At 48.5% G+C, this 143,334-nt stretch overlaps 3 protein-coding genes and 1 pseudogene across 8 annotated transcripts; 2 read left to right on the plus strand and 2 right to left on the minus strand.

Annotated features, from left to right (window-relative positions):
- Positions 1-10,367: 10,367 nt before the first annotated feature.
- On the minus strand, positions 10,368-61,144 carry FAM234A (family with sequence similarity 234 member A). Its single transcript, XM_084641678.1, has 12 exons — positions 61,019-61,144; positions 31,743-32,048; positions 30,420-30,536; positions 29,823-30,011; positions 20,350-20,480; positions 16,000-16,132; positions 15,428-15,566; positions 13,849-13,989; positions 12,982-13,060; positions 12,146-12,298; positions 10,821-10,923; positions 10,368-10,653 (listed from the first exon to the last, which is right to left on the minus strand). Exons 2-12 carry the CDS (start codon positions 32,029-32,031, stop codon positions 10,442-10,444), a joined length of 1,686 nt encoding a protein of 561 aa, XP_084497804.1. The 5' UTR covers positions 32,032-32,048; positions 61,019-61,144; the 3' UTR covers positions 10,368-10,441.
- LOC311527686 (DNA-directed RNA polymerase II subunit RPB4 pseudogene) lies at positions 34,743-35,382 on the plus strand (annotated as a pseudogene). The gene has a single exon. The product of its transcript is annotated as a DNA-directed RNA polymerase II subunit RPB4 pseudogene (transcript).
- Positions 61,145-65,539: 4,395 nt separating the features above from the next.
- Positions 65,540-102,370, minus strand: LUC7L (LUC7 like; the record flags this gene model as incomplete). Of its 3 annotated transcripts, none has more annotated exons than XM_084641019.1 (11): positions 65,540-67,646; positions 70,510-70,680; positions 71,720-71,749; positions 75,689-75,777; positions 77,464-77,640; positions 78,168-78,311; positions 82,111-82,221; positions 83,957-84,055; positions 99,564-99,658; positions 100,741-100,811; positions 102,165-102,370. In XM_084641019.1, 11 exons carry the CDS (start codon positions 102,368-102,370, stop codon positions 67,505-67,507), a joined length of 1,335 nt encoding a protein of 444 aa, XP_084497145.1. In that variant the 3' UTR covers positions 65,540-67,504. The 3 variants fall into 3 exon arrangements, with proteins under 3 accessions (XP_084497145.1, XP_084497146.1, XP_084497147.1); XM_084641021.1 differs by lacking the exon at positions 100,741-100,811 and adding an exon at positions 69,083-69,144 and having other exon boundaries at positions 67,511-67,646; positions 102,165-102,344; XM_084641020.1 differs by lacking the exon at positions 100,741-100,811 and having other exon boundaries at positions 102,165-102,344.
- A 23,752-nt stretch (positions 102,371-126,122) lies between these two features.
- On the plus strand, positions 126,123-131,596 carry PERCC1 (proline and glutamate rich with coiled coil 1). Of its 3 annotated transcripts, none has more exons than XM_084640510.1 (2): positions 126,123-126,326; positions 130,226-131,596. In XM_084640510.1, the coding sequence occupies exon 2, from the start codon at positions 130,273-130,275 to the stop codon at positions 131,095-131,097; it is 825 nt and encodes a 274-aa protein (XP_084496636.1). In that variant the 5' UTR covers positions 126,123-126,326; positions 130,226-130,272; the 3' UTR covers positions 131,098-131,596. The 3 variants fall into 3 exon arrangements, with proteins under 3 accessions (XP_084496636.1, XP_084496637.1, XP_084496638.1); XM_084640511.1 differs by lacking the exon at positions 126,123-126,326 and adding an exon at positions 126,929-126,998; XM_084640512.1 differs by lacking the exon at positions 126,123-126,326 and adding an exon at positions 127,011-127,057.
- The last annotated feature ends 11,738 nt before the right edge of the window (positions 131,597-143,334 follow it).

A 143,334-nucleotide genomic window follows, 5' to 3' on the forward strand; every position in this document is an offset into this window, starting at 1 on the left:
TCCTAGTGCCCCCCGCGCCTCTCCCCTTCCTAGTGCCCCCCCGCCCCCTGCATCTCCCGCCTGTCCCCTTCCTAGTGCCCCCCGCACCTCCCTCCCCCTCGAGCCTCTCCCCTTCCTAGTGCCCCCCCGCCCCCTGCATCTCCCGCCTGTCCCCTTCCTAGTGCCCCCCGCACCTCCCTCCCCCTCGAGCCTCTCCCCTTCCTAGTACCCCCCAGGCCCCCAGACCCTGCCTTGCCCCCCTGACCTCCTGCGCCCCCCATCCCCTTCCTAGTGGCCCCCTGGGACCCCAGCCCCTACTCTGCCCCCCAACCTCCTGCATCTGCCGCCTGTCCCCTTCCTAGTGCTCCCCCCCGGAACCCCAACCCCCTTGTCCCCCCCACACCCTCCTCCCCCTCGAGCCTCTCCCCTTCCTAGTACCCCCCGGGCCCCCAGACCCTGCCTTGCCCTGCCCCCCTGCCCTCCTGCACCCCCCCATCCCCTTCCTAGTGGCCCCCTGGGACCCCAGCCCCTACTCTGCCCCCCAACCTCCTGTATCTCCCACCTGTCCCCTTCCTAGTGCCCCCCCAGGTCCCCAGCCCCTCGCATCTCCGCCCCGCCCCACCGCCGGCATCGACCGGCCCCGCCTCACTGCCCCTGCGCACCTCCCCTTCCTACTGTCCCCCTGACCTCCTCCCCTGCCCCCAAGCCCCCACACTCCTCGCTCCCCCAAGCTCCTGCACCCCTCCCCTTCCTACTGTCCTGCCTCTGTGCCCCCTCCTACTGCAGCCCTGGACACGCCAGCTCTGCCCCTACACCCCTCCCTACTACAGCCCTGCATTGCCTCCCTCTCCCACTCTGCCAGTACCCCTCAATCCTGACCTGCAGCCCTCTGCTCTCCCAGCCTGGCTCTCCCTCACACACCACCCTATCCAGAGTATTTCTTTACTCTCTGTGTGACCTAGTCTGGCCTGCCCAGGGTTAGTTCCTTGCAGGGAGTGAAATAAGCTGCCTGGAAGGGGCACAATCCAACCCTGCTGTGGGGGGCACCCAGACAGGGCTGGTGGGGCAAGGAGGATGCAGCCAGCAAAGCAGCTGTGGGAGCTGGTTCCCAGGCACTCTGCACTGGTGCACATGCACCCCCACAGCCATCTACCCCAGATGGTGCCATCTCTGGGCAAAGGGCCCAGGCAGGGAGTTAGGCAATCCCCTCTCCATGCATGGGGGTCTTGCTGGGCCAGGCCCTGCAGTTCCACGAGGGTTGCTGGTCTACCCCCAGGAGCCCCTGCTCTGAGCTAAGGGAGCCTATCTCCACTGGGACCCCAGAGCCTAGCCATTGCCCCAGAGATGCAGAGTGTGGGCCGCCAGCCCTGCTCCCAACAGGCTGCTACACACCCCTGCACAGCTTGCCCCATGTCCCAGCTGGCAGTGCAGTGCAGGGGCTCTGACCCACACCCCGTGGAAGAGCCCTATGGCTGCAGTAGCTTCTCTCAGCGAGGGAGGGATGGTCCTGAGTCCCACCTTGCCTGGCACTGGTACCTGGCTCTGGGCATTGGCTGGGCAGTCTGGCAAGCCAGCTTCAAAAGCAGCTGATCAATCAGCTCCTCAGCTGCAGCAGGCGAGGCACTCACCAGATGTTGGCAGGCAGCTGGGCTTTTCTGATAATCAGTACTCAGGTTAAACAACTTTTTCCTAGAGATAATTGGCAGGAAGAAAAGCATCCATCCCAGCCTTATTCTTGCTTCACGACTGCTGGAGTGGTGCTTGCTGGCTGCTCTGGGCTGCCCATGGCACACCAGGACTGCACCCATTAGGCAGTGATCTTCTTAAAAGCAATCAATCCCTAATGCGCCATCGGGAGAGGCAGGACTAGCCTGGAGCATGTTAATGGGGGAAGGAGCTTTTCCCCCTCTATTGGAGCATCCCCAAGGTGCTGTTCTTCTCCAGGGGAATTGCTTGGTGCTGTGGAGATGCCAGGATTGCCATCCGGCACAGCCCTACGCAATCCCCAGGCACCTGCTGTGGGGACTTGACTGAGCCTGAATTTGGCAGGAGGGTCCCCGTGTTCAGGAGATGGCTGTGCCTCCCTGAGGTGGGCACCATCAAGCCCATTTTGCCCAGGACTCTAACCTACCATTCTGTCCTCCCCAGCACTCGCCCTGGTCTCTCCTGTACCAGACCCCTGGGCCCCATCTCGTCTAGCTTTCCTTGGAAGAAGGTCATGTATTCCTCTGCTACGTCCACCTGTATTGTTAATAGCGAGCCTGCCTTGGGAAAGTGTTCACGCCAACCCACAGCCTGCACCCCTGCTAGCAGAGCACAGGGCCAGCATGGTCATGGGGGCAAAGCTGAACTCTGGGTTTGCTAAGGTGTGTTGGGGATAAAGGCACAATCCCCTCCCTGGAATCTTACAGTCCAGGCTAGCTCGCTCGCAGTTTGCGCACTTGGGGTACGTCTGTGCTGCAATTAAAAACCCACAGTGGGCCTGTGCCAGATGACTTGGGCTCACAGGGCTCACGCTGTGTAGGATGGTGGTGGGTCGGCCTGTGGGCACCAAACCAGGCTGTCCCAGCACAGTGGAACTGTAGCAAGCCAGTGTTGTGCTGCACCCAGCAGGGAGAATAGAGGCTGTGATCTGCGGTGCCTTGTAACGAGCTGTGGTGAAGCCAGGAGAACGCGGCTGGGGCACAGATGGGGCCTGGCCGAAGCAGCTTTGTGGTCTAATGTCATCAGCGGGGGGGCTTGGCCCTACTCCAGTCCCCTTTAAGCTGAGCCAGTGTTGGGGAGTTCAGGGCAGGATTATTCTACAGCCCAGAGCCAGGGCCCAGCTGCAGGACGATTACAGCACTTACATAAGCAGCAGAGCAGGGCTTTTTCCTGGGTCTTCCCTGTAATGCTGTAGATTAACACACCCAGCTCGTGGAGCCACGGGGCAGCTGGCTAGGGCCCGAGAGGAACCACAGGTCCCAGCTGCAGCCAGGGAGGACCCCAGCATTGAGCGAGCCCATTGGACACTCCAGCCCCAAAGTGACTCCACCTTGCAGTGTGCGCGCTGTGGGGCCATGGGATCTTGGGGCCAGTGTCACGAGTGGGAATCCTCACCACCAGACTCCCCACCAGCCATGCTGCTCTGCTGGAGGGGCGCCAGGCCGCAGGCAGAGTTCAACCCCAACAGCCATTATCCCCCAGCACCTGGAAAGCACCAGTGGCAGCCCCCTCACGTAGCCGTGGACCCAGCTACCGCCAAGGAAAGCAACAGCACATCAGTTTGAACCCACGAAACATCCACCCCATGCAAACAAACCGGCCAACGGTCAATGGATGGGACTTAGGGGTAGCTAGTCCACCAAGGGGGCTGCCAGGATGGTGGCAGCCAACCAGCCCAGAGTGCCACTGAGCTGGGATGTTGCTGGGGAGGATACACCCTCGGTGGCACAGGGGGTTCTCGGGCCTGTGCTATGCAGGGTGGGGGAGCCACAGGCCGTGCAACTGGTGCTGGCAGAGCCTGGGTGCAGGAGGCCCCGCTGGCCCATTACACGGGACACTTGGACCGACAGGCAGCTCTGTGAGGCAGCGGGAGCCCTGCATCCCACAGCAGAACCAGGGAGAGGGGATTCTGCGCCTTTGGCCTTGTTCCTCCCCCTGCCCCCATGATAGTGTGAACAGGGGGCTCTGGCAACCCCCCCCCCGCACCCCCCGAGGTCAGGAGCAGGAAGGGCAGCAGGTGATGGAACACATGGAGGGCCCTGCCCATGGAGCCATCCACATGAAGCTGCAGGCCCAGCTCAGGGGGCAGCTGTTCTACCCGAGCCTCCTCTAGCCACGTCTTTTTCAGCAGGCCTGGGGCAAGCACAGGTAGAGCCCTGCACGGGACTATTTTATTGATCCCGCTCCTGTCCCACAGCGCAATACTCACTCCCGCAACGGTTCTTGCATTTTTATCCCACTCCCACCTGCAAAAACCTCAGATCCCACAAATCCCACAAGGGAGAGAGATTCTCCCCGGCCACTAGAAAAACCCAAGCCAAAAACCCCACGGTTGGTTAATATATTAAATATATAAATGGAATTCAGATACAATTTTTACCACGAAAAGAATACAACAAATCTTGTTTAACCTAGGTAAAAACACTAACTCCTGTTACAATAGACATCAAAACTCTCTCTAGCCCTCACTTAAATTTAAGTATTAAACCCCCCCCCCTTTTTTTTTTTCCCAATAAACCTGCTTTAGATTGCTGAAATTCGGTCTATGATAAACTGCTGTCTTGGGGACATCACACAGAACATCCAAACGAATTGCACCACAATTTTGCCTTAAAAGGTGCTGGGTTTTGGTTTTTTTTAATGACTATAAAAAGTTAAGTGGTTTAAAAAAAACTGGAAGTTTTTAAACCACTTGAGCACTATTTTTAGAACTTTGAACCATCCCAGTCAAGTTATTTAGGGCAGGGTTATTATTGCTTTTTGAAAAACATTTACCAGGGAAACCGTGCACAGCACTGACAGTAAGCTGCTGCGGCAGTGACAGTCTGCACGTACGTGAAGTCACAGAACAACAAAACCGGAGGGGGATTCTCTGACCTGACCCGAGCCGGTGTACAGTACGGATTCACAAAGAGGGAGATAAACACGTAAAGGAAAGAGCAGCTCAAACAAAATAATTAGCAATTTCTCCAATAGGCAATTCTTGGTAAACTGATGAGAGATTTAGGGTTTTCCTGCAAAATTACCAGTGTCTAGTTTTTTTGCCCACCCACAACAATGTACATTTTACCCACTCCTCCTATTACGGCAGCAGGTCCTGCAGGACCCCAGTCCCGCTGCGCGGGGCTCTAAGTGCAGGTAGCAACCTGCAGGAAGTGTCACTGCAGAAGGGCCCTGGAGAAACGGTGAGCTAAGCTAGGGCCTAAGGAGACAGGGCCACAGAACGCAAGGAAGCGGATTGGGCTAAGGCAGGGGGTGGGAGGGAGCGGGTGTGGAGCAGCCGGTGGGCAGAGGGAGCTGCTGCAGGTGGAAAGGGGAGAGGGCAGTCTTTCCATGGGATTATCCTTCTGATTGCTCTAGGCCCAAGAATCCTTGTGCTGAGTCACCGGAGGTACAGGGAGGAAGGGGTTGGAGTCACAAGACTGCTTGGGTTACAGAGCCCATGCTGTGGGCCTGAGTTGGGGGTATGGGGTGTTTCTGGCACCCGTCTTGGCTGTGAAGGTAGAACTTGGGTAATGAGCTCCCAGTGTGAAGCAGCACAAGTGCAGCTGATCATCCACCACGAGCCCTGGGCTTTTTCCAGAGTCTCTGCTTCAGTGGTCGTAGGCTGAGTTTGGTGGCAGGAGTGAAGTACTCTGGGTGCTGAGACAGGCACCTGCTGCCAGGGATGAAGCCATGTCACTCACTGGCAGACTAATTTGAGCTCCCCACTCTTCTGTCCATTGTTTAAGCGGGGAGACTAGAGCTGCATCCAGTGCTCCTGGGACACTGCTATTTACACAGCCTGCCTTAACCTCAGCCCCTGCCCCAGGCCCCTCTGTGCAGGCATAGCTTGGACTGAAATGGTCTTTTACTGCAATGGCAGATCCAGCGTGGTGCTGGTCATTACACTTGCCCCCCCATCTCCCTGCATCTGAGACTGCTGTTAGGTACCCAGCCGCTGATTCCATTTTCTCAAGTGCATCGTCTCATACTTAATACTTAACATCAGTGCAAAATCCTCAGTGTCCAGCCACCTGGGGCAGGTTTCATCTTTTCCTGGGTATTTTCTTCTGCTGCGTGTTACGCACAGCTGGGATCAGCAGAGTTCATGAGCTCCCTCACAAAACCAACAACAAATCATTCGTTTTCACATCACAATGAGTAGAAATAAAAGCAACCAAGGGTTCAGTAATGAACTGAGCGAAACCGAAAAGTGATTCCTTTATTAGCAGCATAAAAGGGGACCTGCAAAGGGAAAAAATTGTGCTTATGCCCCTTTGGGACTTTGAATTTAGCATCTATTGAGCTTCATGACTGATTCACATTCTGGCGACAGGAAGCCCTCCTTATTGACAACACTCCTGGCCCCTTCAGTGAATGTGTGAATGCTAACGTAGATCCACTGAGGTGTCCTCCAGGGTGCCTGAGCTATCTAAGGCTGTGTCTACTCACTGAAGTTGCCTGGGATCAGTTAAACCAATTTAAGGGCATCCGCAACTGGGGATATAACTGGATCTGTTGTGATCTGGTGCAATGGATGTGTTTAGAGAAGATCTAGAAGGAAAAAACAAGCGAGAAAACACCCCAGCTCTTTATCACAAGCAGCTCAAAGGGCACATGCACCCAGTCCTATTAAAGTCCTTGGCCAGGTCCCCTGAAGAACTGGCAAGGCAGGCTAAATTCCACTGCTATTGGGAAAGGAGAGGAACGCTCGTCTTCCAGTTACAGTCACATGACGTGCTCCTGATGCGGCTGTGGAGCAAGCCTAGCCCAGATGGTTGGTGTCCCTATTTTATACAGCAGCTTCAGTGCGTCACAGTGGCTGAACAGATGACATGGTCCTTGGCATCGCTTCATTTCAGTGTACTGTCAAACAAGACTAACTCCACAAACTGAAGAGGGGGAAGTTTACTACTTAAACTACATCCAACACATGACAAGCTGCTCTTCTCTGAAATGTCATCAGAGCAATTTTCCTCCTTCCAGATAAGGCGGGGAGGGCCTGTTTCAGGACACGTTTTACAACTTTCCATCATTCTGTCAAACCCAATTCTGCATGTTCTGAGCTCAGGGCTCAGCCACGCTGGTTCCTTAAAGACAGCAGCAGAAGCAGAGCACTGTTCACAAACAATGCAAAAGAGGTTTATTGAATCATCACAGTTAGACCACGCCCAGTACAGCAACATTTGCAATAAATTAGAGAACCAAACCTATCATCCTAGTGCTAGAAAACACACTGTTCACACACGCAATGATTTCTGCTAGTAGCGCCCAGCAGAGTTACTGAATCAAGTCACAATTAAACCATTCCTTCAATACTGCAAAAACAATGACACAGGGGAAAAGCAGCTGGAAAGAAACTCTTGCATCATTACGAGGGTGTTAGCTTGGCACTGACATTGCTAACAGGAGAACCTGGATTTCCAAGTTATCAGGGAATGTGTTAGCAGCGGAACTTAAAGCCAGAAAAGTCTCCCGAGGCTGAGATTCCGGCTCTCCTGAGGCAATGTTCAGAGTGCCTGCCTGAAAGGGTTGCGTCTGAGTAGGGGTCAGGAAGGAAGAGGAAAAACCTCAAACAGCAAGAATCATTAATGCACAATGCAATCCTGATGCACAGACCACGTCCCCTGCAGCCTTGTTCCTTTCGAGGAGGTTCAGCGAGATACAATCTGCAGCTGATATATATCAGTCCAACAGGCATGCAGGCTGCAGGGTTACCGTTTGCCCATGGCACGGTGCAACCCGCAGGGCCAAGTTTCCCGAAGCTCAGCTTGGGCCATTGGTAGGTGGGTTACCTGGCAAGCTGAACCTGCTATCCTCACTGACAGCCGCTCAGTGCCACCAGCAGGGTGCAGGTGAGAATCACAACTGTGCGGTAAGGCATCCCCCAGGTCCAAAGGCACAACCAAGGGATTTGCAGGGCCATTGGGTCTCAAGTCATTCACATGCCAAGCAAGAGGCAGCAGGCTCCTGAAGGGTAGGCAAATCATGGGAACCTGAGCTAGAGCAAAGACACGAGACTGGGCTCTGCTTCCAGCACTCAGACCATTCAAAAGACCATGTTAGGGAGAAGGGGAATTCATAGAATCATAGAATATCAGGGTTGGAAGGGACCTCAGGAGGTCATCTAGTCCAACCCCCTGCTCAAAGCAGGACCAATCCCCAACTAAATTTCGAGAGAGAAGCCAAGGGAATCCGTGGCACAACACACAATGCAGGCTGCAGTCCCAGTGGAGAACGCTCTTGAGAGGAGCCCTCCCCAGACACAAGGAGCAAGGACCTGAGGCATCATCCCACTGACTGCACGTTCTGGGGGCATCCTCAGAGCAGGACGCTGCCCAGTGCACCTTAGAGCAGGGCAGCTGCATCAAGCTGCCATGGTGGGAGACTCGGTTCCCATGATGGCTAGCCGTGCTCTCTCCACTAATTTGCTCCAGTAAAGCAGCTCTGTTCCAGCGGTGAGGGCACTGAGCATAACACTCCACAACTGTATAATTTCACAAAGGGGTGGAGCGTTGTGCAGTGGGGACCCCGGCCACCTTAGAAGCAGAAGTGCAAGGTCAAACAGTTGGTTGCTACACCAGCAAACCCTAGCAGTAGATGCTGCAGTTAATTTTGCCCGGAGTTGTTCCCTAGGGCCTGGCTCTGAGTAACTGAGGAGCCAGGTGCTGCCAAGTCAGATGCTGGGGGCGTGGTGCCCAGCAGCAGTTGAAGTCGCAGTACAGTATGTGCTGGCGGAGGAAGCTGACACAAGCAGCTTCGCTGTCCTGCACAGCCCCCTCTCCAGCACCAATCACACCCTGCAGTGTTCCTACGCATGGCCTTGACTTAGACCAAAGGGAGGCCAGCACTTAGCCCCACCACACATCCTGGGGGATTATCGCCTGCCCTTAGTGTGAGGAAGCCTTGCCCGTGCCCGCTGGGGATCAGCTCCCCGACTCTACGGGCGCCGCACACTCCTCCCGAGGCCTCGCAGGGTCCTGCTCTCGCCACAGATGAGCGATGCGCCCACTCCAACCCGCCAGCCCTCTGAGTGTCCCCCCGGAGCACCCAGCCCTGCTCCACTGGACACAGGCAGAATTCACAGATTCGCTGCTCCCAAAGAACCAGGACCTCAGCTTAGCAGTCACCCCACAAGCCTGCAGCACAGAGCTCCAAGGAGCTGTGACGACTGGGGCAGTGACAGGGCACTTCTGGGCACTGAGGTACGACTGAGGCACCTGCGCTGTGCCTGGCCCCCAGGGCATTTCACCCCGGAGCATGGTGCCCCAGGGCATGCCAAGGGAGGCCCCAAAAGGAGACACCCCACCACTTCTGCCCCTCCCACTGCAACCTCAGTACAGAGCGACAGCAAACGGATATGACCACACTGCAATGGCAGCACCCAAGTGTCCTACCCGCCACACAGCTGCTAGCACGGAGAGGGGCAGCGTTACCCAGCGATTAGAGCAGCGGATCAGGAGTCTGGGCTTTGCAGAGTTCTCCCGCCAGCCCTTTCCCAAAGAGGCCTTGTGTGACCTTGGCCAGACACTGCACAGCCTGTCTCCATGTCCCCCTTGCTCAGTGAGGTAGCAGTGCTCAGAGGACTCTCCTCGCAGGGGTCGCGAGGCTGAATTAATGTCTGACGAGCAGCACACACCCTGGGAACAGCTGGCTGGCCTCCTCCTGGCAAGGAACGCGGGCAGCTCCACTCTGAAGAGCGCCTACAAACAGCCCTGTGGGTCCCAAGTACACTCGATCTGCCCAGCCGATGAGCAGAGAGTACGTGCTAGAACCACAGGGACTGGATAGCCAGGCAGGGGCTTGTTATGGCTCTTGCATCATCTACAACTGGAACTTCATTCGCAATTCTGTTCCTGATGAGTGAACCAGCTGCGGCAGGGCCAATGGGGGAAAAGCAGCCCATGCTTCTCTCAGCCAGTAGCAGGCAGCAGCTCTGCACCTCGGTACGCAGCAGGAGCAGCAGGCTTGGAAAATGAGGAACTGCAGTTTATACAGAGACCTTTTCAGAGTAGAACTGCACTTTAGTCTGTGGCTCTCCTGGGCCAGAGAATATCTGCCATATCCAATACACCAGCCATTGCATGCCCCACTAGACTCACTCAGTACCCATCTCACCACATTATCCCTGGCGAGCAGCACTCGGGTATTCCATTGAGAGACCAAACACGCCATGTCCACGCCACTCTTTGGAGAAGGCAAAAATTCCTACTCAGGAGAGCCCGTCTGTCTGATTGGGCAAAAGGAAAAGAAAATCCAATATCGCACGCACACGTGCACACATACACACTCCCTCCCTCCTCATCTTGCTCGCTCTCACCCAGATGCACATGCCCTCCCTCACTGCAAACACCAAGGTGAGAGTAATCAACTGAGGCCTTTCTCCGGCACCCAGACATGCCCTCCCTGGGTCCTAGTTTGGGGTGTGTTGGGAAGGTGGCCCCGGCTGAGGTACGCCCTGCAGCGCAGCAGGTATTGTGTGATTTAGAAAGGGAAAGAGGCAGATCTCCTGGAAGTGATGGCACTTCAGAGACAGCCAGGGACTGAAGCCCCATCAGTTCAGAGGCTGGCTGCGCTGGCAGCCACCTGTGCAGGATTTGGGGTGCCCAAGCCCTGCGGGCTCACAGGTGGATTTGCTGTGGCTGTTTTCTCAGCAGCCAGCCTTTGGCTTGTGGATCAAGAACGGCAGCTTCCCACACGAGTTCGTGATCTGGGTTTAATGAGTCCATTGCTGGAGGAGAGTGCTGAGATGGCTCTCTGGGGTCTCCCAGGGAGCTCACATTTGGCTGCTGAATCGCATCCTGAAGAAGCGGTCCCTGATGTACTGCTCACTGTCCCCCGCCACCTGGCTCAGCCAGGTCACCCTACTGTCAGCGATGTCCTCTTTCAGCTTTCGCTTGGTGACAGACAGCCAGCCTGGCCCCTTGCTGCTCTGCGGCCCAGTCAGCAACACGTAGCAGGCATGCCGGCTCCGCTCAAACAGCACCGCTGGAACAGAGAGAAGGGGGTTACAGCCAAACCCCTGCCCGGGACAAGGGCAGATCAGAGCGCTGCAGCCAACCGAGACTCCGCAGGCTCTGTGAGAGACAACAGTGCGAAGGGACAGTTGCCACAGGCAGCGTCTCCACTGGAGGGGCCCAGGGAGCAGCACTTACCGTCGAAGGCAACTATTCGGTCTGGGCTATTGTTCAGCTCCAAGAGAACATTGGGGTAGGACGGATGGAACAGATACAGATTCTGGAGAGCCACTTTGGAGCCCTGAAACAAACAGGAGGCATCAAGGTGGGGGAGCACTTCATCCTGCCCAGTTGGGCAGAAGCCACAGTCAAAACACGCACCTGGCTTTGGGGAAATAAGCCAGGTTTTGCCGAACTCTGCTAGTTTGTGCCAGATGGCACCAAGCGTGAGAGCCGGGCGGCAGACATTACCAATCCAGCCTGGTCGGATGAGTCCCATCAGTACCAGAGCTGGGTGTATTCACTGGTCTGAAAGGCCCCCGTCTGTTTCTCATAACATTCCTGAATGCCCCAGGTGCCCATCAGCCACACACAGGGCACAGAGAGGGGGAGGGTTCAGGAAGACGTACCCAGCGGTCATGGGGAAAACACTTAGCACGTCTGCACACAACTATCAAGCTGATGTTGACAAAGGTCCGAGAGGGAGCAGCGTCATCACTGCCCCTCACTCAGCTCTCACAGCCCCTCCCCTGGCTGGTTCCCAGCACCAAGAGGCTGACCTGCCAGCTGACTTTCCCCATCCAAGTCGCTGTATGCCACGGCCACGGCGAGACAGACAACGCTTGAGGGGCACCAGAGAATCCACGGCCTCAAAACAAGTTCTATAGGGGCATTTGCCGTAAGTATGAAAAACCAAAGCTAACCCTCCCCTGGGAGCTCCAGCACCTGCAATTTTCTAACGGCTTGGTAAAGACACATGCAGACACTAAGGCACCAAGTCTTCCAGGTCGCCACCTCCTCCTGCCGGATGAGCTGAGCTGCCCCCCGCTTACCAGCCCCATCCACAGCACACCAAAACACTTGCCTGCCAAGCTTCCAAGAGCCAGGCTGTGAATGAGTAAACTTCGGCTTAAGAACCAGCTAGTTGCACCGCAGTCTAGCAAGCACCTTTCACTGCGCAAAGCAGAGACCCCTCTGCTCAGCTCCTTAGGCCTGGGCTGCATCCCCTGCAAAGCCAGCACGGCACCACAACTCGGGGTGGGGGTGATGTGGATTCAGCCCAGGTCATCACAGGAGGGGAGCAGACTGTGATACTGACCAAGGGTACTGGGCCACACATGAGCAGAGGAGAGCCTGGAGGGACGTGTCCAGGCACGTGTGTGCACACAGTACAGGAAGGGCAAAGTGCTTCCCCGAGGCTAGCAGATTTCAGAGTGTGCGTGTGTGTATGGGTGGGGGCGGCTGAGGGGGTGTCCTGCAAATTCCGGTTCAAAATCAGAGTGAGCCTAAGGGACTGCCCTCACCGTTTCATTGGCCTCTGCCTGGTACTCTCCCCAGAAGAGGAACGTGGACCGGTGATCTGCAGTATTGAGAGTGGCTGGCCTTGGACTCCCTGCTCTTGAATTCAGCTCCAGCTCCCAGTGGACTGCTCCAGAGCCACCCTCAACAATCATGATCTGGCAGAGAAGAAAGACCAGAGCTTACCTTGAAGCATGCAGCACACAGAGAGTCAGGGGCCCAGCTCCACACCTCCCTGAGGGAACAGTGCTTGGCTACATGGGGAAATCAGATCAGGGCACGGTAGCTGAACCCAGACTCCACGGAATGAGCTGCCATTTGGAATCTGTACTCTAGTTCCTCCCCAGACCGCTACAATTTTCCATTGCTCCAATCCCAGGCTCCTCTGACTTTCTCAGCACCTATCCTGGGTATTTGCTCTCTCTCCAATTTGCGGGATGATCACAGCTGAAATGGACACCATGGAAACATGCATGATGCAGCCAGGAAGGCGGCACCTAGGGGCCTTTATGTGTAGTTAGCCATGTCAATGCAGAGTCACATCTAGAGGTGCTGCGAGAAATCAGACCCAGAGCTCTGCCTTTGGATTCACCTGTCATTTATGGTTAGTTACTTGCAGGAGGGAAGAACTCCACACACTGTCTGGGCTGACGAAGGAACCTCCTGGAGAAAGAGCTGCACATCTCAGCAAAGGCCTTTGACACCTATCAAGAGAGCCAGCTCCCCTCCGCCCAGTGCAGGGCTAACTCCCTGTGCACATGGTATTCGAGCCCAACCAAACACAGACTGTAGCCAGCAAGTGAGCAATGAACGGGGGGATCAAAGCAAAGAGCTTTCAAACCTTCTTCCTGTTGGGTCCAACTCCACTTTCAAGGACTATGTGGAGAACGTCAGGTGTGTAGTAACCAAACACTGGCTCACTGCAAGAGAGACAGGAGGAGAAGGGGACTGAGACAAGGTACCGAGCAGCCAGGGAACAGGTGTCTCAGGCCCAGTGCCTGTTTGTCTAGAGCAGCCTGTACCCAGCCCACACCTAGCCTGGTGAGAGACTCAACTGATCCCACAATGGCTCAGCATTTGACATTATTAACTGGAAGAGCTGGGGGTCAGACCCCTTTTTTCCCTAGGCTAGAAGTTCTGCCGAAGCAGCACCCAGGTCCTACTTCTTCCCTGAGACAACAGGAACTTCAACCCCTGAGGCACAGGTAACCAGGCTGGGGCACAGAAAGGGGAGGTTCATGTAGTCAGCACTGGCCTTCAGAGAAGATGTAGGATTACCACCCCTCCATGGTACATAAGGTAATAAGCAGGCCAAGTTTCTACCCACGCATATGGCTACAGTATTCGGGTCGGGGGTTGGAGCCAGGCTATTGGGGAGGGGGTTTGCAGCGGAAAAAGACACACACTACGTACCATGACCTTCTCTGCCCTCACTCCCTGCTGTGGCTCCAGGGGAGAGACAGTCTTGGAAGAACCACAACACAGCCCCCCACTCCACGAATTGCAGCCATGTCCGTCGGAAATAGACTAATTGAATGAGGCTCCCCATTCACCCTCCCTAGAGTCAAGCTCTCCCCTTTGTGAAGGGATACTAGATCATATGAAACATGCACTTTACACGAAGGAGGGGCTGTTTATCCCTGGAACTCAAGTGTCATTGGGCAAACTCTTGGAAAGGAGCATCTCTCTCCTGCAATGGCAGCATTACCTCAAGATGTGGGAGGCGTTGACTGTCCACAGGGAGTTAAGAGTTTGTCCATCGAGAAGCTCAGCCATGTCTGACTTCACAACCAAGATATTCTCCCCCGATTTCCCGGGAACCTTCACCAGGTAATGAATGTCTCCAGAGCTGAACAAGGAGATGCCAAGACAAGGAACTAGTGAGATTTCCTACCTGAGAATACCACTTTATTCTTAGCATGCCCGATGCAGAAATCAAAGGCTATCATACCGCCAGGAAAAGGAAAGGTAAACAAGACCATGCGCCAGGCCAAATGTCTCTGCTGAAGCCAACATTTGGGGAGGAGAAGTTGCAGGTTGCCAGCTCTCCCCATCCAACTGGGCACTCTCACTTCACAGAGAGCAGCTCTCTTGGGTGCCACATGCAAGAGAAGTAAAGCATTCACTCTCCCTGCACTCCAGGTGGCTGTATGAGGAAAGCACTCTAGACTTGTGCCCTTTCTTTCTTTACAACTGACGGATCTCTGCAACCTGGAAGTGCTCCCTTCCCTCTCTGGGGAATAAAGAGATTTCCCTGACTGGTCACTGCATTAGAAATTCAGGTGCTGTCTAGTGAGTGAGTGACCAAAAAAATATGTTCTGGAAAATTCCCTTATCCCCTGCAGTTACACGCGATTCTGGTACCTACCAATCTCCCGCACTCCCTGATCTCTGCCCTCATGCTTTAGCCATATCCAAACCCACAGCCCGGTCAGTAATCTAGGGGAGAGTTAAGGTTGTGTGGCTCGTGTGGAAACGCGTTTGGATGTGCAGGGTTTAACTAGCTGTTGGAACTGAAAGGATGTCTGTAGTGGAGCTGAGGCGTCAGAGCGCGTGGGGGGGAGCAGGAGAGTTTGCATTGCTGTGGATTTGAAAGTTCGTTTAACTGACGATGGTCTCATTTTGACAGATTGCACGGACTGGGACTGTGCTTTACCCATAATGCAGTTGGCTGTTCATCACCATGCGCGCGCATGCACGCATTCCGGTTTGTACTGATGGTTTTAGTCTAAACGAATTTGAACTGGAACTCTCCAAAGCCTAAAACTTGGCAGAAATCATAGAAATAAAACATGGAGGAGACATTACACCATCCAGTCCATCTCCCTGGGGCCAACACAGGACTGGGACGTGCAGGGCATTTGATCTGTCCTGATTGTTGGGAGTCCCCCACGCCTTCCCTCTGGCGATGATTCCACAATCCAATAGATCTTGCTGCCAGGAAGTTTTTCCTGCTATTTAGCCTCAAGCCATGCTCTCAAATTCATCCCTTTCCCCCTATTCTAACCCCTGTGTACCACACTCACTACTTCCCCTCTGTCTTTGGTGTCTTCCCCCAACCAATATATAAGCAGAATTACATCCTCTCCACTTTGTCGTCACTTACTGAGTCAGCTCCCCCAGCCCTCTCCTCATTGTTTGGCACTGGAACATGCTCCTGGACAAGCCAAGAGCAACACTGTGAAGCGGATCTTAGAGACAGCTAAACCACACTGTTGCATGCTTCAATCAGTGGATCAGAGGCCCCACGTATAAATCACAAGGTCAGGAGGATGTAATGCTGCTACCTGAGAAGAGGTATGTGATGTGTGGGGCTCTCGACCTTCTTCTCCCACTGAGAATCTTGCTTCAGGCTGGTGAGTTTACTTTCCATCCCAGTTGCCATGCTGTAGAGATCCTTCAAGGAGTAGCCATAAAGAGAATTTACTGTGCAAACAAAGAGAAATCAGGATGACAGAGGAAGCTTACCTTGACCATTGTGCTGAACTGTGCAAATGAGGCCTTCTCTCCTGTCCTTTCCGCTCAGAAATTGTGCGTCAGATACTTAGGGAAGCACAGACTAACTTAGCAACCTGCCATACACTCACTTGGCATTACCTGTGTTTCAAACTTACATTTCAATGCACTGTCCAAAGAACATGTAAAGAGCACACTGTGGGTTCACAAGATGAGCTCTTATTTTCAGTAGAGGGCTCTTTCTGTTGCTTTATCTTGAATGTCATTTCAGAACCTGGAAGCTAGTCTTGCAAGAATGTGGAATACTGTACGACAAGCTGGAAGAGTATTTATGCATTTCGAAGTGATGGTCACTTCTCCATACTGGGAGCATATTTAGCGTTCAACCAGCAAGAGGCCTTACCAGTATTGAAGAGAACGTAGTAGGAGCCAGTCTTAGTCACATGCATAAGATAACCAGGCCTTGCGCCCAGACTCAATCTGCCACTGGTTCCAATCTGCTCACCATTCTTCCCCGAATAGATGAAACTTTTAGTCTACAGAGAAAAGGAAAACCCGAAGAATAAATACTTATTAACACCACTGCTGCAGGTTAGCATTCTCCTGCTGCTGCATCCCAAACCCTTGGGGAGGCTGATGGCGTGAGATGGAAAGGTGGCTGCCTGGGCATAGCTTGCACTGTGGCTCGCCCATCTGTGTGGAGCCTTCTCCACACATCAGAAGACACTTTACATGCCTCGGATCACTTTTTGCTGTTGACTTAAGACAGGGGTTTTCAAACTGAGCTCTTGTCAGGGGGTACGCGTGAAAAATCCTGTGATGGCGGACTACACATTTTATTTAGCAAGACTTTGCAATCTAATCATAGGTATACTACGACCCAATTCTAGATAAGGGTATGCGGTAGACTCCATTATTTGGAAAGGGGTATGTAGCCTTAAAACAGTCTGAAAAACCGTTAACTTTAGACAATTTCAGAGTAACAGCCGTGTTAGTCTGTATTCGCAAAAAGAAAAGGAGGACTTGTGGCACTTTAGAGACTAACCAATTTATTTGAGCATGAGCTTTCGTGAGCTACAGCTGCATCCGATGAAGTGAGCTGTAGCTCACGAAAGCTCATGCTCAAATAAATTGGTTAGTCTCTAAGGTGCCACAAGTCCTCCTTTTCTTTTTGCGAACTTTAGACAATGCAATTCACAGCACACAAACAATTTGCCACATACCCATCTGGCCACTAGGTGTCACTGTCTGGCATGAGCCTCAATCTTTTTGTTGTGCATAATTAACCACAGGCCAAGGTTAGGCCTATTAACAGTAACAACGTGACTGTAGAACTGCTTGTGCGTTTTTGCTGTTGTATTAGGTAACAGGGAAATTTAGCTTTACAGGACGCTTATCTTACCCATGGCAGCAGAGTGACTGGCTAGGTCTCGCCTCACTGGTTTATTGAGGGAGGCTGTCTAGGACAACACCGGCTTTCCTCTTTCTGAACAATGCCAGCTGAGCTCTAACATCCGTTTGGCCAGAAAGAAGAGCACAAGGCACTCAGAGCAGCACCTCAGCAAACCTGACACCCGGAATCAACAGACTATGGGCACCCTGAACCAAGCTCCCACTAAGGCTAGCTCTATAAAACGGTAGTGCCAAAGAGAATGAAGAGCCCAACCTGCTCCCACTAAAGTCAATGGCAGGACTCTAGTTGTTAGAGCAGGAAACCTGTTGACCAGACAGGAATTTTTCGAGAACCAAGCTGGAGCAGACACCAAGCACTCTAGAAATGCTTCAAGCAGAACACTACACTGGGAGCCAAAATGGGGTCAGATTCATACGACTAGCCAACAACCACAGCTAGCAGAGCCAGCAGGCAAGATCTCCTGCATGGAGAGGGGCAGGGGAGGGCCTCTGAAGGCAGTATGTGGGTGACTGGGATGGGTAGGGACACAGAGGACAAAAAGGGGGAAAGAAACAGAAACAGGTGAGGAAGAGGAAAGCTGGGAGGTGGAGTGGGATCCAAAGGAGCCTCCCACTCAAAGGGTGAATGGGTGGGTGAGGTATGGTTTGATCTTGCTGGAGAGATTGACACATGAACTGGGAAGGGAGGTGAGCTGGGGAAAAGAAGGTTTGAAGTAGCTGGCACTCGGAGAGTTAGCTGAGGATGTTGATTACTGTAAGGGGACTTAAGAACTTGATTTTCAGAGGGAATGACATGGAAACTCATGACTGACTCACCTCCCCTGGACACCTATCCCAAGGTCCCCAGACAGAACAATAAACTTCCCAGTTGTTCCCAATCTCCCAGGCTGGGGAGCATTGGGGGGAGGGGGGGAACCTATAGTTCAACAGGTCATAAATTTCTATCCATTGCAGAGAGTTCAGTTCTCATAGATTCCTACATTCCAAGGCCAGAAACAATCATTGTGATCTTCTAGTCTGGCCTCCTGTGTACCACAGGCCAGAGAACTTCCCCACAATAATTCCTAGAGCAGATCTTTTGGAAACACATCCAGTCTTGATTTAAAAATGGTCAGTGATGGAGAATCCACCACGACCCTTGGCATGATCTCATGGTCATTTGTGAAGCTCTTGAGCACTCGTACCCTATCAGTCCTCAAGGAGAGTAACGGCCAACACCATGTACACACTGGATTGGACATATGGCAGAAATGTCCATGACTTGCTCCTCACTGTTCAGTTTAATACACAAATCAACTATTACAGGTGAGAAGCGAATACATGCAGATGGCTGCCTGGCACAAATATGCATAGAAACAGACACAAAGCATAATGAAGAGCTTATGGCAGCACAAACTGTACTCCCTCTATTTGAGATTAAGATCTCAGCAAGTACTGTATTCACAGCCCTAGCCCCAAGGGCCTATCAGGAAAATGGCCATTTAAACATCCACCCACCCAGCTCCTGGAGCCTATAAACTCCCCCACCCGTAGCCTGACTCTGCTGCCACTCTCAGGAAAGCCAGTAGATAGACCTTTCTGCTAATCACAATACTATCACTTTCAATCTCAACTGTACTTAGCAACAGAATCAATCCACTTAAAATAATGCTGAAATAAAAAGAAAACGGTACACAGTTCAAGCATAGAAGTTTCTGGTTATCAGGGAATAAGGTACAGATTATCAAGGGGTGCGAAATTCGGTTAGGAGCTGGTGGCATAAGGAATACATAATCTGCAATCTTCCTGATTGGGGGTAAAAGTTTAACCGGTCAAAGTACAGACATTGAGATATGGGGGTATGTTGTCCATATGATGGCTATGTTCAGGTGTGGAGTATAATGAGCGGATACGATGATGGGGATGGATCTACCCTCATTTGGTGGGATATAATGTTCAGTGAGTTTATGGTTCCAGTTCATACAGTCCAAGGGAAAAAGCCTCTCAGTCCCTTTCCCATAGTGGATGCACGATGTCGTACCGGCTCACACCTCCTGGTACTGTCGGTGGCCAGTGATGTGTTCGATATAGATGTCCCTGGACCATCGGATGGTGTCTGAGGTATTACTCCAATACTGGTTTCTTCCAAGCTGTAAAACTTAACATGAGGTTGCCCACACAGTGAGCTAAGGCCCATCTTCCATACTAAGGGCACGGATTCTTTTATCTGAGATGTGGCAGAACCCCAGCCCAGTGCTCCATCAGAAGGGTCAGAGGAGGGTTCACAATGGCTAAAGAAGTTGAACAGGATAAAGAAAACCTCAAACCCCTGACAAGGCTTTGCAGAACGTGGAATGCATTCAAACATTTTTTGGCTGCTTTATCTATAAGTTGTGAGATAAGAAGACGACACAAGTGGCGAGGGGAACGCATGAGAGGGAATAAAAAACAGAGGAGATGCAGGAGTAAGAAGAGGCGGTGGAATTTCTGATGACCGCGGCAACAGATCATAGCTACTGAGCTGCTCCAGTATTCTGTGTCTCTGAGAATGCAGGGCTCCCACACCTCCAGTGTTGTCCAGTTAAAGAGGGACACGTACAGTTAAAGTGGTACCACCTTCACAGTGTGGACAGCTATATTGGTATAAAGGTGCTTTTGAGCGGTATAGCTATTCCTGTTCGGGAAGGGAATAAGCTCTCTGGTATTAGTCACCTTTATATCAATATAACTGTGTCCACACTACGGGCTGTTCCAGTGTAGCTCTGATGATAAAATCATCCCCCTAATTGACACAACGATACGAGTACAAACACTGTGTAAAGTACAGGCCTTGGTCAAATCTCAGGTATGAAGGGGACATCATCAGCTTAACAATCACAGTTCTGAAAAGCAAAAATCTTCAATTTACCTTCTCTACAGTGCTTTACAGGACCCAAGCAGGACATTTCAGAACCTGATTTCCTGGTGCTGGTTTGCATTTCTCTCAGCCTGGGCAAACAGACCAGGCCAGGCAATTGCACTCTTGTTCACCATCAAGGGGGCAAGGTACCATGGCTGGGCTGCAAACTCAGCAGGGGAATATTTACACCAAAATATAGTTTTCACTGGGATTTATATTTTTAGACCAGTGAAATATTTCTGTTCATTTGAGGGAGCAGTAAAACTTTATTGGTCCAAAAGCAGCAAGACAATGTCCCTTCTGGGTGGGGAAGGGGAGGGGGAGGGGAAGGAGACCTGCCCTACTGAAACATGCTGGTCTCACAGAGGCCCCGAGGGGGTACTTCCCGTTTTAGAACACTCCTGTCACACCTAGCAGTATGTGCAAAGGGTCTATCATGGCTCAAAGTGATGATGTATGTACCTCATCTCCTGCAGTGATAAAGATCATCACGTCCTGAACACCGTCCCCATCCACATCTGGTATCTTTACTAAGGGAGTCACCACGGTATAATTAGCTCCAAAACTGTTAAACTGCCTCCATCGAACTTCCCCTGAAAAACACAGTTATTCCTGTTACGAGAAACATTTGCTCAAAATATGCAAAACATTTGCTCAGAATATTGTTTAGTGGCTCTGTGGGACTAAGGAACAATTTGTCATTACTGTTCTCTGAGATACCCCACAGCCTGATAGCCCATCCTGCATCATCACCTAGCCCTGCACACTGGGGTGTCTGATTTGGCACTTCATAGTTACGGGTCTTCTTCGCATTTCAATTATAAATTCAGATGTTCATGGGTTTTATTCACAGATGAAGCTCAAACCTAGCTTTCAGCTGGGGAGCCTGAATGGAAAGGGCCTAAAATACAGCTGCACCAAGATGTCTTTCCTAATTCTAAACAATGAACAAAAAAGCGTATGCTTGGCTGGGACTGGATCTCAAGTACTTTTGTGGGATCTGCTCTAGGAGAAAGATTTTTCTTTGACACTCTGAAGCTACTTCTGAGCAACTTCATGGATGCATGAGCGCATTACAGTATGCCACAGCTGAATTCCAGAGACACAGGGAAACTGGGAGAACCTCACCCCTACTGGGGACTGATGCCTGCTGATAACAGCTAACACCAGCCCAAAGCAGGTAAGTGGCATGAGGAGCTCCTTTTCATGACCTGTAAATTTGATGTGATCTATTGAGGGAAGATCCTGTGTGATTTTTATCAGACACCTAAGACACTACATAGAAGTCTAGATTTAAATGAATTAAACATAAGAGTGGCCATACTGGGTCAGACCAAAGGTCCATCTAGCCCAGAGTCCTGTCGGCCGACAGCAGCCAATACCAGATGCCCCAGAGGGAATGAACATAAGAACATGTCATCAAATGATCCATCCTGTCGCCCATTCCCAGCTTCAGGCAAACAGAGGCTAGGGACACCATCCCTGCCCATCCTGGCTGATAGACCTATCCTCTGTGAACTTATCGAATCCTCCATGAAATTATCAAATTAAATTAAAGTAGTCTTCAGCAATTCCTTACTGATATCTTTGCTTCTGCACAGAAGTAGATCTGCCAACCTGGATGTTAGGGGACACAAAATCACAACTGAAGATATAAACTATACATGCTCAACGACTTTTAAAATAATGAAACCTCTGTCAGCATCTTACCCAATTTACCAAGATTCCTCATCAGACGATTTTTAAATCAAGACTGGATGTTTTTCTAAAAGATCTGCTCTAGGAATGATTGTGGGAAGTTCTCTGGCCTACAATAAGCACATGAACACAGTGGTCCCTTCTGGCCTCGGAATCCATGACTCTCCCGTATCTGAGGAATGGGCACACAGCCTGCCTGATCACTCCTTTGCCAATTGTTTTTGTGTAAATGCAAGCTGTGATATTTTGATTTTATATTTATCGTCCCATTTTACCAGCTCAGAAACAGCTAAAAGGGCTTTGCTTACATTTTCCAAATACAATTCAACCACCACACATATGCGGTTCAGACAAAGGAATTTTACCCTTCCAGGAGTGCAGGATAATCGCTGGCTCGCGGTCATAATGGCAGCAGTGCTGAATAGCAAGGAAACTTTGTGCTGTCTGCAGCAATGTAGAGCAGGTTGCAGCCTATGTCCTCAGTGGAACGCTCCCAAAGCTTTGACCCCAACATTAGAATTTGTTACTATCACAACAGATTTGGAATGGGAGGGTTCCTCTGAGGAGCGGAGGGTAGCGGAGAATTTTACCCCCACAGATAACAAGCAAACAGACAAGGGAGGGAAAGAATATAAGTTTTAGCTAGTGATACCCTGACTCCAAAGTTGCCTGAGGCTATGAAGGGAAGGCCAGGCTGATGCATCACATATTTAACTGCAGGTGGTTTTATTCTTTTCTGGGTAGACAGCGAAGTGAAGTTGGAGAAATGTGTCCCATTTCTCAATGTGTCCCTGCCTCAAAATGGAGTCTGATTTAGCACAGACATAGGCTTGAGCAATAGTCATTTCAATCCAACACGAGGGAACTTTGGTGCTTTCATGCCCTTACTATGATCCTCATTAAGGATGAACACAGAATCTAATTACCTCCAGTCTTCTGCTCAGTTGAGGGAGAATTTCAATGGCGTCCAGAGACCTAGAGTACAACTGCACTTCCTTAGGGTTTTCAGAGTTAAGGCAAGTAGAGGGCAATGAAAAAAAGAGATGGAAAATGACACATGCATATGCAGGAAATCTACAACAGAACGTACTATTTTGTCTGGGAAAGAACTGTGAGACTAAATCTTTGAGGCGGTGAAAGTTGAGTCTTGCCACTGATTTGAAAACAACCAGAGGAGGATGAAATGCGAGACTCTCCCTTCAGGATGGAGGGCTCCCAAGGCAACTATCTTAGAACAAAGATACCTGGGTAGTTAGGACTTTCGTTAAACCATGAAGCAGGACTCTCAGGGGAAAAAACCTTTTCAAACGCTCTCCTGGATTTTACTCCTAGGTTAAGCTACCACTGTCCTTTGGTGGCTCTCTAGGATCACTGATTTGTAAAGGGATTATTGGGAAGAAGCTGTTTATTTCTTTGACTTCTAGGTCCCTGATACGGTGATGTTTGGAAGGCAATCACTGCCCTGTTCCGAAATATATCCTATATGAGCTACCCATGAAATGAACTGCGAGCTTGACATGCTTCACAAGGAAGAAGCTGAAGATTTCCATTGCACCAAAGACCTGGTGTGGAGAAGTGCTCACTGTATGGTATCAGGACAGAGCATCAAACGACTTACAAGTAGACATTGCCATGCAGCCATCTGCAGGGGTGCTGGAACAATTTTTGTAGTGGGGGTGCTGAGAGCCAGTGTTATAATAGTAATAGCAGGGCAGTTACAAAGTTAGTCATACTAACTGTGTTTGTATATTATTGCCATTTCTCCCAGCCTTTTACTAAGCACAACAAAGCAACCAATCAAACAAAAAAACTAAACACCACCCTGCCCCCGACACACACACACACCCCTACCCCTCTTTGGGGACAGAGCCTGGCTCTTCATATGCCTTTGTACCAGCACCAAATACATTCAGGGCACTTCTATAACGGAGAATGACCGGCTCAGTGTTACCAGACATTTAGACCCTGGCTGAGTGACATTCTGGAGTAGGCAGGAGAGCTTTTTCTACATTTTGTAACGTACCCATATTGAAGCAGAACTGCCTTGTCTACACAGGGATGTTAACGTGTCCTAAATTTTGCCATTGAGCAACACCAGGGTTTACTTTGACCAGCTAACATGTTAAAACTACAACTTGGCTTGTCCACATTAGGATCTTAAAATATATGGGCTGACACCTTTTCTCCTGGTGAAGATAACACTTAACAAGGAGGCAGCACTATTTTCATGCTAGTCTTGCTCAATGGAAAAACACAGGACCTGAAAGCAACTAAACCAGGGGAGGGCAAACTACAGCCCAGATCCAGTTCATCAGGGTTTTCAATCCGGCCCACGGGATTGCCAGCCCCATGGTGCACTGGGGCTAAGGCAGGCTCCATGCCTGCCCTGGCCCTGCGTCACTCAGGAATGGGGAACCGCGGCCAATGGGAGCTTCGGGGGTGGTACCCCCAGGTGAGGGCAGCACGCAGCAGAGCCACCTGCCCCGCCCCCAGGAGCCATTGCCGGACATGCTGGCCACTTCTGCAAGTGGCACGGGGCCAGGGCAGGCAGGGAGCCTGCCTTAGCCCCGCTATGTGCCACTGCCACTCCAGAGCCGCTTGAGGTAAGCGGTGCTGGGCCGGTGCTTGCATCCCACACCCCAGTGCCCTGCGTTGAGCCCCTTGGTGCACCCCAAACCCCTGCCCTGAGCCCCCTCCTGCACTCCACATCCCAACCCCTTGCCCTGAGCCCCTAACCCCCTACTGCACCCCAACCCTCTCCCGCACTTTGCACCCCCTGCCGAGCCCCCTGCTGCACCCGGCACCCGTCCTGCACCCCAACCCCCTTGCCCTGATCCCCCTCCTGCACCAGTATGCCATGCCCTGAGCCCCAACACCCTGTCCCCCCGCACCCCTTCTACACCCCAACCCCTTGCCCTGAGCCCCTTCCTGCACACCGCACTCCCTCCTGCACCCCAACTCCCTGCTCCAGCCCTACATTCATGGCCCTGCATACAATTGCCCCATCCAGATGTGGACCTCATGCCAAAAAGTTTGCCCACTCCTGAACTAACCCAAAAGGGGCATGTAAATAGCTTCCATTATTTCTACAGATAAAAGGAAACTGTGCTGAGAGATTTCTTTCAAGACAGAGGTTCTGCTGATTGACCGGTAGTTACCCTTCCTCAGTTGATAGGGAGGAGGGCCTTTTAACCTTCTGGGACTGTTTTCTATCCCACCCTTGCAGCTGTCTGTCCTGAGTTTATCACAGTATGTATCATTCTTGTATCTAAAACTAGAAATATGAAGTATTACTCTGAAGTCCTATTGTAATTATGCAAAGTATGGGCCATTAATGGTGGTTTAGAACCTTGATGGCTCCCATTGACTAGGACAATTGGTTGTAAATGGCTCTGTTTACTTGCAAGCCTTCCTGTGTTCCTGTTTCAGAGTAGCAGCCATGTTAGTCTGTATCCGCAAAAAGAAAAGGAGTACTTGTGGAACCTTAGAGACTAACAAATTTATTTGAGCATAAGTTTTCGTGAGTTACAGCTCACTTCATCAGATGCATGTGAGTCAGGGTGGGAAGAATGAATGCTTGGGGTCTCACAGGACATGTAACCTGGTACTGGAATCCATCTTAAACCTGGTGCTTTTCCATTTAGAAGGAAGGGTGGGGACCCAGAGACACAAAAGATTCCCGCCTTGTGCCAAAGCTATAAAAGGAGGTGGAACAGAACAAAGGGGCTGTCAGTCATGAGAAATCCCCTAGTTACCACCTGAGCTGGAACTAACAAGGAGTGTACCAGGGGAAAGGATTGGGCCCAGACTAAGGAGGAGTCTAGTCTGTGAAAGAAGCTTATTGGAACATCTCTGAGGGTGAGATTTACCTGTATTCAGTTTCTTAATATATGAGGCTTAGACTTGAGTGTTTTATTTTGCTTAGTAACTTGCTTTGTTCTGTCTGTTATTACTAGAAACCACTTAAATCCTACTTTTTATACTTAATAAAATCACTTTTGTTTATTAACTAACTCAGAGTAAGTGATTAATACGTGGGGGAGCCAACAGCTGTGCATATCTCTCTATCAGTGTTACAGAGGGCGGATAATTTAGGAGTTTACCCCGTATAAGCTTTACACAGAGTAAAACAGATTTATTTGGGGTTTGGATCCCATTGGGAACTACGTGTCCGGGTGCTGGAGACAGGAGTACTTGCTGAGCTGTTTTCAGTTAAGTCTGCAGCTTTGGGGTCGTGTTTCAGACCCTGGGTCTGTGCTGCAGCAGGCTAGTGTGTCTGGCTCAACTAGACAGGGTTCTGGAGTCCCAACCTGGCAGGGAAGACGGGCTCAGCGGTAGTTTCGGCACATCGGGTGACAGTCCCAAGGGGGTCTTTGTGACCGAACCCGTCACACCTATTATATCAATATCCTCATTCAATACCAGGCACTCAAGTTCATCCATTTTAATATTTAGAGTTACTGCATTTGTATACAATCACTTATAAAATGTGTCAAAATTTAGTTTTCTCCCTTCATGTGATGGGACTGAATAGGACTCTTTCATTTGCCTATTTCTCTTCAGTTTCTACTTGTACTTTATCAATACATATCCTCTCCTGTTTCCTAAGTTATAGAGCCAGGCTGTTAATAAATCCTCCCTAAGGGATGTCTCTGTCTGAACCGTGTGTTCATCCACATCTGTTGGCTTTCCCCCAGCGTTTAGTTTAAAAACTACTCTAACTTTTTAATTTTACTTGCCAGCAATCTCACTCTGTTTTGGTTTAGGTGGAGCCCATCCTTCCTATATAGGCTCCTCCTTTCCCAAAAGATTCTCCAGTTCCTAATAAACCTAAATCCCTCCTCTCTACACCACTGTCTCATCCACCCATTGAGACCCTGAAGTTCTGCCAAACTGGCCCTGCATGTGGAACTGGAAACATTTCAGAGAATGCTACCATGGAGGTCTTGGTCTTTAATTCATTGTCCTCACCTGGACTGTTGGAGGCAAAGTAGCTGGGCTGTTCCCCCTTCGGAGAAAGAATCTCCTGAATGGGAGCTGTGAAAAGGCTGCCTGGTGGATCTACAGTTAAAATCTCCAGGCTATTTTCTGTAACAGAATAAGGCTGGGAATCCTTTTGAATAGGTGGAAACTTGATTAAGAACAAATTCATTCAGCTCTGATGAATCCTTAAATGTGCTCTGTGATGGCTCCTTTAGAAGTTAAATCCCATCAAAGGGAGCCAGGGCTGACCAGCTTAACTTTGATGGTGCAATCAATATTCAGTTTTTCAGTACACCTCAGGCAACTGTACTGGATAACAAGGGCCTGGAACTATGCTGTTTTTGTGAAGAGGAATTAGAAACTTTAGAGTCGATGGCAGAACAGGAGAAAGAAAAGTGTGCCAGATTTCTCTCTGAATTCGGTACCCTTCTTTGTGTGTTATGAAGGGACCTTTCCCCTGGAATGAGCTAACTGAGGGGAGGGAGGAACTGCTGATTTTAAGTGGCCCTGGAACAGGAATGTCAGCTTAAGTGGAGCTTCAAAAAAGGATGGAGCATCAGAATTCTCCAATCTCAAACATGTTTCTGACCTGTCCATCCAACTATTTCCAGTGTAGATGGGAGGGAGGGGGGAGGAGAAGAGGCACACAGGAAGTTAGAATGAAGGCCCAATGGCATGGCAAGGGGGAAGGAAATGGGGGGAGGAGAGGAGGCACACAGGAGGGGGAAAGGGGAACTGGGGGACACAGAGAGTCCCTGGCCTGAGTTTAGCAAAATATGCTTTGTGCTGACCATTGCTCCCCTTCTGGTTTCCCAATTTTCCCCCAAATCAATAGGGTTCTGTCCACTGATGGCTAGAAATTTTGGAATTGAGCGCATTTGGTGTTCCAAAGTTATCGCATTTTAGACAGACAGAGAAATGCCATCCAGATGAATGTCGGATCTTGCTTTGCTCAGCCAAAAGCATAATTATTTGAGCTGCCCTTCCTAGCAAACTAGTAATCTGAAAATATAAGTCTGATATCATCCCTGAGATGCAGAAAAGATATACTGATACACAGAGGTTACTTTGCCAACACTGAAATACAGTGGACATCAGCAGCTGTCGAAAAATATGCACAAAACTAATTCGGAGATTCACAAAGTTTAAGGCCTGAAAGGGACCATTAGATCTTCCAGTCTGACCTCCTGTATAGAGTGGGCCATTACATTTCATCCAGTTAGCTCTATTCTGAGCCCAACAACTTGTCTTTGGCAAAAGCATATCTTTTAGAAAGGCAGCCAGTCTTGATTTGAAGACATCACGGGTATGTCTGCACAGCAGCTTCCCAGCACGGGCAGACATACCTGGGTTAAGCCCTGCCTGCTTGAGCTAGTACACTGAAAAGAGCAGTGTGGCCACAATGGCACAGGCAGCAGCTTGGGCCAGCCACCTTAGTACAAACCCGCCCAAACCCCTGGGTGCACGCTCGAGTGGCTGGCCCAAGCTGCTGCCGCCTTTGCCACTGGGGCCACACTGCTATTTTTAGGGCGCTAGCTTAAAAACCTCTAGAACATCTATCTCAGGGGTTCTCAGCCTGTGGCCCCCTCATCACACAGTTGCAGCCCAAGTGACCATACATGTAGTATATATATTGCGTGTGGATACGGCCCACAAAACATAGTGAGAGCTGCATATCCGGCACACAATCGTAATTAGATTGAGAACCACTGGTTTACCTGCACTGGCGGTGCTCATTGCTGAGCCCCACTAGAAACACCCCCATTCAGAGAGGATTCCCCATTGACAGCTGCTTTTTGAAAACTGCTGGTCAATCCATTTAATGTGTTCTTTACTGATACTGTACAATGCTAATCAGAATGTCATGCAATACTAAGAAAAGCCTCTTATAAAGTATTTCATATATTACAGCTATGAATTGATGCCAGTCAATATGGCTTAATTATATTCCCGTCCCTAAACTCTCTATTAATGAAATCCCAACTCAGCTGTTCCATTATTTTGCCTGGGATTGATATGCAGGCTAACCAGCCTCATTACTCTCATAATCCAGCTGGCTTTTTTTTTTTTTTTTTTTTTTTTAAATATTGGCACATCATTAGTTGGATTAAGCTATAAAGGTGAAAGAGCTGTTTTGGTGGTATAAGCTGCATCCACACTAGGAGCACTCTGCCAGTACAGTATACCAGGACAGCTATCATATAGGTAGAATACTGGTATAGCTATACAGGCAAACATTCCTTGTTTACCCTTGGCCTAGGCAATTGCCAACTTCCATTCCAGTGGCATATTCATCTTTACCCATCCAAACTAGAGTTCCCCAGTGTTGGAAGCAATACCCTTTGTGTTAGAAAATTATCTTCTATCATTTTAAGACTCTAATGATGTTTTTCTACAGGCTGCAGAAGACCCCCAGCATGCATCCCCCAAACTAAGGTCCCTCAAAACAACACAATTTCTGTCTTAACACATTACAGATCGGTGTTTTGGGAGTACCTCATCCTCTTCTCAGGTTTGATTTGGGGGTTTGTAACAGAGCCCCACCATTCATCCTTCTGGGCTTTATTAGTTGGCGCATTGATCCGTGTACATTCAAGTCCCTGCACTTCTGAGTTCCCAATAAATCTAAAACAGGTAATCGTGTCTAATGCAGAGTGCCCCGCTACACACTCTTATTTTAACCACTTGGTCCTTCTTGAACAGGTGATAAGCAGTGATTTGAACATTCCAATCATGTGAATCATCCCATCAGGTTTCAGGAATGCCAATTATATCACATTTCTCCTCAATGAAAATTCCCAATTGCTTTTGCTTGCTACCTGGACTCCAAGCATTGGTATATAAGCAACTAAACATTTCTTCTCCTCATATCTGAGGCACACAATCCCCATCAGAAACATTCCCAGCTAGGGCTGAAAGTTTCTTCCCATTTCCCCTCAGCATATTTGAGCACTGCAGAGGGATGTTAGGGACTGCAGCACAGACAGTACCCAAAAAACACAGCGAGACGAAATGGCAGCTTCAGAACTGAATTGGCTGGGAACATGTTGGCTTCTCACAGCCTTAGTGATGTTTGCAACGTGGATGCATTTGCTATGTTTTCACGCTGATGAAATACCTTGCATTAGTCTGTACCTTATTCATAAGCCAGCATACCATCAGGGTTCCCTACTGCCAGGGGACAGAAGGGATGAAAAGCAATAGCAGAGGTGTGAATCTCCTGTGGTTCAGTAAAGTTCTGCCCCTTAGCCTACCTGTGTGAGGGTTGATTGCAGTTAGTAACTCTGGGTTCCCGATGACAAGACAGCCCGGTGACTGAGCCCCACCCAGCTGCTCAATGGCGCACTCCATCCACAGGAGGTCTTCAGTGACAGGCCTCTCCCAGAGCGTGCTGCCGTTGGTGCCCGAGACAGCAGCAACAAAGGCACATGGAGCGGAAAGGCCTGAAGAAAGAACACATTGCAGAGGGAAGAGTACTGTCCTCCCTTCTACCTGTCCGTGCACACAACCAGTTCAGTGGGGTAACTTGTCCCCCCACCTCCTGTCCCCACATGGCCAGTGCTAATGTTTCCCCTTTATATTCACACTGTCTCTCTCAATTCTCCTTTTTTCTCCTGGCTTGGTGAATAGTGGTTCCTGCTTCGGGACTCAAAGATAGCAGTGGGGCTAGACACGTGCTGCACAGACATCGAATGCTAGATCCTTGGGAGATTTATTCCTCATCTCTGGTGAGGACAACTCCATCCACCCAAGGGGTCTCTGTCATCGCAGCATTACTAACCAGCACTAAAAGAGAAAGCACACCCCATACCACTATGCCTCTGTCTGTTCCTGCTTAGAGTCACAGTTACCTTCATCTGAGCAGGATCTGTTAAAACTGCTGCTGCCATTGGTATCTTTGAAAACGAAGATAACATCTTGTACTTTGTCTTCGTTCACATCTTCTACAGCCAGAAACTTGTAGGTCACTGCAGAGAGATCACAAACCGGATGCTAGAGAGCAGCGCTTGGATCAACAGGATTGAAGGGTACAGTGACAACGCAGGTAAACTGGAGGAAAATGCATTTTCTTAAAAGCACGATTGCTGCCCCCTTCCTTTTTCTTTGGGAAAGCAATGCCAAGATAGATTAGCACTTCATTTATACTAGTGTTTGAACAGAGCCTAGCACAGGGGGATCTCTGGTCTAGGATCAGGATCCCTAGGAGCTACCATAAAAATACAACAACAACAGTTGTATCCAACAGTAAATATTAGGAAATCTTATGCAGTTAGGGGAGTCAAACAGTTGAGAATTTGATAATCTCTGAAAGTGTGCTAATGTAATACACTGATTTGGTCATGCAATTGTCTCTCTCTAATGGCTGGCACTTGTGGATATAACAGCCTAGTACTAGCTCTCAGTCAATGGAGCTCTCCTTTAGCGCAAAGGGTAGAGGCCAGTGTTTATACGGAAGTACTGGATTTGATCCCCTGCTGATGTGCGTGATGTCTGTGAATTGTGGCCATGGTTTGTTAAGCTAGGAACACACAAGACAGAAGAACTGCTCCTCCCCTTAAACTGAAGGAGGAGGATTAAAGTGGCATAGTAAATTGTGAGGGCAGAGAAGGATGTAGTGTCAAAGGTCTGGCATGCAGTGGAGCTCTACCTAGCTTTTCACAGAAGAGCTCAATAAAAGGACATTTTTCTTCGGAATTAAGTGTGAGAGTAATTTACAAGACACGATTCTCTCCCTTCACTAATCCAATGATGGTAAGATAGAGGTACTCATTTCTGATGGAGGCAGGACCCCGTTACTGCTCTTAAGTCTCAGGTCAAAGGCACTTAAAGAACATTTTAAGTTAAAGTTCAACCACAATAAAGGGCAATTCTGTAAAAACATCCTCTCAAGCTTTGCCCAACCGAGGGCCAATCTGCTACCTTTCCAGTGCTTGAGGGCAGCACTAATTTGCCTATGTATAAAAGATTTCAAACACCTACCAGAAGGCCACTCCAATTAAGATAGGGGGCCACTGCATATCAAAACCTGGGATACCTGCAGCTCACACTCTCATGGGCAACGTCCCTGCAGGCCCTAGACTGAGGCCACACCTTGGCCAGGGCTCTACAATCCTGACTATGATGAGCACAGGGAAATGAGCGTTTAGAAATACTGTTTAGTACATCAGACTCACCCGCACGGTCATATTTCCTGTTCCACGTCCTTTGTGAAACAGGCCTCACTGGACATGGGATGATGAACGAAAAGGCAAACACCACAATCAGGCACAGGAATAATGAAAGGAAGAAGGCAGCAGTGCGCCATCGGGAGAGCTGAGACAAGCGGGTGGGCTTCCTGCAGAGAGCTGCTTTTTCTGCACAGTTCTCGTGGTTATCTGGAGCTTTCCCATCCTCATTCTTCAGAGGGTGGATCTCTGCTTCCAAGTTCTTGTTATCCATCACAGGATACTCATCAGAATTCATCAGACAATTTGTGTCACCTGAAGTAACAAAAAGGACGGTGTTACAATAGACTTTGGAATAGATCAAACAAAGCAAGGTACAGAATATTCAGTCACTACCTCAGAGCTTCGGATTGGAAAGCACTGAGTTATTAACAATGGCACAGCAGGAAAAAAACCCTCTAGGTGTTAAATAGGAGCTAAGCAAATAATATCACATGGCCTCAGCACAGCTTCATGTGAAACAGGAAACAACAACCGGTATTAGAAGATTCCCACGCTGCAAGAAGGGGAGAAAATGTGGATGAAGAAATATAGCTCTGTTGACATTCACCTGCAAAAAATCAGTTCTCAGGCTGAATACAGCTGGAATAGGGAAGATAAAGAAGGGCCACAAGCTCTTCAGTATTCTAGACTGGAGGGTCCTGACCTGGTCTGTAGGTCACCTTTGGCAAAAAGCATGCACTGAAAGTTTCTTTCACTGGCACACTGATCCTTGCTGTTTAAGATAGATTTCAGTAGAATCCCAGGACCATATAGGTGGAGGGAGACTGTGAGCTTCATATGCTGACACAAATCAGAAAGTCATTCCCTAGTGTAATGGACTAACAGGAGTTTCCTTAGGAGAGAGAAAAGCAAACATGGAGACATTCTACACAGGAGCTAAACAAACCCATTAACCCCCGTCTCTGAGAAACCAAAGTGCACCCGACACCGCTACACATCAGTTCCAGCCTCAGGCAGAAAAGCAATAGGGTGGGCTAACGCACTGCAGCATCTAGGGATGAAGACTCCTTCCCAGAATAAAATGAAAAGAAGGAGCTTAAACTAGAGTCAGCCAAGTAATATTTGTGATGCTTTTCTATCAGCAGTTGAATAAATTACTCAGGCATTAATTTTCTCCCTTATTCATCCAGTTTTATAGATAGTCAAACAGTATTTGTCAAAGACATTACTTTCTTCCTGACAATCAGCAAATAATGTATAACTAGCACCCTGTTAGTTGGACAGCTTTACTGAAAGCCTCTCTTTTACACATGGCAGAAGAGAGCAGGCAGTGCCTTGATGGCATTACCACTCTCGCTCCAGGGAGCGAAGGGAATGCCTGGCTTTATGTCTGCACTGCAAAGTGCAGGACCTGAAGAGCACTAGACCCTTACTTGTGAGCTTCCTATCTTGTGAGTTCACAATCCCATGACTCTGATCAGCGAGTCCCAACCCGCAGCAAAAAGCGAGGATCATAAGGCAAATAAATGAAAAATAGTAGATACAGACAAAAATTAGCTGGGTAAAACCTTTCTTTGGGTCTACCAAAGCACCTTTTGTTTCTATGTCTGCTAAAACCAAGTCACATTCATGAGCCCAGTACAACTCATGTGTCACGTAAGCAAATAATCAGGTTGGTTTGCTGGTTAATTTATTCTAAAAGCCACAAATAGCAGCTTTAAATAAATCAGGCATGTTACAGAAACCCAGAGCTTAAAACCTACAATCATCATAAAAATCAACTTTACACCAGGTTAGTTTTCAGGCCTCATTAAACTGTTAGGGAAAAGAGAAGCAAAGAATGAAAAATACAATGTTCCAATGGCCTTGGACAAAAGCTGCATGACAGCTTGTCATAAAAGTTTATTTAAGAGCCAATAAACATGATGACAAAGCCAATTTTCCGGAGCCATGCCCTGAACAGTCACATGCCCAAATTCTGACTGAATAATTTACCTCTCCAGGAGTCTCAGCAGCAGATCTCATAGACTTTAAGATCAGAAGGGACCATTATGATCATTTCGTCTGACATCCTGCCCATTGCAGGCCACAGAACCTCACCCACCCACTCCTGTAATAGACGCATGACTAAGGCTATGATTTTGGCACGGGTATTTTTTATTAAAAGCCGTAGACAGGACGCAGGCAATAAACAATAAATCATGGAAATGTGCACAAAGCTGAAGCCCGAGCCCCACACCCGGAGCTAATGCCCGAGTCCTGCTATCTGTAACCTTGCTTCGCAGGGCCCCCTGTGGCTTGGGGCCCCAGGCAATTGCCCTGCTTGCTACCCCTTAACGCAGGCCTGGCAACAATGGTGCAAGAAATGGGATTTTTGACACGTGCTGTACTGCAAATATTAAAGGAAATAAGTGATTTCTCGTTTTCTCTCAAATCTAACACTTTCATTGGAATTTTCAAGAACACAAAAACGTCTCTTAAAATCATGGAATCTTTGACCTCCGTGACAGAATCATAGCCTTATGCATAACCTCTGGCTGAGTTACTGAAGGTCTCAAATCACGATTTAAAGACTTCAAGTTAGAGAATCCATCATTCACACTAGTTTAAACCGGAAAGTGACCCATGCACCAAGCTGCAGAGGAAAGTGAAACCCTTCCAGGGTCTCTGCCAATCTGACCAGGGACAAAATTCCTTCCTAACTGGACTGGCCCAGTCCTAAGGGGCCCGGGCCTACCACCCACCAGATGGCGGCCGGGGCTAGGCCACACCACACATGCTGAGGGACCTTTTTGCCCTGGACCCAAACTGGGGCCCGGCCCCCCTCAGCCTGGCCTGGGGGAAGGGTGGGAGGGAGACACTGGCTCTCTCATCAGGCTGCGTCCGCTCTGCTCGTCGGCACTGCCTGGCAGGAGCCTCGGAAAAGCAGGCTCTGGGCGCGCAGCCGCGAGGCAGGAGGAGGGCGGGGGGTCGCGGCAGCCTTCGTTTCCAGAGGGGAAGCCGGTGCCAGCTGAAGCGATGGCGGCCGGAGGCAGTGAGGCCTGGGTCACGGACGTGGAGGAGGATGCCTCGCAGCTCGTCTTCCCCAAAGAACTTGAAACTGCTGAGACGCTTCTAAATTCAGAAGTGCACGTGCTTCTTGAGCATCGTAAACAGAATGAGAGTGCCGAGGATGAGCAGGAGCTTTCGGAAGTCTTCATGAAAACTTTGAACTACAAGGCTCGCTTCAGCCGCTTCTAAAACCGGGAGACCATTGCCAGCGTCCACAGTTTGTTGCTCCAGAAAAAGCTCCATAAATTTGAATTGGCATGTTTGGCTAATTTGTGTCCTGAGACAGTTGAGGAGGCCAAGGCTTTGATTCCCAGCCTAGAGGGCCCGTTTGAAGATGAGGAGCTACAGCAGATTCTTGATGACATTCAGACCAAAAGAAGCTTCCAGGACTAGGGCTAATTACCAGCCCTTATTATGAAAAGAAAGATCAGAGAATTTCAAATGTTTCTGTGCACACCAGTCCAATCTAGCTAGCTCCAGGACAGCGTAAAGAGAGATCTTGATGCACAGTACTTCAGCCTTGGGTCCCGCACAGACATGTTTAAACAGGGGACCACTCTTTGACTTGTTGAATAGTGTAAACTTGACAAAGACTCATTTGTGGTAAGAGCCATGGAATCTTGTAAACTCCTGTCTAGGTGGTTTCGGTACCTGTTTCCCCCATCTCTCCAAATACGGTGATCCGTTAGACCCTGAGCATGTGGGCAAAATTCAGCAGCCAGAGAGAGAGAGAGACACACACACACACACACTCTCTCCACACTTCAGTGTTAAAAGGAAACACACATGGTCATTACGGCCTGAGGCCACAGGTCCTTTGGAGCAGATACTGCATGAACAGAACTGCTTCCTCCCTCAGAGCTGGATCAACTCTTATGCTGCATTTTTTCCATCCGGCAATCGTGAGTAGTAAGAATCCTATGCGCTTAATGGTATGGCATAAAATGATGCCTAGCCCTGCAATGGAAAATCCCAGATAAAAGGTGGATATAACAGCTTCAAATATCTGATTAAAGAAAAGGAGAATTGAGAAGGCCAGGTTGATCAGGGGCTGTTTGCATCTGGGTTCCATTTTATCCAAACTAGCAAAGTAAAGTGGGTACAAACAAAAAGACAAGCATACCTGAGCATGGGAAGACCTACTGAAACCTAACACAACTCCAGTGCTTCTGGAAGCAAACTGTTTGTCTGAGGTGGAGACAGCTTACCACTCCCTTTCTACCCCCATAAGAGCCATAAGGGAACGGGGAGACTGCAAAGTGGTGACCGAAAACAAAGGGCCTTGAAGCACAGGAATGAGAGCACTGAGAAAACCATGGTGCTACCAGAGCCAGTGGCAGGAGCTCATGTGGACAGCCGGTAGGACTGATAAAGGGAATCAGACTGGCCACCTCACCCATCCACCTACTACATTTTGCTAGATTTATACAAATGTGTTTTAAGCAGCATAAATCCCAGGCAATTTTTTTTAAAGAACATCATTTTGTACAAGAATAGAACTCCAGCAGATATAACTGCCTCCATATCACCACAAAAGTCAGCAATAATTTAAAAACCTTACCTTTTTCTAGAGACCACTGCTCCACAGACCCTGTCTACATCTAGTAAATCAACCTGGTCCAGAAGTCAGAGAAATCTGGGTGGTGGACTAGGGTTGCCAACTTTCTAATCGAACAAAACCAAACACTCCTGCCACGCTCCTTCCCCGAGGCCCCGCCCCTTCTCTGAGGCTCTGCCCCCTCTCACTCCATCCCCCCCTCCCTCTGTCACTGGCTCTCCCTCACCCTCACTCACTTTCACTGGTCTGAGGCAGAGGGTTGGGGTGTGAAAGGGGGGTGCAAGCTGCAGCTGGGGGTGCAGGCTCTGGGGTGAGGTTGGAGATCAGGGATTTGGATGCAGAGGGCTATGGTCTCTGGACTAGGGGTGCAGGCTCCAGGTGGGGCCAGAAATGAGGGGATTAGGGTGTGGGAGAGGGCTCTGGGCTGGAGCAGGGGGTGGGATGCAGGAGGTGTGCAGCCTCTGGCTAGGATGTAGGTTTTGGGGTAGGGCCAGGGATGAGGGGTTTAGGGTACAGGAGGGGGCTCTGGGCCGGGGCATAGGGTTGGGGTGTGGGAGGGAACATGGGGTCCCAGCAGCACTTACCGTAGCTCCCAGGAAGCAGCTGCTATGTCCCTGCACCCGTAGGCGCATGGGCAGCCAAGGAGGCTCCGTGTGCTGCCTGCGCCCTGAGTGCCAGGTAAGCAGGTCCCATTGGCCAGGAACCATGAGAGTCTGTCTTAGCCCCAGGTCCCTGCTGCGTCTCCAACCGGACTTTTAACTTTTCAACTGGGTGTTCTGTTCAAAAACCAGACGCCTGGCAATCCTATGGCGGACGCAACTTCTTCCTTGTGACACTTGGTGCTGCACATTCACCAGCTCTGCTGGTCAGAAACTTGACATGGGACGAGTCAATGCTAGGAAGCATTCCAACTAGGAATGGAACAGAGGAAGGAATGGTCTTGCATATAGATTTCCCACTCAGATTTGGCCATTTTGCTTTCTCCTCCTTGACTACGTGGCTGAGCAAGTGAACCAGGTATCATTTAGTTCTTGTAGCAGGAGGTCCTGGCAATACAGACAATATGGCACTGGTAAGCACCATGAAGGGAGCCCTGAGCACCACGACAGGTTCTTGGGATGATTCCCTAGCCATAGGCTGAGCATCCAAGTAGTGCTGCTCATTGCTACATTAAGCATCAACTGGAAGCCCCAGGGTAGCTCAGCCCAGCATTTCTGTACTAGGAGCTGTACCTTTATGCTCCACCTATAAAGCTAGAGCACCTTCTGACATACAATAGAATGCACTCATCACCCCTAATAAAATTAATTAAACACTCCCTCTATCCTACCACAACAGCAGGAAAGTAGATTCTCCACTAAGCTTGGTTTGATGATGACGACAACGCCTCAAACCTTTCTGTGAGAAGTTATTTTTATAATGCAATACAAATCACTTCAAAGTCATTAAAGGTGGACAAGGGTAATAAATTCAGGTGTAATTATACTGACAATCTCAGCAAATTTCCCTTCATTTGCAACAATGACTAAGTCAAAAACATGACCCACAGCATTTGTTTCTCTATTTGGGCAGTACTCAAAGCAGGACTACACTACAGATTTGCAGCTGCACTGCTGTAGTGCTTCTAGTGAAGATGCTCTACTTCTCCCTCTCCCTCACAAGGGCCATCAGCTCATTGGCCGCAGGGAGGGAGAGGAGATGGGGTAGGAACCCAGCACACTAGGGGAAGAGGCAGGGGAGGGGGGAGCTTGCCTGCCCTGCAGCAGTGGCCAGCAGGACCAAGCTTCTTCACCCTGCCCCCGCAAGGGGACGCGGGGGGTGGAGAAGAGCGGGCCAGGGCGGGCAGGATTTTTAATGGCACGCTGCTGCCTGCTGGGGTCCCGGCCACTGGCCCCGCTCAGCCCGCTGCCAGCCTGGGTTTGCCAGCGGGCTGAGCGGGGCCAGCAACTGGGACCCGGCAGGCAGCAGCGTGCCATTAAAAATTGGCTCATGTGCTGTCTTTGGCACGCGTGCCATAGGTTGCCAACCCCTGCTCTAAGCCAATGAGAGAGCGCTCTCCTGCTGACATAGTGCTGTCTACACCAGCCCGTAGATGCGAGTCCAGCTTTATGCTACAGACTTATATTGGTATAACGACGTCGCTCAGGGGTGTGGATCATTCATGCATCCGACAAAGTGGGTATTCACCCATGAAAGCTTATGCTCCAATACGTCTTTTAGTCTATAAAGTGCCACAGGACTCTTTGCCGCTTTTACAGATCCAAACTAACATGCCTACCCCTCTGACAGTTATACCGAAGTAATTCTGTAGTGCAGACCAGGCCTAAGGGCTCATCTTCACATACAGCACTACAATGATGCAGCTGTGCTGCCCTAGTCCTTTAATGAAGATGCTCCTACACTGATGGGAGAGCTTCTCCCATCGGCGTAGTAAATCCACCTCCCTAAGAGGCGGTAGCTGTGCCGACGGGAAAAGCTTTCCTGCCGACCTCGCGCTGTCTACATTGGGTGGGGGGTTGGGTTAGGTAGGCATAACTACGTGGCTCAGGCGTGTGAATAATCCACACCCCTGAGTGACACAGTTATACTGATATAGGTCTGTCGTGCAGGCCTGGCCTCACACCACTGGAGTAAAGGGAGGGTTGGAGTGCCCATTCGGAAATCCAGTCTGCAGGTGATTCAAATGCAACTGGAAAGCTCAGACCCTGAAAATGGCAAAGAACAGCCCAGCCCTACCCCAAACTGTTTGTTCTTTGAATCACAAAGAAATCTGGTAATTAGTTTTCCTTTGTCTCCAGATAAAAAATAGCTCCACTTTCAGATGTTCTCTCTGGTCTTTCAGCAGCTGACGTTTTCTCTGCCAGCAGTATAGAACACAGGTTACTCCCATTTGTTAAATTAATCCAAAACAGGTGTTCAAATCTGGTTAAGTATGCAATTATGTAATTAAACTCAGCTGTGTAATCAGCATCTTAACTCCCACTGACTCAGACTCACTGCTGAAAAGTGGTTCCCTATTTGAAAAATAATTCACATGTTATACTTTGGAGTCACAGCAAGTAATATGTACCAAAAGCTTGAATGAACAGCAGCTGTTGGACTGTCACCACTTTATATCCTAAAGTGGACTCTCAGCCCAGAGGAGCCCCAGACTAGTCCAAGTGGTGCAGGCACAGAAGAGGAAAGTTTCATGGCCTTGCAGTCATAAGATCCCCTACTGCACGTACGCTTCTTCTCCTGCGGGTAGTGACAGGATGGCAACTGCATAGAGCATGGCACAATGGGTGGGACAGGCACCAACAAATCCACACATCCCAAGGAGGGCTCCCAGGCAATACTGCTAAGGAACTGGTTCCCAGCCTAGGATTTCACACACATAGTTAGTCCACATTACAAACTGACCACCTTCAAACTTCTAAGACTATTCTTCTTTTCAGTGGAAATAAAAAGATTAGAATCAGTCACAGGTCAAAGTGAAGAGCATGGAATGGAACCTGCAAAGCAACCTCTGATGGCCCTACCTTTTGCTAGGGAATGCCCAATTTTCAAATATCAGCACACAACAGCGTATGCTTTCCATACAACAGGGTAGGTTGCCAGTGTCGCAGCCAGAAGACACATGCACTCACCACTGTGGGATTTTACTCTACCCTCTGCTGCAGCTGCACTCCTGTGATGTAAATATGAATGAAACATGCCATTTAAATCACTAAAATGTTTACAATTAACTCTCTGCCTTTCATCAGTTCATCCCCCACCTTCTCTCCAGGTTTTCTTCCCTTTTCTCCCTTTAGCTTTTAAGAAAGAAATGTACCACTAAATTTCAAGAATGAATAATAACTCACCCTGTACTTGGTATAGCTACCCTCCAAGCTTCTCCTTTCAAATTACCTGTAGAGCAACTGTTGAGCTCAAACCTCTCACTTGTTCTCATGTCACTCTGGTAGATGGATTAGCTCACTTTCCATGGTCTGAAACACTGAACCATCATGCCTCTGCCTACAGTAATATCCCACATGAATCGAGTTTTGCCTCTTCCCTGAACAATGCATCATAGCAAGTAACTTTTTCAAGATCCGAGGCTCAAGTACAGTTTGTTTACTTCTTTCCCAGATGGAGAAATCTGTCTGAAACACAACTTGCCATTTGAGGAACTATACACAGCGTTTTCACACACCTTAAGGGTGAAAAATTTCTGTATGCCAGACAAAATGTTTGAAACTACAGAACGTGATTGACAGGATGAAGAAATAGACAGCTTCCACAAACTGTTCTCTGTGTAAAAAAAGTTACATTCTCTCAAGCAGCATTCCTTTCACACTTGATGTCTCCCACAACCACCCATGATCTGCTTCCATTTTTGCTGAGGTTTTGCTGCATTATACATGTGTCCATGTGGAACCCCTCTGAACTCACTAGAGACCCATCTGCAGAATCAGAGCCTGACTGGGCCAAATTCTGCCCTGCTGATGTCAATGCTTGGAGAGCACCAAGTATGGCCAACTTGAAATCCGCAAGAAACTTTGCAAAAAATCAAAAATAATTTTTCCTCTCCGAAAAGACTGACAGTATTTTAAACAACAAGGTCACTTTGAAACACACACACCACTAGGGCTGTATTAAACTTTTGCTCTGAATAGCTATTTTGGCAAAAGCTTGGAATTTAGCTTCAGCTAAATAATATTTTGAATACAAACCAGAAGCCAAATAGTCACAAGGCAAAACTCCATCGCTGAGGTGTCTGCAGCATGACTAGCTAGCCATTTTAACCCATCTCCCTGCCAGTTATGACGATAGCTCAGGATGGCAAGGAGACGCTGCCTCTTTTTGGCCCATCCATGTGGCATGAGTCACTTCTCACCTCCTTATTGTCAGTCTGCATCCAAGTGCCATGTCCATCACCCCCTCACTGGCATTCTGTCTCACCTTCCTTGCAGTATCAGACCACGCCCCAAAGAGAACTCAGGACCTTTGCAGTGCATTAAGCCGTATCTATAGTTGGTCTCCTCTGAGGTTGTTCATTTCTCCTTTTGCCACTGGCACCAAACTTCTCTTGAAAGCAGCACATCTCTCATCCAGGAGACTTATCTTAACCCTCTACTGCAGGTGAACAACATAAATCAGAGAGCATTCACAGCAAGTGCTTTAAGCTTCTCAGAGTGCTAGTCCACTTCATAGAATATCAGGGTTGGAAGGGACCTCAGGAGGTCATCTAGTCCAACCCTCTGCTCAAAGCAGGGCCAATCCCCAACAAAATCATCCCAGCCAGGGCTTTGTCAAGCCTGACCTTAAAAAACCTCTAAGGAAGAAGATTCCACCACCTCCCTAGGTAACCCATTCCAGTGCTTCACCACCCTCCTAGTGAAAGAGTTTTTCCTAATACCCAACCTAAACCTCCCCAACTGCAACTTGAGACCATTACTTCTTGTTCTGTCATCTGGTACCACTGAGAACAGCCTAGCTCCATCCTCTTTGGAACTCACTTTCAGGTAGTTGAAAGCAGCTATCAAATCCCCCTGTCATTCTTTTCTTCTGCAGACTAAATAATCCCAGTTCCCTCAGCCTCTCCTCATAAGTAATGTGCTCCAGCCCTCTAATCATTTTTGTTGCCCTCCTCTGGACTCTTTCCAATTTTTCCACATCCTTCTTGCAGTGTCCAAAACTGGACACAGTACTCCAGATGAGGCCTCACCAATACCGAATAGAGGGGAATGATCACGTCCCTTGATCTGCTGGCAATGCTCCTACTTATACAGCCCAAAATGCCGTTAGCCTTCTTGGCAACAAGGATACACTGTTGACGCTTATCCAGCTTCTCGTCCACCGTAACCCCTACGTCCTTCTCTGCATAACTGCTGCCTAGCCATTCGGTCCCTAGTCTGTAGCGGTGCATTGGATTCTTCCGTCCTAAGTGCAGGACTCTGCACTTGTCCTTGTTGAACCTCATCAGATTTCTTTTGGCCCAATCCTCTAATTTGTCTAGGTCCCTCTGTATCCTATCCCTACCCTCCAGCATATCTACCACTCCTCCCAGTTTAGTGTCATCTGCAAATTTGCTGAGGGTGCAATCCACGCCATCCTCCAGATCATTAATGAAAATATTGAACAAAACCGGCCCCAGGACTGACCCTTGGGGCACTTCATATCTTAAAAAGTAATGCATGTGTCATTTTGTAAGAGAACAGTCATCCTGTCTGGAATAGTTCTCATTATGATCAGATGTTTGAAATTGTGAGACATTTGCTGTTTTTTTCCCTGAAGTGTGTCAATGGGCACAGCAAGTTATTAAAATCAAATAGGAACACAGCATTAACTCAGCAGGAATACAAGGGTGACTGGCTACTGGTTATTATTACTAACTTCCTGATACATCAAACAATCAGATGTCATACACACAAGTGCCATTTACTGCCCTGCAGACTACACAGCTTCAGTCCAATGCCACTTGTTTGGCTGATTAGATTTTTAGCGTGAATGGTCTATCTGTAGTAGTCAACAACTTAACGGTACCTGTATTGATTACTACAGAAACTATCCAACCCACACCCCATTCATCCATGGGTTTTATAATCTGCATCGAAAGCATAGTGACTTCTCTGCACTTCCCAAAGATTAAATACCAGAGGTTTCTACGGGATCTCTCATTAGTAAAACTAGCTCTATGTCAAAACACACTATGGTGCACTTATTAATACATTAAGTATGATTTTAAATTAAAACTAAAGCTACAATTGTTGGGGGCGGTGGTCACATGACATGTAGAGAAAGTGGCTGCCTGACTCCTGGTCTCCTCAACCCCCCACCCCACACTAATCCTCATCAATTAAGGGTTCCCAGGTATATAAACCATAACTTTGTCTGAAAGGTATTAACTAGATGAGGACCACCCTTTCTGTTGTGTTGTCATGGATCCGGCTGGGAAAAACAAACACCAAATGACCCATGCCTGCTAAGGCCAAGGGAACCCAGCCGTCTCTCACACTGGACTTTGCAGCTCTGAGGATTTTGTAACTACCAAATTTGATTTTTTTATCTCAAGACATACATGAGCTCTCTAATGACGTGGGAGAAGTCAAAGCTTGTTTGGTCTATTTAGATAAGGAAGAAACAAGAACTGCCATAGAAAAGAAGGCAATTAAAATGGAGAATGGTTCATTATGGCAAAGAGTAACCAGTCTTGAGGAGAAACAAGAAAATATTGAAAACAGGTTACAAAAATAATTTGTGGTTACTAGCATAGTTTGACTTCTGTATTGGGGGGGGCAGCTCCTGTCAGGCCAATGGAGCTGCGCGGGGGAGGCAAATTCCACACCTGCCTGAAGCTTGTGGGGGGCACCCCCCCCCAATACACCCATGGTTACTAGGGGTCCTTGAAGCATGGGGAAGGAAAAAACATGATCAGCTTGCTCCAGAACATAATCTGAGATACTAGGTTTGGATCCCAGTTTGCCGCCACTAGAGACTGAAAGGGATCATTAAGTGGCAGGGGCCAGCAGCAGAGTGATCAAGAGACCAATAATAACCACAAGCCCATCGTCTTTAAACTGCAAAGATTTAATGACAATGTTAATCTGATGACTGCTCCAAGGCAAAAATGAACTCAAGTATAAGGATTTTAAATTTTCTTTGTATCCAGACTTGTCTGTGAATTTAAGCAAGAAGAGAGCAAAACTAAATAGCATCAAGTGAGCTCTTCTGGGATCAGATATTACATACATCCTCAAATATCCTACAATCTTCATAATGAAGCTGACACACACTGTGAAATTCTTCAAAACCCCAGCAGATACTTGGCAAGCACTATAGGAATTGAGACCAGATCTCACTACAGGTATCAGCATGATCCTCTGATAAAGGAAAATAAATGGAGAATATAAGCCCTGAAGAAAAGGAACTGTGATTGGGAAAAACTAGGCAACTCAAATACACATATTTTATATATTTAAGAGTGTTACAGGGTATAATTATCTGTAATATAGGTTAATAATAAATACTTTCAGTATATTGATAAGCCAACAAAAAATATACTAACAACTATATTACTCTTATCTTCTTTTATTTATAGCTATATTTATGAGCTTACTCATACATTTATAATATATATGTATGGTGCCAATATATTCATAACTGCTTAGCTGCATGTTATTCGTGATATATGGCCACTTGCATATTTATTGTTATGTTTCTACCCATACTTAAAGTTTATATACTTTTACAGTGCTACTCAAAGTGGTGCTCCACGGACCACTGCCGGTCTGCAAGCCATCGGCTGCCAGTCCGCGGCGAGTTTCCAAGAAAGAAAGAATAGTATAATTTAAAAATCACACTGGAATTCCACCAAGAATAATTATCAGTGGATAAAGTCGACAATATTAAATAATATGTTTTCAGAAGCACGTTATAATATTGATAATTCTGCCATAGCACTACAGCATGTTTTGCATGAGACGCGCAAGCGCGCGCTTACCCCACTCCTTCGCATATAAAGACCCCGCCCACCGGCAGTTACCATCGAGAAGTTGAATAAAGAGCATCATACGGATCTCTGCGTGTTTGTCATTTGGGACCCCCTCCGAACCCACTGATCTGAGAATGTAAGTACTAATAATATTATAAATTTTAATAATTATTTTCTATCCTATCCCACCGTATCCCTTACGAGGTAGATAGAGGAAATCGAGCACCACACACCTACAGCCAAATAGACAGTCCTCGCTTCCTCCATATCCATATATCGTTTCATACACACTCTCATTGTTCGTACTTATAGCCTTCCCCTCTTCTAGAATCAAACCTACGTGTTTCTGCCAGGAAGTTCTCGAAATTCCTTGCTTTCTCACTCTATATCTTTCAGACAGGTAAATCTTATTTTTAATGTTCATTATCCATTCTTTCCATATGTTCAAACCATCTTAACTTTCCAATTATTGTCCTGTTTGCAATTTAATTTTAAAATGTATATTACCTTCTTATCCTAACATTACTTACCCTATTAATCAATGTTCTCCTGCACATATTTCTCAATAAAAGCATTCCCACTGCATTTATTCGGCTTTCATCCTAATATCATAAATTAAGTATATACCCGGGGTAATGGAATTTATATTCATTATTTTTATGCCTAATTTACAGATGGTGAAGCGAGGCCCAATCAACATATTTATGAAAAAGAGACATCCAGTTGCTGAACTCGCAAGTAATTCTGAATCAGATGACGGCAATGTAAATGAAACCGAAGTATTGTCAATAAAAAGAATTTGTACTAGCTTTACTCGGAAATATGACTCCTCATACATTCAGTTTGGTTTTGTAGCCACGAATGATGGTGGAGTGCCAAAACCACAGTGCGTTATTTGTGGCAATGTGCTGGTTAACGACGCAATGAAGCCATCAAAGCTCAAGCGGCATTTAAATACAAAACATAATGAAATTAGTTCAAAGCCAAAAGAGTTCTTCGAAGGAAGGCTTGTTGATTTAAAAGGCTGTCAGAAACAGATCTTTAAAGTGTCACACATAAATACTTAAAAAGAAAAGGAGTACTTGTGGCACCTTAGAGACTAACAAATTTATTTGAGCATAAGCTTTTGTGAGCTACAGCTCAGCTTATGCTCAAATAAATTTGTTAGTCTCTAAGGTGCCACAAGTACTCCTTTTCTTTTTGCAGATACAGACTAACACGGCTGCTACTCTGAAATCTGACAAATACTTGTGCTTTGCAAGCTTCTTATAAAGTAGTGCTTCACGTTGCTAAGGCTAAAAAGCCATACACAATTGGTGAGACGCTAGTGATAGGCTGTATTAAAGATGTCTGCATGCAAAAGCTGGGTGAGCTGGCGGCAAAGAAAGTGGCTCGGGTGCAACTTTCAAATGACACTATAGCTCGATGAAGTCACGATCTGGCTCACTATATGGAAGATCAGCTCATAGGACAGATTAAATTAGCAAAGTACTTTTCTTTGCAACTTGATGAATGTACAGACATTGCTAAGATGGCAATTCTGATGGTGTATGTGCACTCTGAACATGAGGGTGATTTGAAGGAAGAGTTTTTGCTTTCTGCTTCACTACCAACAAAAACAAGTTCTGAAGTGTTCAAGACTGTGAGCGACTACTTTGTTAACAAATGTGGGTTGGATTTCAAGTTTTGTGTTGGCTTATGTTCTGATGGCACTGCTGCAATGACAGAACGGCATTCTGGAGTGGTTACCCAGATTAAGGCACTTGCACCTGAATGCAAGTTGACGCCCTGCTTCCTTCACCGAGAAAGTCTTACAACAAAAATAATGTCAACAGAACTAAACAGTGTGCTCAGCGAGGTTGTAAAAATTGTGAACCATGTAAAGGCAAATGATTTAAATTCGAGACTATTCGCTGCATTATGTGATGATACGGGAGCTGATCATAAACATAAATGATCATAAACATTTGAAAGATGACTTAACTGTCACTATGGAGGATAAATTGTTGGAGCTGGCTGCTGACGAAGGATTGAAGATGAGTTTCAAAACTACAACATCACTTGCTTCCTTTTGGATAAAAGTGAAAGCAGAATATCCTGAGATAACTGAAATTGCTCTGAAAACTCTTCTCCCATTTCCTTCAACATACCTCTGCGAGACTGGCTTCTCAACCATGAGTATCATTAACACAAAGTACAGGAATAGTATGGATATTCATTCTCCATTGCGCATGGCACTGTCCTCAATTGAACTATTGGATAAGCTGACAAAGAAGAAGCAGGCTAACCTATCACATTAGTAAAGGATAAGTTTTAACATGCCTATTATTGTGTTAATAAAATAGCTTATCAATTTGATATTTTAGTATTATGACATTTTCAAAATTATTATGTCTTCAATTTAATGTTACCTATTCCTTTCAATCTTTTTTTTTTAACTTTTACTTTATTCATTATAATTTTTTATTTTATTACTTATATATAAATTTTTTTATAATATCTTTGTTAGGAGACTTTGCTTGTTTGTTTTTTTAATATTTTTTTATTTGTAATGTAATATTGTATTAGTTTACAAAATAAACATAAAATAAAAAATGTGTACCAACTATTATATTCATTATTTTGTTTCCGATATAAATTAGTATTACTACGAATGTTCAAATAATATTTTCTTGGATCGTAAACGAATAATAGTCATTTTATACTATCCACACAGACGCACAGCCTTTCAGTCAGTCTTCAATATATTTAAATGGGAACATCTCTGCGAGTACGCTACACTTGGTATGCACACTCCCATTCCAATTAATACAGTGAAGAAGGTTAGTTTTTCTGATCTGATGTGCTATGTGCCTATGCAAATAGGATAATAATATGGCACAAATATGGTACCGGTCCCTGGCACATTGGAAAAAAATTGCCAGTCCGCCACATCAAATAGTTTGAGAAGCACTGTTTTAAAATGTGTATGGTGGTAATATATTCAGGTTTGCACACACATCATTTATGTCACTTCATGTTAATCTTTTTCCATTAGTCTATTGGTATAAATATGTATATACCATGTGCATATTGGTATTTATATGCTATTACTTATGCAGTCATATCTATGAAGCTATAGGTTTAATTCATTTATACACCTTGGCACATCTAAGTATTTTGGTAAACCTAGGTATATTTCTGGTAGATTCCAAATACACCATGTGAGATCTGAACGTGCCTATACCGGAAATCTGGGATGTCATGGGTAAGGCGGGTGGTATTTGCATGGAGAGGAACTCAGAGGCTGTCAATCTATTGGGCATCAGTTGGTATCTGAACAATCACTGATTTTTCATGTATTCTATTAAGTTTTGTTCCTGGAACGTATTGTAGGGGCTTAATGGACTCTCCAAGAGAATCAAAACTTTGAGGCACATAATAAAATGGATGTCATATAGCATCCCCTCAGGAGACCCATTTAAGGAATGAAGATGCAGACAGAATTAAAAACATATAGAGGAGCATTACTATCATACCTTTTCTAACTCCAGAAGCAAGGGAGTTGTGATACTAATCCAGAAGAGCCTAACTCTTCAATCTAGTCAGTCACGGTCAGATCCAGAGGGCAGGTACATAATAGCTGAAAGTATTTTCAATACTAAGAGATTAATTTGTGGGGAGTGTATATAATCCTAATGACGGGAACACACCCTTTATCACAGAAATAACTGACATTAATTTCCAACAGAGGTGATGGCCCAGTAGAGCTAGGAGGAGACTGGAATGATGTCATGGATGATATCAGAGACAAATCTGTGTTCCATGTGAAAATCTCAGGCCTGTGCAAACCATCCATTATCTCTACTGAAGTATACTGGACTAGTGAGTATTTGGAGACTGAAGCACCTTACAAAGCGTGACTACACATTTCTCCACAGTTCATGCCTCCTATTTCAAATTCAATTTGCTTATGAAATTTAAGGTGCTAGCTCCTGAATGTCTGGAGGCTCAAGTCAGTAATATCATCATCTCTGATCATGCTACCATTTCTCTTCACATAGATAGTGATCATAATGTTACAAGATCCTCAAGATGGAAGTTAAACACACGTCTACTTAGAGACCCTGAATTTATTCAGATGATTGAAACATCCATTACCAACTTCCTGAAGGAAAATACAAATACGGTCTCCTCTACTCCAACTCTATGGGAAGCACTGAAGGCTATATTAAGGGGAGAATGCATAAAAATTGCATCTGAAAAGAAAGCAATAAATTACTTAGTTCTTTAACAGAAGAGGCTGCTAACGCTTTGTCTACGCCGGCAAGATAAAACATTCCCTGAAAAACAACAGCTTTGTCTGAGGACAAGCACGGGAGTGAACAGTGCTTGGTTGGTAACGCCGCTCGTTGGGGGTGGAAGTTTTTTTGTCTGCGGGAGAGCTCTCTCCCGCAGACAAACAGTGGCTACACTGTGCGCCATCTATACAGGCACAAGATCCAACTGTGAAGACACTTGGTCGTTCATGACAGCTTGACAAATTGGCTCCAGGTACACTGAGTTCCTGATGTGCCTTTTTTCAGGAGGTGGGGTGGGGGGGTTTGCTATAATGCTCAGGAGTACTTATCTGTGAATATTAAAATATCGTGTTATTGTTAAAAGCGTACTCGTGATGTGTTTTCTTTGTCACTGTACTTTAATGTCTGTATGGATTTATTAAACTTTTGAAAAATAAAATTAAAAAAGATACAATTGTTAAAATTACTAAAGTACATTTTGTGACACAGTCTCCTTGCTCTATAATTCAAAAACTCCACAATATGCACTAGTTATGCAACTCCCGAGCATGCTCAAATAAATGTGTTAGTCTCTAAGGTGCCAAAAGTACTTCTTTTCTTTTTTCAGAGTAGCAGCCGTGTTAGTCTGTATCTGCAAAAAGAAAAGGAGGACTTGTGGCACCTTAGAGACTAACAAATTTATTTGAGCATAAGCTTTCATGAGCTACAGCTCACTTCATCAGTTGCATTCCTCCGATGAAGTGAGCTGTAGCTCACGAAAGCTTATGCTCAAATAAATTTGTTAGTCTCTAAGGTGCCACAAGTCCTCCTTTCCTTTTCTTTTTGCGGATCCAGACTAACACGGCTGCTACTCTGAAACCTGACAATGTGCACTGAGTCTCTCAGTCATTAATTTACAGAAATGAGGTCTGTGGCTATGTTAAATAAAATGGACTTATTTCACCCATTCTTGTCTTCAGAAATATGATCTTCCATTTCTATGAGATAATTCGCTCACTCCCTCCCTCGAGAGCTTTCTCCAGAAATAACCTACTTCCTCTGGAATGAAAGTTTCTGTTTCCCTCTCTCCTACACTTTTATGCTGGAGACCCAGATAAAAGAAATCTCAGATATTTTATAGAACATTCAACGTGCTGCCACAGGGCCCAATCTTGTGAGATGCTGAGTGTTCTCAATTTCCATTGACAATTCAAAACCTCTCAGGATATAATCCCTATTCCTGTGGATTGTCTGTTCACATTAAAGACAACCACAGTGGACAAACCCCGTTAGCTGCCTGTTTCATCGTGAAGCGTACATCTGTTCTAGCACATGCAACTGCCCTTCCTGTAGGAAGTCAGCAGCCTTGTGCAGCATGCAGTTGTGTTCCTTTCAGAAAAAAAGTTTTCGTTTTTAAAAAGAATTAGTAAGAAGTTGTGATTTCGCCTCCCCCCAACACTGGTCATTTCTTAACATGTTAAAGATTTTTCTCCCTGTTAGGACCAAGTCTGCAAGTGTGAAGTTGTAAAAATTAAATTGAGTTTGGTTATCCATTTTAGGGAAGGGGAGCTCAAAGCCCCTACCCCCCCAATAAAATAGCCAATAAGAAACAGAGTGGCTTAATGAAAATGATTTTAAATGAAAAATAATTTATTTTAAACTGATATTTTGTATTTGATTTAAATTATAATAAGTTTCTCTTTTTAAAAATAAACTTGCTTAAAATGAAATCCGAGTTTAATACAAAATATGTTAAGGACTAAACTTACTCTCTTAAAACATTTAAATAAAAAATAAATATGCTCAATCCATGAGCATCTACCATGAACTCTAAGAGTTATAGGCTGCTTGTCTATATAAAGAAAGAATCGGGGGAAAAACGTCCAACTTTTGAGGTCAAACTTTATAAATAAGGCACAATAGGTCAGCTTAAGGGCCAGTGTAGCCATGCCCTAAGTAACTCATTTTCAAGAGGTTTAGGCAAGAAAGAATTTAAGCTCCAATAAGAAGCGACGGAAGCTCCCTAAAAGTGGGGGGCCCTTGGGCCACCCCTTCCCCTTGAGCCCCTCCCCCTGCACCACCCCTTCCCCTGGAACCTCCTGCTTACCCTTACAGCTACTAAAAAGTGATGGGGCCATGCCCTCTAGCCCCAGTCACTTTCACATGGGCATATTTAAAATTTTTCCCAGGCTGACTTGAAATAATCCATTTAATTCACTGATTACAATTAATCCCTCTGTTCCTTTAATAACTTATTTAGTTGTAAATGTTAAACACATTTTGATAAAAGAAGTTTGTGTATGCAAAACATTTAAGATGGTTTTGTTTAATAAAAATAAATTGTATATGTTGCTGTGTTTTATTAAATTCCATTTACCATCCCTAATGCAGCTGGACAAAATTTACAAGCAAAAAGTTAATTAGCTAGTAAATAAGCAATCTGAAAAGGAGAACTAGTGGCACCTTAGAGACTAACCAATTTATTTGAGCATAAGCTCTCGACAGCTCACGGAAGCTTATGCTCAAATAAATTGGTTAGTCTCTAAGGTGCCACTAGTCCTCCTTTTCTTTTTGCGAATACAGTCTAACACGGCTGCTACTCTGAAACTGTAAATAAGCAATATATCATTCACTATTTTCTAACATACTAAAAATGTGCAATTAATAAGAATCTGAAAATATTAAGCTATAATTGCTTAAATCAAAGTAAACAGCATACCTCCCAAGTAGCAAAAAGATTATCAAATCTAGCGTAAAGGCTCTATTTAGCTGTAAATCAATGTTTTAATGATTATATTAACCAATGAGAATGCACCTTTCTCTAGGCAATCACTAAACTATAAATGGAAATGGTGATTACAATCAATTATTTAAATTGAGGCTTTCCACTTGGTGATTTAAATCAATGCACCCTGAATAGAATGTAACAAACCAGCCAGAAAAACAAGTTTTGAGTGCTAAACAACTGGGTTTTTTTCCCAGCAAGACAGAAAGCATTTGAAGGCAGTGGCTTACAAGGAAAGTGCCTCTTCAGCATTAATATTTTACACGGTTGTCTAAAAAGAATTAATTCAATCCAAAGAAAGAAAAAGGGTTAGAACACTTACTTCTTACTGGAGAGTCACAATTTTTAAAGAAAATGTGATAAATTGACTAATTAACGCTGACAAGCTGGGCAGGTGTTTAACATCTTGAATTCTAACACTGTGAGCTGGTTGTATGAACAATGCAATTTTTTACTGAACCCTCCCCATCACCCACTCCAAACTCCCTTGGCCAATACCGAATGGCTGAGGCCATGAGGCAGCAGAAAGCAGGGGACTACAGGAACTGTTCTGATTAGAAATCACAATCACAAGAGATATAGAATCATAGATTTTAAGGTCAGAAGGGACCATTATGATCGTCTAGTCTGACCTCCTGCACAACGCAGACCACAGAATCTCACCCACCAACTTGTCCTGTAACAAACCCCTAACTTATGTCTCAGCTATTGAAGTCCTCAAATCGTAGTTTAAAGACTTCAACATGCAGAGAATCCTCCAGCAAGTGACCCGTGTCCCCCGCTGCAGAGGAAGGCGTAAAACCCCGAGGGCCTCTGCCAATCTGCCCTGGAGGAAAATTCCTTCCCGACCCCAAATATGGCTATCAGCTAAACCCTGAACATGTGGGCAAGACTCACCAGCCAGACACCCAGGAAAGAATTCTCTGTAGTAACTCAGATCCCACCCCATCTAACATCCCATCACTGGGCATATCTACCGCTAATAGTCAAAGATCAATTAATTGCCAAAATTAAGCTATCCCATCATACCATCTCCTCCAAAAACTCATCAAGCTTAGTCTTGAAGCTAGATATGTCTTCTGCCCACACTGCTTCCCTTGGAAGGCTGTTCCAGAACTTCACTCTTCTGATGGTTAGAAACCTTTATCTAATTTCAAGTCTAAACTTCCTGATGGCCAATTTATATCCATTTGTTCTTGTGTCCACATTGGTACTGAGCTTAAATAATTCTTCTCCCTCTGTGGTATTTATCCCTCTGATATATTTATAGATAGCAATCATATCTCCTCTCAGCCTTCTTTTAGTTAGGCTAAACAAGCCAAACTCTTTGAGTCTCCTTTCATAAGACAGGTTTTCAATTCCTCGGATCATCCTAGTAGCCCTTCTCTGTACCTGTTCCAGTTTGAACTCATCTTTCTTAAACATGGGAGACCAGAACTGCACAAAATATTCCAGATGAGGTCTCACCAGTGCTTTGTATAACAGTACTAACACATCCTTATCTCTACTGGAAATACCTCACCTGATGCATCCCAAGACCGCATTAGCTTTTTTCACGGCCATATCACATTGGCGGCTCATAGTCATCCTGTGATCAACCAATACTCTGAGGTCCTTCTCCTCCTCTGTTACTTCCAAGTGATGCGTTCCCAGTTTATAACAGAAATTCTTGTTATTAATCCCTAAATGCATGACCTTGCACTTTTCACTATTAAATTTCATCCTATTACTATTACTCCAGTTTACGAGGTCATCCAGATCTTCCTGTATGATATCCCGTTTACAAGGTCATCCAGATCTTCCTGTATGATATTCCTGTATGATACTTTCTCTGTATTGGCAATACCTCCCAGCTTTGTATCATCCACAGACTTTATTAGCACACTCCCACTTTTTGTGCCAAGGTCAGTAATAAAAAGATTAAATAAGATGGGTCCCAAAACCAATCCTTGAGGAACTCCACTAGTAACTTCCTTCCAGCCTGACAGTTCACCACTCAGTGTGACCCGCTGTAGTCTCCTCTTTAACCAGTTCCTTATCCACCTTTCAGTTTTCATATTGATCCCCATCTTTTCCAATTTAGCTAATAATTCTCCATGTGGAACTGTATCAATTGCCTTACTGAAATCGAGATAAATTAGATCCACTGTTTTCCCTTTGTCTAAAAAATCTGTTACCTTCTGAAAGAAGGAGATCAGGTTGGTTTGACACAATCTACCTTTTGTAAAGCCGTGTTGTATTTTGCCCCAATTACCATTGAGCTCAATGTCCTTAACTACTTTCTCCTTCAAAATTTTTTCCAAGACCTTGCATACTACAGATGTCAAACTAACGGGCCTGTTGTTACCCGGATCGCTTTTTTTACCTTTCTTAAAAATAGGAACTATGTTAGCAATTCTCCAGTCATATGGTACAACCCCTGAGTTTACAGATTGATTAAAAATTCTTGCTAATGGGCTTGCCAGTTCCTTTAATATTCTTGGATGAAGATTATCCGGGCCCTCCGATTTAGTCCTATTAAACTGTTTGAGTTCAGCTTCTAGCTCGGATGTGGTAATATCTATCTCCATATCCTCATTCCCATTTGTCGTCCTACCATTATCCCTAAGCTCCTCGTTAAAGACCGAGGCAAAGTATTTGTTTAGTTATTGGGCCATGCCTAGATTATTCTTAAGCTCCACTCAATCCTCAGTGTTTAGCGGTCCCACTTCTTCTTTCTTTGTTTTCTTCTTATTTATATGGCTATAGAACCTTTTACTATTGCTTTTAATTCCCTTTGCAAGGTTCAACTCTACATGGCTTTTGGCCTCTCTCACTTTATCTCTAAATGTTCTGACCTCAGTAAGGTAGTTTTCCTTGCTAATCCCTCCCATCTTCCACTCCTTGTAGGCTTTCTGCTTTTTCTTAATCACCTCTCTGAGATGCTTGCTCATCCAGCTTGGTCTAAAACTCCTGCCTATGAATTTTTTCCCCTTTCTTGGGATGCAGGCTTCTGACAGTTTCTGCAACTTTGACTTGAATATTATAGAACCTCTCTCACAGAGGAGTAGTGACAATTTGGGAAAAGGAGAAAATCTTCATCTTTAACGTATGGAAGTTAAACCCATGGAGATGAAAGTTTCCGGCACTGCAATGTTCCACCTTGCTCTGAACAGCCTTGTCAAGACGGACTTTAATTAAAAACAAAGGTAGCTGCATCCAATCTGATTCATACCAGCTAAACACAGCCCTCAGTTCCCTGGTCAGTTGTCTAGTGTGGCCATCGGCCAGGCACAACATCGCCGATGTACCATCGCATCCTTTCCCTAGAACAGTGGTTCTCAAACTTTTTTTTTTGCTGACCACTTGAAAATTGCTGAGGGTCTTGGCGGACCACTTAATGATCTTTCCAAATGCTGTTTGCACCGTTAGCTAACTATTGTAAAGCACTTTGGATAAAAGCGCTATATAAAAAACCTTAATAATTAACTTTTTTTGTTCTACAAATAAAGCACACAACTCATATTTTAATATCAGTAGTCTTACCTTTCTAATGTGATGGATGTGCCCTCTCTCGCTGCCACAGCAGCCCCCAAGCTGGGGCTGGGAAGGGAGGGTGTCTCTCCCTCTCTCCCGCGCCACAGCAGCCCGCGACCTGGGGCTGGGAAGGAGTGGGGGTCTCTCCCCTGCCACAGCAGCCACAGAGCTGAGGCTGGGAAGGAGGGCCATCTCTCCCCAGCAGCCGCAGTCCTGGAACTGGGGAAAGTTGCCTCTCTCTCTCGTCACCGCAACCCTGCACGTCCAAAATTCCTCCCACCCCCTCTTCCACCTACTGCCTATTCCCCCACCTCACCTTAGATGTGCATCATCTCCAGGGTTCAGGCACCTAATTAGAGGAGCCATGCCTGTGCGACTCCACTAATTAGGTGGGTGGCCCTTCACTCTCTTGTGTGCGGCCGCCCACGTTCGCACCTTAGAGGGAACTATCCGCAGACCACCTGAATGAAGCTTGTGGACCACAGTTTGAGAACCTCTGCCCTAGAATCAAATCTACTCCCTTCTCCAGGTGTGCAGTGGGTACATTACACAAGTAACATTGTTACAAGGTGTGTTTCCTTGTATGCCGACAAATCCTTCCAATCTCATTATTCAAGCCATTTTTTAAAATGTAGGAACAAAAGTCATCGTTTTGGCCTTCTGTGCCGAAGATCTTAAGTGCACAAGGTTAAAAAACAAGCTGCCACAATTTGTATTAAACATTAGCTGCACTGGCTTGATGGAATTAAATGAACTATTCTTGGCTCCAAAGTCAATAAAACAGAGCTTCCAGAGTGTGCAGCTAAGAACAATTTATGTAAATCATTGCTTCATATGAGGGGAAAAACAAGCTGCTAACACACATCACTGCACTAATGGCACCTTTCCACAAGCACTGAAAAGCCCAGGCCTGGCTGTCATTATGCAGTCCTTTAAACCAACGGACAAAAGGGGACTCATTGGCCCTGTGGATTACTGCCACAGCCTTTTGCCAATGTTAGGATTCCGCTAGCAAGCTCTCTCTAGCCAATAATGCACATTTGAGTAAATACAAAAAAATATATAAAATTACAAAATTCAACACAATACTCAAGAGATCTGGAACAGCAGGGAACACTGCAGGTCAGCACTGCAGTACAAAAGCAAAGCTATAGTATAAACAGGTCCTGAATTTCTATAGTGCCCTAAAAAAACTACACTCAGTGTTACGGTTGCAAGCGATGCACTCAAAAGCCAACAAATGACAATGTGGATGTTGCCTGTGCCACCTTTATTCTATCTCCATGTGTATGCATGTCAATCTACACTAGTTACATCAACATGTACTACTTTTCCATAGAACCCCTGCATCAGACAGTAATGCAGAGGTGAAGAAGGCGCTTACACACCACAATCTCTATTTACCAAAATTAAAGCAACTTTCCTCTGTGGAAATTAAATATTTGTAATGTTTTAAAAATCAATTAAAAAAAACATAAAAGTGTTATTCTTATCCTCACTATTTAACAAGGGCACTCCACCTTGTTGGGAATGGGCAACAAGGGATGGATCATTTGATGATTACCTGTTCTGTTCATTCCCTCTGGGGCACCTGGCATTGGCCACTATCAGAAGACAGGATACTGGGCTAGATGGACCTTTGGTCTGATCCAGTATGGCCATTCTTATGAGGTAGGGTGGCTCTTCTTTCCTTGCATTCCCATAAATGGAAAAACTAAGTCTAAAATGTTTGTCTGAAATCATGTTTTTCAACAGTGAAATGTAGCAGGTTTGGTTACTTCAGTATGTGCCTCAGAGCACATAGCAAACTAATGTAAGAATTTCATTGCCTGTCACTGAACTGGAGTTACTTTTGGCAGGGAACTCAAGTGTTGAACTTGTACATCATACAACAGTTTAATGTGAGAGGAGTATTGCATACATTTGAAACTACCTGGGCAATGTTGAGGAGACTGAATTATATTAATCAAGTTGAAATTTGGCAAGGAGCTTTGGGCTAACACCTTCACTCATGTGAAAAGTTTTAGACCTCAGTTTTGGATGTCATACAGAAAGATACCTCCAGTGGTAGCGCACTCTGTCAGCCCCTGCAGAGGAACTGGTAGAGTACCTGGAGATAAAAAGAATGAATAAGTGCAGCTTGAAGTTCTGTTAGCTGTATAGAGTACCGCGTTCCATATATCAAGCCAAAAAAAAAAAAAAACAAACCTCAGTTAGTTTTGTATGGTTAGAGGATATCTTTGAAAGTAATTCTTGTGAGTTGAACTATATTAAAGATAAGTGAGCAATGCCAACTGTTAGAAATTCCTGAAATGAAAACAGTAATGTCTTGGGGCCTGATTCCACGGAACGTTCACCTGACATCTGGGTGGAGGCAGAGTGTGCTTGTGATGTACAAACACTGAACCCAGGTTTATTCACTTCTGATTTATTATAAGTTGACCGTAAACGTTAGAGATCAAAAAGGCATCCGTAAGTGCATATCCAAATTCATTGGGTCACCCCACAGAGTGTTATCTTAAGATTTTATAATGCTTTGCTTTAGGGAGTGTGTTTTCATGGGAGCATTAAGTTTACAGAAAATGTTAGCAGCAGCCTTATAGGTTCCATGCCAGTTCAGTCTGAGATAAAGGGTCAACAGTTGATTTCTGAACAACAGGGGAAGAATAGAAGAACCTGGGGTGTATAGTTACTTCTAATGAAACTTTGCAGCTTTCACATTTTTCTAGTAAGTGCTCAAAAGTCAGAAAATGCCAAAGTTAAGGTTACATATACTTTAACTTTACACACACAACTATAACCTCTGTCCCTTGCGTATACATTGTGTAGTTCATAATGGCACAGCGATACTTTTTCCCGCCAGATCACTGCATCTTTCTGTGTACATGTTGGATGGTGTTCAATAACTGAGGGTAGGGGTCATGATAAGCTCTCTATTATTCTCGGTGAATCCCTTTACAGGTACAGCAATATAAATCCAGAGTAACTCCATTCTATTTATCTCTTGATCTTAGTACTTATGTGGCCCCCATTATCATAGTGTGTATCACAATATTTTAGTGTGTTTATCCTCAGAACACATCTGTGATGTTGGGAAATACTTACCGTTTATTTCTATTACGATAGTAACTAGGAGTCCTAGTCATGAATCAGGACCGCACTGTGCTAGGTGCTGTATAAACAGAATAAAAAGACCTTTCCTGCTCCCAAGGGGTTTACACTTAAATTGTAAGACAAGAGACAACAGCTATAGACAGATGGGGGACCACAAGAAAACAATGAGACAATACCATTCAGAATGATAGACAGTGGTCTCAGCATATCAGCAACCTAACCGTTATCAAGTTTATTGTAGATATCATGGCAAAGAAGAGTGTCGAGGAGGGATTTGAGGTGGATACTGTGGGAGCTTTGTGGATGTTTACAGGGGCATAAGCATGGACCTGAGGCACAGAGAGGCTCAGTGACTCACCTAAGGTCACAGATAATCTCTGACTGAGTAAGGTATTGAATTGGGATCTGCCAAGTCCCAGGTTAGTGCCCTAAGCTCTGGGACCTTAATTTATGTCAATGGGTACATCTACACGACAAGCAGAAACCTACAGCAGCAGGTCTCAGAGCCAGATCTACAGACTAGGGCTCATGCTACAGCGTTAAAAATAGCTGTGTAAACTTTGGAGCTTGGGCTACAGCTTAGACTCTGAAGTCTAGGGAGGGGGGCAGGCTTCAGAGCCTAAGCTCCAACCTGAGCGCATACATCTATACAGCTAGTCTGTATGCCCAGCCCCTGAGGCTCAGTGCTTTGTGGATTTCTGTCTGCCGTGTAGGCATACCCAGCGTGACTGAGATGTAAATATGGGCTTCAGTATGCAAGTTGTAAGGTCACAGAGAACATAAGAATGGCCATACTGAGTCAGACCAAAGGCCCATCTAGTCCAGTATTCTGTCTTCCAGTGGCAGGTGCTTCAGAAGGAATGAACAGAACAGGTAATCATCAAATGATCCATTGCCCATTCCTTGTCAAACAGAAACTAGGGCCACCATCCCTGCCAACTTGGCTAATAGCTGTTGATGGACCTATCTTCCATGAACTTATTTAGTTTTTTTTTTTTTAACCTTGTTATAGACTTGGCCTTCACAACATCTTCTGCAAAAAAGAGTTCCAGAGGCTGACTGCGTTGTGTGAAGAAATACTTCCTTTTGTTTGTTTTTGTTTCATCTCCTTAACTCAAGTTATGAATAATCTGTTCCTGCAATTTGTAGCCAGATGAGCAAAATGGCTGGGGAGGATGGGAAGAGGGCTTGTCTACACACAAACTGGCAATGAAATTAGCTAGAGTGTTTTTAATTAGACTCTTTTGTTATTTATGGAAAGTCTGTAACCAGACACTCTTATTGCAAATTAAACAGGTTTATTTCAATTTAGTTCAGACAATTTAAACTGAACTAAAATAAACCATTCTTAATCTGAGCATCAGTGCCCAGAGCTGCAGGGAGACAGATAGGAGCAATTAAAGACGATTCATGTATTTTAGCCAGGCAAGCAATCACATGTTCAGGCAGGAGAGGCATATAGACAACCCGAGCATTACAAAGTGCATTACAAACTGCTGAAGCCTGGTGATGGTGTCTGTGGCCACTTTCCAGAGGGCCCCAAAGAACCAGCTATCCACTGCAGTCCCGCCACTCCCCAGCATACGGGGCACTGTGGGTGCTGCCCCTCCCCACCAAGTCCCATACTGGTAAATTTCATGCCTTCAGGGGCCCTGGTGGCTGGGAAGGACCCTGCACGGGAGGGTCACCAAAAGGGGCCAAGCCCCATACAGGGGAGGCATGGGACCGCCCCCCAAAAAAGTTGTAGAGAATGGTGGAATAGCACTGTCCACTCCCCTACACACACAGAGTCATAATTACCAGTCATTACAGGTACAAGCTGTAAGGGGTGCGGCACTGCTCCCCATACATACAGGAACTCTCCAGTACAAGCTGTAGGGGGTGCGGCTAGCCCTAAACTATCCCCACACACAGGGATCCCCCCCAAGTGCAAACTAGCCCTGCACCCCCCGGCACAGGGACCCCGCAGTACAGGCTATGGGGCTAGTCCTGCACAAACACACACACTCCCCCACACAGGGATCCCCCAGTACAGCCTGTGCAGGGGTGGCACTAGTCCTGTACCCCAGCAAATACAAGGAACCCCCTCAGTACAGCCCGTGAGGGGGTAGGGGAAGTCCAGCACCCCACCACACACACAGGGACCCCCCAGTACAGCCTGTAGGTGGGGGCTAGCGCTAGCCCTACAACCACCCCCCTGTACACAGGGACGGCCCCAGTACAGACTATATGGGGGTGTGGCTAATCCTGCAAACCCCCCCCCCGGACTCCCCAGTAGAGGCTGTGGGGGTGGGGCTAGCCCTGCAACACCACTTCCCCCGTGCACAGGGACCCCCTCCAATACAGCCTATGGGGGTGGGGCTAGTCCTACACCTCCCAGTACAGGCTGTGGGGCTAGCGCTAGCCCTGCAACCTCGCACACAGGGATTCCCAGTACAGCCTGTGGGGGCGGGGCTAGCTCTGACCCCCTCACGCAGGCAGGGCCCTGCCGCAGGGTGGGGGTCCCGTATCCCCCCCGCGCACGCGCGCGCGCACACTCACCCTTCGCGGCTTGCCAGCCGGCCTCCCATCAGCTCAGGCTCCCCTCTTGGCTCCGCCCCGGGGCGTGTCTCCGCCGGAAGGGGTGGGGCTCCGCAAGCATCACATCTAACACCGCCCCGCTATGGGCATGACGCCATTTCCGATCCTGGTCCTCTCAGGTTCTCTGTCCCCGGAGTTGGGCGTCTGAGATGTGCGCCTGCGCGAGACCGGAGTGCCCAGGTGCTCGGCAGCCGGCTGGAGCCCCGCGTGCGAGCGTAGGGCCCTCTAGGGGCGGGCTCGGACCAGGGCAGCACCCCGAGGTCCGCAGGAAGCGGCCGCTCCTCCAGCCCTGGGGCAGCTGGTGCCGGGGAGTTCCGCAGGCTAAGCGCACTCTGGTTAAACATAGCCCGAATTTCATCAGCTGCAGTAGGGTTGCCAAGCCTCCAGGATTGGCCTGGAGTCTCCAGGAATTAAAATGATGTCATGTGATGAAATCTCCAGGAGTACCTCCAGCCAAGACTGGCAACGCTCATCTGCAAGCTCCTTGGGCCCTGGTGGTGGCTGAATAGGAGCCTGATTAGCGTCGGCACCTCCAGCGCCCGGGCCAGAGGGGAACAGCTGGGGCAGGCACCACAAAGCAGCAGCAACGGGGGTCAGCCCCAGCTGCAGTGGAAGTCGAAGTGTGTTTTTCCCATCTGTGACCATCTGCCACTTGGTCTAAGAAACCTCTGCCCGGGGCTGCAGAACTCTTGGCCCCAGATTACTAGGAGTTTAGGAAGCAGGAATAATTTTGTGAGTGTCTCCGCAGGGCAGAGAACATGCAGCACGGTGCTGCGAGAGAACTGGCCAGGAGTGCAGCACTGACCGCACACCACCCTCTTCCTGCTACTGGGTTGTGATTATTTTAAGGGCAGCAAGTCAAGCCAGAACCCCTTCAAACCAATATTTTTACTTAAAGCAGAACTAAAGCTTATGGTTAAAATATTTTTTTAAGCTCACTAGTTTAAAAAAATGACTGCTCTTATTTGCATTATAAAACAAGAAAGAGATCAAGGAGCAACACCTCTAAGAATAACTAATTTTACATAAAGAAAAGGAGTACTTATGGCACCTTAGAGACTAACCAATTTATTTGAGTATAAGCTTTCGTGAGCTACAGCTCACTTCATCAGATGCATCCGATGAGGTGAGCTGTAGCTCATGAAAGCTTATGCTCAAATAAATTGGTTAGTCTCTAAGGTGCCACAAGTACTCCCTTTTCCTTTTGCGAATACAGACTAACATGGCTGTTACTCTGAGACCTGATTTTACATATTCAAAGTTGTTGCTGTATATAGAATCACTCCAAGGCACACATGTAGTATTACAGTAATGGAGCAAACATGGTGAAAACAGTGAAGTTAATGAGGACCAGGAAATTGAAGAATAAGCACAACAAACTCAAAGGGGGGCGGGGGAGGAACGACAGAATTTACTCTTCAGGGAAGCTGCTCAAAAAGATACAGACCAAGACTGAATTGATTTGATTCATGTGGCTGAAGAAGCTAGACTTAGGAGGAAATAGATGTAACACTGCAAGGAGTACACTATTCTGCCCACACACTTGCAACTTGCCGTTGAAGAAATGTGCAATCTCTGCCATAACTTGTAAAGCTTGAGATCTAAAAAATAAACAAAATAATATTGGTAATCATTAGATAGGGATAGATAAGACAGAAAACATATTGCCTCTATATAAATCCATGGTTCACTCACATCTTGAATACTGCATGCAGATGTGGTCGCCCCATCTCAAAAAAAAACATACTGGAATTGGAAAAGGTTGCCCTTTTCTGAACAAAAATGATTCAGGGTATGGAACAGCTTCCCTATGAAGAGAGATTTAAAAGACTGGGACTTTTCAGTTGGAAAAGAGACTAAAGGGGGATATGATAGAGGTCTATAAAATCATGACTGGTGTAGAGAAAGTAAATAAGGAAGCATTTATTCCTTCTCATAACACAAGAACTAGGAGTCACCAAATGAAATTAATAGGCAGCAGGTTTAAAACAAGCAAAAGAAAGTATTTCTTCACACAACGCAGAGTCAACCTTTGGAACTCTTTGCCAGAGGATGTTGTGAAGGCCAAGATAAACAGGGTTCAAAAAAAGAACAAGATTATCCTCTATGAATTTGACCTATCAATGGCTATTAGCAAGGATGGGCAGGAATGGTGTCCCTAGCCTCTGTTTGCCAGAAGTTGGGAATGGGTGACAAGGGATGGATCACTTAATGATTATCTGCTCTGTTCATTCCTTCTGGGGCACCTAGCATTGGCCACTATTGGAAGACAGGATATTGAGGTAGATGGACCTTTGGTCTGACCCACAATCCAATATGAATTGAACATGGTTGATTTTTATGATACGGAGTTAAAATGCAAACTGGAAACATCAAGTCTCTTCTCTTTTTACTGTCTTCAGTGAAAAAACAAGAACAAACCTGTTTTGAAAATTGTATCTTCTCTCATGTATGTACCTTGATATCAACTCCTACTGTCAGAGGAGGACAAAACCAAGGCAACATTTAATTTACCCAAAAGGTGGACAAAAATGGAAATGTTTCATTTGTTCATTTCTCTTGCTCATGGAGCACAGAGTGCCCACTTCACATCACCTTTTCCAGACAGCCTGGTCTCTTGCCAACATTGCAATAATGATGTCATTGAATCAATGTCGGACACATTTGAAATTGAAATATCAAATGATGATTTGAAAAACTTCTTAAAGCTCATGAAAATCTCCAAAAAGGAAGAGCTATCTGGACGAAGGAAAGTGCAAAAAAGGATTGGGACAGTTCTTGGTTCATTTACGGCTAAGCTATTTCTCAATAAGAAAAACAAACATATTAAACTACTGGGGACATCATAAAAATGGCATGTCCAAGCTGTATCAATTGGCACAAATTGTACTGGCAGTTCCAGCAACACGAGTGAGTGCTGAAAGACTGTTTTAAGCTTCAATGTATCCTTTCACTGCAGAGATCCAATATAAGAGAGCAAACATTTGCAGTATTGGTGGAGTCATGTTGGTGTTGGGATACAAGAGACACACACATAATATCATTTATTGGACCAACTTCTGTTAAAGAGACAAGCTTTCGAGCGTCATTCTGTCAACATCCTTCTTGAATTGTGGGCATCACAACTGGACACATTTCACTAGGGGCTTGTGTAGCCGAACACTTAGTTTTCGGCAAGCTGGGTTGTAAATCTAGCCTGCTCTGCACTATCTGCACGGACTCTGCAACTCCGCCCTAGAAGTCCTGTTGTCACTATAATATATACTGCTTTGAATGGGAGTAAATAAGAGCACACTAGGGAACTCTGAGTGCACAGCTGCCAGGTCCACAGGGACAGTTAATGTACAGCTGGCTAGTGCAAGTTAGTTTGCAGCAAGCTGGCGTGCATATCTAAGTGCATAGACAGAGCTTAAGTTAAAATGCCCTATCTGAGAAAGGGGCAGTGGCATGCACAAGATGAAATAAGTCTCTAAATTCTAGTCCCAGGCTAGATAGTACCTGAAAGCTTAAAGGCAGGCCAGATCAGTCACAGCTGAAGATCAATTCCTCAACTACCAGCTCCCCCGCATGATAGGTGGTGACCTGGATATTTAGGTTGGTATCTTATGTATTAACCCCCTCAGCAGTAGTCATCACATGCGCGGAGCTGAGAGGATAAGAGAAGGAAAGTGGAAGTGCAGCTATTCACACTGGCCAGGAGAACAGTATGCAAGTCATAGCATTGACACTCACCTCAGCGTTTCTAGCAGAATCCTTGCTCACTGTATTTGAAAGCTGCAGTATTGCACGGATTTGCTAGTTTCAACCACAGTGTCACACCATATACACATGCCAAGCTAGTTAGTAAGGAAAAGTATCAGCATTACTTCATTTGCTTAGTAAAACATTTGAAGTGCCAACAGTTCCCTCCTTTTATTTATAGGTAAAGTATGGTGAATACACTGGCACTGAAACTTCAACATAATACTGATCAGCATGTGCTGCAGAAAGGCACAGTAACAGCCCTTTTGGATGGGGTGACAGCAACAGGTAGGTACAGAGACAGGAACCAGCTCTGGCCAATGCAATAAAGAATTGCCCTGAATTGCAATTCACAGAGACTCTACGCATTGAGCACTCACTCCAGCAGGTGGCAGTAGCTCAGCATTTGGAAATGCACCGTAAAGGAAGCTGCACCCATTCCTATGCAACAGCTTGTTTTCAATCTTACAATTTTCCAAACATTTAAATATAAAAGCAGCAATGGTTTGCATACACAAGAGGCATTGCATTCCCCATGACGTAGAGCAGGACTGCTGCCAGTGCTGGTCTCTAGAGTGATTATGAAACGATTTTTCCAAAATTTACAGTGACCAAGTAATTTGCAGAATTTACTGGTCAGGTCAATGGCTTTGGGATCCATTAAAAGGGACCATGTCAGTGCAACATCAGCAGGGTGCAGATACTAGACTAGTATACAAAAGCCAGAGTACCACTCCAAGCCACAAACATAAATCTTTAATGTGAGTAAGACTGGCAAGAGAACAGCATATTTTACTTACATTTTTATACTTAGACCAAAACTCCTCATAAGCAAAGGTGCTATAAAAAACAAAACGCTCCAACATGATAAACCGCAACATACAACAAATCAATGCATGGTGGGTTCCTTTCTAACACTCCATTACACTTGTGTGATCAGCTTTAGAGTTTTATTTGTTATTAGATCCTTTGTGTTCCTAGAAAGGAAATAAGCTGGGCCAGGCCCTGCTCTCAGCAACATGTACACCCCTGCCATTGGCTTCAACAGGAGCTGCAGGTGTAACTGAAGACAAGAGTTGAGCCCAGCATATCAATCAACTGCCAACCTGTGTGATGTTTGCTCATCACAGATTAAATTTATTCTAATGATGACCTTGTAAATAAGAGCCCTGAAAAGCAGGAGCTCACCGATTGCAATACACAGAGATTACAAAACAATAATTAAAATGCAATATTAGTTGTAAAACAAAAAGGAACTAGATTCCCCCAATACCTAAACATGCATCTAGAAGACTAACACACCAAGAACAACTCCTGCACCTCTGCAAAAAAACCAAAAAAACAAAACAACCCACTCCCCCGCAAATTAAAGGAAATTGAAGAGTTAAGTGAATTATCAGAGGCTCAGCAAGGAAAAAATGGCTGGAAAACCCGAACACGCTGGCCACACTAATGCAATAGTATTTACAAATACCTTAAGTTTCCACTACAGGAAAATGGTAAGATTTAACTGTGTTAATTTCAGATACCTGCCTTACCTAATTAATCAGTAGGCTGAGAAGTCAAAACTGGACAGCAGTGGCTGGAGTTGCATTACTTTAGTTCATGATTCTGCACATACTAACTACTTCAGCTAAGTTATTCTGTGGGAAGTCTCACAATAGCACAATCCTTGTGATCACCACTGTGGCTGGCACAGCGAACTCAGAGGAAGTTTTTCCTCCCTAATTTTAAAATACATTTAGTTACAGATATTTCATTCTTCCCACACTGTTATAGTCCAGGTTCCTTTCACCTCAGTTGTAAGCACCAATGAGATAAGTCAGTTCAATGTAAATTTATATACACAGAAACCAGACCAAGGGCCCACCCTTATTAGGCAACCTCCTGTCTTAAGAGGCCACACCACAAGGTACCGTCACATGTACAAAGTACAATTCTGCTCCACCCTGATTGGAAGGCTACCTCCATTAAGCATGACTGAACTCGGTTACAGAGATCAATCCAGATATTGTGTTTCACTTGAACACAGGATTTTTATAGTAGGTATGTGTAATTACTACTAGGGATAGGCCCAAGCATATCTCGGTATTGTGCCCCAGGTACTTTGGTCATCATCATGAAGATGAAATGGGGTTGTTTAAGAGGGAAATTAGGGGCTAGTTTTGTTTGTCCTAAATTAGCTGGAATACCAAGATGTTTCTCAAACACTGGAACACAAAATGAGTTGCTAAGCACTTAAAAAAAAAGTGAGAAAAACCTTACATTCCTCCGAATGTGCACAAACCAAAGGAAAAATGTGAACTGAGGTAGCACCAGTGCTACTGATGATCTCAAACTCCAAGTGTGTGAAGGGACAAGTGGACATTCCAAAAGGGCATAAGTGTTACAAATGATGCAGCAGGTTACGTTTCCAACCACAGCACTAGCTCTAACTGCTGCATTCCTTGGGTCATGCCAATCAACACATATGTAAATCACTGACCTGCGTTGAAGTCAATTCATCGATTTATTTATTCCTACTAAAACAAAATCCTGGTAAACAGTAAGTAACTCTGTATCTCTACAAACTCACAGCTATATGCCAAATAATAAAAATTCAAAACTACAAAAGATGAGTTGTGTTCAGTAAATATAAATGGGAAATTTAGGCTTTTCGTAGAATGTTTATCAGACTATTTACAGTGCAATACAGATCATTTGAGTTCAGATCTCGCCAGCTTCTCTCTCTTCCGATCTCTTGGAACGAGATTTGCCATTTGTGCTCTCATGCCGTCTTTCAGAAGAGCTCTTCTCTTTCCTCTCTCTGTCTCGTGACTTTTCTCTTGAAGATCGGTCTCTAGAGGATCTGAAGTACAAACCAAACCACTGTAAAATTTTGCATCTAAAAGCATTCATGAATGTGCACTTGATGGCAAAGAGCTGTTCCTATCAGGAAATAAAGTATGTCCCAGGAGGCACATGCATATATAATGCTATGTCAGGACTACAAGTCACCAGTAGTGAACTGAAAGACCAGACAGTCTCTCGGTGACCTTTGTGTAACAGCGTCACCATCATCTGACTGGTTTGTGGAAGTCAAGGAACATTTCTCAGTGGTAAGAGAAATATGCAGGCTCTAAGTATCAGGGGGTAGCCGTCTTAGTCTGTATCCACAAAAACAACAAGGAGTCCGGTGGCACCTTAAAGACGAACAGATTTATTTGAGCATAAGCTTTTGTGGGTAAAAACCCCACTTCTTCAGATGTAGGCTTTGTCACTCTCCCCTTAAATAGCTTGACACTAGAGACTCTTTAGGGTGTTGCCTACTGGACAACAGTAGAAGTGTATATGGTTCCTCTCACTTCAGCTCTATTTCTGTTTCTCTTACAGCACTTTTGGGGATACTGTGAGACAGTGGCTTCCTGCCTAGAATGCTCCTTTACATTAAATTGACTCTCCTCCTTGGGCTCAAATGTTTGTATAGTCCTGGGCTTTTGGTACTTTGCCTCTTGAGAACTGTCAGTTTTGCCAGCATCCTCTGTTCAAAGCACAGCTGTAATTTTGGACTCATGGACCACTCTGCTAGCACAAATTATCATAAGATAGCTAGGACTTTAATCAAGGCTTCACTTCTTCAGCCTAGGCCGAATTAAGTAAACTAGCATTTTAGGCCCAATCTTCCAGTAGTGACCTAAGCTAAGAGTCAACTAGTCATCGAGCACCCTTCAAGAGGTGCTATTCCCATCAGGTTCCTTACACCATCAGGTTCAGAGGGCATGGGAAGCATTTTATTCTAGAGCTCCCATGGTATAAAAACATTTCCTTTGCAGCCACAAAAGGTTGGCATAGGGTTTTATTTACATGCAAGCTTCAATTACTCTGGAAGGTAAGGTTGAGACACTATATCAAATGCTGTCATAACACGCAGATATATCTCAGCCACCATTTTGTCTTCATCTCTACGACGGTCATTCAGCCCCCAGAACAAGCTAGCCTGTTTGAGAAGGTGTATTCTTTAGCCCATCCCCTCAATGGTGTCTCTTGCCCATAATTCCATTAGTTTCCAGATGTTTGGAGAGCTCTGCTTTGCTATGGAACAGTAATTGTCAGGCTCACTAATTCCTTTTTAGAATATGGGATTGCCACCGGCTTTTCGCCAATCTTCTGGAACCTCCCCAGTTCATGAGTTTTCAGAAATGCCTGTCTCTGGAACAATAAGTTTGTTAGCCAATTCTTATGGGGCACATGTTATCCAAGGGGGCTAGTTTGTATATGTTGAAGTTTTCCGAAGTATTCCCTTACCTGCTCTTTAGCAATAGTTATTAGAGGGTCTTCCTCACTTCCTAATTGTCCAAACTTCTTTTCTTTATTTTTCATGTTCAAGACAGATTTAAAAAAGGACTTTAGTATCTCAGCCATTTGTGAGAGTCAACATTATTTTCACCCCCCTTATTTATTAACAGGCCTCCTTTCTCTCTGTTGCTTCTTTCCCTCCCCCTTCACATATCTGTAAAACCCCTTCTTATTCCCCTTAGCTCCTGGGCTAGCAGTCGCACAAGCACAGTGTGTGCATAATGTGTTGTATATCATCTGCATTTTACTCAGGTGGGTTCAAGAAGGGGATGCCGTACTAAACACGGCTTCCTCAAGGATGTCCAGAGTACCGTTAGAGCATGCTATGGCTGACTTCAGCAAAGAGCTTGGCGACATGCGTGCACACACACGATCAGCTTTTAGATCCCTGGCTTTTGGACTTACAAGTGCTGCAAGGGAGCATGCTCGTCCCTTGAGGTGCAGAGCATTTAATATTACTCTTTGATGCCTGCTCCCACCCTTCCACTAACCCAGGGACTGTTTTAGGGTCCAGCTCCCGAAGAGACACATCAAGCTCTTCTGTAATATGGGACCGTGAGGGAAGAAATGAGTAAAGGGAAAATGCCATAACTCCTGCAGTACCCTTGCCCTCCCAAAACATGGGAATTCCTAGGGAACCGTCCATCCCTCCTGCCAGAACATGCCAGAGACCGATCAAGATGTAGTCCAGGCTCCAGCAAACAATATACCCCATTCCCAATGACAACCCACCAAAAAAGAACATGTGTCTGAGACCCCCCTTCAATGCTGAGAGGATATAGACCCATACCAGGAGGCAGCTGTGCAAGCAGTAGCCAGCCCATGGCATGCTGATGCCCAACATCCCTCTTGTACTTTGCTTTTAACAGGCCAAGAGGGAAGTTCCAGATTCGCCCCAGCAGGCTCTTTGGCCTTTTTCTATAGAGGCGTGAGTGAGGGAAAGGTTTCCCTAGCAGCAGGCCCTCATATTGTGATTTAAAAAGGAAAACAAAGGTTCTCCTTTAGACACACATCTCTAAGCTGCGATTCTATTAAACCAGTCATGCCTCAACTTGCTTCCTGGCACCATCATCTGCAGATGACCATGGGGAAGAACTTCACAGGCTTGGGGGTTAATCACAGTTCTCACAGAGCAGTGGTTTTCAACCTGGGGGCCTGCAGACTATGTCTAAGTTTTCCAAAGGAGTCTGCACCTCCATTTGAAATTTTTTAGGGGTCTGCAAATGAAAAAAGGTTGAAAGCCACTGTCCTACATGCTTTAGTTCCTAACTTTCAGGTTTGCCCTGCTCCCCCGCGAGGAAAGGCCATTCACAACATCAAAGACTTCCACAGAAGGGCCTCCCTGATAGTGGTGCTTTGTGAAGGGGAGTACATACTTGTGTTTTGAACTCCTGTCTCTGGAACCACGGCGGTGACCTCTGCTGTGGCTGCGTGAGCGGCTCCGATGGCGTCTGTGTCTGTCTCGCTCTCGGGACCTGGAGCGGGACTTTCGTTTCTCGCGGGAAGCGGATCGTGAGCGCCTTCGTCTCCTGTCCCGAGATCGTGATCTGAGAGAACACAAGCTGTTTCAAACCCCAAGATTCTGTACACATGAGACACCTCCCTGCCAATACAGTCAAGACAGGGTCATTCCAAAGTAATAGTGCATCTAAAGAGACAGCAGCAGCCAACTTCAGTTGTGCTTCACTATACATCCTTCCTAACGTAGAAGGCAGCCCAACCCAGGGAGCACACACCATCCTGCGATGGAGGGCAATCAACAAGAACCCAAAGCTGGTAAAATCCATACAGGAAACCAGCTGGCAACCCCAACACCCATTCAAACACATGCTGATATAGCGCACAGCTACAGTGCGGCAGTCAGAAATGGGATCCACACATCAAAGGAAGAGAAGCTGAGGAATAAATGGCTATGGGAAGTGCCATGCAAGATCTTTAGAAGGACTGCAAATGAACTCTTTCCTATGAAAATGCTGCACTTTAAAAAGTAAACTCATTTCACTCTGTCCTAAAACAAGCAGCAAAGGGTACCAATATATTTTTAAAGAAGTGGGGAGAAAGGTTAAATGATCACAGAGTTGTCCCTGGCACAGCATGCCATTGTACTGGATGTGCCAGGGACATCTGGCATCCATCTACAGTTGCCGGAATCCCAACGTTGTACTTACAAAGTGCATTCCATTCAGGGACGGCAAAGCTCGGTGCACACAAACGATACGGACATTCTACTGCCAACAGGCATCCAGCATATTCACTTGTTTAAATGCTGGAGTTAATGTGCCCAGTGCCCTATTCCCTGGATGTCTGGAGTAGTCGGCACTTCTCTCTCAAGTTACTGCATTCCTCTGCCCCCACAGATCCCTTGGAGAGACTAGGGAAGTGTAGGGTCTGGAAAGTGCACTTGTGGCAGTTCCCATTTTCATTCAACGAGGGCAACAGGTGGGTCTGGGGCATCATGGCAGCTGTTGAAAGTATTATCAGGCTTCTGATTACTATACCCAGGAACCAAACACAATTAAACTAGGCAGGAACGAGCACACGCACATGCTGCATTTGAAGACGACTTCGTAAGATTTACATACTCACCTTCTGCGATCTCTATTTTTGGAGCCAGACCTAGAAAGAAGAGCAAAGCTTATTTCAGAGAGTGAATAAAGAAAATTCATGACATCAATACGGGTTTTCATAAGATCCCCAATTCTATAACATCGCTGTTCTCAAGGACACTGCAACACACTGAGTAGCTTGGCCCCTCAACTGGGACCACTAGCGTAGTGGAAATGTACATCAATGGCTTGTTCAACTCCAAAAAACTGCATTAGTCCAACTTGGTTTCGGGTGCTCCATGTAACAATTCAATACAAAACCAACACACCCCCATTCGCTATAGTTTTAAGTATGCATGCTGCCCTCTTATGTACAGTATTAACATCTCATCATTTGTCTTCCATCTTAGACCAGTGGTCCGTGGACCCCTGAGGGTCTGCAGACTATGTCTAAGGGGTCCACAAAAGATTGTCATTACTATAGAACAGTGGTTTTGAACCTGGGGTCCGCAGACTGAAAGCCACTGCCTTAGACACATGTAGCTGAGATTTCTTGGGAGCATGAATTTTAAAGCTATCATAAGGAGTTGCGCAGTAGCTCAGACTTAAGGTTGCATGTTCAACCTTTAATTTCGCAATAACTTCCTTCTGGCAGCTTAACTTTGCATACATCCAATTAACAGAAAATTACATGAAAGAAGTGTTGAGTGAAGGGTGAAGTCTTGTTTAATAATGTTCATTTAATACCTGGCTAAGAGGACAGAACCCCACACTAAGGAAGGGACTTTACTGAGAGGGTGCATTTACTGAATTAAGTCAGTATGTATCATGACTTAGCCACAAGGAATTATTATTATTCAATTATAGCACTGGAAGATAAAAAGGGAATTCTGCTAACAGAACAGTAACAAGGTTGGAACTGAACTTGGAGCTAGACAGATTTAGAACATGCTGAGGTGGTGCTGATAAGCTGGGCTTAAGGTACAGCTGATACATGAGAAAGAAGTTAAATCAACATTGTCTTACTCCCGTGATGTAACTCAACTTGACAAATAGAACAGTAGAGCCTTCCTATAGACAGGCGATGTTTAAGATCATTTTTGGTGTTCCCTACTGTATCTTTAAATAAAAATGTCACGCTCTAACAGGTATGGAATCTGACAGCTTTAGAAAGATAATGTTCCCTTCCAAAGCACTGACCACTATCTGACTCTCTGGAAGAGGCCTGAACTTTCAGAGGGGTGGGTATGTACGCTCTGTATGGGTCAAAGGCTGAAGAAGGGCTGTGGTTATCTGCTCAGGCAAAGCCATATGGGGAGCCTGCAGGTACCAAGCGAGGTTCCAGGCCAACACTTAGCATGTATAGTGTTGTGTATATCCAGAAGCATCATGCTCAGCTGGTTCTGGCGTGGGGTCCAACACTAATAGCTGGCACACCAAGAATCCCACACTTAAGGAGCCATTAACCTGCGTCTCTCCTGACCCTCAGGAACCAGGCTTTTGGAAGGATGTGAGGAGGAGCTGGGAGGAGGCAACCTCTGGGGGAACTGAGCCAGCATTGTGGGACAGTCTGACCAAAGAAACTCTGAGCATTTTCTCAAGGCAGCCTGGTCAGGTTTGTTGAGTTTCTGGCAGAAGTGAGCTCCACAGCTGAGAGGCTACCACGAAGAGGACTCTCCTTAAGATAAGGAGTACTTGTGGCACCTTAGAGACTAACAAATTTATTTGAGCATAAGTTTTCGTGAGCTACAGCTCACTTCATCAGATGCATTCAGTGGAAAATGCATCTGATGAAGTGAGCTGTAGCTCACGATAGTTTATGCTCAAATAAATGTGTTAGTCTCTAAGGTGCCACAAGTACTCCTTTTCTTTTTGCGGATACAGACTAACACGGCTGCTACTCTGAAACCTCTCCTTAAGATAGACACACGACAGCATCCAGGCATGCTATGGCCCTGAGGTGGTTCAGAGAGAGAGGCTACCAGGAGGCAGCTGGACCGTAAGCCATTTAGGGCTTCATTTTTAGGAACCAGCAACTTGCATTTTTGTGGGTGCATTCCTGGCAGCCAGCACAGTGACCTCATCCGCCATCCACATCGGTGCCTGCTGGGCAGCGCTCTCATCAGTCCAAGGTAAAGCACATTAAAATAGCGTTTCCTAGATGCCACCAAAGCAGAACGATTGAAGCTAGGTCTTCTATGAGAGCGAAGAACTAGGTTTTTGGCCATCCAAAGGCAACGAAAGGATTTTCTGGACACTATGTTGGGGGTCTCGTTGCAGAGATGTATGCAATAGTGCCCTGAGACTCTGGACCATTTTCACAATGAATGGGGAGACACTGCCAACTGATGGGGCACTCAGATATGCCAGTTCCCCCAGAGGCTGCTCCCTGCAAATAGGCACCATCATGTCCAGGCTGAGCTTAAGCCAGCTGGCTTCCATGCAATATCGTCGTCTGTCAGTCATACTGGAGGAAGCAGAAAGAGAGTTCTTTCTGGGTCACCAGCATACAAACACAATAGCCTACGTTGTCTCGCTCTCCCCTAGGGTATTTACATCCACACTGAACAAGAGACGACAAGAACCACCCACAGCTGAAAGCCACCAAGAAGAGCAAACACCCCCTGGGATTTCTCAAACAGGAATGAGCAGAACCATAGCAGGGAGATTCCTGGCACTCCTGGCTGTGTCCCAAATGTAAGTCAAAAGCACCTCACTGGTAAGGTATGAAAGGCTGCTGAAGAAAGGGATAAATAAGAGAAAATATCTTATTGCTTCTATATAAATCCATGGTACACTCACATCTTGAATATTGCATGCAGATGTGGTCTCCCCATCTCAAAAAAGATATACTGGAATTGGAAAAGGTTCAGAAAAGGGCAACAAGAATGATTAGGAGTATGAAACGGCTGCCATATGAGGAGAGATTAATAAGACTTGGACTTTTCAGCTTTGAAAAGAGACGACTAAGGGGGTATATGATAGAGGTCTATAAAATTATGACTGGTGTGGAGAAAGCAAATGAGGAAGTGTTATTTACTCCTCATAACACAAGAACTAGGGGTCACCAAATTAAATTTATAGGCAGGAGGTTTAAAACAAGCAAAAGGAAGTATTTCTTCACACAACACACAGTCAACCTGTGGAACTCTTTGCCAGAAAACGTTGTGAAGGCCAAGACTATAACACTGTTCAAAAAAATAGATAAATTCATGGAGGATAGGTCCAACAATGGCTATTAGCAAGGATGGGCAGGGATGATGTCCCTAGCCTCTGTTTGCCAGAAGCTGGGAATGGGTGACAGGGGATGGATCACTTGAAGAGTACCTGTTCTGTTCATTCCCTCTGGGGCACCTGGCATTGGCCACTGTCAGAAGACAAGATACTGGGCTAGATGGACCTTTGGTCTGACCCAGTATTGGCTTTTCTTATGTTTTTAATTAGTGAAGATGCCTGCCATCTGTTCCCTGCCTCGACATCTTCACTCACAGATTGGTGCTGTTTCAGTACAATGTCCTAATCTGAAGTCTGTTCATGGAATTAGTGCACGGCAGAAGCTATTTGAGCAGACCCAGCAGCATCTTCTTAGTAATTTCGGAAGGATAGAGACTGGGCCATAGCTGAAGCCATGTGTTCAGAGTTGGCTTCTTAAGCAGGGGATAAGCCAGCACATGCCTGAAAGTTCCTAGGAGCCTCTAACTTTCAGCAATGCAGCCAAAGATAAAAAAAGCACTATAAAGATTTTTTTTCTTAATCAAGTGCGCTCCTAGGAGCTTACATAGGGACAATAACACAGTGCCAGGAATGAGCCTGACACAAGGCTTACCTGCTTTGTCATGGTTAGCCACCATTGCCTATGCCACAGCAGCTCTCTCTTAGCCCTTAATGACGGCATTATTTTGGAAAGGATTTGTCGGTCATTTTCAGGGCTATTGTAACAGCCACAAATATGAGAGCTGCACGCTTTTACAGCCCATCCCTGTAGAGGGGCTCACTTGCTTTCACTCACCGTCTGCCCATTCTCTCCTCTCTTTCTCTCTCTTCTCTCCGCCTCAGACGATCTTGGTTTCTTTTCTCCTGTTTTTCTGCCACCATTTTCTAAGTTGAGAAAGAATTCATATGCTGCGTTAGACACACAACAAGAGAGCAAACTAAGACAGCAGGAAGACCTTGCAGCTGGAGGCAAAATGCAGTAATTCAATAGATTTGTGCAACATTTGCCTTTTCCAACACGTCATGTCTCTTTATTGGCTTGAAAGGGATTCAGATTCCAAGGCCAGAAGGAACCATTGTGATCATTTTGTCTGACCTCCTGCATAACACAGGCCATAGAACATCCCCAAAACACACCCATTCAATGAGATTCCTCATTTACAATTTCACTTTGAAACCTATCAGCTAGCCAGCTTTTAATCAATTTGATGTGTGCCATGTTAGTTTTTATCACTTGAGTTTTTTTTATCAAAAAGCGTGTAGCATCATGTCAAATAACTTACAGAAGTCCCAGTACATTACATCAACACTATTACCTTTATCAAGCAAACCTGTAATCTCATTAAAAAAAAAAAACATTAAATTAGTCTGACAGGATCTAATTTCCATAAACCCATGCTGATTGGCATTAATTATATTACCCTCCTCTAATTCTTTATTAATCAAGTCCAGTATCTATTACCTTGCCCAGGATCAATATCAGACTAACACGCCTATAATTACCCATGTTATCTTGTTTATGCTTTTTAAATAGTGAGGCTATAAAGAACTGCTTATGAGATGAGACAGAAGGCTGGGAAGCAGAACATGGATGGTACAGACTTTGTTACAGATTATTTAACACTTGAAAAGCAGCTGCTTACTTGCCTGCCAAGACCCCTATTCAGAGTCCTGTTTCCCCTATATCCATTGAAAGTATCACTAACATATATCAGTGCAAAGAACACAGCTCTGGGTGCCTGTGGTTGTTAGCTGTAGCATTATCTGTTTAGGCTGTAGGCCCTTCAGGGCTGGGACTGTCTCTCACCGTGTGTATGTAAAGCACCTAGCACAAGGAGACCCTGATTTTGGTTAGCGCTCTAGGCCTCATTGTAATACAAATACTCAACAATCACAGCACAAAATGGAGAACCCTGATCTGAGCAAGCAGAAAGCACCAGTTCACTTGTAAGGTTTGTGAAGTGACTGACTTGACTAAGTATCAGTTCTACCATGAGCCAAGCTACTGTCTGTGCATCCAACTTCACTTCAGGCTTATGTTTTGAAAATCATTCCATCATCAATACTTCAGCTTCTGCTTCACTGAGACCTTCACGGTCAGCACTCTGTAAACACACTTTGCATTGCTACAGCATCTCACCAGTAGGTCTGAGTGCTTTATAAAATATTAAAATCCAAAAAATATACATATAATTTTTAAAACTAATGACAGACTTCCCATTGCAAATTGTGGCCCAAACCTATGGACTCCAATTCAGAACATACCAAGAACCCAATTTATGTAAGGAGGAAGCCAGTCTAGTGTAATTCTTTGCCCTGTTCTTCTATGGGTACAATTTCAGTTAAGCAGACATTACAGGGCTGAACCAGAAGTGAGGTTAGGCAAACCTCCACTTGGAGTTTCATCTATCTTGAATTCAGAGTGTTTCAGAACAAAGACTGTGTAGAGTTTCCATACAAGCCAAAGACAGCAGGTTACAAAACAAATCAAATGAATAAGTATTCACAGGAGAGCTGTCGGGCCATGGCTGGCCAAGGTAGAGGGATGCTGTTTAAAATATAACTGATTACCCTCAACTGGTCCAGTTTTTCACGGATCTGAATGAAGCCCAAGTGTAATTTGCCTCCAAAGTGATCAGCGAGACGCCGGTCGTTGTCATGGAGACCAAGGTACGCGGAGCAGACCTCACAGACGCGCAGCTTCTGCTGCTGGAAACTGGATGCGGGCATGGAATTGCGGTATTCTTCCTGCGGAGAGGCAGAGACGGCTCAAAACCAGGGGAAACCATCATAACACACACAGAGGACACATGCAACCCTCACAGAGCTTGAAGCGAGTGTTTTAAATTTAAACAGGAATCTCATTCTCAACATTTGGACCACTTCTAACACTCCAGTAAAATCTGTACAAGAAATTACTATTACTATGCAACCTCCTGCTTTAAAAAAAGACCTAAAAAAGCACCTGCTAATAAGAACACAAGAACTGCCAGACTGGATCAGACTAATGGTCCATCTAGTCCAGTATCTGCTCTCTGATCATGGCTAGTACCAGCTGCTTCAAAGAAAGAATCCCTGCAGCAGGCATTGTTAGATGGATGAAAGCTTACAGGGAACATTTCATCTTCTTTCATTCTTTGAGAACAATCACTTGCTAACTCACTGTGCAGATGGAGAGGGGAAGCTGCCCAGCTGGGTGCTATGTGCTCTGTTTACTAATTCAGTTCACCATTACATAAAACATGGGAACATAGTAAGTGTTGATCTTGGCAAACCTCTGCTTCTTTCTTCTTTGCTCGGACCTTCTCCACTTCCATCAGGATCTTTTGGGATTCATCCACATTTCCTTCAGCTCCCAGCTGCTCAGCTTTAGCCAGCAGTTTTCCTATGTCTTCATTCAGCTCATGAACCTTTTCTGCCTAAAGAGAGGAGTTTGCTTTTAATAAGACAAAGAACCCTGTAAAGCTTGTGGGATTTGCAGACAATGAATCCTTCACTTGCACTTATAGCTACAGACACACAGGGGCCTACAATAAACCATTCCATTGCCACCATGACCCCAGGGCTGGTTCCAGTGGCCTGCAGTCCCCCCACAGAGAGGGAGAGAAAACTGTCCTTTCCTTCCAGGTCCCAATTTTTATTCCTGGTTGTTCCTGCCTCCCTCCCACCACTACCAGGATCTTTTAACAATGACTGGAACTTCCTTCAGGCCCACTCCCCCCATGTGGGTGACAGCTCCCTTAGGGGATTCCCTCCCTAGCAATTGCTAGCCCCCCAGCCTGAAGTTTTAACAAATGGGATGGAACAAATAATTACACAGGGAAGGGCCAAACATCCAGGTCCTTGAACCAGCCTTGCAAGTTTCACTGACATTATATCTTAACCTGGAACTGGTTTAAATGCACCTCCTACTTCTAGCAGCAGGGAAGGCTTAAATTATCCTCTGCCTCCGTATTCATGCAGGCCGGCTAACAGGATAGTACCAGATGGCAGAAACTTTACTTTGAGAACACAAAGTCCCATGTCACGCTCCACTACGAGATATAGAGAGAGCACGCGCGCGCTCACAATCTCCATGGGAGCCCCTGTATTTCAAATTAAACTGTAACTACTCAAATGCTGTTAACACTGGTTTGCCTCTACAGTGTTCTAGCTTCATTGGAGTGGACACCTATTTCCAATCTATTAGGAAAGCCACAATGTTTCAAGAGGGACACCCTCAGAGATAGAATGCTTTCAAGAACACACTAGGTAAAAGCAGTAGCTGCAGGCAGCATCCTTATTATTTTAATCTTTGCCCCAGCTAAAGATGATGTATTGTTGGATCATATTAAAGAAGTTCTGTATTAAAATCACAAATGAGTTTGATTCCCCAGAGTTTAAATTCCAGGGTATTACTAATTAAGAGGTCTTGGTTTTTATTTTATTGGTACAACAGTATCAATATCTACAGTGAACTACAGAAACTTTTCAATCAAGTCCTACATTTGCTTGTAAGATTCCAAGAGGGAGAAGAACTGGCTGGTTACAAATTTCAGTAGTATTGGATTTGAGCTGAAGAGCTCAAGGAATATGGGCTACTGACCTCCAAATTTTTCTGCCACAGCAAACGTCCTCCCGAGTACCACAAAGGGTGTGGGGGGAAATAATAATAAAAAAAAAATCAGGGTAATTAATGGGGATGGTTCTTTCGGACCTTTGCTGGTATTTGGGAGGTCACTGGCAGACCAAGATTCCAGGGCATCTGCAGCATAAATTCCTCAGGCTCGGGGAAGGGACGGATGACAGGATAATGGTCTCCTGCTTTGTTAAAATACAGCACTAATATTTATACACTGCATATTAGATGCATGATGGTTTGGTATATAGGGTTGATCAGCATGATTTTAATGCATTACTTACTTGTAGCAAAGCCACAAGCAAGTTACTTAGAGCACCTCTCAGCCACTCCACCCCCCAGGCATTCTGTATTTGCTTGAGGGTTACAGGAAAAGGGTGACACACAATATTCCCAGAGTACTAAAACACTAATATTTGTATCCCCTACTGATAAAGCCAAGTGCCTAGGTTACCTTCAGTCAAACCGACAGGGCTCAGAGGAAGCCACAGAAACCTCAAAAATGATTTTAAAATGTGAAGATTTTAGGGTCTGATAATCTCATGACTTCCCAGGGCTGGAAGCAGATGTTGTGTATCCCAAGTGAAAGATAGGAACATCCCTGTTCTGCATTCATAGATTGAGGCCAGAAAGGACCATTCTGATCAAACAGTTGGACATCCTGCATAACAAAAGCCAGAGAACCTCACCCAGTGATTCCTGTATCAAGCCCACAGCTTCAGGATGAGCTACAGCATTCTTGAGAGACAGATGAGAGTTTCCTCTCCCAGCCCTGCAGGGTCACTAGATAGGATATAAACCTGTCCCTGGTGCAGGAGTCCCTTACCAAGGGCCTCAGGCCAGGGCCTATTTCATGGGGAAATTTGGTATTTGGGGCAAGAAAGTAACATTTATCTGGCAGGCTGGCTTAACAAGAGTAGCTCTTGGAAGCTGCTCAGAGATGTGGGATGATGGAAGCAGATATGCACAGCAAGACAGCCAGAGGTGTATGATAAATGTATGACAAATTAGATGGGGAACACATCACACAGTTCCACAATTGATCCCCACACATACGGCTGTTTTGCTACCCCTCCTTTGGTCACAGCCACTGCAGCAAACGGTCTCCACCAGCCCCCACCAACAGCATGGGCATGGCTTGTTATTTTTAACCTCATCTGTACTTGCTGTGCCTTTATTACAGTTTCTCCTGCTGAATTTAGTTTTTTGAATCTCCCTGTGCAACCCTGGGTAGCTTCCTTTGCCCTGTAGTCATTAGCAATGTGGGTATTTTCAATTTTGGAAGGAGTGAACCATTTACACACACACACACACACGCACGCGCTGAGAGAAAACCCCTGCGCTCATCTTGAAGGGAGAAAGGATGAGGGGACACCCACCTGGGCTACAGGAGAAACCAAGCAGCAAAATACATATTATACAAATTCCATGCCAGAGGGGTGGGAGAGAGGGCTGGGTGTGCGTGCGCGCATGCGGGTCTCCTGTCTCATAAGGGGCAGGGGGAAGCGAATGGTCACAGGAAGTGTCACTAGGAGCCATACGATGAATGAGAAAACAGGGATCTTCCAACATGGATTTGGTGGTAAGAAACCACTGTTTAAATTGCCACTAGTGCAAGCTACAGGTACATTTACTCTTTGTGCAATGCAGCATTCAACCAGGAGACACCTCCTCCGTCAGCCAAGACTTCACAGCAACATCCCAAAGGAGCAGGAAACCAAACTCAGAGCTTCAGGGCCTAGGGCATCCCCAACTATGAGGATTGGGACTACTAAAGAGATCGCCACTGAACAGCACAAGAGAAGAGAAAATGATTCAAGCAGAAAAACTAAGTTGGACAAAGTTGCCAAGGCTAGAAGCCAAGTCAGCCAGACAAGAGGCAGGCAGCCCTGACCACTCTGCACGAGCAGCTCGTTAAATGGCTGCAAGACAGGACAGTGGCCCAAACACAACACAACAGTTTTCTGTGAGTGGAAGGAAAAAGGTTAGAAACAGGTTAAAGCAGAATGGTTTGTCTTCATCTCGATCCCAACATGGTTTTCTTGTCTATGCAGGTAAGAAAAAACCCCACCACCGCAGAAGGGCTGAAGCCACATTTTGGAAATATGACTAGTTTGTAATCTCCTGCAATGTTCCCTCTAATTTTTTAAGTCCATGTGCAGAAAGAATTTTGTTATGTGCACCAATATGGAGGGGGTGTGGCTGAGGGGTTCAGAGTGTGGGAGGGGGCTCAGGGCTGGGGCAGAGGGAAGGCTCTGGCTGGGGGTGTGGGCTCTGGCATGGGGCTAGGGATGAGGGGCTTCGGGTGCAGGCTGCCCTGAGGCTGTGGTGGGGAGAGAGGACTCCCCCCAGCCCTCTCTCGCCACAGCAGCCCAAGGCCAGGGAAGAGGCGCCTCTCCCCTGCCAGGGCAGCTCCGGGGCTGGGACCAGGGAGAGGTGCCTCTCCACGCCTGCGTGGCCCTTGATAGCCCGCTGCACAGCCGCGCAACTTAGAAGTAACTTAGGTCTCTTGTTTTAGAAATCACATTTTAACATAGATATACCTAGTCATAACAATGCACACAGGCCCTCAGAACAAGTGTTAAACTGAAGAGTGATACCTTTGCAGACACTTCAGCACTGATCTCCTCCTGAGTTTCAGCCAGGCGTTTCTTCGCCAGCTCAGTTCTCCGGTCACACTCTGCGATAAAGGACTCCAGGTGATCCATAGCCTGTGTGTGTTCAAACCAAGAACTGTAACTATGGGTGCTTTTTGCCATACAAGCAGCATTTGCTGGGCTCTGGCTCTTTTGCTACGGAGAGCCAGCCAGGAGGATTCCTTTACAGATCACAACCCACCACACAGCTCTCCTTTCTTACCTGAGTGGATGTAGGGCAACATTTTCAAACTGGGATCGGATGGCCCACTGACCTGATCCAGCACAGCAATTCCTATATTCCTCATGCTAGCAGCACCCACTCTGGGGAACACACTTCTAAATGGATGGTGGAGATCAGCCTGTCTTTTTCCCTTCATCTCTTAGTCTTTTGAAGCAGTGATACAGTTGGGATTTGAGTTCCTGCCCCGCAAAGGAGGCTGTGCTCAGCCCTAATCCACCTCCGTATATTTTTTTTACTCAGTGTCATTTACTCTTCTATGGGGCAAGGATACAGTATTTCCTTAGGCTACAAACACACTACCACTTACTGTAGAATAAGCCGCCACCTCCCCCACCCCCCCGAGTGACATAAGTTATGCCGACCTAAGCGTCAGTGTGGACAGTGCTATGTCGGTGGAACAGCTTCTTCTGCCGACGTAGCCACCACCACTCGTGGGGGCAGGAGTAATTATGTCAATGGGAGAGCTCTCTCCCATCAGCTTAGAGAGTCTGCACTGGGAGTGCTGCATTGGTGCAGCTGCATGCACAGCTGTAAGCTCTGTAGTGTAGCCATAGCCTTAGTGTGAGGGAAGATGCAACAGCCAAGGTAACTAGGAGACCAGGATATCAGTGATCTCATAAGAGGGGGAGGGGAGGGGAATGGCAGGGTGCCAGTAATTAATGAGAGAGTTGAGAAGACAAATTTACAGGTTTAGCTAGAAAAATACTGAGCTAATAAAGGAGCAGGAGATAGAAAACAAACAGTCAGTAGAAAGAGCATTGGGTTCTGATATTTCAATAGAAATGAAATTAGGGCAGGGAACAACAGAATCAAAATGACCGACTCTTGTGAAACCGAGATGAGGCAAACCAAGAGTCAACAGCTGCTTGTCTGCTTAGGGAAGGGAATTTCACTGATCCCTGTCCCCCTCCCCACCTTTCCCAGGTAAGTAACTACAGCAGGGTCATTACGCCTTATTTTGAACATAGATGTGGGCAAATAGAATGAAGACTGCTCTGAAGAGTTTCTGTTCTGGCTGTAACTTGACAAAGTCTCTACATTCTGAGATTTAGCAGGGGATTCACACCTAGATGGCTGATGTGGTGCACTGAAACACCACGACATGGACAACGGGTGCACACAGACACGCCGGAGCAGCCAGGATGGGAGAACTAGCATTCCTTTTACGCTTGAGCAGTTCCAATGCACAAAATCAATGCGGAAGCACAGGCTGGCAAAGGTACGATTACACAGAGCAGGTTTCTAATGTTAGAATTCACCCCTGTTCATAGCCCATCAGAGCAGGATATTTCTAGCCTTGCTGAGAGCAGTGGCAGTTCTGAGCAGAAAAGGAATGTAGCCTGTTTTTGTTCCTAGGTTTTGCAAATGCCATAATTAATTTTAACTTTTCAATTCAGCATCAGGTTGACATGAGGAAAGTCATGACATGACATGACTACAAATTAGCAAATAGTACAGTAAACAGAAAGATTAGCAGAAACGTCAGCTGGACTCTGCTGCTCAATCTGATATCAGAAGTTACACTGAGCTGTTTACACACAAATAATTAAAAATCACAATACTTACATCCAGCTCAAAAAATAGATCCCTCTCTTTACTTGCAATCTCATAATCTGCTCTCAGTGCCAAGTCATGGATCTTTGTACATTCTCCCAGGTCCATACGCTATGGGAAAGTAAAGACAAGGTCAATGAAAGAACTTTCTACTGCTGCAACAAGCACTGATATTTAACTGCTGATAGCTATGTAAATGCTCATTTCATGTATCACACCCACAAAGGCAATTTAGAAACCGATTTTCTTTCTTGATTTACCAATATGAGAAGTGGCCACAAGAGACATGTCTGGCTGGATTATTCTTCCAGGTGCTTCTGAAGTAGCACTATTTTGACTATATGCAAGCAAAACATATCGCTCAACAGTCAGAGGCAGGTAGAATGAACTAGTTATCTGACTCCTAATATTAAAGGGCAACAGGAAAAATGCATTAACAACGGGGTAACTGAGAAAGTGTCCAAGGAAACCCAATACAACCCTATCACTCAGGTGCTGCTTCCTGGTTAAGAGTAACTCAATCTGAAGGTGAAAGGATGGAGCCAGTGACCAGTATGTCCATGTGGATGCTAGCAGCTAACTTGCGGAGTAGTATTAAGAGTTCCATTGACAGCTCCCTTTCACAGGGTTCGCCTAATGCAGCTATGGATTTGAAGTCCCACTGGACCAACGCAGTGGCCTCTTTTGCACAAGCCCATACGAATGACCGGACCAGCAAGCAGCGTTGATCAATAAAAAAAAAACTTGTAATTTAAATTACAAGTTTATTAAAAAAAAAAAACGAAACACCTATTTACAATTACATTTGAAATTGATAAATTATGTTAAGACTTACAAAAACAACAAGGAGTCCGGTGGCACCTTAAAGACTAACAGATTTATTTGGGCATAAGCTTTTGTGGGTAAAAAACCACTTCTTCAGATGCAACTTATTTATAATTTATGTTAAGACCTAAATTATTAAAATCATGTAAATTAAACAAAAAAAATATTAAGGAGTACATGTTCGCTGACCAGCTTTGAAGAAAGTCAAACTACTGAACTGGTGGAAATCACCAGCTAAGCATCTGGAACCAGAGTTTGTTGAAATGCTAAACCAGTTTTTGCCAACAGTACCCTTTTCTGCAAGTGGAGAGAGAATATTTTCTTTACTTCAGTTTATTCAACTACTTCAGGCCAATGACTAGTTTATTCCAAGTTAGGAAACCAACTAGGAGTTGAAAAAACAGGAAAGCTCTTCCAATCTACGAATAAAACTAGGTATGAGAGGGTGAGATCTACTGTTCTAAAATCTTGAAGGAGATGGTGACCAGGAACAACAATGTCAATTCAACTAATTACAGGTAATACTTCCTTAGTTTTAAATGCCAAACATGTTTTGATAAATTTTCTTTTCTTATGCATCCAACATATTTAAAGGTAGTTTTATGCAATAAAAACAAGAAATGCTGTTCGTGTGTGTTTTTAATTGCATTTGAATTTCAATCCAAGTATCGCTTGACACAAATTAACAGTTAAAAATTAGTTTAGGAAATAAGAAATGCATCATTCCCCATTTTCTAACATAACAAATAATGTAAAAAAATAAAGACTAAGAATAAATATAAGATGAGTTATATAACTGCTTAAATGAAGGCGTATAGATATAGTGTACCCTCCTGGTTAGCAAAAAAAAAAAAAAAAAAAGGCACCAAGTAGTGTAAAGGCTACATTTAGTTGCAATCAACATATGTTAATGGTTACCAACCAATGAGAATCAACCTTTCTTTAGGAAAACACCTAAAAGGTAGAAACACAAAACAATTAAAATACGAGATATAAAATCGCTTTGATTTAAAACTAATCCACCTTGCTAACGAGACACTAAGTAGGACTGCCCCCTTGTCAAAAGAGGCTTCAATCACTTCTGCCATCTGCTCCCAATTTTTAAATCTATTTCCACAGTTATCAACTAAAAAAATTAAGGGGCTTTAAGGTTTTAGTTAAAATATTTACAACTGACCCCTCTAGTTTCATCCCTGCATTTATCAGTGTTGACTACCAAGCACTTGGTTTGGTTTATTTAAAATGGAAAAAAGTATATTTACCATCTGGAGAGCTCCAGAGCCAAAGGCCCATGTATGAGTGGAGAACAAATTCCATCAGAGCTTGCAGAGTCATATATACATATGTATACACCCAGATGATTAGGGGGTTGAGTAGGACTAAGATTAAAACTAAATATCTCTAAATTAGCTAGCCAGGAACTGAGGAGAATACCTAGAGAACTACCTACAAATGTCTGATCTAATCCTGCAGCAGCAGCCCCATGATGATGGAGGACAGCTCCAATTTCTATTATTGTGTGAACAAGAGAGCAGTGTGAGTCACATGCACGCTAGCAGAACAGGTACAGAGGAGGAGAACTGAAATTTTCAGAATGAAGCAAGCACATTAACACAAAAGACAGGCTACACAGAGATGAAATATCAGTTTTAAAATCATGACTTGTGACATCAACATAATCTGAGTTTATTAACAATGAAACAACTGCTCTAATTGACTTATCAAGCCATTTACTCTTAGCTTGAGCTGCCAAATGGAGACAGGCTGTGGCCTTTAAATACAGCCACCACTTCCAGGAGCAGCCTTGTTCCAAGATCCTTTTAACTGGGTAACATTTGGATTAAGTCTCTAGAAAAAGCTCTGAAGGACTACTAAGATGTTACAATCGTGACGAGCTTAATATCTCCAAAGGAATCTAGAGTGGCTTCAGGTCAGTTTACGGTAATTACAGCTTTCAGCAACATCAGACCGGCGAGTGTCCTTTCACCCCTTTCGTTCTGTGGGGCTATTCTATCAGAATTCCTTTCCAACACCAGCCAGAGGAGGATTTTTCACAAGACAAGGAGGTCCAGTCACAACCTAGAACCATCTTCTCCTGAAAACAAGGTTCAACATTTTTTGCAAGCAGAAATAACACCTTCTCTTATTTGAGAGGTAAGCTCTCAGGCTCAAATCTTCACTTTCAAGAAGTCCCCCAATTCACTCCACACTGTTCCCTTCTCTCTCCAGATCTCATGAAAAGCAATGCATCTCTGAACTTTTCTCCCTTGGGGCAATCACCCTGCTTTCAATCAGCAGAGAAGCCTTGATTTCTCTTCCACATTTTTGGTGGTAATCTAGACGTCTGGAGGTTTCCACGGGGCCCTTTACCTCAGTGCACCAAGTTGAATTCCTGATAGAACACTGGCCCTTCTGATCAAGAAACAATCCCCCAGAATTTTTCATGTTCCATTGGCCTCAAGCAGGCTTATCTTCATGTGCCAATATTACCCTGCCATTAAACATTTCTATCCTGTAAGAGATGACCGCTATCAACTACAGGCAATGTCCTCTGGACTATCATCTGTTTCACGGGTGGTCTATGCAACTGATGTCTCAGCATAGCTACCAAAACGGCTAACAATGCACTAAGATTTACCCCCTCCCTACCTTAAAAACCTACTGGTTGCAGAGTCACCATATTTGCCTAGCCATCCAGATCCTGGGGCATCACATGTTTCTAAGGAGCTCTCCTGCAGATTCAATAACTCCATCACAAGAACTCTTAACCCCTAAGAGCATCTTTCACAAGTAACTTGGATGTTGTGAGTTGCCCAAAGAAAAAAATCAACAAAATTCAGGTCCTCATGGATGAGATCTCTGCCATGCCACAGGTTTCATCAGCTCGCCACTCTCTCTTGCTAGCAGGCAATGGTAATTTGTGCCAATACAAGTCTCTGGGTGATGCTCCACTCTGTCGCTTTCAGAACTATATGATCAGTTAATAGAGCTACCCAATTTAGGGAAGATTACCAGCTGACACTTCCTCCAGAAGTGCTGCCATTGTCTGTTCCATGGCAATCTGTTGGCAGATCCACTAGCAATCTAGATGACCACCAGGCCAGAGCTATCTGCATTCACCTCAGGACAAGTAGTCCCTCAGAAATTCCAGCTAAGCATCAGCCTCCAAGAGTGCAATAGTCCATCTCCCTTCTCCATGTTTCTCCACCTGATTGGTTGCGAATTCTGGAGGGTGACAACAAAACAACTGTAGCTTGTCGCAACCCACAAGGTGGAACAGACCGCAAAAGCTTTAAACAATGTTTTCCTCACTGGAAACCTCTGTGCTGGCTCCCTACGCCACACAGGTTTGGAACCAGGCTCAGCAGTCATGAGACAGAAAAAAAGAGAATGGAAGCTGAAGCTGAACCAACAAGTCTGATCATATTGCCGAGAGGTGGTTTCTCCCACCAGTGGATTGTTAACAAACCAGTCCAATGGGAAGTATGAAATTCCATCCTGGCACTGGCATTCACGAGCCTGGTGAGCGGACTCCCTGTCTCCAGGATAATGACTTTCCATGCTTCCTTGAAATATCTATAGTGGCCAGATAAATCAAACTGGCGCAAGCCACAATTGTTACAGCAGAGAGCCAGCTCTGCTACAGTTAAGGTGAACCTTTCTGTTTAAAGGTTAACTCTTGTAAGTGCTCTAAAATCGGCATGGTTACTCGAGTTGCCTTGACATTCGGTGTGCCTCATGGGGTTGCCGGGTGGGTTTAATGATCCAAATTTGAGATTCTTTCGGCAAAGGGTTCCCAAGGTAGAGCCCTCCTAAAATAAAAAACACTAGCTTTTCTTAAGTTGACAGATTCTACCAACTTTCTCTGAGCAAACCTAGGGATCAAAACAGGGTTCCAAGTGTGGTCACATGGTCTGATTAGCTGGACTTTTAACCCCCCAGGTAGTGCATGGGACCCACCGACACAAATGTGCAGACAGTGTGCTTAAGAGGTTTGCTAGCCAGCCACAACTCATAGGACCTGCACAGCTCAAGAGGACATATTACAGCCATCAAATCTGAGCAATACTGAGGCACTGTAAACTCAAATCCAACTCTGGGCAAAAATCTGAAAAACAAACAAACAAAAAAGTAGGTATATTGCTACAATACACCCCTGTCAAAGGACTTGCGGGGGGAGGAGGAGGAGGAATATGAGTATAGCAGAAAATTCAGAAGGTGCTCAAAATTCTGTTTGAAAAGATGATAGCTTAGACATGTGAAAGGGGAGGGGAGACATAGAAGTGGGTGGCAGGGGAATTGGGAGGGGCAGGGGCATTGGTCATACCCACATTCTCCCCTCTGAGGGTGTCTGAGCCCCTCTCTGTGCCACCCCATTCATGCCATGATCTGGGGGCCCTTGCCTCTCTTGGGGATGTCTGAGACCCCCTTCGGCTCCCCCCATGTGAGCCAGTCCTGCCCTTCTGGGGGGGAGCTAAGAATTAGCATGTTAGGAACATACACAAGAATACACTACATGCTGAAACTGGTGCGAGGAGTTGAGAACAGGCATGCTTGAGGTATATCACCGGCTCTTAAGCACCAGGGAGGAGGTGACAAGAACACTCACTGACACGAATGGGGCAGATCACACGTCTCAGTTCTGTTTTTTCAGGATGTATTCAACTCCATGGGGTGTTCTCATTCTGCTGAGACCATCACATTGAGAAGAACTGAGCCAAGATTTTACTGTGGGGGGGGGGGGATCTGGACACAGCAAAGCACTTGCTGATGATTAATTTCATACAATTATTATAGCAGAGAAGACTTCTCTTTTAAAGGACGATTTTTTAAATGTTCTAAAATCTGCATGTTTACCTTTAAATTTGCTGTGCTTCATGGGGGGGGGGGGGAATGATGATCCAAATTTGCGATCATTTGAGCAAGAGGTTTCTAAAGCAACTCTTTCAAATTCTACCAAAATTTTACACACACACCTGGCTTCTAAAAAGCTGATGGCTTATTAGGATGGAAAGTTGAAACAGAAATGATGGCAGGATTGGAGGCAGTGATGAGAGAGACAGTCTTTTCTCACATGCTTCAAGTTCCTCTAACCACCATCGAACTGTCAAATTTTGGGGACGTAGACCATGTTTGACATTTCCCTCACCAACTCTCTTAACAAGAAAGTCCAGGACCTTCAGGGTAGCATTCTTTAAAATGCTTTCACTTTCTCCAGTTGAGAGTTCTGGAGGTTGACAACAAAGGAACTGGGGAAAGTCAGACAGAACTGCAGGATCTCAAAACATGGATAAGATGGTGATGTTTGGAAGAGGGATTCAGGTTTATTAGGAACTGGGGAACCTTTTGGGAAAGGAGACACTTATACAGAAAGTAAGGGCTCCACCTAAACCAAAATAGAACCAAACTGCTGACATGTAAAATTAAAAAGGACATACAAGAGTTTTTAAACTAAGGGCTGGGGAAAAGCCAACAGGTGCAGAACAGCACAAGGTTCATACAGAGACATCTCTTAGGGGAAAAAGAAAAAGGAGGACTTGTGGCACCTTAGAGACTAACAAATTTATTTGAGCAACTTAGGCTTGAATAAAGACTGGGAGTGGATGGGTCATTACACAAAGTAAAACTATTTCCCTATGTTTATTCCCCCTCTCCCCCCGCTGTTCCTCAGACATTCTTGTCAACTGCTGGAAATGGCCCACCTTGATCATCACTACAAAAGGTTCCCTCTTCCTTCTCCCCCCGGCCCCCGCTCTCCTGCTAGTAATAGCTCACCTTACCTGATCACTCTCGTTACAGTGTGTACAGTAACACCCATTGTTTCATGTTCGCTGTGTATATAAATCTCCCCACTGTATTTTTCCACTGAATGCATCCGATGAAGTGAGCTGTAGCTCACGAAAGCTTATGCTCAAATAAATTGGTTAGTCTCTAAGGTGCCACAAGTACTCCTGTTCTTTTTGCGGATACAGTCTAACACGGCTGCTACTCTGAAACATCTCTTAGGGGAAGATTTATAAATGGGGATACTCTATATCCTAGTAAAGAGGAGAGGATAGAAGCTGATGAAGTACAGGTAGGAACTGAAGAGAAAGTTAAATTAAAAAGAGGCCCATTCAATTACATCAGATGAAGGCAGACAATTAAATATTGGCAAATTTAATAAATGCTTGTTTACAAATGCCAGAAGTTCAAATACTAAAATGGGTAAACTTGAGTGCCTGGTATTAGATGAATAATAGGCATCACAGAAATGTGGTAGAACAACAATAATCAACAGGGCATGGTAATACCAGGGTATAAAACATATAGGAATGAGATAGTATGTCATGCTGGTGGGGGAGTGGCACTACATGTGAAAGAAAGCGAAGAGTCAAATATAATAAAAATCTTAAATGAATCAAACCATACCACAGAATCTATATGGATAGAAATTCCATGCTTGAACAACAGGAGTATAGCAGTAGGAATATACTACCAACCATGTGGCCAGGATGGTGATGGGGATTGTGAAATCCTCAGGGAGATCAGAGAAGCCATAAAATAGTAATGGGTGATTCAACTCTCTCCATATTGACTGATAACATTTCTCCTCAGGACAGGATGCAGAGATAAAATTTCTAAACACCAGAAAGGACTGCTTTTTGGAGAGCTAGTCCTGGACCCAAAGGGGAGAGGCAATGCTTGCTATAGTCTTAAATAGCGCACAGGATCTAATCCAAGAGGTGAAGATAGCTGAATTTTGGTAAAAGAGACCATAATGTAATTAAATTCAAAATGCTTGTGCGGAGAAAAAAGAAACCCACCACAGTAGCATTTGACTTCAAAAAGGAGAATACACAAAGATGAGGAAGCTAGTTAAATGAAATTAAAAGGAACATTCACAACACGCTCAAATAAATTGGTTAGTCTCTAAGATGCCACAAGTACTCCTTTTCTTTTTGCAAATACAGACTAGCACGGCTGCTACTCTGAAACCATTCACAAGAGTGACATGCCCGCAAGCTGCATGGCAACTATTTAAAAACACCATAATAGAGGCTCAAACTAAACATATACCCCAAGTTAAAAACAAAAACAGAGGACCAAAAAACCACCATGGCTAAATAGAGTAAAAGAGACTGTTAGAGACAAAAAGACATCCTTTAATATTTGGTAGTCAAATCCTACTGAGGAAAATAGAAAAGAGGATAAACTCGGGCAAGTCAAGTGTAAAACTATAATCAGGCAGGCCAAAAAAGAATTTGAAGAGCAACTAGCAAGAGAAACAAAAACTAACAGCAAATTTTTAAGTACATCAGAAGCAAGAAGCTTGCTAAACAATCAGTGGGGCCACTGGACGATTGAGATGTTAAAGAAGCCCTTAAGGAACACAAGGCCGTTGTGGGAGAAGCTAAATGAATTCTTTCCATCATTTACTACTCAGGGAATTCAAAATTAACATCCCCGCAAAAAAATGGATTCACACACCCAGGGCATGCGTCTGGTTCAGGTGTCGGGGAGACGTAAATCACTTCAGGAGGTGGGGCTGGGCTCTCTCTTCTGGCTGCAGGAATCTCTGCACTCCTCCTCCACTTCCTGCTCCCATCACTCTCTAGCCGCAGGGGGAGGGATCACTGTAGGTGGAGCTCCATCCCCATTTGCCCAACCTCTGTGCATCCAGATCGCACACCCTCTCCCCCCCCGGCCACAAACAAACACACACACACACACACACACACACACACACCCCTAGTTCTCCCCTGCATCCGGATCCCCATCCCTGTACCTGGACCACCTCCAGCTGTCAGGACACATCACCCTGCACCTGGACCACACTACAGAGTTCCCTGCACCTGGACCCCAACCCCACTGAGTCCCAACCAACTGTATCCAGACCTGCACCCTACCAAGCCTCACTCTCCAGTACCCAGCCGCATCCACTGAGCCCCATGCCGAGACCCATCGCTCTCCACTTCCAGACCCCATCTGCTGAGCCCCAATGACCTTCACCTGGACCTCCCTGCACCCAGAACCCCCCACCAAGCCAACCGCAGCCCAATTGCCCCACACCTGTATCCCCCCAACACTAAAGCTCCTCCATACTTGGATTCTGCCAGGCTGAGCCTGCTTGACCCACACCTGGATCCAGGGCGGGAGGGGGAGTCGGGGGGCAAGGCTGAGCATGCATGCAAGACTCTGTCCCTCTTGCTTGCTGTGGAGCCACACAGATGTGCCAATATGCCTAGTAAGGAATCCATTTTTCAAAAAACATTTCCTGAATCTGTTTTGTTATCTGTATTGTTACAGACACACTTGCTGAAAAGTATGTTGAAATAAATTACCAAAATAATTGAAAATGGTTTGATTATATGGTGTTATTTTGACAAACAAAATATGCCAAATATTAAAACATTGTGTGCAGACTTTTTAATATTTTGGTGCAAAATTCCCCCCGGAGTAGGTAGGAGTCAGTCCTTCAAACACGACAGATGTTTCTCTGTGGTTACAAATTCATAACACGGTAACGCCCATTCAAAACAAGAATAACCAGAATTCTGGAAGTTACTCCTTATTACCATTTGGGCTGCTAACCTTGTTCTCATGGAACAGGTGATCAGCAGACAAAGGTCCCCTCCTCAAGGCTGAGTTTTTGCATAACCAGAGGGGGGTACTTTTGCATATACCTTCGCATAGATCTTCCCCTAGGAAACTTTAAAAGTTCATTCTTGTCTGGCACATTGTTTCAACTAGTCCTTTGAAGCTCATAGCCCTTCCCAGAGTCTACATTAGTCACATCTCCCTGCCTGAAACATTACATACAATAATACACAAACATTTGCATTTATAATACAAACTCTTAAGATACACCCACGATATTGCAGAAGTTGCCCTGTCACAAGTGCCAAAACAGCCTTGCTACAGCTGCTCCTACTGATACCACGATTTTATAGTGGTCTATCGCTGGTACAATCTAAAGATTAAATACTGAATCTTTCCTCTGTTGGCAGCAAGCATGCCAGCTCCAGCCCCCATATTACAAAAGGCAAGGCTATAAATTGTAACTGCATTTTAAGCAGTGTAGCTTGACTACAGCAATATAAAATGACTGATTTTATAATACTTTAATATTTACCATTGAAAGCAAGTCCCTCTAAGCTGTGCACATGCACCTAAACCCCGCGCACACACAAAAATGAAATGCTACATTGGAGCCAGGCCGTAATATCATTTACGGGCGACTTTTGACATTGTTCGCCTGCCATCTATCAACACAGCCAGATTCTACTAGCTGGCGGGGGGAAGGGAAGGAGGAGGAGGAGGGAAAGGAGGGCAATGAATCATACCCCTCCCCACCAGCATTTCGAACATGGAACGTTGATCACGTTGAGACGCACACATCTCCTTGTAGTCTGTTCATTTGGCTATGTACAAACTCAAGTATGTGCGAATAAGTCAAAATGCCTGGCTGTAGTTGCTAAGGAACTGCAAAGATTTCCCAGAAATGAACAAAAAAGGTAAGTGCTGTTTTCGTGGTTGAAATCTTTCAAAGACATTGGACATCATACATTTACTCGTGATGTTTTACCATTTTCCGGCGGTTTTTTTGCCACAGATGCATGGAAATGATCGGAGCTACGCACAAATTTCCGGTATCCTGATCTGAATGATCTCCCATTTGCCCTTTTGTCGAGTCACGCTGTTAAGCGCATTGAAATAGTAGCCATATAATAAAAGTATTAATTTTAAATAAACCAATCCGGTAAAAAAATCAATCCCAAAATGTCACTGTCTAGAGGTCTAAAGCATAAAAGAACAGCAACTTCATTTAAATCTGGATGGCTGGATGAGACTATAGAGACGGTTATACGGAAGTCACATAGTGTAATGTTTGTTAAACTTTGTGAAATATTCACAGATGATGGAGGACAGAGTCATTTGTGTATATTGTTAAGATGCCAGAGCTTCAAGAGAACTTAACAGGAAGAATGTAGAACGATGTATGGAAGTTGGATTTCTTAAAGCATCATCTGGCAAGTAAGTCTCATATAGATGGTGGAACAAATCTTAGAAACAAAAACCCTTCCTTACGGAGTGGATTGCTTAGCATGATTCTTGAAAGTCCAGCTGACAAGCAGAGGATGCAAATTAATCTTGAACGCAAGCACTCAAAGAAGAAATCAAGGTATTTATTGACAGTGTGTTGTTGGCTATTAAAATGAACAGCGCAATGCTTCCTGTTCAGGATATTAATGACCACAGGGAAAAGTATGTGCGCATACCAGTGAGCTGGAGAAGTAAAAATTATGCTTTCGAATTTCTTGAAAATATCAACTGCATTGTCCAAAATGACCTCATGCATGAAATAGCATCAGCAACGTTTCATACTCTAGCTGTTGATGAAAGCACTAATATATCCATTAACAGATACTTGATACTCTACTTTAAATATAGATCCCTATATTCTGCAGACTATAAAACTTCGTTTGGTGGCCTATTACGATTGCAAGAACTTGATGCTGTTTCAATAGTGTCTGCAATCAAAGAGTTTTATAAAAAACACCAACTTGATCCAATGAAGATGGTGATGTTCACATCTATTGGTGCCTCCGTGATGTTGGGCAAACCCAATGGCGTGGTGGCTCAGCTGAAACATGATATTCCACACTTAGGGGATTTCCGAGGCATGGAAAGAGATCAAGCTGATAAGAGACATCGAAACCTTAATGAGGACCATCTACACAGTGTTCTATCGGTCATCCAAGAGAAAATGCAAATTTCAGGAAATAGTGGATGCTTCTGAATGTGAGTCAGTGGCTTTCAGGCCACTCAGTGAAGTGCGCTGGTTATCTAGGCACTTTGCACTTCAAGCAATTATTTGCAACTATAATCCTCTTCTGGAATATTTTGAGCAAGACAAAGATACTGATCCGGTTTCTAAATACTGCCACAAAAAGCTGAAAGCCATGGAATACCGAATAACATTAGAAGTTTTGAATGATGTTTTGTCGGAGCTGGCTTCACTATCCACGCTGCTCCAGAAATGGGGCCTTATGCCTCTTGAAGCATTTCACCTTGCCCGAGGTAAACTGAACATCATCAGAAGACAGTACCTTGGAGATTCAGTCTTATGGAGTGACAAAGTTAAGGCTCTCTTAGATATGAGCTCTCAAGAAAATAATGAAATTGATACCAATTCCATAATAACTTTCATAAACATCTTGTGTGCACATTTGGCAGATAGGTTTCCAGAGGATGAAGTCCACAAGTGGTCTGCTTTTGATTGTGTAGCAATAGTTAAGCGTGACTTCAATTTTGGAATTCATTAGGTCAAATCCCTATGTTCAAAATACAAAGACTTTCTTGCTAAAGAGATTGTTTTGGTCAGTCAGTACAATGACTTCAAGTTTGCAGTAGCCAAAAGAATCAAAAGCCAATCGGTTTTAAGTTTCCCAGATATGGTGACATTTGCTCACCAGAACGAACAGTTTCACGATCTTGCAAAGTTGATGGATATTGGAGGAACATTCCTAGCATCAAGTGCAGACTGTGAGCGTGGCTTTAGCTTAATGAACACTCTAAAAAACAAACTATGGAATTGTTTACAAGTAGATCATTTGGACATGCTGATATGTATTCATAGCATCATAGAATATCAGGATTGGAAGGGACCCCAGAAGGTCATCTAGTCCAACCCCCTGCTCAAAAGCAGGACCAATCCCCAATTAAATCATCCCAGCCAGGGCTTTGTATTAAGAGTTACCAGCTGGATGGAGAACTGATAGATCTGGACAGTGTTTATACTGAATGGGCAAATGAAAAAGATCGCAGGGAAAAACAGTAAGATTAGTTTAGCAGACTTTGATATTTCGACCAATAAGAAATTAAAATTCATTTGTAACTACATATCTTATTCTTGGCTGATAATCATTTATTGATTTTTTTTTAGGGAAATTTTAAATTTAAAAAACACAAACTCTTGTCTTTCTTTTTTTACTTATGTTGTCTCTATCTGAAAATCCATATAAATTGACATAATGGCATACTTATTAAATTGTCTTTATTATATGTTTATCAAAATCTTTCAGACATGTATATAGAATGAAAGATGAAAGTGGACACCAATGGGCAGAAGCTATATGTGCTTGAAATATGCTCGTGATTGTCTATAAAAAAAGATCATAAAGCGTAATGCTTAAAGCTAACTTCTGCTTCATGAAGAATGGTTAAATTTCCTTTTTCTAAGTATTTAAAAATGACATTTATAAAATAAGTTTAGAGTAGCAGCCATGTTAGTCTGTATCCACAAAAAGAACAGGAGTACTTGTGGCACCTCAGAGACTAACAAATTTATTCCACAAGTACTCCTGTTCTTTTTACTTATAAAATAACATGCTGTAAAACTATTATCAAAAATTGCAAATTAAAACTATTTAAATGTATAAGCATTTTACTCGCTTGGGCGCATTTGCCTCATGGAGCACAAATTTGAACTCTGCTTCAAAAATTTGCACAGAAGAAATTTTTTGCACACATGGCCTGTCAAAAATTACAGGGAACACTGAAGGCTACAGAAGAATTCAAGTATTTGAATTCATCTCCAGCATGCAGCAGTCTAGTTCTCATGTGGCAATGACAGAAGACATGCTTCATTTTCTTCTGAAAGAATATCCCAGTTTACTGTAATTCAGCAATCTGTCTGGTGGTATCCATTTTCCATAAGTAATTTTTTTCATCTTTACTCAGCCACCCCAAATTAGGATACTTTTAATTACATAAAATCTTGTCAGCACCATCAAAATCCTGCATCCTCTTTTTTGCTCCTATAGAATACATTTGAACTGAACACTCAAGATGAGCCAGATTTTTCCCAGGAAGGGAGGCAGAAACTAGAAAAGCAGGGAGGTGCAATTGGTTTCCTTCTTTCATCTGCAGATTAAACAAAATCTGCTCTGACACACTAACATCCTACTTAGCCAAACCAGTCCTAAGAACTGAATTACAGTGAACTACAAAATGCCATTAATACTTGAATATATTCCCCATCAAAAGAAAGTTGTTCCCTAGGGAATCCATCAGGACAGGGCCACATGCAGTAAGACTGGAGACTGGAAAGCTGGGGAGTTGAATTATTAAATTAGATCAAAGAGAAACAAGGTTGTTTAAAACCATCTCTGAGTTCCACAAATGAGCCTTGATCCAACCTGCTGAAGACAGACGGTGGGCTGGAAGGGGCAGCAGCCGTGTCCCATTTAAGATTCATACATTGCAAAGTCAGAAGGGACCATTGTGATCATTTAGTCTGACCTCCTCTATAACAGAGACCAGAGAACTGCCCCATAATAATTCCTACAGCAGATCATTTAGAAAAAAATCCAGTCTTGATTTTAAAATTATCAGTGATAGAAAATCCACCATGACTCTTGGTAAATTGTTTCAATGGTAAATTACTCTCACTGTTAAAAAATTATGCCCTATTTCCAGTTTGAATTTGTCTAGCTTCAACTTCCACAGCCACTAGATCACGTTAGACTTTTCTCTGCTAGACTGAAAAGTCCATTATCAAATATTCACTCCCTGTGTAGATACTTATAGACTGTGATCGTCACCCTTTAACCGTCTCTTTGTTAAACTAAATAGATTGAGCCCTTTGAGTCTATCACTATAAAGCAGATTTTCTAATCTTTTAGTCAGTCTCGTGGCTCTTTTCTGAACGCTCTCTAGTTTATCAGCATGCTTCTTGATTTGTGGACACCAGAACTGGATGCAGTATTCCAGCAGTGGTCGCACAAGTGCCAAACACAGGGGTAAAAATCGCCTCTCTATTACTACTCGAGATATGTAAAGCTGGGGTATCCACACATCTCATTAGCCCTTTTGGCTGCACCCTAGGAGCTGGTGTTCTGCTGATTATCCACTATGACACTCAAATCTTTTTCAAATCCTGCTCCTCAGAGTCCCTCATCCTACAGTCCCCAGATGGCCGACACTCGTTCTTCCTAGATGGGTACATTTATATTTAGCCATATGAAAACACATTGTTTGCTTGCACCAAGTTTACCAAGAAATCCAGATAGGGCAATCTGGATTTCTTGGTAAGCTTGGTGCAAGCAAACAATGTGTTTAATAGCATAGGTTCAAGAACCAATCCCTGTGGGATCCCAGTAGATATTCACCTGTTCAGCAATGATTCCCCAATTACAATTACATTTTGAGACCTATCAGTTAGCCAGATTTTAACCCACTTAATGTTTGGCGTGTTAATTTTATATCTTTCTATATTTTTAATCAAAATATATGATACCAAGTCAAATGCCTCACAGAAGTCAAGTATATTACATGAACACTAATACCTTTATCAACCAAACTCGCAAATCTCATTAAAAAAAGATACCAAGTTTGTTTGAAATTATCTATTTTCCATAAATCCATGTTGACTGACATTATATTATCCTCTTTTAATTCCTGATTAATAAAGTCCCATATCAGCATTAGAAAGTTTCAAAGGTACCAAGTATGTCAAACTGACAAGACTGTTCTATTTTAGCACCAGATACGGGATTACTAAAATCCCTCACTTCTGACCACTTCCACATAATTCTACAGGCAGATTTTTTCAACAGCAACATGTGTGTGTGTCACAGATGGGCATGCTGAAATTCACGCACTAGGTACATTCAGAATTTGCAGAGATTGTCTGATCTTTCCTAATTGGCATCTCCTAAGATGTATATATGGCACAGGGATGTGATCTGAACAATTTCCATTGCCTTTTATTTCACCATATCTTACAACTACCAAGACAGACACTTACTGTTCCTGCCAGGATATCATGAGGGCAGCAGTCCAGGAGATGGCTCTTGCAGACACGATCATCTGTAAACTTCACCCTTTGCCTCGTTTCATCTCCTGAAATTCATGTGTTGGTTTAAATAAGAAAGCATTAGAATGCTGATAAAGCATGATGGTGCTGGTATGATCATTTCGCCTCAATATGTAGATTAAAAATACTTCATGTTCCTGTTCCCCAAGATAGTTTGGAAAAGCTTAGAGGAGAATAAGGTATTCTGGAACTTTTATAATTGGCAACTGAAATATGAATGTTGCATTTAGATGACCAGTACACCACATATTAAATATGGTGCTGGAAAGCCAGAGAGCGCCCATGGCCTGTTACCAATGCAAAGAGACAGCCTAGCCAGGGAAAAAAGACAACCTGGCTGATAGCCATGACCATTTTTTTTATTTTCCTCTTTTAAATATACAAAGGATAGGGGCAGGAGATACTGAAACCCATGCTATCAGAGGGCCATGAATCACAAAACAGGGCTGTGCCTGGCAATTTCTACAGGCAACTGCTATTTATTAATCCAATAAGATAATGCTTCAGTCCTATTGGTTTGGACAACTAAATATGCAGTGTGCTTTCCAAGGCCATGTGAGGAATGAAGTTTTTTAAGTGTTGGCCTGGAACACAAAACATGTACTTCCCACCCCACCTTCCCACCCTCAGAAAACATTTTACACTTGGGAGCCACTTAAACAAGACAATATCAGAAAAGCAAAAAAAAAAAAAGAAACAAAGTTAGTCAATACACACTGCGAGCTCCAACACATACTATACCCTTCTGCATTCTTCAAGACCTCAGCTGCAGAATTTTATGCCCACTGTTGAAAAGTTTTAAAGGAAAAGTTTTCTTGCCCACACCTGCAGTAAGGAAGTCAGGGGAATGATACATAAAAGTAAAGGCAAAGTGGCAATGGTATGTGACAATTTTATAGCTAATCTGTGTATATGACACAGGTATGTGTAATACTAAAGTATGAATATAGTTTAGGATTTGCAAAGCATCCAGGATTAATGTCGTGTCTACTGAAAATGGTTTTTTCTCTCTCTTTCTTTCTTTCTAAGCTACACTCTTAAAATTACTTGTGAAAAAAAGCAAACACTTTTTTTGTTATAACAGCTTTAAAAATTGGTTGTGACTCACGGCTCGATGAACATGAGGCTTTTCTGCAACTCCCTTGCAGATTGATGTAGGCAGGCAAAGATACACTGAACCTTTATAAATAAAATAGAGGGGCCACAATTGTTCAGTTTGTATGAAATAAAAATATGGGAAGCAATTCAAAAGCAACTCAATACACAAGAAAGAAAAAGCACTTATTCACTTACGAAAAAAAGTGCAAAGAACCAGGACAGCCCTGCTAATGTGCCAGAATGAGTTTAAATATTCAGTAGCTCAGTAGAAAAGAAAATACAAACCATAGCAGGAAAATAGTTTTGCATAGGATGCAACATTCCTGTCCTTGGCAACTGCTATGAGCTTCAGTTTCTACATACAAACCTACCTAACATGCTTCTGTGTGTAAAGCACTGACTGAAGGATAGAGCTTTTCCTCTGAGCTTATGGCCGGAAAGTCTCTCCAAATAAATATATATTAAATCAGGAAAGTCAGACTTCCAGCTCACCTTGCAATGCAATAGCAGAAGCACTCAAGGCTGCTTTAGGGGAGGCTTAGATTGTCTCTGTTACAGAACCGCACACTAAGCACATATCCTCTGCTGAGGTTTCCAAAGAGTCCCAAGAGAAAAAGGCTGCACAGGCTAGACCTAGGCTACTCTGATTAATTACTATAAAAGAAGAGGCTCCACATTTTCAAACCCGGGCTCCCCACAAGGAGTCGGCCAAACCCCACATGTGGGCACTCAAGTTGACACAAACAGAGACAAGTGTCAAACAGGCACTGGAGTTCTGAACCGAGTTGTTCAAAGGGGAGCCGCAGACGCCCTGGTGAGACACCCCCTGTTTGAAGTGGGGCCTGGGCAGTCAGTGTGCCCCCCTCTCCCCGGGATAGGTACTGAAACAACCACAGACTAGGACAAGTCTGACTCATGCAGACGTTTCCAGCAGCTGCCGAGGGCTCTACACGGACAATGACAGGCGCCACAGCTGGACAGGGCCCCTGCAGACAGGCTGGGGGAGCATCAGCAAAGCTCAGGTGCTGGATACGGAGCCTCCACAGCTGGGGGCAGCAAGAGAACCGGGGGCTCTGCCAGCTCGGGAGACGGGAGGGCAGGGGAGAGGGGCTCAGACCCCGGCGCCAGGGCCCCCGCTGGGAACGGAAGCGAGCAAAGGAGCGAAGATCTGTCCTGGGAACCAGACTCGGGCCCAGGAGCCAGGGCCCCGGCGGGGGAGAAGGGGGTGGGCTCAGCCCAGGAGGCAGAGCTGGAGGGGACGGTCGGACCCCGGATCTGTCCCCCACGGCGAGCGCTGACCCTTCCCCAGCTGCCGGGATCAGGCCCCGCGCAGAGCCCTCGCTGGCGCTTGCCCGGGCCCGGGCCCAGCGCGGCCGGTGCCGGCCCCCGGCCAGGCCGCGGCGCTTCCGGCAGGCCCCGCCCGCCCCTACTCACCGTCCCGGGCCGTGCCCATGAGCTGGTCCAGCAGCGCCCGCATCTGGGCCTGGGCCGACATGGCGGGAGGCAGGCAGCGCGCGGCTCCTCACAGCGGGGACAGAGCGGGCGAGGGGCGCAGCCAACAGCTCCGGCGCCGAGTCCGGCCGCAACAGCAGCCAGCGCGGGGCACGCTGGGCGGAAAGAGCCCCGCCCCCGCGCGGCATCCTGGGAGATGTAGTCCTGCCCCGAGCCGGGCTGCTCGGAAACGGCGGGGCCCTGGCCCAGCACCCCCAGGGGCCCTCCCGCAGCCACCGTCCCGGCCCTTCCTCCCACTGGCCCGCCAGGGGCTGAGGCTGCTGGGGGCTCCCCAGAGCCCCAGTAGTGCCGTTAACACTGGGGGCCTCTTAGTCCAACCCCATGTGTCTCTGCAGAATGGAGCCTCCTGGTGGGTGGACGAGGGGTAGAGGAGACACATGGGGTGAGAATGGAGGCCGGGGGGGGGAAGAGGGGTAGAGGAGACACATAGGGTGAGAATGGAGGCCGGGGGGGGGGGGGGAAGAGGAGACACATGGGGTGAGAATGGAGGCCGGGGGGGGGGGGAAGAGGGGTAGAGGAGACACATGGGGTGAGAATGGAGGCCGGGGGAGAAGGGGTAGAGGAGACACATGGGGTGAGAATGGAGGCCGGGGGAGAAGGGGTAGAGGAGACACATGGGGTGAGAATGGAGGCCGGGGGAGAAGGGGTAGAGGAGACACATGGGGTGAGAATGGAGGCCGGGGGAGAAGGGGTAGAGGAGACACATGGGGTGAGAATGGAGGCCGGGGGGGGGGAAGAGGGGTAGAGGAGACACATGGGGTGAGAATGGAGGCCCCCGGGGGGGGGAAGAGGGGTAGAGGAGACACATGGGGTGAGAATGGAGGCCCCCGGGGGGGAAGAGGGGTAGAGGAGACACATGGGGTGAGAATGGAGGCCCCCGGGGGGGGAAGAAGGGTAGAGGAGACACATGGGGTGAGAATGGAGGCCGGGGGGGGGGAAGAGGGGTAGAGGAGACACATGGGGTGAGAATGGAGGCCGGGGGGGGGAAGAGGGGTAGAGGAGACACATGGGGTGAGAATGGAGGCCGGGGGGGGGGAAGAGGAGACACATGGGGTGAGAATGGAGGCCGGGGGGGGGGGAAGAGGGGTAGAGGAGACACATGGGGTGAGAATGGAGGCCGGGGGAGAAGGGGTAGAGGAGACACATGGGGTGAGAATGGAGGCCGGGGGGGGGGAAGAGGGGTAGAGGAGACACATGGGGTGAGAATGGAGGCCGGGGGAGAAGGGGTAGAGGAGACACATGGGGTGAGAATGGAGGCCGGGGGGGGGAAGAGGGGTAGAGGAGACACATAGGGTGAGAATGGAGGCCGGGGGGGGGGGGAAGAGGAGACACATGGGGTGAGAATGGAGGCCGGGGGGGGGGGAAGAGGGGTAGAGGAGACACATGGGGTGAGAATGGAGGCCGGGGGAGAAGGGGTAGAGGAGACACATGGGGTGAGAATGGAGGCCGGGGGAGAAGGGGTAGAGGAGACACATGGGGTGAGAATGGAGGCCGGGGGGGGGGAAGAGGGGTAGAGGAGACACATGGGGTGAGAATGGAGGCCGGGGGAGAAGGGGTAGAGGAGACACATGGGGTGAGAATGGAGGCCGGGGGGGGGGAAGAGGGGTAGAGGAGACACATGGGGTGAGAATGGAGGCCCCCGGGGGGGGGAAGAGGGGTAGAGGAGACACATGGGGTGAGAATGGAGGCCCCCGGGGGGGGAAGAGGGGTAGAGGAGACACATGGGGTGAGAATGGAGGCCCCCGGGGGGGGAAGAAGGGTAGAGGAGACACATGGGGTGAGAATGGAGGCCGGGGGGGGGGAAGAGGGGTAGAGGAGACACATGGGGTGAGAATGGAGGCCGGGGGGGGGGAAGAGGGGTAGAGGAGACACATGGGGTGAGAATGGAGGCCGGGGGGGGGGGAAGAGGAGACACATGGGGTGAGAATGGAGGCCGGGGGGGGGGGAAGAGGGGTAGAGGAGACACATGGGGTGAGAATGGAGGCCGGGGGAGAAGGGGTAGAGGAGACACATGGGGTGAGAATGGAGGCCGGGGGGGGGAAGAGGGGTAGAGGAGACACATGGGGTGAGAATGGAGGCCGGGGGAGAAGGGGTAGAGAAGACACATGGGGTGAGAATGGAGGCCCCCGGGGGGGGGAAGAGGGGTAGAGGAGACACATGGGGTGAGAATGGAGGCCCCCGGGGGGGGAAGAGGGGTAGAGGAGACACATGGGGTGAGAATGGAGGCCCCCGGGGGGGGAAGAGGGGTAGAGGAGACACATGGGGTGAGAATGGAGGCCCCCGGGGGGGGAAGAAGGGTAGAGGAGACACATGGGGTGAGAATGGAGGCCGGGGGGGGGAAGAGGGGTAGAGGAGACACATGGGGTGAGAATGGAGGCCCCCGGGGGGGGAAGAGGGGTAGAGGAGACACATGGGGTGAGAATGGAGGCTCCCGGGGGGGGAAGAAGGGTAGAGGAGACACATGGGGTGAGAATGGAGGCCGGGGGGGGGAAGAGGGGTAGAGGAGACACATGGGGTGAGAATGGAGGCCGGGGGGGGGGGAAGAGGGGTAGAGGAGACACATGGGGTGAGAATGGAGGCCCCCGGGGGGGGAAGAAGGGTAGAGGAGACACATGGGGTGAGAATGGAGGCCCCCGGGGGGGGGGAAGAGGGGTAGAGGAGACACATGGGGTGAGAATGGAGGCCCCCGGGGGGGGAAGAGGGGTAGAGGAGACACATTGGGTGAGAATGGAGGCCCCCGGGGGGGGAAGAAGGGTAGAGGAGACACATGGGGTGAGAATGGAGGCCGGGGGGGGGAAGAGGGGTAGAGGAGACACATGGGGTGAGAATGGAGGCCCGGGGGGGGGTAGCTCAGTGGTCTGCTCTGCCCGGGGTTATGAGTTCAATCCTCGAGGGGGCCATTTGGGATCAGGGCAAAAATTGGGGATTGGTCCTGCTCTGAGTAGGGGGTTGGACCAAATGACCTCCTGAGGTCCCTTCCAACCCTGGTATTCTACGATTCTATGAGGGGTAAAAGAGACACATGGGGTGAGAATGGAGGCTGGGAGAGGGGGGAAGAGGGGTAGAGGAGACACATGGGGTGAGAATGGAGGCCCCCGGGGGGGGAAAGAGGAGACACATGGGGTGAGAATGGAGGCCCCCGGGGGGAGGGGGTAGCTCAGTGGTCTGCTCTACCCGGGGTTATGAGTTCAATCCTTGATGGGGCCATTTGGGATCAGGGCAAAAATAGGGGATTGGTCCTGCTCTGAGTAGGGGGCTGGACCAAATGACCGCCTGAGGTCCCTTCCAACCCTGGTATTCTATGATTCTATGAGGGGTAGAGGAGATACATGGGGTGAGAATGGAGGCCCCCCCATGGGGGGAGGGGTAGAGGAGACACATGGGGTGAGAATGGAGGCCCCCCGGGGGGGGAGGGGTAGAGGAGATACATGGGGTTAGAATGGAGGCCCCTGGTGTGGGAGAGCAGAGGGTAGAGGAGGAACATGGGGTTAGAATTAGGGTTGCTTGCACCCCCTCCTGCACCTGAAGCCCCAGCCCTGAGCCCACTCCCACACCAAATCTCTTGGCCCCAGCCCGGAGCTTCCTCCTGCACCCCAAACCCCTCAGCCGCACCCCAGAGCCTGCTTCCCCAGCGGGAGCCCTCATCCTGTTGCGTAGGAAAGGTTCAATTTATTAAGTGTCCATAGTAGTCATTTTGGATTGATAATAGGACAACCTGTCCTCCATCTTGGCACCCCTTCTCCTTCAGCTTTTTGGCTCTCTTTTTGAGTTTGGCACCAAAACAAAGAAAAGGTGGGAAAGGTAATGTCTCGTGGCAGTAGAATCTGGACATTCAAAAAAACAAAAAAAACCCACAGAACTCATATAAGGGAGCATCACCCTCTGAGCAGCACTCTGTCTCTAGATGCTGTGAAAGCAGGTCATCCGAGTGAGGCAAAGAAGCCCTCCCACAGAATACCAGCCTTGCTATTAGCTGGAGCCCTGTGGTATTAGGACTTGAGGTGAACCAGTAATATCTACCAAGGTTCCCTTAACTTACCTCCACTCACCTGTTCCATCATCACATGAATTAGCATTGCAGGACAACGAGATCAAGAATAGAAGGCAGAAGACACCATACTGAAGATCTACTTTACTTATCACCGAAGTTCCTGAGTTCCGGTTCCTGCTGTGTTTCTGTTCCTGGCACCTGTCCCTGAGATTCTGGTTCCCGTCTCCGTTCCTATTCCTGTTCTCCTGTCTAGTGTCTGAAAGATATGGTATAGTCCTTCTTGTTTAGTCCTGTCTATCCCATTGTGTATAGGGTTTGGGGCTGTGGGGTTCACCCCCATTTACATCATTGGGGTTAACAACCAAGCTGTTATTGTATTATCTTAGTTTGCAGGGGGTCGGTTACTGTTACTCTTAATAAATATCACCTGACTGTTTGCAACCTCAATCTGCCTTTGTCTTAACTACACAATTGCCGATGATAGATGCGGAGGGGGTAGAACACTGCAGATAGCCCAACTTCTGTAAAGTAAAACCTAATTCCAGCTGTCTCGAGCTAACCACCCCCTCCCGCACCCTGACCTACTGCCCCAGCCCAGCAAAAGTGAGTGAGGGTGGGGGAGCGCAAGTAACGGAGAGAGGGGGGCTGGAGTGAGTGGGGGTGGGGCCTCAGAGAAGGGGTGGGGAAACGGTGTTTAGTTGTGTGCAATTAGAAAGTTGGCAACTCTAGTTAGAATGGAGGCCCCAGAAATGGGGGCAGGGGGAGTCAGAGAGTAGAGAACACACATGCGGTTAGAATGGAGGCCCCAGGTGGGGCGGGGGAGAGTAGAGGAGACACATGGGCTTAGAATGGAGGCCCCTGGGGGGAGGGGGATAGAGGAGACACGTGGGGTTAGAATGGAGGTCCCTGGTTGGGAGGAGGAAGAGTAGAGGAGACACGTGGGATTAGAATGGGATTATACGAGTAATTTTACTAGGTGTTCTGTATTCAGCATAGGGAAATATGGTCACCCTAAGTAAAGTCCTTTCATCATCTGAGTTCGCAGCTGAGAGTCCGGGGGGGAGGGATAAAAAGCCCTAACAAGAAGAAACTCTATTTCTTTGTTGCTTGGAGTGTAGGCTAGGGGTTCTCACAATAAAGTTTTTGGTGGCGTCAGTGTGTGGTAATTTTTTGTAAAATAATTAACTTTAGAAAAAAAATGAATATGCACATACACATGTCCAAATAATAGTAATTTATTTATGTAGGGGTTATTTTGCAGACTTAATAAAAATAATGTACCGTTGCCTCTATTCTTTACTGCAGTGGTTCTCAACCTTTCCAGACTACTGTACCCCTTTCAGGAGTCTGATTCGTCTTGCGTACCCCAAGTTTCACCTCACTTAAAAACTATTGTAGAACTAGGCAAATATATAGATGAGTTGATGTACCCCTTGGAAGACCTCTGGATACGCCCAGGGGTACATGTACCCCTGGTTGGGAACCACTCCTTTACTGGATCTAAACCAAATAGAAACACAAATAAGGTGCTTTGCATATTCTTGTATTTTTCTGTTGATCCTTTTGCTTTTTTGATTGCTTTTTCTTTCTTTTTTTTTTTTAAGACTTGCTGATTAGTAAGTCTGCTTCTGTGAAAAGTGATATTTGTATATTAATACCACTTTTCACAGCAGCAGACCTGTTAGCTAGCTGGGAGGCAGTGAAAAGAGTGTAGTCTGAATGAGCTCTCCTCTGACATCTAGTGGTGAGCTGTGGAAAAAGATTTCAGGAGCTGATCTTGTTTACATGGACACACCCACCCTGCCTAGGTGCTCAGCATGATGGGATTGCTTGCCAAATAATCACTTGTGGCTGGTGTTGGATCCCCAGTTTCCTTGTTATTGGGGCAGGAGTAATAAAGTGTTGTTATCCTGGTTGTGTGAACCGAGGGCAGCAGAAGTGTACCCGGCATACCCCGATGGAGGGACTTACCCTCAACCAAACGGCACTCGCTGGGCAGGGGACCTGGGTTCCAAAACCCAATGAGTTGGGGGAAGGTAGGTATTGGTATCTAGATACCATTTCATGCCTCCTCTCTCCATGGTATAATAAAAGAGTTAATTTAGATTCAACTGAGAGCTTTGTTCATGCTGTAGAGCTGCAATCACTGATACCTAGGTCTAAATATTAGACCTACTTTGGGACAGTGTCTCTATTCCAAGAGACTGCCCAGTGTGCACCAGCAGTGAAGCTTCCCTCACTAACAGCTGATATCACTAAGAGCTGTGTTAGATGGGGGTCCTTGAAGATATATTGGTGAGTGGCCAGCCCAGCAGCTGGTGGAGAGGTGCAGCAAGTGGCCAGCAGGGAAGCTGGTGGAGAGGGCCAGAGCAGAGCCCTGCAGAGAGACATGGCAATTGGCCTTTGGGGCAATGAGTGCCCAAACAGTGGAGTGTGTAAGGTTCCTCCTTACCGCTGCCCCTCCACACGGGGTGGGAAGTGAACGCTGTGGATGAACCTCTGAACTCTGGGGCTGCATTGGCTAAGGACAGCAACTGTGAGTGGGGTACAGAGAAGGGATGGGCACGTTAAAGAGACTTTTGGATTGTTGGACTTAAGAACCTGAGGGGAAAAGGACATGGTCCAATGTACTTGGGGCTGAGTCTTTTGCTCATGGTTTATGTTTATGAACCCTAGTTGTGGTGTTTTCCCAAATTAATGCTGAGTTACTTCCCTCCTTTTATTAAAAGTTTTTGCTACACTCAGACTCTGTGTTTGCGAGTGGAGAAGTGTTGCCTCTTAGAGGCGCCCAGGGGGTGGTGTATAATTGTCACTGGGTGGGGGCTCAAGCCGGTTTTGTGTTGTATTGTTGATAAGGAACCCCTAGATACTGAACCTGGCCCTTGTTGCTGCTGGCTTCACCTGGCAAAATGGTTACAAATATCACTTTTCACAGCAGACTTACTCAGCCCTGTCAAACTAGGGGACAAATTAAGTGTTGGATGGAGAGGTGGGTAGGGAGGTACCAAGGACCGCGACGATGGGGTGGATGGGTGAGGGGCCAGGGGAGGTAGTGGGAGCCAGGGGCAATGAGTGGGATGGTGACACTGAAGCCCTGTGGCCGGGGGATGGAACCCTGTGGCCAGAGCCCTGCAGCCAGGGAGCGCCGCTGTGCAGCCAAAGCCTGCAGCCCCAAGTCAGAGCCTGTGGCCAGAGCCTGCCACCGCATGGCTGGAGCCTGCTGTCTGTCACCCCAGGGCTGAAGCTGGAAGCCTGAGCCCCACTGCCCCCAGGATGGTGGGGACCGCACAGCAGCTGTCCGCTCCTCTAGTGTTTGTGGCTCCAGAGTGGGACAGGGCCCAGGATAGATCCAAGTGCCCAGGGCTACCACGTGTGCCTCTCTCTTAAGGCTATTATAGTGCCTGAGGAGTTTACACTTAATAATTGTTTGGTGAAATCAAAGTACAGAACTCACAACCAATTTGGGGTTTGTGCCCTGGCTCTTTACAGTATGCCCTGAGGTTGGTATTCATGCTTGTGTACAGCTTGACAGCAACATTGACCAGTAAGGGCACAGAAGGCACCCATGAGGCTGCGGGCAGTGGCTATATACACTGGAGAAATGCAGGTGCCTATATGCCACGTGCTCCAGGGCCTGCAGCACAGGTCTCCCCAAACTCCACAGGCTGGAATCACCCCCAGGCCCTGCTAGCCCAACCTGAAACCCTACCTGGCTGTGCTGCAGCAGGTCAGGTTGAGGGGGGGGGGGGGAGAGGTTTTACTTCCTAGAGGCAGCGATGCCAGGTGATGCTCCGGTGCCAGAACAGAAGTCACTACAGAGTCTGCAGTAAGGTCCCGGTGGCACTTGGCAGTGTCTCTCTCTCTCTCTCTCTCTCTCTCCTTAGACAACTGAGATGCGCAAGCCCAGGAGAATCTCCATAGTGGCTTACGGCTGATCTCGTCTTGCAGCAGGATGTGGTCAGGGTGAGAACAACTGGCTGCAACCCAGAGGGGCCAGGGTTTTTGGGTCCTTCTGGACCATAGAGTCCTTTCCCAAGCCTTTGGCATGGTAGGGAGAATGGGGGACCCTGATGTGTGTGCAGGGAGGAGGACAGAAGGGAACCAAGCCCTTGGAATGGCAGGGTGAAGGAGGGACCTCTTGTATTAATTCAGATGGAAGATCTGGGCCTAAAGAGTCAAAGGTGTTAACATTATCCTGTCACTGTCCAACAAAGTTTTCAAAAAGGTGCAGAGTTTGGCACACAGAGCCCTCAGCTGCTTAGTACCACAGCAGATTCATGCCACAGGTTAGAAATTTACCGATTGAGGCACATTCAAGGGAAAGAATCAAAACACGGAGAAAGGCAGCAAACTGAAACTGAGTGATCAGGAAAAACAAACATGATCCAAACTTACCAAGGTCTCTTTTTAGAGAGCCACAGAGGGAACAGCAGCTAGAGTCACCTTTCTGTCAAAACAGCCCGTGGTGGGGGCGAAAGGCATAGTTCAATTGTTTAATTCTAAGTGGGAAATAATCGTACTTTCCTGCTTTCCACAGAGAGACCCATAGGGGAGAAGAGATAGGAGAATAAAGACAGGGGAGAGACGTTTTTTGTTGATGTCAGGATACAGGGTGACTGGCCAGCCACAGATGGATTCTCTGGGCCGGCAGGTCAGCCACAGCAGCTATTGCTCTGGACCCTGGCTCACCTCCCCAGTCAGGGACATCATCTGGCTGGGCTGGTCAGGTCTCTCTTCGTCACTGGTCCTTTTCCAGGTGAACCATCTCATCCCACTGTGCTGATGCCGTGATTTCAGGATCAGGTGAAAAGCCGAGAGAGAAAGAGGACAGGAGGAAGATGGGGACTGGAGAAGGAGCACATGAGAAAAGGGCAAACAAGATCTCCTGTGTATCAGACTCGGGTTCTGGGGATAGTCCAGTGTCCCTATGTGCCAAGGCCTGGGTGTCTGTATTACTCATGACAGTCTCCTGTTGGTGGAGTGTCTTGGAGCCCAGCTAAACATCTGTGACCACTTAGCACATGCAGGGCTGTGGAGCAGGCTGTGATGCCCAGCTCTGAAGGCAGCGCAGAAGTGATGGTGGCAATCCCATCACACACACCCCCACCAGCTTAACAACCCCCGCACAGTCCCCTTTTGGGTCAGGACTCCCACAGTTACACCACCATGAAATGTCAGATATAAACCTCTGAAACTGTGAAACTAACTATTTTAAAAATCCTATGACTGTGAAATTGACCAGAACAGACCACGAATTTGTTCGGGCCCTAGCTATGAGATTGGCACCACCATTGCCTGGGCACGGCCACAGGAATGAGCCAGGGCCAAAGAGGTTTTTATGCAGAAAAATTAACAGAGCTCTGTGGGTCCCCAGGAGGGTGTGCCCCCTCCCACCCCACAGCTCCCCAGGAGGATCCATGTGTTGAGGCTGAGAAGGGGCAGTTCCCTGTTCAGGGCCTGTGAGTCTATATTTCCTAGGCTGCTCTGTGACTTGGGAAGGTGGGAGTCAATCTTTCCAGCCCCTGAGGCTCTTCCGGAAATTCGCCCTCATCTGTCTCTTGGGTTTGTCTTTCCTCCGGACACCGGGGCCCCTCCCCTGATCCTTCCCAGACCTACACCCTTCTACCGCTCCTCCCCAGCCTCCCCTCTCTCATAGAATCTCAGGGTCAGAAGGGACCTCAGGAGGTCATCTAGTCCAACCCCCTGCTCAAAGCTGGGCCAACCCCCAATTTTTGCCCCAGATTCCTAAATGGCCCCCTCAAGGATTGAACTCACAACCCTGGGTTTAGCAGGCCAATGCTCAAACCACTGAGCTGTCCTTCCCTCTGTTCTGGGAGCACCAGCCCCAAGCAGAGGCAAAGGAGGAGCAGAAGAAAGCGAGGTGACCATAGAGAGCCCAGCTCATCTGTGCTCCATGGGGAAGGGCCTCCCACGCTGCAAGCTCTCAAACACCCAGTAGGCTGCAGGAGCTGGATCCCACACGGCCAAGGAGCACAGCCCCCCACAGGAGGAGATGCGGAGTTGTTGGGCACAGCTTGCTCCAGATAGGGAGGGCTATGCATCCCCTTGGCTGAGCCCTATAACTCTTGTGTCACAAGGTGACCACTAGATGTCACCCACATGCCACCTCCCCATGTCTGACAGGTTGTGGCTGTTGGGGTTCATGGTGGTGGTAGGGCTGACAGTTTCCAAAGTGGCTGCTGATTTTGGCGGCCTTAGTTTGTGGCTGGCCAACTTGAGAGCCCCACAGCCCAGCACTCAGCCGTGGTTGTGCTGTGGTGGGAGTGCCCGGCTGCCAGATCATGTGTGTTTTATCGCAAGTTTTGTTGTTATTTGGTCTGTTCTGTAAAGCCCAGAGTCCTGCAGTGATGGGATTAGGGAAGCAATCCCGCTTTCCTTTGTAGATAGTTTTGAGCCTCCCACTCCACTGCAGGGAGAAGCCTGACCATAGGGCCTGCATGTGCACAAAGGATAAATCCAAGAACCCCAGATGGAGACATCTCCTGGGTGTTAGGTCAGTCCTGTAATTCTGGGGGGCAGGTCATGCTCTGTGAATGTCAGGGACCGGCAAGCCTGAGCCAGGGGCAGCAGCAGGTACTCGGTGGTTCTGAAAATCCAGTTCAAGCCCCCTAAGGTTGGGCGCCCAAAAATGGAAGCTGCCCATTCCTCGGTTTGCACAGATTATCCAGGTGTAAACTCAAGTTCCCCGGCACCTGGCAAGCCAGACATGAAGCCTGTCTATCATGGCAGCTGCCCCATAGTTAACCAGGCCAGTTTCCAGACAGAACCCTATTTATCACCACCCCCACAAAAATCTGTACATAAACATGTATGGGGCTGAAAATTAGAAGGGTGCCTCTGTTACAGGTTTCACTCACCACTGGAAGCAACCCCTGGTGGCTGGTCTAGGAGATCAGCTCTCATCTGGTCTAGCACCCCCTTCCATCACCGGGCTTGGGGTGCTCGCTCTTCATGGCTCAGCCCTCTAGCCAGGCTATTATATAGTTTTCCCTCTTCTGGCATATCAGCATCTCACCAGACCAGCTACCTGGATGCCACCTTCACCAGTCCTGTACCACTTCACAGTGGCTGGTAGGGGAACCCAGGGCCTGCCTGCTACTCCAGCTTCCAGCCCAGGGACCCAATGAGCAGTAACAAAGATCTGCACAACCTCACTGTTCTTTCCCTGGACTTCTTCCTACTCTGCCTTCTACATGCTTTACTTTCCCACAGCTCTTCTGGTAAACCCTTCCTGCAGGGCTGGGAGCCTAGGGGTCTTGTGCACTTCTACACTCCCCCTCCAGCCCTCTTCTACTTGCAACTGTCTGGCTTTATACAAGCGCAGCCTGCCCCAATCAGCTGGGCTTCATCATCAATTAGCCTAATCAATCAAGCCTGGCTCTCCCCCAGGTGCAGCCTTTAAGGTTAATTGGCCCCTTCTAAGCCAGCTGAACCCCACCCTGGGGGGTGAACCCCCCCCTTCACAGCCACTAGGGTGGTGCCTGTGTCATTTTTTAACAAAATGTCATGCAAATCAAAAGGAGGGTTCTGAGGCTGCAGCCCCCCCACTATCTGCCAGGTGCTCACAGCTTGCAAATTCATATTGCTTGTTTTGCTCACTTGTAACTCCGCGCACAGGGCTGCAGACATGCACTGCCCGTCAGTGGACTCCTGTGGGCAAGGCTGGGAGTCTCTTAACATTGCCCTGCCCCTAACAACAACCAGGGCAGGGAGAGGGGGAAAGTGGTAGGGATGCTGCTCAGTGAAGCAGAGATCTGAGCTCTAGTCCTAAACTAGCCTTGGATCCAGTGAGCTTCTCCTGCTTTGCTGGAGGGGGCGCTCTTTCTAGACAAGCCATTGGCAGGTTCATGTGGGTGCAGGTCAGTTCCTGGGAGATTTGGGAAGGGAGCTGTTCCCCTTTGTCCCAGCCAGACAGTCACAATGGGAGAGTTAGCAGAGCAGGAGGGGGTCTCCAGCCCTCACTGTCCTGCTGCTCACACAGGCCACATGCAGGCAGATTTCACCACCCACCGAAGAGCGATCAAACAAGGTGATGCCATCCCTACAAGGTCAGAGTTAAGGTTGTAGGAGCAGTGTCACCTATGTGGGCAGAGTTAAGGTTGTAGGGGCAGTGTCATCCCACAAGGGCAGAGTTAAGGCTATGTTATATGGACAGTTTCACTTTAATGCTGTATTTCCTGGTTCTTCTAACATTTGTTTTGTTTCTCATCACCACACTAGCATCATTATAAAGGGTGTGTGTGGCGTGGGCTCAGTAGGGGTCGCTCCTTCCTTTGACTCAGTCCTGAACAATGCCCAGCCTATGATGCCAAACTTCACATGAGATTTCAGCTGAGGTTCTGACCACTCGAGGCCACTGCAGTCACCATGCCAGGCGAGGGAGGAAAAGGAAGCGGAGGCACAAAATCCTGACCGTTAATCAGAACGGAGCCCTTGTGTCCTAGGCCAAGGAGCACGTCCAGCTGGAAAACGGCTGCATGAACTGTTGGCTGATGAGCTCCTCCCTGCCCCTTTGGCCACCTGGCTCCCTGGGCCCAGCAGGAGCCAGCAGCACCTCTGTCTGCCAGGGGAGACGGCTGTTGTGTGTGGCCCTTAAGCAGCCATGCGAGGAGAGGAGAGGGTCCTGGTGCCTCTAAGGCCAAGTAAGGGTGGCAACCTGATCTGGCTTGACGGCTTTTGGCCCTGGGGGGCAGCCAGTGGCCAAGTTCAAGGAGGAGTTTCTGGAGCTCAGGACTCTGTGGGCCAGACGCCCTGCCAGTGTAGCACCACTGAAGTCATCATAGCTGAGGTGAGTCTCGGCCAGTGAAGACCTGACTCCCATTTATAAATGCAGCTGGTGCATTTGATTTTGCAGCTCCCAGAACAGAATCAAGCCTCACGGCACAGGGCCAGGGTTGCAATGCATTGGCTGGCCTGTGATGTGGCAGAGGGGAGCTCCAAGCCCCTTTGTGGCTCCATGGTCCGCCCTCCCAGCACTCCTCCCTGCTGCAGGGACACATGAACTAGCCCCTGGCTTTGATTAGCTCAAAGCACACAGAAAGATCTCACCCAAGGGCCTAATGTTCTTCTAATGGCTCCAGGCGGGCTGCCGTGTTGCTGTGCTGAGTTGCGACTGTCATTTCCTGCAGCTCCCCTGGAGTGCTAACATATTGGGCTATTGATTTTCCTGCAGGAAGATCAATAAGAGCTGTGAGAATAGCAGAAACTCTGAATCCTTCCAAAGGGATGGAGCAGGCAGGGCCCAGAGCGGGGCTCAGGCTTCCAGCCTGCTGGGGTGATAAGGCCGAGGTTGGCAGGGAGCTGTGTTTTGATTGGAAAGAGGCGGCAGAAGAGGCCATCCTGCAGAAGCATATGCCGGGACATATGCTCCATCTTCCCTGACTGCATCATCAGGGCGCTTTATTATTGAACAGCCAACTAGGTGCCTAATCAAACACCCTGAACGAGGAACAGGTTGCAAGATGTCCTCCTGGCCCGGCCACTCCTCCCTCAGAGCCAGACTTTGGGCTTGATGAAGCCCACAGCCCCAGACTCCTTTGACTGGGGGCCTAGAAATGCGGAAGAGACTCTGGGCTTTCACTGACCAGAGCAGTGGGGTGCCGGGAGCTGAGAGCCAGAGTGTGCATCTGGGTGGCACAGGTGTGGGCCTGGCAGTACTGGGCATGAGCCCCCGAGTTTCCAGAGGAGCCAGACCCATTTGTGTTGAGGCCACACAGGTTCCCTCCCAGCAGGGCAGGCTCCTCCAGAGGGCAGCCAGCATGGCTGCTGGCCAAGAGGCACAGGGGGTTGGGAAGCCCAGGTCACTCAGGGCTCCTGCCTTAATCCCAGCTTGGAGTCAGCTACTGGAGCCGTCAGTCGTATATATCGCTACCTAATGACTCTGCCCCGCCAGCCACACACCCAGCTCCACCTCCTGCCTGTGCAGCCAGATCCACCGCCTTGCCCAGAGGCAGAGCTTCAGCCCCCCTGGCAGGGGTCAGGGTGGGATTCCCCACCCACCTACTGGTTTAGTTTGTTTATCCCACCCTCCTTCCTCTGCAGCATGTGGGTGCAGGTCACGGGCCAAGATTATCTGGGTCTCTCTCGCTCTCAGGCACGGGTCACCTTGGTTCCCCCTGAGCTCTGCCTGTGGCAGGGGATAGTCTAGTCTCCTCTGAGCTGTGATACTTCAGTCCGCTGCAGGCTTCTGGGCTCAGTGCGGGGTGGAATGGGGGTGGGGATGTGGCACTGGCTCTCTGAGAAAGGAGGGCCCTGGAGCCGTCCCACCAGGCGAGGGGGCATCCAGTGGATCTTCTTTCCCAGGCCTCTTCTCCCCGCAGCTGTTCGGTCCTCGGGCGAACAGGCTCCCCCCATACTCAGCTCCTGTGTTCCTTCAGATCCATCCCACAGCTGCCACGCTCACAGGGGGCAAAGGCTGGAATCCCCCAGTCGGCCTCCTCCGTCCTGCCCCAGCAGACCCAATGGCCTGTCAGCCCCCTGCCTGTGGGACAGGGTGGGTGTGCAAGGCTCCTCCAGGGGACACTTCTCTCCCCGTGCCACAGGGAGCCAGAGATGCTACTCTATGTCCAGCCCATGGCACCCCCTGAGGAGCAGCTCATCTCTGGCCAATGCCTGGATCCCACTGGTGCCTTCACCCCAGCTCCTTGCACCTGTGCCTCCGGGTGTGGAGGGGGGTGGGCAGAGGAAGAGACCACCCCAGACCTGCAGATGGGGACAGTGAGGCAATGCCACTCCCTGCCCCTCCGCTGCACCAGGTGTGGGGCTGGCGTGGAGTGAGTTCCCCATCTCTTTGGCATAGATGGAGGGACACGGCAGCCAGAACGGTGGGGGTGACTGGGAAGCCAGGCAGAGAGGCTCCTGGGGTCCCAATGTGCTGCTTGCCTTTGGAAGTGCCGTGAGCTGGGCTGCAGCTGGGGCACTGTGTTACCCCTTGTGTCTGCTTGCTGAGCTCTGCCTGAGGCAGCCCCTGCAGCTGCCAGGGAGCCTGGGTAGGGCTTTGTGAATGTGAGATAAGTGGCCATGCTATAACCATGGCCCATCCCCACCGTCCCCGGGCACACAGCATCCTCTGTGCTCACCCACACACCCTTTTCAAAGTCACCTGGGCACCCACCACAGGCAATCTCCTCCTAGCTCCTCTTAGCCACCAACCTGACAGCTTCTGAAAATCTGCCTAAACCATGGATCATAATGCCCCAGCTATGCTGTGGCCCCGTGTCCATCCCCACCCTCAGTCGCACCACGACCCTGTACCCAGACCCGGCCCCAGCTGCACTGCGGCCCCATGCCCAGCCACGCCATGGCCCCGTGCCTAGACCTGGCCACAGCTGTGCAGTGCCCCTGTGCCCGGCCCCACTCCCAGCTGGGCCACACCCCAACTCCAACCCCAGTCCTGTGCTCCATGTGCACCTTCCTGAGAGCCCTGCGTTGGAGACTGCAGCCAGGACGCTGCGGGCTGTGCCCCTCGGTGGAGTGGTCCTGGCCAGTACATGCCTGAGAATCACTCAAGGGGAAGTTCTAGTGACAAGGGCAGGAGGGGCTGAGATGTGCCCCAGCAGAGTGTCAGGGGGAGGGGAGTGCTGGGCATCAGCAGGGGCCTTCTGCACATTGCAAACCACGGCCCGACAGTCGGAAAGCTCCCTGCAGGCAGCCCAGGAGGCCGCTGCTCAGGACGGGAGGCGAGGAGCAAGTACCTTACCACCACTCCACGGGGAGATGCTGAGAGCTGGGGGTGTGATGCCCAGCTTGCTAGACCTCCCCGCACTAAGAATAGCAATGTCACTGCGGGCCTACAGGCAGCAGCGCAGGGGGCTTGCCATCCAAAGTACAAACCCACCACAACCTCTGGGCTACGTGCCCCTAGCCGCTGCCTGTGGTACTGTGGCTCCATTACTATTTTTAGGGCACTAGCTTGATGAGATCTAGCATGAGTACATCTCTTCGGGCTGGGAGCCCCCTCTCCCCGGCTCCAAGCAGTGACGGAGCCTTCAGGTCCTGCTCGGGGGAGAGGAAGGTGGTTGGTGGAGCACAGCAGCTCTGGATGCAGGACCAGTGTCACTTCTCCCTCTCCCTGTTCCCAGCCACTCTGCCACAGTTGAAGAAGCTGCACGGGATGTCCTGAATCAGCCACTTCTGTTCAGCTGGCATCATCCTTCCTGCAGGGTCCCCCAGCCCTCCGCAGAGCTTGCTCATGCTGATTTTCATACTCGGGAGCTTTAATATGGCCTCCAGCTCTTGCCTTTGGACACAGAAATGGGCACACCCGGACACGTGTCAGGGCCCAGTGTACACACCTTAGTGCAGATCTGAGGAGCCCACTATATGATGGGGGCATCCTGTTACAGGCCCTACGTTGGCAATGCACCACCTCTGGGGTGGGGCATGGTCCCTGTGGCAGGGGTAGGGAGTATTGATGAAGGGGGAAATTCTCAACGTTGGGGGCTCAGGCATTTCCAGCTGTGGAAGCACAAATGTCAGCTCCAGGATGCTCTGGATCAACTGGTGCCAAGGGAGTGCCAAGGAGAGTCTCATGGGGCCTGGGTACAAACAGCAGAGGTTGGCTGCATAGTCCCCGCAGCATTCGTAGCCCAAGAAGGAGGTGAAGCGAAAGTGACGTCATGGGACCATAATGAAGGCTTATCAGCTGCTGCCGAGATCTGGCTGGAACTAATCATGTTTGCTGAGCAGGCAAATGGGCTAGATGGCTGCTATTCCGGCAGGACGGTTGCCAGCGTGAATGTATGGAGAAGAGAACAGTAAGTGCTCCCGCAGGGCAGGGGCTACCCTGCGAAGGGTCCAGAGAATGGAGGCCATGAACAGTGCCGCAGGCCTTTGCGACTGGGCGACAGAGAACAGCTTCCTCTGCTCTCCGCAGCTATGTACCTTATAGGATCTTGTTTCCTGCACAGTGTACCTGTCCAGCAGCCTGCTATCTGCAGAGGGCAGTGGTCGTAGTATTGGAGGGCAGGTGCAGCCTGGCTTGGAGGAGACACCCCAGCAGGATACTCTCTCTTGGGGACTTGATGTTGGTTCTTCCCTGCTTTGTTATTTTCTCCGTAACCCCCAGAGATACAAGGCTGAGATGGCTGGAGCTCTCTGCTGCCCCCTATTGGAGAAAGGGGAAAAGCCAGCTCTGGCAGGCTCATTTACAAAGTAGCATTTCACCCCAGTGCAGTTCTGTATGGAGTCTGGAGCGTTCTGGTATTAGATGGTCTGTGTAAATATACCGGGGGCGTAGGGGGGAGAGAGAAGAAGTCTGAAAGGTACAACCTGAGGAAAGAAGATCACCACAAGCTAAGAGTCAGCAGAGTCTGGTTGGGTAATGCAATCCAAGCTTTCCAGCCAGAGAAGAGGAGCTAAAAATGGGAAATGTTGCTAATCGGATTGTGCTGCACTAGGGATCTCCCAGCCAGCCATCTTGGACTGTATGTGGAATGGAGTTTTGTGGCAGGACTGCTGGAAGATGAGGAGGACCCTAGTCTGGAATGGTGGTAGCCACCGGCACCATGTGGACTCCATGGACTAGGCCAGGGATGCAGAGTAGATTCTGTGAGACTGGACCAAGCAGCTGCAGTTCAGAATAGCTACAGGTCTGGAGGGGCTGCACTGATGTAGGGAGGCGTACAAAGCTTCCATCCTGGTGCCCACACAAGCACTGCTGAGCCTGTTTGGATTGATGGGGTGGGGTGTGTCTGCCCGAGAGTGTGGGCCCCCAGCAAGCGGGGCAGCGTGTTGACTGGGATCAAGGAGGCTGCATAGCCCGCTCATTTTCCTTGCGGTTCCACATAATGATCCAGAGGGCTCCTGCATGGGCAGGAAATACTTGGAAAGGGAGATTGTTTAGCTTCCTGAAGCAAAGAGTGGGAGTTTGTCTCAGTGGGGGACGGGGCCTCAAGCCAAGCCTTATATTTTGTTTAGAAAGGGTCCCCTAGACTGATTATTGGACTCAAGCCTCACTGCTGTCATTGACACCTAGCAGAGGAGAATATCCCTTAATTAGAGGGGCAGCTGGGATTGTAATTAGGTTTCCATAAACTTTCCATTAAAAAGATTCTTGTGATTTTGTGTTTGAGAAACTAGCTAATGCCACTGTTAGCAGCAGGGCCTTTGAAATTCAGCAGCAAGAAAGCCCTGGGGCCAGATAAGTGCCTTTTTTTGGTCTGGGGAACTTCTGTTCAGATGTGGCAGAGATGTAATCCTTTGAAAAGGGCCCTTTCCCTGCTGGTTGCTTGCTTTGTCAGCAACGTTTTTGCAGCTTGTCAAAAGAACTGACCATGATGATGTGAATTTAAAGCCAGGCTCCTGGTGCCCCAGCAGCAGCTCATACTGCACTGGGAATCTCAGAACCAGACAGCCTCTCTGGGAGGTGGGAAGAGCATGCCAGGCTGGGCACCCCCAACCCAGCACATAGCACCAGTGGACCACATGGGGGAAGGAGCTCCCTCCCCGCCTCAGGCTAACAACCACCTTCTGCTGCCAGCTAACATAGTTAGGTCTGTGATTCAAGCTGTGCTTAAGGGCCCTGCCCAGTGCTGTTCCTGTGTGGGAGGAGAGTGGTCCAGCTCCCACATCACAAACTCTGCTTTGCACTAGCTTGTGGGCTTGTCTCTCCCTTGGTTTGTACAGCACCTAGCACAATGGGGCCCTGAGCTCAGCTGCAAGCACACCTGCAGCAGAGGCCGATATGTGCAAGAATCGGCAACAAAGTTCACACAGAGACATGCTGGAAGGCAGGAGGGGGAGCAGGGACAGCTCAACAGGCAGCCAGACCAAAAACCACCATTCAGTTCATTGATAACTCTTTCCTGGTGGAGCCAGACCCCTGAGTCTTGCCCTTTTGGGGCTGGCGATAAAGGATAAGCAAAGAGCAGATAGAAGCACCTCTCTGTGGGGCCATTCCAGCTGGTGCTGCAGCATGTATCTCTGAAGGCTTGCAGGTGCAATCCACCCCACCACCCTAAGGGCAGACTTCATGCCCTGGAGTTGAGTCCCTGCCTCCCTCTGTGAGGGCATATTTGGAGCCAACATAGCCCCTACCCCAGCAAAGGTGGGGAGACCCCTGTGCACATGCCTAACCCCCTGGGGAGGGTAGTGGTCCCTTGCTCTGGAGTGGGAGCAATGCCACTTTGCCTCATTACAGTCAGACAGTAACCAATAGTCTATGGGGAAGCCCTGGCCCTATGGGCAGGGTAGAGTACAAATAGTCTTTATCCCACAGCTTTTGGGCTGAAGCAGACAGCAGTTCCAGCGTCTCTTGGCCTAGAATGAGTCTGCAGTCACCCCAGATGTGGGATGGCAGCAAGGGATAGGGGGACCCAGGCCCATCCTACTCCCCCAAATCCCAGCTCAGGGCACTAGCAACAGCGAGTGGTCCTGCCACTGGGTCAGCAAGGAAACCACTGAAACATGCTGCCTCGTTTCCCAGCAGCACAACCGGATCAAGGTCTGGTTCCCCTTGGCTACATCCTACCCCACTTAGTTGCTGGTGCTCCGGTGAGCTGGGGGCTCTGTCTCATCACCTCACAGTCAGGTGGCAGCCACTCATCAGGGTCTTCTGTCTTCTCCAACAGCAGGGTGCTGCTCCGCTCGGGGCTGGTCTGGGATCCTGTAGAAGGCAGCTCAGCTCCCTGGAAGAAACGTCTGCTCTCTCTGGTGGTCCAGCCCTAACTGAGCTCCACGGCTCTCCTTTTATACTTCCTGTCCTGCCCTGGTACTTCTGGCGAGGGAGGTGGGGTGGATTTGGCTCCGCCCACCAGGGGAGAGTGTAGTAGTCCCTTGCTCTCCAGTTCGAAGGGAGGCCACTCCACCTCACTGCAGGGAGTGATGCTCAGTGTGAGTGGATCCTTGCAATAGAGTTGTGTGTGTGTTGTTGTGTGAGGTCACAGCTGTGTGCAGGCTGCTCCCCTGTGCATGGGTCCTGGCACGAGCGCTCCCTGCTCCGGTGTGGGGGATGATTGGGCTCATCAGTGACAGACAGGCAGTTAGGCAGGGAGGGGGGCCTGCTCCCATGAAATCATTGCTAACACCACTATGTGGGCCTCTAGGGCTGTTTACAACCCATCAGTTGTTGGAGGCAGCTCAGTGATTCCCTCAGCTGCTGCACTTCCTGGCCTGTGCTCCCTGCTGAGGAGCTGACCCCTCGCTACTCGCCAGGGTATGAACCGCTGCCCACTCAGGATAGCACCCTGCCCTGGGGTGGAGTGCGCAAAGAGCGGGGTCACTGCAGGGTCAGGCCCCAAGAGCTGCGGGGGCTTAGCACTGGCCAGGAGGGCACTGCACAGACTGAGCACGGCCCTCGTCTGGCCAGAGACCTCAGGTCATTCCCTATCAGCATCTAATGGGGCCGCGACCTGCCAGCCTCACAGCCACTTCCTATGCCCTGGGTCTGTCTGGAGATCTGAGGGTTTATCCTGGCGCTCAACGCCGCAGAGCCAGCCTACGTGTTAACCATAGCTGTGTGTTTGTGTCTGAGGCCATGCAGCTGGATTCCATGGAGCCACCTCAACTGTACCGGCGTGTTGCACGACCAGTTTGTCCTTGACGCCCTTGTGCAGCACGCTGACATGGCTCAGCCTGGGAGCAGAGACCCACCCAGCACTGTAGGCCCGCCCCACCTCTCAGGGTGCCCAGAGCCTAGCTCATCCCCAGGGCAGATGGGGAAGATGAATGACACCAACAAGCAAGAAAGAGGGAAGAAAAGCAGAGTCAGCCCCAGGAGACCTCACCTGCTAAGGCTGGTGCCTGCAGCCTCAGCCCCTGCTCCCTGGCCTCTCCATCCCTCTGTGTGTGTCTGTCTGTCTGTTTGTCTGCCTGCCTGCTGGCTTCACCAGGCTAGTGCCACCCCTGTAGGCAACAGTTCGTGTGGGTAGCGGCTGCAGGGAGTTTGATTTCCAAAAAGCAGAGCACCGTGTGTGCTCCTAGGCCCTCCTACAGCCCTGTCCTCCCCTGGCCTGGTGAGGGCTGTGCCCCTGGGATCACAAGGCACAGGCTGGCCATGGGGCTGCAGAACATTTCAGCCAGGCCCCACGGTCACCAAAGGAGCTATGCCAGCCAGCACCTGATCCCACCTGGCTTGCCAAGCTGCTTGCTGGAGCCTGTCCCGTGCTGGGAACATCCCCTACCAGTGGAGGAAGAAAGATAGGCGAAGGGACAGGGCACCTGGGGTCAGCTTCCGGCTCTGCACAGGCTCCATGGGTGACCTGGGCAAGTCCCTGCATTGCTCTGGGCCCCTGTTGCCATCTGCACAATGGGAATATTGGCCCAGCCCTGGCATGGGGGATTTGTGAGGATAAATGCATTAGGCCTGTGACAGTGATGGGGGCCACAGGAGCAGACAGACAGTGGGAAGCCGGCTGCATGCAGAGCCAGGGGCTGGGCTACCCTCCTGCAGAGATTCTCCCCTGGGATTCCTGGACACCAGGCTCCCTGTGGCTTGTGTGCACGCAGCACCCAGGCACCCAGCGCCTGGCCCTGAATGTGAGTGGGGCCTTGGGGGAGGGGCTGGGCACGCAGCGGCAATCTCTGGGCCCAAAACAAGGGGAAATGTTAAAGTCCCAGCCCTGAAGTCAGGAGGCCCCTGGAAACTGGAGCCCTTTAACTCAAACACCTTGTCTGTAAAGCAATGAGTCCCTGCTGGGACTGTCCCCCTCCTGAGTCTGGGTTATCTGCCACGCTGCCTCTTAGAGGAGGCCACGGCAGGGAGAGGGGGCTGTGCTAATACCAGGAATTGTGGGGCTGGCTGCCTGCTGTGCCCCCCACTCAGGGCAGCTCATTAAGCCCTGTCCATTCCTAAGCTGGGCTGGGGAGCGGGGGGCTGTGGCGAGGGTGGATGCTTCTGGAGAAGGCCGAGTCCCCCAGGAATTCAGCACACTCTGGAGCTGTGCTGTGCCCTGCCAGCAGAGGGCAGTGGTGTTCCCCCTGCAGAGGGCTTGCAACACAAGAATAGGCCGAGGCCAGATAACAAAGCTGCTGTGTTCTCCAGCTGGGTGTTTACTAAATAAAATTATGAGGCTGTTATCTGTGATTTATAATAGCCACGCCCACCAATAAATCAATTACACCAGGGGCCAGCTTTCCCAGTAAATCACTTACTAAACCATTAGTCCTGGGCTTCCTATCACACCAGCTTGTGTCGGTGCAAGCCGGGCAGGCTAGTGAAATACTTCCGTAGCTAATTAGCCCCGGTGCATTTGGGAGTGAAATGGTTCTTGCACAGAGAACTGATGAATGAGTTCCTGGCTTTTATCTGGAACGTTTCAGAGCCAGTGTCTCAGGCAGTGGGAACATGATGGCAAAGGGTGAGAGTCGCTCGCAGCTGGAAAGCCAAGATCTGACCCTAGGCCTAGCGCCTGGCACTTCCACCGCGGCCCCCATGCCCAGGGATTCATCTGGTTAAACCGGGAGTGTCTAAAAAGGCTGCAGGATGCTTCCTGCCAATCTGGAGTGAGCGCACTCACATCAATGGAGCTGCTCTGGTGTAGGGAGAAGTGAATGGAGCCCTGTGTTTGTAGCTCTGCTGTGATAACTGGGTCTACCTGTGTACCCGAAGTGTGAGCTCCACTGTAGGAAGTGAGGGAAAGTTCACAAACTGTCACAAGAACTGATAACAACACATGGTGCTGGGCAAAAGGGAAACTGGCTGAATTAGTCTAAACCAAAAAGCCTTGTGATAATTCAAAAGCTGTATTAAGATCATGCCTGGGAAACAAGACATGAGGGACCGGAAATCAATGGAGCAAAATTGTTGTGTCCGTAATTAGGCCTAATGAGTGAACATAACCCAGAAGGAATGCGCTGTTACGCCGGCCGTGCCTTCTTACCAAGAGGTTTTGTGGGGGAAAGCTGGCTGTGGCAACACTGGAAGACAGGAGGGGAAGGAGCAAACTTCACCATGATGGCAGCCATCTCCTGGGGGACGGCCTGTTTTGCAGCCCTGCTGCAAGCTGACAGCAATGCCCTAAACAGCCTGCCACAGTTACCCATTTGCCAGCCCTCAGGGTGACTGATCAGGCTGTGGGCATGGCCCATGTTTTCCATCACTAAGACTGCATGTGAAAGCCAATAGCTGCATCTTCTCTCTGCTGTTCTTCTTTCTCCCCTGGTTCGTGTCTTGTTTCGTCTTCTAGGAAACGCGACTAGACTTTAACACAACGACAGCTCCAGCCTGTCTCAGCAAACTCCCTTTCCCCAAAAATACCAATGAAGAGGCTGCCAGACAAGAGATTCTCTCTTTGAAAGACTCTTGCCAGCTAAGGGATGTTGCTGAAATTAAAGCCTTTCTTAATACTTTACATTTCAGATACTTTTACTGGTTTTCCATCTGTATTTTTAATATAAGGTTCAAAGGCTGTTTAATGGCATGTTTGCACCATGGCACTAAGCAGGTGGAGGTCTTCGTATGCCAGACCCTGAATCTTGTTTAACACTCTTAATGTTGGACAGTGACTGGGTTGTATTAACACCCGTGGGCCCCTTATTCCATCTAAACGAACAACAGATCACAGGCGGCTGGGCTGTCTCTAGTCCTGCAGCTGATTCGAGAGGCTGTTTCTAATGGGGAGGCCCCCATCTAGGGCACGTCCCTTGCCCGTTGTGGCCAGTATTTGCACAGGGCTTGTTTGATGAGCATTATGTTCTTCAGAAGATGCCTACTCCAGGAGTCAAAATAGCATGAAATTTAATTTTACGCCTGTTTGACAAAGCTTGATTTCGCTTCCAATCAGCAGCGGAGATAAGAGCCCTCTGCACAAGTGTGCGGGGTGGTCTGGCAGCTGTGACTGCAGATTTAATAGGTGAATTTACAGGAACAACACTTGAAAATCCCCTGGGAAGTCAACCATTAAGGTGAGCCCTATCTTCCGTCCCACTGGCTCCCTTGCTGCAGTGTTCTCTGGTTGCTGGGCGCTAAAGCAAACCAAAGCTCTGTTTACCAAGTCTACTATTACAATACAGCTACCAAATATTTGCCAGCCGTCAGTCCAGCTCCACTATAAATACTTCAGCCCCAGGTGGAGGGATGGCCAGGGGAGAGAGAGAGCCTGGGATGCTGCGCATGGCACGGCTGCTGCAGCGAGGTAAGTGCTGAGGCTCCAACGAGGAGGGTGCAGTACAGTGGTTTGGTGCTCATGACGCCCAGAGGCACCTGGCTTGTTCAGGCACCAGGATGGTATTTCAGTCGCTTGTGCCCCAAAGCTGGCCTCGTTCTCCCTCAGGCTGACCGCTCGGGGCAAGAAGTGTCCCCCCCCCCCACGCATAGCTGCAAAAGAAGCTGTAGAGTCAGTCTTCTTTCTAACCACTCCCTATTTAGCGCCCGGGTCCCCTTTCTGCCCAGCAGCTGAGCGCTGCAAGGGACAGCCGGGGGCAGAGACTGGCACCCAGGGTGCATTGAATGGGCCAAGGAGAACAGGGCCATTCTGCCCGGGCAGGCTCAGCCCCCGGTGCTCCCCAGCCTTTGGCCCCTCTGCATTCCCAGTGCTGGCACAGAACGCACGTGGGCCCTGCGGCTGAGAGATCCCAGCGGGATGGGGGAGGTGTCTGGAGAGAGCAAAGCCGGGCTGTCTGCAGTCAGTTGGAGGTGGGTGAGCAGGGGCTGGAGTGAATGAGGCCTGCTTTCCCGGGCAGGCTGGACTTTCCCGCTGCGTGACCCCCTCGTGAAAGCACCATTGGCACAGGACATGGCCTGCGGGCGGAGGTGGCTGGGGGATGATGGCACGGTTGCGGCGGGATCCTGTTCTCGTTTGCTGGAGGTCAGGAGCGACCCCCTGCTCTCAGTGGCGTGTGCTGGTGCCCAGGAGCTGGAGCTCAGGTTCAGGCCCATTCTGTGTCTCTCCGTAGCATCCCCCACCCAGGAGCTGAACTCGCCCCCACAGCCCAGCGCTGGAAGTGTCACACCTGAGGGCCATCCTCAGCGTCCGAGCATCTCCTCGCTCAGTACTCCCATGGGTCCCTGTTCTCCCGGGGCAGCACCGCTGAGTGGAGGGGTGACCCCCAGGCTGGCTCCAGCCAGCTGGCTCCCAGCACACTGGCTCCCAGTGTGGAGCAGCCTGCCCAGCTCCCAGCCACAGCATTGCTCCTGCTCCATTTGGGTCGCTTGGGACACTGCTCTAGCCCTTGCTAAATCCTCTCCCATCCCCCATCCCCCATCCCCTCCTATCCCACCTGCATGCACGCTGCACGGGATGGTCCTACCAGCGTGCAGCACACTGGCCAGGGCGTGGGATTCATGGGGACCAGGGGTGAGGCTGCCCACTCTGCAGGGGACAGGCTGCAGGAAGCTTGCGCTGGGTGCAGGGAGCCCAGTTCTGCAGCTGTCTCTGCATTCCAGCCTGCAGGGGATGGGGATCTACAGCTATGCCGAATCTAGGTGTGGAGGGCACGCAGCAGCTCCTGGGGCCAGACCAGCCTCAGGCCCAGTGGAACTCCCCAGCCCACAGTCTGCGAGCTTAGACAGGGTGCAGTGGCACACAAAAGTCTTGCCCTGCTGCTGAGTGGGATGCTGCCAGCCCTTCCTGCTCAGTTTGCTCAGGGGGGTGAGTGCAGGGAACACTGGTGGTTCTCTCTGGTGTTCTGGGGGGTGGCTCCCACTTGCACACCACCTGCTGTGGGGCCCTGCCCACCTGCATTACCGGCCTCTTGCCTGCCCTGGGTGGGACTCCAGAGCCTTCCCTGAGCTGTGCGTGTTCTACCCACAGCGGTGCTCAGGCTGCAGCGAGGGGCAGCCCCTGAGCTCCAGCACCTGGGGTGGGAGGGTCAGGGGGCCAGATAGTGCAGCTATAAAGCAGCTGGAGGTGGGTGCTCTCTACACTGGTGAAGGAAGCCAGGCACTGGTAAATGCCTTGCCCCAGGCATGTGGCTGGGGGGCCGGGCAGCAAGGGCTGCGGACTGTCAGCGAGGGCTGGGCCTGTGGGGAGGAGCGGACGGGGGCCATGCCCTGGCACCAGCAGCATGCCTGGAGAACTAGCTGGGCAGCGCCCGCGGTGGGGGGTGCCCAGCAGGAGACACCCATGCCCCAGTGGTTGAGTCAGCACTCGCAGGTCCCCAGCTATATCTCCCCAGCCGGGTGGCTAGTCCTGGGGCAGTGGCAGCCGAGCTGTAGGGTGCGGCGGGGGTGTATACACTGCAGTACAAATGCCCGTTATGTGCCCACACCCTTCCAGCCTGACAGGGCTGCTGTTTGCTAGCGTAGAGCCTGGAGATAAAGGCCCAAATGGGACGATACGGCCCCAGCCAGTGGGCGCAGCCCGAGTGGGCGGAAGCGTCTGTAGGGCAGATGGTTCCCTAGCTCCCCTGGGAGAGCTGCTGGGGAGGGAGCGCTTAGCTGGAGCGAGGCACCCAGCTGTGTGGGGAAGTCACCAGCACGGTGGCAGGGAGGAGCATGCTGCATTCAGCTCCTTATGCCTGCCACAGATCAGGGCCCCCTCAGCACCTGCCGCCAGCCATGCACCCACCTTCCGATCAGCAGCCCGGGTCCCAGCAGGGCAGGGAGGATTCCAAGTGGCGCCTTTTGGAATTGGAAGGCCCTATAGAAATGACTCCAAACGCCTACAGACCATGCAGTCTCCTCCCAGGGCTGGGAACCAGTCACGAGCAGGGATGGGATGGTCCGTTATGTTCTTTCGGATGCTTGGAGAGTGATCCTTCACGGTGCTGCTCTCTGAGGCAGTACCGAGAGGGAGACGGTGGGGGGGGGGGTCACAGCCTTGCGCCTTTCTCCTCTGCCAGCTCAGCAGCCACTCCAGCCCCGCCCTGTCTCAGGCGGGCAATGCAAAGCCACTGAATGGGCATCAGCACTGGGAGGAGCCAGAACAGGTTCAGCTTGAGCCCCAAAGGGACCAAACCCAGCCCCTGGGTCTGAGAATCCTGCACTCCGGGCCGGCCAGCTCTGGAGTGCTTTGGCTGTGGGTCGGGCCGTGCTCTGTCTCAGCCCAGGCTGGGTTCTAAGCAGGCGCTCCACTGATTTTGTTCAATCAGTGCCTCCCTCCCAGCGCTCTCCCTGGGGCTGGTCCTGCCCATGCTGTGCCAGCACAGGCCTGGGCCTTAATGGCACAAGAGCCAAATGCCCTCCCCACCCTGCCCCCTCAGCACACCCGTGGGAGGCGTGGGGTGACCATTATGGCAGGGCAAGCAGACACTGGGGATTTGCTGATCTGTTACCCTGGGCTCTCTCCAGTTACTCCCCATTGACACCAGGGCAACTGAGATCCAAACCGGGGCCTGATCCCTGGCCTGGGTCGTGGGAGGAAGATTGCCTCCTGCTGCTGCCAGACCCTGCTGACAAAGAACGCCCCAAGCTGCCAGTTGGAAAATGTGCCCAGCTGCACGCCAGGTTCTCTCCCTGCCCCCGGCTGGCTGTGTGGCCTTGTGCTTCTCAGGCCCGGCAGATGTTAGGGGGGTTGTTTGTTTGCTTAAGCAGCATAAATCCCATCTCCAGTTGTGCAATAAAACTGTTATCCTGGATCTGACCTGCTCCGCACATGGCAACAGCCGGTGGGATCTGGTAATGCCAGCACCGCTGCCCCCTGAGCTGCTTCCAGCAGAGTCGCGGTGACCCCATACTGCACAGCAACCACCTCAGAGCTGTAGAGAACGGGCCCTAGTCCCATACCGCAGCACACCTCAGCCACCGCACCTGGCCAGCTGTGTGCAAAGGCAGGAGCACAGAGCAAGACTGGGGGGGGCGGGGGAGGTGCATGAATACAGAGCTGCTTGAACCATTCCCACTGTAACTGACCCATACAGACTGACAGGCAGCTCCCAGGCACATGGAGAACAAAGTGCAAGATCCTCCAGCTCTCAGCACCCTGGCCCTGCTCAGCGGGGAAGCACTGACGTTGCACAGGAGGAAAGCACCTGCACGGCTGGACTGGGGAGTTAACACACAGAGGGGAGCAGAAGTATCACTGCATAAGCCTTAGTCCTCCACCGGGTCCCATCCACACATCCCTAACCATGTGTTTTCCCTTGCATCCTCCAGCGTGACTGCACAACCCAGCGGCACCCGTCCATACGCAGCGCGATAAGATGGCTGCAGGAGTGATCAGGAACCTGCCAGAGTTCAGGCTGCCTGCTTCCTTCCAGCACTCATTCCTCCACCCCACCCCACCCCAGGACATGGACTTCCAAGACCTGTCAGATGAGGAGGAGGTGGAAGAGGAAGACTACTATGACGTGGAAGAGCAGGACAGCCCTCCCTGTCACAGTCCTGGCACAGAGGAGCAGAAAGTCACAGCTGGTTGCAGCCAGAGTGATGCAGAAATGACCCTGCAGCTCCTGAAGTTCTCCGAGCTGATCAGCTGTGACATCCAGAGATACTTTGGGAGGAAGGCCAAGGATGAGGACCCTGACTCCTGCAACATCTACGAGGACTGCTTCTCTCCCCGCCGGCTGGGGCGGGAGCTGTACTATGCAGACCTGATGCGACTCGCCCAGAGTGGCGAGCTGGATGACGAGGATGCCCAGGGCCCTGTGGCGCCCCCCGGGCAGCTCGACCAGCGGGTCTGGAGGTCCATTTGTAACAAGGACGGGGTGCAGAAGCTGGGGCCGTTAGCGGAGCTCTTCGAATATGGCTTGCACCGCTTCCTCAAGAGGAGGGTGGCTGACGGCAGGAAGCTGCGGCTGGAGAAGAAGTATGCCCACATCATGCCCATGCACAAGAGGAAGCTGCCACAGTCCTTCTGGAAGGAGCCGTCACCTGGCCCTCCATGCATCCTCAACACAAACCCGCCTGACTTCAGCGACCTCCTGGCCAACTGGACATCAGAGCCCGGGCAGGAGCAGGAGCTGCCCAGCACCGGCAGGGAGCTGGCCAGGCCGGCTATGGAAACCGATCAGTTCAGCGTGCTGTGAGGCAGAGGAACTGGGGCCCCAGCCAGCCCCACCAGGGGCCCCTGTGCTGGACAGACGCTCTATGCCCATAAGGTGCTGAGGATTGGCTCTGGATGGGGGCACCATGCCCACCTGCAGTTCTGACTAAACCAAGCCCCCAAACCGATGCCTGGCCTATGCACCATGGGCCTTAGCCTGCTCTCACCTGTTAAACCTGACAGGCTCTGGGTCCCTCCCAGCTGCAGCACCAGCCTTTGTGCCCATCCTGTAAAACCATCCACGTCTGTATGTCCTGCAGGGATGCTGGGCAGTGCCAGGGTGCACCTGCTGCCATCTGATCGCTGCATCCCCGCCATGTGCCACCCTGGTTAATGATAAAGCTCACTCCCTTTTTATGGGACAGGGTGGGGGTTGGGAGACATGTCACCTGGGATTTCCCAGCAGCCCAGAGCCAGGCTGTGGCAATGCTGGTGTTTGATTTTGTTCTCCTCGGATTGTGATGGCACTGGCTAGGGCGAATAAACGCTTCTTTTCAGTGCATGTGTATCAGCAATGCCCTCCGATCACAGCCACGCACGAGGGACCCATAGCACTGAGATAGAGGCTGGCCCCGAGGGCAGCTCACATACTGGGCCAAATCCTGCCCTAGCCCCACTGATTTCAGGCTTGGATCCGCCCCTGGTGCACTGCATGCTGGAGGCAGGTGGGGGCCTGTGGGATGGGGAGTGCATCCCTGCCCTGTCGGACACACTGTACTCTGGCTGTGCTGAGCACTCACCGGGCTGGCAGTCGGGGGGAGGGGGGGTCCTGCAGGCTCTCAGTACCGCTGAGGAGAATCAGGCCTGAGGATCTCACCGTGGACACCCAAACCGCCCGCATGTCCCTTGCGGGGCAGGTGAACAGAGGGGACGAGGACGCAGACACTCCAGTGTGGTGGTGGTGGGGGGGCTCTCACTCCCCATTCGACCCCAGGGAGGGCCAGCCTCTCTGGCGCTGGGTGCCCACGGGCATCCTCTATAGTGGCTCGATGCAGGTTTGGCAGGGAAAGGGGATGTAGCTGGAGAAAGTAGATGTGGCTTGGACTCCCCAGTGCTGAGCCTCAGCTGTGTTTTCAGCCCCTCCTTTCCGGCCACTGTAAGTTCAAGCAGTCCTAGGCTACTCTAACATGGGGCTGGGAGTGAAGAGGAGAGCCTTCTGCCACCTTTGCCTGCTTCCTGAGGCTGGCAGCACCATCCCCCCGCTGGGCACTGTAAGCCGTTCTCAGCGATGAGACAAACCTTCTAGCTACAAGAAACAGTCCAGGGAACACGCCCCCACGGGGCCTCTTCGAGAGTAGCCTCTCCCAGTACACACCGAGGGGGAATGTCACATGTGCTGCTAGCCCCAGGAGGTCGTGCGTGCCTCCCTCCCAAAGAGACTTGCCCAGCCAGATCCTGCTTTCCCGGAATGGGAGGGGAAGGGCTTTTAAATCTCTCCAGAGCAGCTCCCACCCTTCCAGTCATCCCCCCTGCTGCAGGCAAACCCCCATGCCCAGGGATTTGTCTGGTTAAACCGGGAGTGTCTAGAAAGTCTAGAAAGGCTGCAGGATGCTCCCTGGAGTGAGCACACTCACATCACTGGAGCTGCCCTGGTGTAGGGAGAGATGAGTGGAGCCCTGGGTCTGTAGCTCTGCTGTGATCACTGGGTCTACCCGTGTACCTGAAGTGTGAGCTCCACTGTAAGAAGTGAGGGAAAGTTCACAAACGGTCACGAGAACTGATAACAACAAATAGTGATGGGCAAAAGGTGCAAAAGGGAGAATGGGCTGAATTAGTCTAAACCAAAAGGCCTCGTGATAATTCAAGAGCTGTACTGGGGAGGGGCAGCATGTGATGGGGGTGCTCTACTCACTGCAGGATGGCACCGCCTCCTGGCCATTCTGGGGATTAGCTCCAGGAGGCCAATGCCCCTTTCTGCAGTTGCATGCCGTACCTCCATCTCTCTCTCTCTCCCAGTTATTCTCGCTCCAGGAGCTGCTACTGCCTCTTCATGACTCAGTCCTTGGGCCAGGTCGTTCAGCATCCCCCCTCTGGGGTACAGTCCTTCAGCCTCTGTCACTCCCAGTGTGACCGCAGCAGTCTTCCAGTTCACTGCCCCACCACTGCCACAGTGGTGGGCAGGGGAACCTGGGCCAATCCATGACTCCAAGTCCCAGCCCAGGGACTGTACAACAAATGGTCAAAGTCTCTTCAGTCCCCAGACTTACTACTTCCCACTGACTCTCTTCAGGGTACATACCCCCAAGGTCAGGGAGACCTATGCTTTCCCTGGGTTCCCTCCCTGCTGAGCAAATGGTGACCACAAACTTCCTCCCAGCAGCCTTTGCTGCTGCCGGGCTCCTGGGTTTACCTCTGCTCAGGTGAACTTCCCAGCCCACCTCTGCTCAGGTGAACTTCCTCTTAATTAGGGATTTCTCCACCCTTAATTCCCCCAGTTTGCAGCCTAACTAGTTGATAGGCCCACCTGGCTTGCCTCAGCCCTCTCCCAGCCAGTGTGGGGAGGACACCCCAGCCCAGGGCATCAGATAGGGAACTAACCTCTAGTCTAGCAGGTCACTTCTCTGTCAGTTTTGGGGCCTGCAGTCCTCTGTAGATGACAGAGGGGTCTGAAAGCAGGATCCTAAAGGGCTCCCGGCTGCAGCCTCATCTCCAGGGAGGGTGTGACTGCCTCCCGGTGCACAGCTCTTGGACAGCGCTTCCCCACCAGAGAGCACAGAGATGGGCATGTGTCATTATCCACCGGCTGCTGTGAGTCCTCAGGCCAGGAATGGGGCTGCCTTATGCCTATAGCAAGGAGCAGCGCAGAGGCCCAGTGCCCAAGGACTGCTGTGAGCAACCATCACTCCCTGCTCCAAGGGTCTAGCGCTTATAGCAGGAACCGTGGCTTGGCTGCTGGTTGGCACAGGGGGGTGCCATACCTCCCACCCACCTGTGCCAGGGGAAGGGGAGCAGGAAGACATGTAGAGCCAAGGGCTGGATACTGGCGCAGGTATGGGAGGAGGGTTTTGCTCCTTTGATGCCCCCGTATGGGGATGCAGCCCAAGTCCCATTCAGGGTCATCCAGGAAGTTCATGGTGGGGGTCAGGCACAAGGCACCGTACCTGCCCTTCTGCCATGGGGCCTGTTGCATCCAGGCAGGGGCATACCACCTCTCGTCACCCTCCAGGAAATGCCATTCTGACCTCCCCCGCAGTGGTGCACGCTGACTGCCTGGGGGGTGATTCAGTTCCACAACATTCCCCCTTTCCGCTGCCTCCTGGCCCAAGCCCGCCTGGGGCGATGCTCACATTACCCGGCACGTGAAACCTCTACTAGCTCAGAACCTACTAAGCCCTGATCTGTTCCTAGGGGCTGGATTTAGGCATTTCCCTTGTGCACAAAGGAAGCAAAGTCAGACAATCTCTCGTCACCCCTAGGCAGGCTGGGAAACCACCACCAGTCTGGGCATGGCTGATGGGAGACAGGCCGTGCAGCCTGAGCGGATTGAGGATGTTTGTGGTCACCCTCTGTGTAGCAGAAAGGGAAGGAAGGACCCCAGGGAAAGTGTAGGCCCCTAGGGGCCTGGCCTGGCCTGGGGGCATGTACCCTGATAATTCACAGGCTAAGGAGAAGGAGCTGGTCTCCACCCAGGTTGGTTGCTGATGGGAAGAGCCATGCCTCAGGTAGGGGTGCCGGACCAGGGGGCCCAGGGAGCCATGGCCCCATCACATCACTATGCCTTCCCACTTTTTACCAGCTGTAAGGGCAAGTCATGGGGGAGGGAGGGGCAGAAAGGAGCAAGTCGGGGTGGGGCCTCACAGGAAGGGGTGGGGCAGCGCAGGGGCTATGGTTCGGGCACCAGTGGGGGCCCCCCACACTTTTAGGGAGCTTCCACTGCTCCTGGCCTATGGAGCTTGTTATAAATTTTATTAAAACCATTAAACAAAAATAAACCCAAGAAAACCTGTCACCCAAGCGGTGCCTGTTTCTCCTTGTCCGAGGGAAGCGAGTCCCTCATTTCCCCTCCCTGCCATTGCTCTGTTTGTCTGTTTGCTACAGGGCCGATGGCCCCGAGGTCTTTAGGCAGCCAACCCACATTGGTTTGAGGGGGAGTTGGGCACCAACGTGCCTTTGCAAATCAACGTGCTGCAGTCCAAGGGGGATTCAATGACATTATCTGGAAACGATTTCCAATGATGAACAAATGTGAGAAAACTGCAGTTTGCTCCTGGGCACTTTGGGACCTGAAAGTACAAGCAAACTCCATCCAGTAAAGGACTGGCAGAGACCCTGGGGGGGTTTCACCTTCCTCTGCAGCAGGGGGGCCCAGGACACTTGCAGGTTTAAACTAGTGTACATGGTGGATTCTCTGTAACTTGAAGTCTTTAAGCCATGATTTGAGGAGTTCAGTAACTCAGCCGGAGGTTAGGCATCTATTACAGGAGTAGCTGGGTGAGGTTCTGTGGCCTGTGATGTGCAGGAGGTCAGATGAGATGATCCTGATGGTCCCTTCTGACCCTAAAGTCTCTGAGCCCCTGGCTGGCTCTGCTCAGAACAGGGCCAATCCCCGAGCCCTGGAAGTCAGCTGTTCTGTACCAAACACCACAGGGGGGCTGGGACAGGAAGGTGCTAGAACCTTCTCTCTCTTGTGCTTGTGGACAGGCTGGGGAGAGGGAGTGGGTCATTGCCATGGTCCCTCCCCTTGCACATCAGCCATGCGGTGAGTGGGGAACATGGTGGACCCTGTCCAAGGATGGAGAGCTGATACTGTGGCATGCACCTTCCAGGAGCCCCTGGGATCTCATGCTGAGCCAGCAGGAGCTCCTCCAGGGCTCCAACCACAGCATTCCCTGCAGGGATCAGGCAGAGTCAAAGATGTGAAATGAGCATTAATGGTTGACGGGGAGCAGGCAGAATGCTTTCCATGTCCTGGCCTTGCAGTGCACACAGACCCAGCTTCAGTACCTGCCTCAGGCCTGGCTGCTGGTCACTGCCTGGGTGTAGTTGTCCCTGGAGTTTCCATCCAGATCTGCCCTGGCCTAGTCTCATCCCCAGGTAGCTGATCCTACCCCTCCATGTCCCAGGTGGAATTAATAAACCAGGCCCATCAGCCAACTTTCAGCTGCTGAGTACAGGGCTGAGTCAGCTGCAGGGCCCAGCCCCCCCATGGTGTCTGCCTGAGTTTGCAGAGAGCCTGAAACAACAGCTGTGAGAGGAATAATTTTTCCGTTCATATCAATAGGTGATAACTCAGCGATGATCCTTTAATGTCAATGGCGATCCTTCAGATGGCACCACTGCTAACTTCACTGCCCAAGCACGTAAGGAAGGAGAGTTGGCATCAGAGCACAAAGAACTACACCCCTGCTCGGAGTGGCTTCTACTGTTAGTGCCATCAGGGTGAGCCTGGAAGATACGACTTGTATTTTCTCCAGTCAAGGAGGAGCCACCTGAGCCCCCCGCCCTCTTGAGCTCACACGATCAACTCTGAACAGCTCTGGAGCGTGCTCTCTCGCACGGGTGGCTTGAGCTGAGCAGAGCTTATTTTGTGGGTGAACCATTGAAGATCCCCGCCCTGCATCCGACCACTGTTGGATGGCTCAGCTGGCAGAGGATCTTGGATTATCATTGGTTAGATGAGAGGGAGCTGCCAGCCTGACACTAGCTCTCTATAGAGCAGGGCTGGCTCTTTACCAACAGAGTTGCTGGCTAGTTTGGGGGCATTTGAGCGCTGATCAATAGCAGCCAACTTCTAGGTTAGTGTCTGAGTCCATGTAGCAGTTGGAAGAGTTGTAGGGTGGTAGGCAGCAGTACTAATACCAGCGCTGAAGTACTGCAAGGGCTGTCTAGGGGGGAAGCTATTTCAAACGGAGATACGGTGTGAAGTTAAAGCCCAATATCTACTGCGGAGGACAAGCGCCCAGAGCAGGAGGTGGTGTGCAACAGCCGTTCCAGACCATTCCCTGGGTACACGAATCCTTATGAACACAGCTTGGCGAAGAATGGATTTTCCAGTTCTGGGGCAATTTCGAGAAGTTGACAAATAATTGTTTCGGGTCAGACTGAGTCAGAAACATTTTCACTGTGTGCCGAACAAAAGGGTGCATTTGCTTTTGACCGTGTTCGAAGGGCTTTGACGTTTCTGAAAATAAAAGGAAAGGAAATTTGGAAACAAAAAATTGTTTGAAACAAACAAACAAAAAAAAATCCCCAACTTTTGTTTGTTTCCTAAATGAAGAGTTTGGTGAACCTGACCAGGAGGAGAGCCCTGGGGAACTCAAAATCTTCTCTCTCTCACCACCAGAGGTTGGTCCAACAAAAGGTATTACCTCCCACACCTTGTCTCACAAATTGGGGAAGCATTTCTGCGTCACCCACTCTGCATTTTTTGCTCCCAAAAAGTTTCAGCTGAAAAACAGGGTTCAGCTCCAGTTACAAACATGAAGCCAGACCCGTGCCCAGCCCCAGCCCAGAGCCGACTCCTGTGACCATACCACAGAGTCAGCAGAGCGCTGCAGCTTGCTACCTCGCACGGTCAGAAACGTGGGAGACTGGGGAGGCCCAGGGGAACTGCTCCAGGGAAGGGCCTGCAGTTTGTGGAGAGCACCCGGAGCCGGGTGCACGCACAGAGACTGGCTGAACGAAGGCACAAAGAGACAGTGGGAGGAGCAGGGGCATGAGGGACCAGGAGGAGTGCAGATGGGGTTGGGGGGGAGATCAAGGAGGGCTGTGATGGGAAGGGGGAAGCAGTGTGGACTGGACACCGTCTGAGTCAGGAAGGCAGCCAAGGGGTTGGGTAGAGGTGAGGTGGCCAGCTGGCTGCAGGGGAGCGGGCACACGCTCTGCCCAGGGGTTCTTGGGTTGTGTTCACCACGCCTGACCCTCTCTCTGTTTGGAAAGGGCAAGCCAGGCAGTCCGGATTGTTCCCCAGCACGTTGGCTGTTGGCCTGTGTACAGTCCCCATCCCCCTCTACCTACTGGCCTCTGCGAGGGGCCCCATGTCTTTATCTCTGGGCTCTCTGCCTTGCCTTCTCTGATAAGGAACTACCAAGGGCATCACTCCACTCCTGAGAGTCAGTGCCAGGCCCAGCCTCACCCTGCAGGTCAGCCCGGGGGTGGGTGATGCCTGCCCCCTGCCCTGCTGGGGTTAACCGGGGAGCACAGAGCACGGCAGAGGGGGTAGGGGCTCCTGGAAGGAATGCCTGGGACCACCCACCAAGGGGCAGCGATTAGGAAGAACAACAAACAAAGTCATTTGTCTTCTTCTGAGCAAACCTCTTATCTGCCAGGAACACCTCCCCCTATCTCCCCACTCCTCGCAAGTCAATAGCTCCTGCCAGACTAGGTAAATCATCCCTCTGTGCAGGGGAGGGCAGCTGAGATCCAGCAGCCCTGCTCCTCGGTCAACGTGGCTACACCCTTCACTGCGGGGAAGAGGGTGCTTTGGCCCACCCACCACTGAGCCACACACAAACCTGCAGGCCAGGCTGCTGGCAACCAGCGAGAGAGCTCCAGCCTGTGGTGATGGAGTGACCTGGGTGTAACCAGGGGAATGTGTAATGAGCAGGGATATGACCTTAGTAGAAACCCCTCCCACATTGCCTGCCATGGGTCACAGTGGGGCCAGGACGTAAGGGTAGGACCCCAGTCCCCCACCCCCTGCAGCTCCCAGCCTCCCTGGCTTCCCAGAGAGTGGCTTTCCTGCTGAAAGGGGTGTGTTTACACTGACCAAGCGCCCTCACTCGCACTCCGCGTGCAGATGAGGGGTAGGTCTTACTGCCCCATGGCTAGTCATGGTGCACATTAGTGTCCCCTCCTGGAGCCACCTGGACTAGCTACAACCCAGTAAACACACCTTAGGGTTGTCAGGCATTTGGTTTTTGACCAGAATGCCCAGTCGAAAAGGGACCCTAGAGGTTTCAGTCAGCAATGCTGACCGGGCAGCTAAAAGTCCGGTCGGCTGTGCAGCAGGGCTAAGGCAGACTCCCTGCCTGCCCTGGCTCTGTGCGGCTCCCAGAAGTGGCCAGCATGTCCCTGTGGCCCCTATGCACAGGAGTGACCACAGGGGCTCCATGTGCTGCCCCACCCTAAGTGGCTCCGCAGCTCCCATTGGCCAGGAACCACAACCAATGGGAGCTGCCAGGGCAAAGGCAGCATGCAGAGGCCCCTGGTCCCTGAGCCTAGGAGCCAGACATGCCAGCTGCTTCCAGGAGCTGCCCAAGGTAAGCGCTGCCTGGAGCCCGCACCCTGAACCTCCTCCCACACCACAACCCCAGCCCTGAGCCTCCTCCCGCACCAAAACTTCCTCCTGGAGCCCACACCCCACACTCCCTCCCGCACCCCAGCCCCCTCCTGCACACCAAATCCCTCATCCCTGTCCCACCCCGAAGCCCGCAGCCCCAGCCAGAGCCTTCACCCCCTCCTGCACCCCGATCCCCTGCCCCAGCCTGGAGCCTCCTCCTGCACTCTGAGCCCCACATTTCTGGCCCCACCTGGGAGCCCGCATCCCCAGGTGGAGCCCTCACCCCCTCCTATACTCCAACCCCTTGCCCCAGCCCATTGCACATGAGGCAGTGCACAGAGCCGCCTCGCTGTGCCTCCATGTACGAGCCAGAGGGGGGACGTACTGTTGCTTCTGAGAGCTGCTTGAGGTAAGCGCCATCTGAAGCCTGTACCTCCCACTCCCCACCGCCCCAACCCCCTGCCCCAGCCTTGATCCTCCTCCTGCCCTCCAAACCCCTCAGTCCCAGCCCGGAGCACCCTCCTGCATCCCAAACCCCTCATGCCCAGCCCCACCCCAGAGCACACACAGCCAGCCGGAGCCCTCACCCCTTCCCGCACCCCAATCTCGTGAGTATTCATGGCCCACCATACACTTTCCATACCCAGCTGTGGCCCTTGGGCCAAAAAATTTGCCCTCTCCTGGTCTAGACAAACCCTCAGACACCGCAGAGGATGGATGAATGCATGAGCGCACACAGGCAGGTTTCCATTGACAGTTTTGCTCGGGTGGCGAATATCAGGCTCTGGCAGGTCTCCAGCCAAGTGTTTTTCATCTTCATTATCCGCTTGTGGAACTGAATGCCCCATCAGGTGCATTTTATAATGCAGGACACATGAAATCTCCAGCCAGCATTAAGGGCACCTGCTGATTTCCTTACTCACGGTGAGTAGGGCTCAGTCTCCAGCGAGTGCCATGGATTTGATGGGAATAATGCCAGAAGACAGGTATTAGTAAGTGAGTAATGATCAGCACATGCTGCAGCCTTAGCTTTCTTTGCGGCCATAATTGAGATCTGAGTGTCAGGACCACACTGTCTCAGCCTAGGCTGGTGTTGGGCCCGGGTGGTTCTGGAGGGGGTGGCGTCCCAGCAGCACGGGCAGAGTAGGGGCAGTGCTATCCTGTGAATGGTACTCAGTACAAAGAGAAATATACACTACCAAATTAAATGTAAAAATGTAATAAGAAAAGCCAAAAAGGAGTTTGAAGAACAGCTAGCCGAAAACTCAAAAGGTAATAACGAAATGTTTTTTAAGTACATCAGAAGCAGGAAGCCTGCTAAACAACCAGTGGGGCCCCTGGGCGATCGAGATACAAAAGGAGCACTTAAAGACGATAAAGTCATCATGGAGAAACTAAATGAATTCGTGCTTCAGTCTTCACGGCTGAGGATGTTAGGGAGATTCCCAAACCTGAGCTGTCTTTTGTAGGTGACAAATCTGAGGAATGGTCACAGATTGAAGTGACACTAGAGGAGGTTTTGAAATTAATTGAGAAACTTAACAGTAACCAGATGGCATTCACCCAAGAGTTCTGAAAGAACTCAAATGTGAAATTGCAGAACTATTAACTATGGTTTGTAACCTGTCCTTTAAATCAGCTACTGTACTCAGTGACTGCAAGATAGCTAATGTAACGCCAATATTTAAGAAGGGCTCTAGAGGTGACCTGGCAATTACAGACTGGTAAGTCTAATGTCAGTACCTGGCAAATTAGTTGAAACAATAGTAAAGAATAAAATTGCAGACACATAGAAGAATATAAATTGTTGCGAAAAGTCAACATGGTTTCTGTAAAGGGAGATCATGTCTTACTAATCTATTAGAGTTCTTTGAGAGGGTCAGAAAACATGTGGACAAGGAGGATCCAGTGGACATAGTGTACTTAGATTTCCAGAAAGCCTTTGACAAGGTCCCTCACCAAAGGCTCTTACGTAAATTAAGTTGTCATGGGAGAAGAGGGAAGATCCTTTCATGGACTGAGAACTGGTTAAAAGACAGAGAACAAAGGGTAGGAATAAATGGTAAATGTTCAGAATGGAGAGGGGTAACTAGTGGTGTTCCCCAAGGGTCAGTCCTAGGAACAATCCTATTCAACGTATAAATAAATGATCTGGAGAAAGGGGTAAACAGTGAGGTGGCAAAGTTTGCAGATGATACTAAACTGCTCAAGGTAGTTAAGACTAAAGCAGACTGTGAAGAACTTCAAAGAGATCTCACAAAACTAAGGAATTGGGCAACAAAATGGCAAATGAAATGTAATGTGGATAAATGTAAAGTAATGCACATTGGAAAAAATAACCCCAACTATACATACAATATGATGGGGGCTGATTTAGCTACAACTAATCAGGAGAAAGATCTTGGAGTCATCATGGATAGTTCTCTGACGACATCCACACAGTGTGCAGCGACAGTCAAAAAAGCAAACGGAATGTTAGGAATCATTAAAAAGGGAGAGAGAATAAGATGAAGAATCTCTTATTGCCCTTCTATAAATCCATGGTATGCCCACATCTTGAATACTGCGTACAGATGTGGTCCCCTCATCTCAAAAAAGATATACTGGCATTAGAAAAGGTTCAGAAAAGAGCAACTAAAATGATTAGGGGTTTGGAACAGGTCCCATATGAGGAGAGATTAAAGAGGCTAAGACTTTTCAGCTTGGAAAAGAGGAGACTAAGGGGGGATATGATAGAGGTCTATAAAATCATGAGTGGTGTGGAGAAAGTGAATAAGGAAAAGTTATTTACTTGTTCCCATAATATAAGAACTAGGGGCCACCAAATGAAATTAATGGGTAGCAGGTTTAAAACAAATAAAGGGAAATTCTTCTTCACTCAGCGCACAGTCAACCTGTGGAACTCCTTGCCTGAGGAGGTTGTTAAGGCTAGGACTATAACAGGGTTTAAAAGAGAACTGGATAAATTCATGGAGGTTACGTCCATTAATGGCTATTAGCCAGGATGGGTAAGGAATGGTGTCCCTAGCCTCTGTTTGTCAGAGGGTGGAGATGGATGGCAGGAGAGAGATCACTTGATCATTGCCTGTTAGGTTCACTCCCTCTGGGTTACCTGGCATTGGCCACTGTCGGTAGACAGGATACTGGGCTGGATGGACCTTTGGTCTGACCCAGTATGGCCATTCTTATGTTCAAATCTGCCCAGAACACCAGCCCCTAAGCTTCCAGTTCTACTATAGGGCTGCCCCACACTTGCCATGGGGAGAGGAAGCAGGACAGCAGCAGATCGTGCGGAGTCATGGCTTCTTGTATTTAGTGCTAATTTCAGTGCAGCCTCCTCTGCACTCCCTGACCTTTAGGGTATGCCCTGGACTTGTGCCACCCGCTCCCAGTCCAGCCCTTGAGCTGGGCGGTCAGTCTGTCATTAGCAACCGGCCCCCAGATTTTGTGGCGCACAGCACAAGGGGAACTCCAGGGATACTCAGCAGCGGAGCTATCTTGGCAAATAAGAGCGGTGCGTTCGGGGGTTGTTTATGGATGCTAAAAGCTTGTACTAACATCTCCTGCTCCGTGCCGTCCGCCAGGGATCGCAGTGGGAGCAAAGGGCCAGCATCTCTATTTGCAGACCTGGAGAGGCTGTGTTTCAGAAATATTCAGCAACTCCCTGCATTAACATTCCTCCTGCAGCACTGGAACCAGAGCGAGAACACCCGCTAACAAGGGAGGGGAACTGGGGCGGGCAGGGGGCCCGCCCTCCCTGCGTCTCTGCAGCACTCCCACAATGCTTCCCTGGCTGTGCTGGGAGTCACGGCTCAGGGAACCTCCTGAGACACACTGATCTGTGTAGCACTCACCCCTGGTAGCTCAGCGTCACAAGCCAAAGTCAGCAGGAAAGCGAGTTGTGACAAGCTTGCAACCCCCACAGCTAGGGGGTCATGTAACCCCTTTGGGGATTGGGCCAGGTCACCGGGGAGCTCCAGCACAGCACCACCAGCTGGC

The sequence above is a fragment of the Lepidochelys olivacea genome, assembly GCF_965140295.1.
Source record: "Lepidochelys olivacea isolate rLepOli2 genome assembly, chromosome: 10".
Lineage (NCBI taxonomy): Eukaryota > Metazoa > Chordata > Testudines > Cheloniidae > Lepidochelys > Lepidochelys olivacea.

Excerpts from the sequence above, each read along its gene's own strand:
- PERCC1 (XM_084640510.1), top strand. The coding sequence starts at position 130,273 with ATGGCTGCAGGAGTGATCAGGAACCTGCCAGAGTTCAGGCTGCCTGCT.
- FAM234A (XM_084641678.1), bottom strand. The coding sequence starts at position 32,031 with ATGAATTCTGATGAGTATCCTGTGATGGATAACAAGAACTTGGAAGCA. Across the intron at positions 30,012-30,419 it reads CAGATCCTGCTCAGATGAAG|GCCTTTCCGCTCCATGTGCC; the intron begins GTAACTGTGACT and ends TTCTTTCTTCAG. Across the intron at positions 15,567-15,999 it reads CTACGTTCTCTTCAATACTG|TAAATTCTCTTTATGGCTAC; the intron begins GTAAGGCCTCTT and ends TTGTTTGCACAG.